The sequence below is a fragment of the Semicossyphus pulcher genome, unplaced genomic scaffold (assembly GCF_022749685.1).
Source record: "Semicossyphus pulcher isolate SPU_LCO1_2020_fin unplaced genomic scaffold, fSemPul1.0.p SCAF_5, whole genome shotgun sequence".
Classification (NCBI taxonomy): Eukaryota; Metazoa; Chordata; class Actinopteri; order Labriformes; family Labridae; genus Semicossyphus; species Semicossyphus pulcher.
The window spans coordinates 26,695,366-26,839,544 of record NW_027211726.1 but is presented as its reverse complement, the minus strand read 5'-3'; the positions used below and the strand labels follow the sequence as shown (position 1 = coordinate 26,839,544).

The window sequence follows — 144,179 nt, the reverse complement described above, 5'->3', positions numbered from 1 at the left end:
AATTGAAAATAATTATGATGATGTTACAAATTACCAGGACAGAAAGAAAAGCTACTCCCTCAGGATGTTAATGTCTGTACACACCCTGCTAATTCTTTCAGGTGTTGGTGATCCACCTGATTTGGAGGAGAGACCAGGGGCGGGGTTAGGGGATGGCTACTTGGGCTCAAGCCCCGGATGTTTTTGCCAAAGCCCCGAATGTTTTACAGTAGGGGGGGAAAAAAACTCAATGCGGTTTATGTCAGTCTCCCTCCGCTGACTGCACCAGAGTCTGAAGTGTAGCCTTCCTGCAGTACCGGAGTCCAACAGAGAGGCAGCAGCAGCGGGAAAATAACCTGCATTCATAGCCTGCCCTGCCGAGAAGAAGTGTATCCTCCGCTTTGGTTCGGTTAGTGCGCGAGATCAAATCGAAATCTATCTAACGGACATCAGATGGACATCAGAAAATTTTTCTCGTCGCCATGACCCACCAGCAACGCCAACGAGACAGATGATGTTTCAGGTCTGTGAATGTTTAGATTTACCACTCGGTGTGTGACAAGTGAGTGACTAATAAAGTTATAGTCTGCTAGCTGGTTTTCATTAACATCAATTGTAATAACTGTCAGCAAATGAAATGAAAATGAAAAACAACAATTTTTAACGCTACGTGGTAAAAATCTAAACAAGTGAAGGTAAAATTTATAAAATATAACCACATGATTCACTGACTGCGTTGTGTGTGTGTGTGTGTGTGTGTGTATCTGTTTGTATGTATGTATGTATGTGTGTGTGTATGTATCTGTGTGTGTGTGTGTGCGTGTGTGTATGTATGTATGTATCTGTATGTATGTATGTATGTGTGTATGTATCTGTGTGTATGTGTGTGTGTGCGTGTGTGTATGTATGTATGTATGTACGTGTATGTATCTGTACGTATGTATGTGTGTGTATGTGTGTGTGTGTGTGTGTGTCTGTGTGTGTGTTACTGTGTATTTTGCCATACAGATCAGCTGCCATCCACTTCAGCTGCATCAGCATCAGCCAGTCCACCAAGAACAGATGCTGTTTCAGGTTTGTAAAATTAATAATGTTCTTCTATTTATTTAATTATTTTAAAGTGAATGGTTCTAGACTAGTCCTGCTCTCTATGAAAAGTGCCATGATGAGATGACTTTTGTTGGGACTTTGAGCTATACCAAAGAAATTAGTGGTGAGTTGGTGAGTTAAAGGTTAGCTAAATTCAGTTCATTTGACTGTAATGTGACATGTGAGAAGGACTTTGTTTTTTTTTACGCAGATAAGTCAGCTACATGCAGGGATGAGCAGCAAGGGACAGCACAGCAACAAGGGAGAGCAGGTGGATTGCCTCCTATCTATTTAGGGACAAAAGAAAGTGGCCCAAAGCAGGTGCCCCTCTCCCAGTACCTGTTTGTGGATCCTTCAGGACAACGTTTTGTCTACCTAAAGTTGGTATGTTGAAATTTTCTGTATCACAGCAATAAAAAAAGAAACAAAAAAAAAAGCCAGATCTTTGTGCATACATCTTTCCTCCCTTTGGGCTAAGCCTCGGATCTCCCATAATCCTAGATCCGCCCCTGGGAAAGACCATAAAAGGGAGGGACAGAAAACACTACGCTTTCTTCCTCTCTTCTGATGGCTTCACAGCAGCAGCAGGAGTAGCTGGGGCTACTCCTTTATTAATTTGAGCTTTGCTTTGTGCATTCTTTACTTATTTTCTGATGGGACCTGTAGTCTAGTTTTTGTTTCTTTACTAGGGTTTAGTTTTGGTTAGGTTTAGGGAAGAAGGAAAGGCACCAGATTCTACGGCCCTTTGTGGGCTGGTCTGAGTGTCTTCCTGCTTTTGTTTGGTTTGGCCAGCCCATCAGTATTTGTTTAGGTTTGATTTTGAAATTGGTTGTTTTGTGGGTTCTTGTGATTTAATAAATAAATTCCTTTTGTTTTTGGCAACTACTCTGATTCTTATGTTTGGCCTCTTTGATTTGGAGCCTTTGGTAAGGTCGTAACAACAGGAAACTCATGCTTGCTCAACAGATGAATCCTTTTGGAAAAATCAGTGGGGTAGTGAAACATGGTTTTCCAATGGCAGTAATCAATCAGCAGGAGTCGCCATTTTAAAGGATAAATTTAGAGGTCAGGTATTGTACAGTGATAAAGATATGTTTGGGAGGTGGATTATTTTAGTTGTTGATATAAATCAAAGCCAATTTCTTTTAATTAATATTTATGCCACCAAAAATAAGAATACCAATTTGGCATTGTTCCAAAATATTGAGTCAAAAACCTCTATTCAATTTACCCCTTAGTTAAAGTAATATGGGGGGGGGGTTAATACTGTTTTTGATGAAAATATAGATCGATGGCCTCCAAAGGTTACAATCACTGATTGTGAACTAAAAAATGCATTTTTAAGAATGGGTTTAGTGGATATTTGGAGAAAGAAAAACCCTCGAAAAAATATGTATACTTGGAGTAACAAGAATGTCTCCTTACAATCACGTATTGATCTCTGGCTCATTTCCAATTATCTTGTTACTATGGTTCTAGATGTCTTGATAGAACCAGCTATTTTAACAGATCATAAAGGTATCTTCATTAAACTTGACCTAAAAAATACTTATAAATATAGTACAGGCTATTGGAAACTTAATAATACTTTATTGAAAAATGCAGACCTTAAATTGGAAATTAACAATATTATTTACAAGTATTATATATATTAGATTATTTTGCCAATATCTGACATGCCGATAATTTCCAACCCTTTTTTACGATTGTGATACCAATATATTATATATATATGTAAAATGTTATCAATCCATACCCCTAACTCAAGCTCTATGGAGCTTCACTTTAAGGTTTAGAGCACTGTTCTTATTCATCTAGTGATGTAGTCATCTTATTTCAGTCAGACGACTCACGTTTGTAATAGTTTGAAACGTTTATTGCATTGTATTGTGTTTGGTGTCCAGGCTCTGACCTCATCACTCCTCACAGATTTATTTTACATGCGGAAATTTAAGGAATGATGAGATAGTATCTTAAAGCGCCCTAGCCGGAGCCTAGTACTATTATGAGCTGCATCCTTCGAAGGCCGTATTTGAAGGCTGATTGCGTCACAGTGGCACATCTAAGCTGTCCCAATTCGAAGGCTCCTTCTAATGCAGCCGACAAATGCGTCCACCGTTTCCCGGGCTGTGAAGGATCCATCGGGTGCATTATTCGTAGCCCACAGTATCCTGAGATGCATTGTGCGGCATTTCAGATGAGATGGCGCTCGTTTAAATGGCTGAGGAATACACATTAAAATGTAAAAAATTTTGGTTTGGACTCAATCAAATAGCTAGTGTTACACATGTTCAAGAAAACAAAAGGGCCCTTGAAACATCCATCCATTATCTTCCGCTTATCCGTGGCAGCCTACTCAGTAAGGCGACCCAAGCGTCCCAGCAACATTTTACAGTTCCTCCTGGGGGATTCCGAGGCGTTCCCGGGCCAGACGAGATATATAATCCCTCCAGTGAGCTCTGGGTCTGGGTTGGACGTGCCCGGAAAACCTCCAAAGGGAGGCGCCCAGGAGGCATCCTAACCAGATACAATCCGCCTGTCAATCTCACGATCCATTTTACCCTCACCCGTGAACAAGACCCCGAGATACTTGATCTCCTTCGCTTGAGGCAGAGGCTCACTCCCCACCCGGAGGGGGCAATCCACCGGTTTCCGGCAGAGAACCATGGCCTCAGGTTTGGAGGTGCTGACTCTCATCCCAACCGTGTGACACTCGGCTGCAAACCGCCCCAATGCTTGCTGGAGGTCCCAGCTTGATGAAGCCAACAGGACAACATCATCTGCAAAAAGCAGAGATGAAATCCTGAGGTCCCCAAACTGGAAACCCTCCTCCCCCCCGGCTGCACCTTGAGATCCTGTCCATGAAAATCACAAACAGCATCGGTGACAAGGGACAGCCCTGGGGGAGGCCAACACGCACTGGGAACATGTTTGCCGAGGATGCGGACACAGCTCTCACTTTGGTTATACAGCAACCGGATGGCTCGTATCAACGGCCCGGGTACCCCATACTCCCGCAGTACCCCCCACAGGACCAACCGGGGGACACGATCATAAGCCTTCTCCAAGTCCACAAAGCACATGTAGACTGGATGAGCAAACTCCCATGCCCCCCTAAGCAGCCCTGCCAGGGTAAAGAGCTGGTCCACTGTTCCACGGCCAGGTCGGAATCCGCATTGTTCCTCCTGTATCCGAGGTTCGACAATCGGCCGGTGCCTCCTTTCAAGCACCCTAGAATAAACTTTACCCGGGAGGCTGAGTAATGTTATACCCCGATAGTTGGGACACATCCTCCGGTCCCCCTTTTTAAAAATGGGAACCACCACCACGGTCTGCCATCCACAGGTACTGTCCCAGACCTCCACGCAACATTGAACAGGCATGCCAGCCAAGACAGGCCAACAATGTCCAGAGCCTTTAGCATCTCAGGGTGAATCTCATCTACACCTGGCGCCTTGCCACTGAGGAGCTTCTTTTTTTTTTTTGCATTTTCCCTTTATTTGAATGAATGTCAGCAAAAAATAGATGTACAAGTAAATTTGTCAACATGTGTAACACATATTGTCAAATCGCATCAATGCCAAACCCACCAACCCGCCTACCCAGGCATCGCTTTCAAGAATATGCAATTTACTACTGGTATACAATCATTTTACAGATGTATGTTCACAAAATAGAAATAATAATTACAAAACCAAAACAAATAAAGATACACAAACATAAAATTAGTCATGTTCAGCAGTCCTCTCATCAAGAGATATTTGTAATTCCTCAAAATAGTTTAGAAAAGGGGTCCAGGTCTTTAAGAATTGCTGAGTAGTATTTCAGAAAATACATTGTCTCTCTAATCCATCTTGTACAGGTAGGCGGAGATCTCCGTTTCCAATTAAGCAGGATGCTTCTCCTTTCAATGAGAGTGGTGAAAGCAATGACATCACGTGCATTGCTTGGTAAAGTCAGTGGGCTAATTCCAAATATAGCACTTATGGGACTAGGGCACACTTTTTTGTAAATGCATCAAAAATATTTGACCAGAAAATGGAGAGTGAGGGACATGACCAGAACATATGTATGTGATCTGCCGATTGACCCTTGCAACAAGGGCAAGAGGGGTCTGTGTCAGGATACATGTCTGCCAGCCCTGCATTGGTGAGATGAGCTCTTAATACCACTTTCAATTGTATCAGACCATGACACGCGCAAATTGAGGATCTAGGTATACGCCTAAGAGTGGCCTCCCATGTTTCATCACTAATTGTTAAACCCAGGTCAGTTTCCCATCGCTTCTTGATTTCCTCAAGTGAGGTGGGATAAGCGTCATTTATTGATTTGTACAGGGTAGAAATGAATCTTTGCTTTGCAGGTGACACTGAGAGAATATCGTCTAAGATATTATTATTTGGTATGTTTGGAAAAGAAGAGAAGTAGACAAAGCTCTTAATTTGTAGGTATCTGAAGAAACTTGACTTTGGAAGATCAAAAGTCGCACTCAGTTCAGAAAATGAAAAAAACTGTTAATCTGAGAACAAATTAAACAGAAATGTATTGCCTTTCGCGTGCCACGCTTGATAAGATGCACCCAAGGAAGCAGGCGGAAAAGTGTGGTTTCCCCAGATGGGGGCATATATAGAGGTATTTTTTAGGCCAAAATGCCTCCTAAACTGTGTCCATATCTTAATAGTTTGACTGACAATTTAGTAAGCAAGCAGCACAAGCAGCACAAGCAGCGCAAGCAGCACATACCAATGAACCTAGATGCTGGTGACTAGTGGCATATTCTATGGACAGAAAAAACAGAAATCTCCGGCACTCACAGGATCAAGTAGAACTGACTTTAATGTGGGTCACAGATGAACACGTTTCTGCTCTTATGCCGTCTTCAGCATACAAAGGAGAACAAAGGAATTGGAATATATGCCCAGGTGAGATTAAATGAGTGAGAGGTCCGCCCCGCAGGAAGGAAGGAGGGAACGCGGGAAGTGTGTCCATACCAAGACGACATTCCACTTACTACAAATAACATGGACAAATCCCCTTCTAAGCCAAATACATAGCAGAAAATATAAACAAAAATGTATTTGCCACTACAGACAGTCAGTTAGAAGATAGGGGGTTTCAACAGCCCATTTACATAGAATAATTTAGACACATTATACATATAACACAGTGCGTATAATAATAGATATTAACAAGGACAAGTAGCAAAAAGTAATTGATATACATGATTAGATTAAGAGCTGCATGTCCCTGCCAAAAAAATGCAAAGTCCTGCACAAGGTACAGAACCATCCCACATTTACAGACATAGAATACATAGAATAAATATGGTTACATAGGGAAACTACCCTGCAGCAAAATATAAAAATTACACACGTGTACAATGCACACATACAAAAACGCTGCACAATCTTAACAGGCATATATAATATGAAATATAAAAGGTTCATGCCCTGACTCAAAAATACTAGTTACAGGAAGCAACCGAGTAGCAGTTCTTCATTTAGGCCTTTAGGGCTCTCAGTGTGTAAAGAATGTATCCAAAAAGCTTCCCTCTGCAATAAAAACCTGTCCAAATCTCCACCTCTTTTCAAAGAATGAACCTTTTCGATGAAATTTGAGAGAACAGACATCATGGCCTGCTGCATAGAAATGTCTGGCCACCGGAGATTTTTCATCTTTGTTTCTTATGTTGCTTTTATGTTCAGAAATCCTTGTTTTTAGTTCACGTTTAGTTTTACCTACATAGGCTAGCCCACAGGGGCATTTTAAGAGGTAAACCACATATTTAGTTTTACATGAGATTCTGTTCTTGATATTAAATTTCTTACCGGTATGAGGATGGAGAAAGACGTCACCTCTAATCATGGCACTACATTGCGCACAGTTAGAACACGGAAAATTACCACCTGGTGGATTAGATCTCCTTTGTATGCTGAAGACGGCATAAGAGCCGAAACGCGTTCATCTGTGACCCACATTAAAGTCAGTTCTACTTGATCCTGTGAGTGCCGGAGCTCCGTGCACCCGAAACGATACTTTGTAACTTATTTTTGGAGTTATGCACGCTGCCACTGCTGTATCCATATTTTATGGACACCCATGAATCACATTAATCTTTGTTGAAATTAACCCAATGAAAAATTTTTTGTATATTGCAAGCCCAATGGTAATAAATAAAGTTCGGAAGTGCTAATCCAGCCTTATTTTTTTGTCTCTGAAGAGCAGTTCTTTTTATTCTGTGTGACCCTCCTTTCCAAATAAAGGTGCCCATAAGCTTGTCAAGTGAACTAAAGAAGGATTTTTTTTATAAAAATGGGAATATTTTGAAAAAAATAAGGTAATTTTGGTAATACAATCATTTTGATTATATTGACCCTTCCTGCAACAGATAAGGGAAGGTCTTTCCATCAGTCAAAATCTAGTTTACATTTCTCTAGGAGGACAGTAACATTTTTGGTGAAAAGTGATGACAAATTACGTGTCACTTCCACTCCAAGATATTTAAAAGAACCTTTGGCAATTTTAAATGGGTTTTTGTCAAGAGAACCTGTGGCGTCTTCTTGTTTCAATGGGACCAGCAAACTTTTAGTCAGGTTGATTTTATATCCCGAGAGCTTCCCAAATTGATCTAACAAGTTGATAATAAAAGAGAGAGAAGGTTTTGGGTCAGATACATAGAGCAGCAAATTGTCTGCGTATAGAGACAGCTTATAATGTGAACCGCCCCGCTCTATGCCTCGGAAGTTATCAGCCTGCCTAAGGGCGATGGCCGATGGCTCTATAACAACCGCAAAGGGGAGAGGGGACAGCGGAAATTTTCTAGGGGGACGGTGGGAAAAGACAATTTATCAAGGAAACTATTTTTTGGGGAAATATCGCTATGACTTTCAGATGTGTACAATCAATTTAAAAATGTCATTTATTTCATCATGTTTTATTACTATATTACCTGCACTGTCTTCTATTTTAGTAATAAGACGAGAAGCAGAATTTTGACAAATTTGGTGAGCTTTATCCCCATGCTCATAGCTGTTATGGTGTGCCTTTAGTATTAACTGTGTGGCTTTGTCCGTAGACAGTAAGTCATACTCTGTCTGCAGCCGCAATTTTTCTTTAAACAAAGATGGTGATGGAGAAGATGAGTATTGCTCATCGATCTCTGCAATTGAGCGTGATAGATCATTAAGCATTGTGTTTTTGGCTCTATTTGTTTTTATTTGCAATAATTTGCCCACGTAGATATACCTTGAGGAGTTTCCCACAGGAGTGAGTGACTGATCTCTGGGGAGCTATTAGTATCAAGAAAGAAGTCTATTTCCGAGGCCAAAACTTTGTTAAAATCCTCGTCCGGTAGGAGAAGAGTATTGAATCTCCAGTTGCGCCTAGGTTTGGGACAGTCCGACAGCTCCAAAACAAAAGAGACAGCGGCATGGTCCGACACAGTTATACTGTGATATGTGCATGAGTGGGTATTTTCAGGTAATTAATTGTCTATTAAAAAGTAGTCTATACGCGTATATGTATGATGGACATTGGAGAAAAATGAGAATACTTTCTTTTTTGGAAATGAAACCTCCATATGTCTGATAAACCAGACTGGTTCATAAAATTATTAACAACTTTATCACTTTTAAACAGGGCCTGTGGTTTGTTGGAAGACCTATCAAGGTTAGAACTAAGAGCACAGTTGAAGTCGCCACCTATTATAATGTTGTAATTGTTATGACTGGGCAAAATAGTGAAAAGTTTTGTGAAAAAATCTTTGTTGTCCCAGTTTGGAGCATATACTGATAATAAAATAACAGGAGTAGAGAACATGTGACCCTTAACTATTACATAGCGCCCTGCTGAATCTGTGATTGTTTCTTCTGACTGAAAGGGTATATCTTTATGCACCAAAATCGCAGCACCTCTGGCCTTAGCATTGAAGTTTGAATGGAAAATCTGACCAACCCAATTTCGTTTAAGAAGTTTTATCTGACCCTGTTTTTGATGCGTTTCCTGGAGGAAAGCGACATCCACTTTTAATTGTCGAAGATAATTGTCTATTTTTTGTCTTTTCACCATATTATTGACACCTTTTACATTTAAAGAGACAAAAGTGATACTATGGTTTTTGTTTTGTCTATTTAAATCTGCCATGTAAAGATGATGACCGCTATTTTCTCATAGTAACCTGGAATCATAGTAGTATTGCAGTAGTATGAGTGTGGAGGACTGAACATCGTGGGAACAAAAACACTCAAAGAAAATAATAAAAATAATAATAAAAACAAAAAACAAAAAAACACATATATATTGTAATACCGCATGTTGACATGAAAGATGATTCTGAAAGCTCTTGTAGTCCGTAGTGAAACCTACCAATACTAAAATTTTTCTTGAACTCTGTTGTGTACATGAATAAATGAACTGAAGTGATACTAAAGTCACTTATATTAGTCCATAAGGTGAACCATGAAAAAGGGACTAGAAAATGATTTTCGTTCCCATGTCTGGGCACTACTTTTTAAATGCATTTTTGTTTAGACTATACCCTTATGGACTTTGGGTTAAAAATTCTCTGCAATATATCCTGCAGTTTTTTGTCACAAGCCATAAATCTATATAAATATAAATTTAAAAAAACGAAAATTCTATGGTGCTAAATTCACTTTTTCAATTTATCAACATCCACTTTAGCAACACAAAATCTCTCACAAATTGACATTTATGTATGTATGATAACATTTTAGACAAGTCTTGATGAATTATTACCATGAAATGTGAATTTAGAACATGAAATCTTGCAACTTTCTTCAACTCATTTCACATATTACACATGGTGAATTTTGCCACACACACACAGACATCAATGTAACAGCATTGCTTGTCATTTACAGTGTTTACAGTTGCAGGGTTTCTTTTCTTCTTTTAACAATAGATGCTTTTGTCATTTTTACAATACATGTTTTTTAATAGATCTCGGTCTGTCTTTTTTACACAGTACACTGTAAGCTTTTATTTTTGTTCAATGGATGCTTTTTTTTTAGAGGATGTTTTATGGTTCTACAACGTGTCTAATCATCCCCATCACTGTCAGAAACATCATCCCATGTAGCTATATCTTCTGTTTCCTTCTGAACATTCACACAGCGCTGGCACCTACACAAATCAGTGCAAGACAGTCTTGCTGACGTACAGGAACATCTGTCTGTATCACATTTGCCTTGCTTGCAAGTGCAGTGGACTAACTGCAACACACTTTGAGGAGCAGGATTTTTAGTCATCCAGGTCACTGTTAACTCCCCAGCCTCAATGTGCCATCCACGACCAATGGGTGAGGGTGCACACATAATAACTTTCAGACAATGTCTCATTATTGCTGCTTGGTAGTTTGCCCTTTTGCAGTGTTGGTGTAGAGCGTCACTTGTTGGAGGCATGGATAGTTCTGGAAAAGCTGAAGATGCCATGTAGAATGCTTTGTATCTTGCATCGTTCACATTTTCAGCAGATGACTGGCCATACAGGTGGCAAACATATTTGCAAAGTACTTCAAAGGTGGACTGGTCCAGGTTAAAACTTCAACCCAGATTTGTAAATGCAGTGAGGTATTCCTCTTTCTCACAAGCAACAGAAAATGTCTTTTTTTCCCCCTTGCCATTAAAGCCACTTGTAGAGTCACAACCTGAGAAGGTATGAATCCCAATAAGTGCTGAACACACACTGGTGCCAAGAGCTGAGGTCACCTTGGCTAAGTCAATGGTCCTTGTTCTGTTGGCAACTCCTGTGTGAAAGTACAACCTACACGTTAGATCTTTCTCAAGACTTAAAGCAATGACTGCCACATCAGTATCAGGGCTCTTAATGACCACAGTGTGATGTTCCTGTGCAGCATGTTGTGCATGTAAAAACACCCTGGTGTCACATTCCTCATGATCACATGTCAGATCAACAGCATCTTCAACAGCATTAACAGTCTGTAAACCCTCTCTTACAGTCACACAGTGACACTTTTCTCCATGAGCTCAAGTTCTTGCCGACAACAGTAAGATCACCATCTCGCCATGCAGCATAGAGGAATTCTGCCAGTGCTGCTTTGTTTGTTCCAACTGACAAAAACTTTTTCCATTGTGTTGGTGTCTTCTGATCTCGTCCATTAATTTGCACCTGTTGTGTACCTCCAACAGCTATTCGTGACCGTTCTGGATTTTTTATGCTCATCTCTGGATACTGATCAATCACAAAGTCTATCCGTGAACATTTGTGATGCAGAGCAAGCTTGACCATGTACTGTAGTATTGTCTCAGCGAGCTCTCCAAAGGTATTTGGTCTGGATCAGATGGCTTGAATGACCGCCATGCCATCGAAGAGAATAGCTCCATCTGCCGGAACTTTGTCAACCAAGGAGTCTCCACCTTTGGTCTCTATTAAATCCATAAGAGCTGATTTGTCTGTTTTTGCAAGAGAACCATCAGTACTGGCTAAAGGATATGAAACAGTTCCCAAGGAGTAGGACAGGATTTCTCTCAGGTCTATTTTTCTACTTTGACCTATAATGAGTAGTCTGGAGAATAGCTTCTTGTCCGCACGCAGAATAACATCCTTGCCTGCTGCAGATTTTTTCTTTGCCTTTGCCTGGTCACTGAAGGTCTTCAGTTTTTGTGCCTTGATGGGGGAGAATATGTCAACTGATCGTGATAAAAGTCTTTGATCCATAAACTCTTTGACAGCTTTTCCCCCCTTTTCCGAAGCTGTAAGCAAATCCTTTTTTATTTCTTCAGATGCGACTGTTCCTGAGCTAAGACACACAATGTCATCATGGTGTGTGTCAAAAGGGTTCAGCAAAGAATCAATGGTGGAAATGATTCTAGTCACATCCTTTTCATCAGCCTGAATCTGTGTGCTGTCAAGGTCTTTTCGTTTCCGTATTTCTGGAGATTTACCTGCCATAGACTCACATTGTCTTGTTATGGCAGCCCGTTCATGTTGCGACAATATCCAGCGATAAACTGCAGCTCGATTCTGTGTTATCCCTGTCCAACCACCTTTGCTCTTGGAATCTCTGTTGCAGGTTTGCTCAATAGTCCACTGGCCTTTAACAATGAGCTCAGTGTGGCACAAAAAATGTGTGAGGGGCAGATTGACCATTTCCAGCCAGTATGAAGGAAGATACCTGGCATAATTAACACAATCATAAGCAAAAAACCATGCCATCATCAACCGCAATGTTGACAGGTGAAGCTGTCAGTCTGACTCTCTTGTTGCTCTCACAAACAGAAGGAGTATTTGCACCATGTCAATGTATAAACTCCAGAAGGTAAACGTTGGGTTTTCAGCACTTCTTCTTTCAACAAAGTCTGTGTGTTTTGAACACATTTTGGCAAATTTCTCATTGGCACACAAAGTATCCATTGCTTTCTCTGGGAATGCACCTTTGATCTCATTTATGACATCCATATACTCATCTCTCTCCTCTGGTGGCAAAGAGTCTAAGAATGTTTTAAATCTGATGCGTTGTAGACTCTCATACATCAGTTTGTGTGCCCTCATGCTGCGGTTGTCGTGATGACCACTAATGACACCATTGATGGATCCGGGAGCAACGACTTCAGACTCGATGAGTATGTCTTGCAGTCCTGCATCTCCAAACCTTTTTCCTAAAATACTAAGGTAGGACATGCAGGTTTGAAACTCGCCTAGTCTCATCACTTTACGCTTTGTCAACTCATCGTCTTTCCAGTCATTCAGATCGCGACTGACCCAGTAATTACACAATGCATATTCAAATAAATATTGGATAAAATGCTATATGATTATATTTGGAGAGAAAAGAAATCCATTATCTTAAAAAAGAGGTTATCAGAGGTAATAGAGAACAAGGTGGTCTTGAGGTCCTTTACCAGCCCTGTGGTGGTCGTGGCCCCGAGGAACAGGCCCCCGCTGTGGTTTATTTTTCTGCATGTAAGGTGGCAACCCTACCCTGCTCTCCGGTAGGAAATCCTCTATTTGTAGTTCTGGTTAATTAGTATATTTTCAGGATTAGATATTGATTGATTTATTTGTTTATTTTCCAGTGTGCGGCCGTCATCTGCCGCTGTTTCTGAGCCCACGCTGCTGTCTTGGCTCTCTTTTATTGGACTGTCTTGGCTTTTTTTTTGTAAAAATACTACTTCGGCAAAACTTTGCCAAAGTTGGCTGGACAAGCATGTCCTGGCCTCCTCGTGGACACTGTGCCCGCAGTTTTTTTTCTGGCTCCGGCTTTAAATGTGCAGGCGATTAATTAGTTACTTTGTTTAGTTCATTTTCTTTTCTTTCGCCATTTCTTTTCCTGAATTATTATTGAGTTTGTCTTTTGATTATATTCGCCTTATTGTTTTATAAATTGTTTTGTTTCCTATTGTGATCATTTGCTGTTTAGTTACGGGCTCTGGTTTGGGTGAGTGTGTTTTATATTTTGTTTGTAGTGGTATGAGGGCTGCCATCATTGCATGTTTTTAATTGTGTTTTTTCCTTTTGTTTGACAGGTGCTGAGGGCCCCAGAGCTGCAGCGGTTCCCTGGTGGTGGTGGTCCCTTTTTTTCACTTTTGGTCTGCTGTTTCACGGGTGCTGTGTAGTTTTGGATCCTCCCCCTTTTGTTACCGCTGTCGTCGTAAGCCCCAGCCCTGTCCTCATTTTCCTTTTTGCAGGCCCCATACCACTGTTTACTCTTTATTTAGTCTGCAGTTTAATTTAATCATATTTGTTTAATAAACTATCGTAACATTTTGAAATCACATTCTCTCATCCACGTAGATTTTATTATTCGAACTGCGTGCCCCTTTTGTTGTGCAGTTAATTTAATTAGCATACTTATATCCTGGGGTGTAAGTCCCCAGGTGGCGTTGCCACATTTTTGCTTATAAATGAGGATTTGATCATCAAAATGATTGCAGATACATTTTCTGTTAGATGGCAAATTAATTAATTGACTAATGTTTGAAAGTTTAGTATATTATGTTCTTTGCATAATGTGTTGAAGCTCTCTAACACACTACAGATACCTGTCCTTTAAATCTGTTATTCCAGGTATTGCATTTTGAAGATTCTGCTGCTGATCAGCACTAAGGTTAAAGACTGGTTATGGCACAATCACTGCTCATTCAAGGTCTTCTCTGTTGCTTGTAACTGGGTGGGCTGTACGCCATGTCTTGCCAAGCCAGCTTCCAGATTTTTTTGTTGGGTGTAGGGGTCTCCAAACTCATTGTTAAGAGCTGTTGAGTCCTGCTCACTGTTGGCTAGCATGCCCTCCATCCTCATTTGTGTTGGTGTTGTTAGCAATTCTGATTCTATGGTCGTTCCAAGCATGTCTGAACAAATCTAGTTGTTTTCTGGCCTGTAAACTTCTTGTAGTGCCATTTTCTGAGTGTCATCTACATCAACACATACAAGAGAATATTTTGAACAAAAACATGTGACATTGAAGTAAAACAATATATACTTGAACAGTCTGAACTGAGTGGATCCAAACCAGATTTACATCTTACACAAACAGAAGAGCATTAGGGCCAGTTATAGGACAACAATCATCTTTGGTTAAAACACTTCCATGTTGGATCCATCTGTGTATCCTCGCTGGGTGCTCCTCCAGAAGCTACCTCTCTCCATGTCTCCTCCAGGTACATTTAAGAAATTGGTAGATCCGCCATCATGGCAAAGGATTTCTGGGTCCACAGAGGAGAGAGGATGTGAGGATGTGCAAATTAATGTAATGAGAAGAGAGGGGAAGGGAGGGGTGAAACAAAGCTAACCCAGGACAGAGAAAATGTTGATTCATCAATGTGGCTCTTTTATTTGGTTTAATAGTCTGTAAACACACACACATATATATATGCACACACATATCCACACATATACATTCACATAATATATATATATATTAACTATTACTTCCAAGAACTGTTTATTTAATCTCATTCTGTGGATCATAACCCAGCAATGTTTGGAGTCTACATGCAGCTGAGAGTCCAGAGGTATCGAATATGGGGGGGGTGGGGTTATATAGATGAGATTAACTACTTTAAGTTCAGGAAGAAATAGTTTATTTGATAGAAAGTTTTGGACAAAGATGTGGTCAACTTCGCGCCGTTTTGCTTGGACACTGCCCTTGGGAGAAGAGACCCTTTAATTACCCCTTTTCCTCTTTTTCCACCCTTCGTCCCGGCAGCTGACGAGCGGTACCCCTGTCCGGAAATTTTTAACCCTTTCTTTATCTTTTAAGTTTTGCCCCGCGAGAAGGTCCAGAGCATGCGTGCGCCTTGCCGCACTGAAGACCTCGCGAGTAGACATTGCTCCAAGTAAACTTCAAGCTGTTCTAGCCCTGTGTTCCAAGAAGTGAAGACAACAGCTCTCTTTTTGCTCCAATCCTTGCGCTCTGACAAACCTCAAACCCACAGCACAGAAGACGCACCCAGCCTCCATCCAGTACCAGTCACAACACGGAGTGACCTGCATATCGTCATCTAGAGAGACCGTACCGGCTGTGCAGCGCCGCTCCAAGGGATGTTACCCGGGTTAAAGCCCAGGGCACCTGAAGCTCCAGGCCACGCCGGTCCGATGGCCTCCACACGCCTCGACAGTGTGGTTGACTCTCTCATCCATCAGAGTAGGTCTAACTTTGCTTTACTGTATATCGGAGTTGATGTGGTAGTATTAAGGGTATTATGGGATAGAGTAGAACTTTAGCAAAGATACCTCCCAATATCTCAGTTGCTGCACCGTGCTCCCTTTATAGGTTTCATTTTCAGCCCATCTTTCCATCATGTTCATCCTTGTATTAATCGTTTTCATGCTCATCCCCATATTCATTTATATCATGTATATTTAGTAGTTAAGTGAATAAATTCTTCATTTATAAAGATCTGGTTTAAGTGTTTTGTATGTGTGAAGTACTAAGCCTCTGTACACCACCAAACGAACCACGAAAAGGTTAAATCTTTTAATTAAAGTTAAACTTTAATTTCCAATGGTCAAAATAGAGTGCAGGCATTCTACGACTAATTAATTATTAAATAATTAATCAACCGATTTACGCTAAAGGCGAAAAACAAGTCTGCTAAGTCTGGCCCAGAATGCCGCATCACTAGTCCTCGGACCCAGAGTCCCAAGTGAAGCCAGATGCTAACGAAGACATGCTACGCTGCATTAAGGTAATGATGGACGACTTACGTGTTAAGAACACTGAATGACTGGACCTCAGAATGCAGACACAGATCAGAGACTAACTGGAATCAATAATGTGGAATTTATTGAAAAAAGGCAAACCAAAAAGTGAGTTTTAGTTCTTTCAGAAATGTCTCTTAAAAGGTAAGCAGGGAGCTGACAAGGAGCCTAGGAGTGGACAGGTTTCCAAGAAGAGCAGCAGGTGAGTTAGTCAGGGAGACAGAGTGTTACTTAAATGTTCTTGGGAGCTGAGCAGAGCAGGAGTGGAGACGAAAGAGTGCAAAAGGTAGGTGGAGCTGGCTGATCCCAGGAGGTCTAAACACGGAGACAAAAAGGTAAGTACGAGAGCCTAGAAGCATTAAAAAAACTAGGATAAAAAACAGGATACCTCAGTAGGGTAACATGATCTGGCAAGGAGTGGATGACTGAGCTGGTCTTTTATCCTGCAGCAGTGTAGGTGGCTTGATTGCATGATTCGGTTAGTATGATAGTATGATAGTATGCGGTTTCGGACACAACGATGAACACAGACAAGGGGAACATGGGTTCTCATGCCTCTTTAATTTCATCCATGCTTCCTTCACTTGCGTCTTAGTCCCTCCCACTAAAGATGCATGGAGAGACCTGAGGAAACCAAGAGAGGAGAGAGGAAACGAGGGAATGTTTTTTAAGAGACACGAGACGTCCGAAGGAGTTCAAGTATCTTGGGGTCTTGTTCACGAGTGAGGGTAAAATGGATCGTGAGATTGACAGGCGGATCGGTGCAGCATCAGCAGTAATGCAGGCGTTGTACCAGACTGTGGTGGTGAAGAGGGAGCTGAGCCTGAAGGCAAAGCTTTCGATTTACCAGTCGATCTACATTCCAACCCTCACCTATGGTCACGAGCTTTGGGTAGTGACCGAAAGAATGAGATCGCGGATACAAGCGGCCGAAATGAGTTTCCTTCGGAGGGTGTCTGGGCTCAGCCTTAGAGATAGGGTCAGGAGCTCGGAGATCCGGGGGGAGCTGGGAGTAGAGCTGCTTCCCGTTCGCATCGAAAGGAGCCAGTTGAGGTGGTTCGGGCATCTGGTTAGGATGCCTCCTGGGCGCCTCCCTTTGGAGGTTTTCCGGGCACGTCCAACTGGGAGGAGACCCGGGGGCAGACCCAGAGCTCGCTGGAGGGATTATATATCCTGTCTGGCCTGAGAACCATAGACTGTATAAATAATGGACGTAGTCTCAGTGACGTCACCCATTGGTTTCTGAAGAAGCGTTTGGAAGCCCGAATTGCGCCGCCGCTGGGGGTCGCCATATTGGAAATGCCAGAGACGGCTAATCTAGACACGGGCAAAGAGGCCGAGCGCGACTGAGCTACAGCCTATGGCTGAGCTCAATGGGCGGGCCGCATGAATCAGCCAGCTACGGCTATGAAGCTAGGCTATATGCTCCTCAGCGTAGCTAACGGTTATTATCCATAGACTGTATAAATCATGAATGAGCTGGTTTGACTTTCCCAGAAGGAGATTCTGTCAGTGACTGACTGCAGGTGTTTAGTTATCAGACTAAAGAAGTAGCGGACTCACTGCTCGCTCACCCGGTGAGAGAGCGGCGAGCCGACACGTAACGGTAAACGTAAAAGAACTGGTCTCTTCATCACTACGGTCCGCTGTAATCTCTACGGGGAAACGCCAACAGCTCCTGACTCATATTTACTGACCGACGATTAAATAAATAAACACTGCACAGGCTAACAAGCAGCTAAATGGAGCACAGTATACCTGCTACTTAGTGCTTAAAATATTTCAATACAATAACACTAGCATTTAACTCACCTAAAAGCTGGAGCTCAGACTTCTTGCACAGCCATAAAGTTCCATAAATCCCACAGAGACAGATTATTTGTCCAAACTTTGAATTAAAAAATCCCCAAAAATCTCCAACAACACAAACAGGCGAAGTTAAGCTCAGTTTCTGTGTGTTTGTGTTGACGTCTAGCAGACAGCCAGCAGGATCCACCTGTCAATCAAGTGATCCAGCCCCTATGATTTAAGGCTTAATATAATTAAAACAAGTGTGTTATAAAAAAATTCACCCCCCGTACAGTTATCCTGAACAATAAAATTAGCTATTTATAACAAAACTGTTTTTTGTACCAGGCTGTAAACATGTTTATTTCTGCTGTAAAAATTGGCATTTTCCCACCTGCTGTAATGTTATTTCTTGTTTTCTGGAGCCAGCCTCAAGTGGCCACTCGAGGAACTGCAGTTTTTTGCACTTCCGCATTGGCTTCATTTTTTTAACACCGGAGGTTGCCGCTTGCTGGGACCGCCTCGGAATCCCCCAGGAGGAACTGGAAAATGTTGCTGGGGAAAGGGATGCTTGGGTCACCTTGCTGAGTAGACTGCCACAGATAAGCGGAAGATAATGGATGGATGTTTCAAGGGCCCTTTTGTTTTCTTGAACATGTGTAACACTAGCTATTTGACTGAGTCGAAACCAAAATTTTTTACATTTTAATGTGTATTCCTCAGCCATTGGATGGAGGGATGGATGGACGAGAAGTCCTTACCGATGAAGCACCACGTGCAGCGACATCCGTTCGTGCTGGATCAGCTGTCAGTCTGCTTTAACAGCTGTTTGTGTCTGTACACATGTGAACTGTATTAATTCTAATAAAACACACAGTAACAGTGATTTCTCTCTGTATCATGTTACCTGTGTAACAAACACCTGCACATGAAGAACAGGCTGCAGTCTGTGTTCCTGCTGCTTAGAGCCATACGGACATTTCTTACCGGCACTATGCCTTTATATTATTTGTTCATTATTTACATTTTTGATCACTGATAATCTGATCTGAATGCATTATTTAATAAGCCCAAATACTGTTCTGTTCATGAACCATAAACATTATTTATTAGGCTAAAAGTTTCAGGGAAAAATAGAAGTCACGCTGATCAAACCCGACCTGTTTATAGTCAGTTTCAAGGCGCCCTGTAAAGTCTGTTTTTCAGGTCCGCTCCTTCCTCTCTGCGGTATAAAACTCTGGTGATGTTGTGAAGTTTCACAAAAGTCCGATCTGCTGCAGCATCCAATCAGTAACTGATATCTAATAAGGGGGCGTGTCGGCCAGTAAAAGACTTCTGCAGAGATTGCTTTCTTGTATCCTTGCTTATCGCTCCTCTGAATTCCCTCCTCTCTCCTCGCTCCTTTGAGCAGAGATAAGAGCTTTGAGATGGTCCTCATATGGCGGCTCCTGAACTACTTCCGGTTTGAGCGAGGATATATCAAATAAGAGACATGAGAAGCAGCCATAGACACATCCACATGAGGGAAGGGAACAAAGGAAACAAAGGGAGACAAAATGCAAGGCCTCAACATACGGACTGAAATTGTCACAAAATTCGAGTCAATAATTTCAGAGTCTGTTAAAAAGAAGGAGCGACCGCTCTGAAACTGCTGGAGGAAAAAGTTGCTGCACACAGTGGGACTTTTTTGGACTTGGAGATCTCGGCTAATGAGCAGGTCGACCAGCTGGCTGGCATGCAGGCTAATATGGCTGAGCCCTGTGCCACGGTGGACTCTTTGAGCAAGAAATGTGAAGATCTGGAAGCACGCTCCAGATCGGAACAACATTCAACAACGGGTCTGCCTGAAGGATCCGAGGACTTGTTAGGACTCGGGACTAAGCCCAGGCTGGACAGGCCCCATCATACACTACGTGCTAAACCGAGAGAGAGCAAACCACCGCGACCGATGGTCATCAGGGTGACCCAGTTTCAAACTAGGAATGCCATTCTGCGCCGTGCGGGAGGCTTCCCCCCCGTCACACAATGGGAAAAGGCACTTCATTTTCCCGGACTTTACTCCGGCCGTGGCCAGGCAGAGGGCGGCTTTCATCAAGGTAAATAAGGAGCTTCACTCATGTGCTAACATTAAATTCAGCCTCTGCTACCCGGCTACCCTACACATCAACATGTCAAGCGGCCAGACCCATAGGTTTGAATATCCGGACCAGGCGTTGTAGTTAAAGAACAAGAGACTTTCAAGAGGGAGACTAACTTTTGAACTTGCTGGGGCCCATTAGCCACCGGCCTGAGCTACAGCGGCTAACTGCCCTGTTTCCAGCATGTAGGTCCAGCTGAATGCTGTGCTGCTGCTGTGTTATGGTTACAGACTCTGGTACAGTATTGACCCTACACTGTTTATAAATGCGGCGACGCCTGAGAGCTAGTTCAGGCAGACAACTCGAGCTGAACTGATTTAATAATTGATATACGTCACTTCCACATCACCTGACAAACACTTCTTCCCAATTGGCGCTCTATTTAAGCTGCAAGATTTCCTGTCTCTCCCTCTGCTCTGTCACTGCCCTGCACCAGTACTGCGCTCCTACCTACTTTCAGCCTTAGGTATCGTACCATGTGATTGTCATTTTACCTTTTCTTTTTGGTCATGTTGGTGGTGATGTTTCGCCAGTGAGTCACAGTTCTCAGGGGAAGGAATGGATTTCATCCCTGAAGCCAGGCTCAATCCCCGCACCGTAACTCCGCATTCTCCCACAATAACATGCCTTATGCACCGCTCTGTAGGAGCCATTCGCCGAACATCTCAGTTGTTTCCGGTATTAAACACGAGGACTCTTTTAATTACTTCCCGATTCAGGAAGCACCGGTAATCCACACAGCGCTCCAATCAAAGGTAAACGCCAGCCAGCAAGGCGGCGTGCCGTTCTGCGGACATGCCTTCTGATTCTGGTCCCTCAGCTGAAGCCACTAGCTTGTCCTGCCTCTTCGAGATGAAATGCGCACTAAGTGTCATGAAGGCCAGAACACATTACCTCGAAACAACTCTCTTTCCTTTACCTGTAATCAAAATAAACAGCTCAAGCTGCGCCGCTTCCTGCTGACGTCACTACCCATGGGACCCTGGGAACTGCAGTTCCCGCTCAGATTATGGGTTCCAGGTTCAGGAGTCTAATTTTAACATGTATTATTGTCTCTTATTCAGCAGATGTGCACGTTTATAAATAAATGAATAAATAAGTGAAATAATTAAATTATGGGTATAATAAAGATAAATATTCATGTCTGCAATTTGACATTTCAAGGACTATATGAAGCTTTAATTTATTAAAATAAGTATCAGTGGATATATGTGACTACATACATACATGTACTTGAAAACAATGTATAATTAAATTAAATTAAATTTACATTAAAAAATAAATAAATAAAATAATGAATTCATTAAAATGAATACATGTTGCGAAGTATTGCTTCTATGGATTCTTTTTGGGTCTCACTCAAAATCATGTAATAGTATTTCCTCATTCTGCGCATGTGTACTGTGATTCCCCTGTGTCATAATGTGCTTTCTATTGTCATCCTGAAGGTGTGTCTTTGCAGATCAGTAATCAGAGTAACGCAGCTCACCTGGGCCCAGTGTGCTGAGGTTACTTAAGCCCCAGCAGGAAGCCTTTCTTTCTCCTCTCTGGCTCTCTCCACAGGCACATGCGTTTGTTGATGTTGGTTTGAGTTTACCTTTTGCTTTGTTTGCATTATACAACACACACATTCTCCACTCATGCACATCATACACTACTGACTACTGATTTCCACACCTCATATTTTATAGGCCTATACATAAATGAATGAAAAATGAGCTACTCATGGTGATTCATGTTGGGCCTTTCTTTAAATAATATAACAAAGAATACGACTAGACCTGCTCTTTTTGTTAAGTGTCTCGAGATAACTTTGGTTTTGATTTGGCGCTATACAAATAAAATTTGATTGGAAAAATAAATAATTAACAACATAAAGAACTAAATTAATAAATACATTTTAAAAGTGAAATATTTTAATTGTCTGCAAATTTGACAAATACAAGGAACGATGAACTAATGTATTAAGATAAACAACAACACACAAATATGTGATTTATAATGAATACAATGATTAAAAATTATATAATTAAATAAAGACAACTCTGCCGATGAAAGATTGTGAATTTACCATTGTTCTTAAAAGATAGTGTGCCAAGATTCAGAATTCAATGTCGCCTCAGTTAAGTGTTTACACAATGCAGGAGCTTTTCACCTAATTGGCAATTATCTCAGACTGACTTATCAAAGAGACTGTTTCTACTTTTGCTAATTGTAATTTGTGCACATGTGTAGTTGGTGTGCAACAGCCACCCACACTCTGAGTGTCCTAGGAGTCTCTGTCCTACAATAAATATAATAATAATAATACGAATTGGGGAAATTAACATGAAACATAATTCGAATCAATGAATGTGCCAGCTCTCAAAGCGCTGTCAAATCATTATAATGCTTTATCTATTCATCATCACTGGCTTAGAGTAAGGACTTACTAAGCAAGAGGTTCTAAAAGGGTATGTGTAAATACCTTAATTCCTCAGGAGCCCCTTTTTCTTATTCTGTGCTTTGTCGTTTATGCTGCGCAGATGAATAAGGCAACAGGTATGGTGGGGAAAGGCAGACTTTACAAATGCCTTCATAGTCATTCCACTTACTCATCACAATGGAATCTTTTCAATGTAAATGGCCTGTACTCATGGCCGTAGCTACCATTGAGGACACCGAGGTCATGTCCTCGGTATTTTTTTACCGGTATCATTTTCCATTTTTTAAAAATTGACTTTTATTTTGCATCGTAGGGATGCTGATTGCATTATCATTCGTCGCTGCAGTAACGCAATGTCATGTCACATGAAATAGCCTGTCGCTGACAGCCGAGTGTCAGTGTCCGGTCAGTGTGGGAAAAAAAGTATCGGTGTCACTGTCAGCAAAGATGCGTCGAAGCAAATCCATCTCTGGTAGACGGCTGAAACAATCAGTATTGTCGCGTCCCTGGGAAATGGGAGGACAACTAACAGGCAGAGCACAGCGCGCTGAGATACGTGATGAGACCGGCTGGCCTTCACTACCTCCCAGGCAGAGCGCCTCCTCAACCCCGGTAGTTGGTAAGACACAGCGGTGGACAGCTGCGAAAGGGAGGGTTAGCAACAAACCTCCCCAACAGCCGAGTGTGGCAGTGCACAACAAATTTGCTCCACTGTTGCTGGACCCTGGATCTTCATCTGATGACCTAGATAACCCTCCATCCTCAGGCGGCAGGGTAAGGACTGAAAGCATGTCAAAAAGTAAAAGGCTGCAGGGAAAGCTAAAGCCTGGGCCTCAAACTCTGATTGTGGGCGACACTGCTGTGAGAGATGTACAAAGAATGTGCAGTAAAAACTCCAAAGTACTCTGTTCTCCCAAGGATATGGTCTCTGGCAGAAAGAATCCCGAATATTGTTGCTGCACATCCCACTGTGAAAAATATCATGCTGCACATAGGGTCAAATGATATTGCAAAGCAACAATCTGAATTGCTGAAACAGGACTTCACGGGTCTGTTGAACACAGTCAGCTCTCTGGATGCAGATGTGTTTATCAGTGGCCCCATGCCACCTGTCAGAAAAGCAGATGAGAGATTCAGCAGGTTGCGGGCACTGAATCAGTGGCTTTCATCTGCTTGTACTGATGATTCAGTGCACTTTATTGACAATTTTAACATTTTCTGGGAACGCAGACATCTTTTTAAATCAGATGGAATTGGCCTTAACAAGTCAGGAGTAAAACTGTTCACCTCTAACCTAGTTTACTCCTTGCATCACCCATCAGTCCTCAATGCCAAGGACAAGGACAAGAGACAAGAGGAATCGGCACAGAAGGAAGACGTAACATCTCACAGCGGAAACCTCGAGGAAGAACCCCATCTGCCCCCGCCCGAGGAGATTTCTGAACTGGAGAGACATCCGAGCCGAGAGGAGGGGACTCCACCCCCCTCCATCCCTTTCACCTCGCCCCCTCAAACCCCAGCCAGGTCATCCTCTTCCTTAATCACCCTTTCTCCCTCCTCCCCTCTTTTGGAGTTCACTGACCACATGAAGGAGCTGGTCAATGCTGGAACTAGATGCACCCCCCGGCCCTCTCCCATTTTCTCTCCCATAAACCCTGCATGGCGCCCACCTCCACCAGTTCCGACACAGCCATTACAGCCACGACGCCCTCCCCGTCCTGCTCCACGGCAAAATCATGCTCTGTCTGCCAAGCCTGATAAGGTTGATATGGTTGCTTGTGTTCAAAATGTATCAAGCTCAAACTGATATGTGGAGGGTCCAGGCTGTAAGGATAATGGCAGTCATGACTCTTTCCAGGATAAGCCCGGGCCCTGAATGCCAGTAGGTTCCACAATTTCTGTCCTGATTGGTAATAGAAAAAGAAAGGCGATGCTACCGCGAAACAGGAAGCACTTATGTGATTCTGCAAATTTAGCAAATTTATCATCCATTCCTTGTGAGCCACAATCTGTCCCAATCATTTGGTCAGATAAGGCTCCTCAGACATTAAAGCTGGCTTTATTAAACATCAGATCTTTGGCAGGGAAAACATTTTTAATCAATGATTTTATTATCAATCAACCAATCAAATTTTATTTGTATAGCGCCAAATCATAACCAGAGTTATCTCGAGACACTTTACAGAAAGAGCAGGTCTAGATCGACTCTTTGTTATGTTATTTAAAGAGAGGCCCAACATGAATCACCATGAGTAGCACTTAGCAATATTCGGCACATTGGTAAGGAAAAACTTCCTTTTAACAGGCAGAAACCTCGAGCAGAACCTGACTCATGTTGAACAGCCATCTGCCTCGACTGGATGGGCCGAAAATGGGATAGGAGGAGATGCAGGATAGAGACAGGCAGAGAGAGCAACAACAACATATGTTCTTGTTACAACAACAACATATGTCCTTGTTACATGAACAACAACAGACACATACTTATGGTTACAATGCCAATAATAGTGGTAGACTAGGGTGAGGATTAGCAAAATAAATAAATAAATAAATTAGCGAGAGAAGCAGAGTAATGATAAAGGCTGAGGTAATCGTAATTGTAACAGTTGAAGTCAACAGGTCTACTATTTAGCATTAGCAGCAACAATAATGATACTATGGGGAAGGCTGATGTTGGTATATACGGTTAGTAATGTTAATGGGACCAGAAGATACAGAGTTAATGAGCTGCATTAATATGAGAGAGAGAGAGAGAGAGAGAGAAAGAGAAAGAGAGAGAGAGAGACGCTTGGTGTGTCAGATCCCCCCGGCAGTCTAAACCTATAGCAGCATAACTATGGGCTAGTCCAAGCCTGAGCCAGCGCTAACTATAAGCTTTATCAAAGAGGAACGTCTATTACTGAGCACAAATTTGATTTTATGTTCTTAACTGAAACTTGGTTAGACCAAAATAACAGTGCAGCTGTTCTAATTGAGTCAACCCCTCCCAACTTTAGTTGTATAAGCGAGGCTAGAGTGCATAAGAGAGGAGGTGGAGTTGCAATTTTGTTTAAGGAGTCCTTCCAATGCAAGCAGTTATTCTTTGGAAAAATAGCTTCTTTTGAATATGTGGCTCTTCAGCTGAAGTCCTCCCTTCGGGACATGCTCCTGAATATTTACAGGCCACCTAAATACTGTGCAAACTTTTCTGATGATTTTAATGAACTGCTGTCTTTGATCTGCATTGACTTTGACTGTGTTGTAATTGTTGGTGATTTTAACATCCAGGACAGAGGGACTAAAGAACTGTGTTGCACTCTTGACAACTATGGGCTGACTCAGCATGTGACAGAGCCCACACACAATAAGGGGCACACTCTGGACTTAATTATCTCCAAGGGTCTAAACATTTCCAAGATTGTGGTGACAGATGTTGCCCTCTCTGATCACTCCTGTGTTTTCTTTGAGAGTGTTATCTTAGTGCAGACAATTACTGAAACGAAAGCAATTACAAAACGTATCACTGAAAACACCAGCAACATTTTTAACCAGGTTTTCTCTTCCGCACCTTCTCCGTCCTGGGTCTCACTCAATGACTTAGTAGATCATTTCAATTCTAAAATTGCAAATGTAATCGCTCCCACTAAGACGAAGGTTGTCTCTGGTAGGAAAAGATCTCCTTGGAAAAATGCCACACTGGTAAGAGCTGAAAAAAGAGAGTGTCGGAAAGCTGAACGCAGGTGGCGAAAAACAAATCTTTAGATTCATTATGACATCTATAAAGAGAAACTTTGCATTTATAATTCACAACTGAGGAATGCAAGGCAATCGTTCTTCCCTGACATAATCACCAAGAACAGTAATAACACACGTGCCTTGTTTGCTACTGTTGACAGGCTAACAAACCCCCCTGTGTCAGTAGCACCTGAACTTCATTCAGCCAGGGCCTGCAATGAATTTGCCTCCTTCTTTACAGAAAAAATACTGAAAATCAGACAAGCAGTCAGTAACTCAGTTTTAGGTTCAGGTTATGTGCTGTGTTCAACTAATACCAATTTAAACACTATGACACAATTTTATCTAATCAACAATAAAGACCTGGAGGACATTATACAACACCTAAAATCCTCCCACTGCTGCCTTGATATTATGCCTACAGATTTTTTCCAAAAGGTCTCAAAAGTCATGGCATCAGATCTGATACAGATTGTGAACTTGTCTCTTCTCTCAGGTGTCTTCCCACAGGCCCTGAAAACAGCAGTCATCAAGCCACTGTTAAAAAAGAACAACCTAGACAAGTCACAGCTAAGAACTATAGGCCTATATCAAATCTACCATTTTTAAGTAAGATAATCGAAAAGGCTGTCTTTCAACAGTTGAACCACTTTTTGACAGTGAACAACTACTTTGATGTCTTTCAGTCAGGCTTTCGACCACACCACAGCACTGTGACGGCTCTTGTCAAAGTGATTAATGACATCCGCTTAAACACAGACAATGGTAGAGTTTCAGTCTTAGTACTACTCGATCTTAGTGCTGCATTCGACACAGTTGACCATAAGATATTACTCGACCGTCTGGAAAACTGGGTTGGACTTTCTGGCACAGTACTAAACTGGTTTGGTTCTTATTTAAAGGACAGGGACTACTTTGTGTCTATAGGTAACTTTACATCTTGTTACGCCCCTGTCTAGGGGTAACCTGAACGCAACATAAAAATGCTCTCCCCTTTTCCCAACTCCCAGAAACAACTAAGACCAGAATATGCAGTCCAACACCAATTTATTGTCAACACAAACAGGTAGTTCTTTTCAAGGTGAGCACGGCCAAAACAACAAACAGGGGAGGGAGGGAGAACTCTTCAGCAGCCATCCTTTTAAAGCTGTCCTTATCAGCTCCTGTCCAATCAGCGCTCCAACCACCACCTGGTAAACAAAAGGGAGACACACAGGGAGGATTATCTACATTTATGTGACTGAAAAATACAGAGCAAAACCATATGACCCATGGTCATAACAATCTGAGCAGAGAAAGATTACATGTGGAGTTCCCCAAGGCTCCATTCTTGGGCCTCTTCTGTTTAACATATACATGCTTCCACTGGCTCAGATAATGGAAAACAACAAAGTTAGTTACCATAACTACGCAGACGACACACAGATCTACATCACAATGTCACCAGGGGACCATGGCCCCATACAAGCCCTATTTAAATGTATTGAACAAATCAATGAGTGGATATGCCATAATTTTCTTCAATTAAACAAAGACAAAACTGAGGTAGTTATTTTTGGAGCAAAGGAGGAGCGATTAAAAGTCAGCGCACAGCTTCAATCATTAGTGTTGAAAACCACTGACCAAGCCAGAAATCTGGGTGTAGTCATGGACTCAGACCTGAACTTTCAAAGCCACATTAAAACTATCACAAAGTCGGCCTACTATCACCTCAAAAATATATCCAGGATTAAAGGACTTCTGTCTCAGCAGGATCTAGAAAAACTGGTCCATGCATTTATCTTCAGTCAACTTGATTACTGTAACAGTGTCTTTACAGGTCTCCCTAAAAAATCAATCAGACAACTGCAGCTGATTCAGAACGCTGCTGCTAGAGTCCTCACTAAGACCAAGAAAGTAGATCACATCACTCCAGCTCTGAGGTCTTTACACTGGCTCCCTGTATGTCAGAGAATAGAGTACTACTGCTGGTTTACAAAGCGCTGAACGGTCAGGGGCCAAAATACATTTGTGATCTACTGACACAGTACGAACCATCCAGACCCCTCAGGTCGTCATGGACAGGTCTGCTTTCTGTCCCCAGAGTCAGAACCAAACATGGAGAAGCAGCATTCAGTTTTTATGCTCCGTATATCTGGAACAAACTCCCAGAATCATGCAGGTCTGCTGAAACACTTTCTTCTTTTAAATCAAGCCTGAAGACTCACTTGTTCACAGCTGCCTTTTATTAAACTATTTTAATACTTTTATTTTAATAACTATTCTAAATTATTTATATCTGCACTGTAGCTTTTACCCTTATTTTTTCTTTTTCTTTTTATATTTAAGCTTCTATTTTAGCTGTTTTTCTTCACTTTGCTTTTTAATGTCCTGTTTTCTTTGCCTTTGTTGTTCTATGTAAAGCACTTTGAATTGTCTTGTTGCTGAAATGTGCTATAGAAATAAACTTGCCTTGCCTTGTCATTTGGAGCAGCAGATAAGTCAGCAGAAGGGCAGGGAGAGAGGAGAGAAGGTTAAGATTTAAGTAGGACAATATGAGAATGAGGAAAAACAGTCAACAGGTGCAATAACATTAATAAGCTAAACAGGCTAACGTTACTGTAGGCTAGACTTGCTAACCGGCACTAAATACGTAATGGAATTAATGAAAGGAGATGCAGGCATCACTGCTCTGTGAAACAGGGAAACTGTCATAAAGTTAACAGACTCATCCTCTTTAACTTTACGGCTTATTAAAGAGGCACTGTCAGCCACACTTTTGAACTAGCATAACATTAGCAGCACTAACGTTACCCTGAAGCCTTTTCTTCACTCTGCGTCTAGAAAGTCTACAGCGGCATCTTGTGGTGTAACATAAACATAGCTACAACTGAATCACATCACAGAAACTGTCATGAAATACGTTAGTTGTTTCAGTATTATGTTGCTAGCCTGCTATATTGTTATTTGTGGGCAAAAGTCAACCATATCCCTCAAACCCAGTTTAGACATACTGAGAGTTTTCACTGGAAGTTGAAAAGTCAATTAATTACTTTCTTTGACTATTCATAATGTAAATACAATTGTAGCCTACATAGCTGATTTCTTGGCAAATGTATGTCTTTTTAGAGGAGTTAAGCTTCCTTTGCAGTTTTAAAGCAGTCACATCAGTATGCAGGTAATAGAATAGAATAGAATAAAAATCACAAGAACAACACATTGGATTGACATAAGTTAAAAATAACAGCAAAATAAAAGCGTGTCGGACAGTCTGACAATCTGACAGTTGAACTATAAGTTATTAGGATGGATAATTCATATTGTGCTGGACTTTATCACTAGGCCTAACATATTATTATAATTTTAGTATGGCTCCATCGCTTACACATGTTTTTTTAAATTCAACAGAGGAGACAGGAGGAAGAGATGAGGGGGTTCAAGGGACAGAGACAGGAGGAGAAGAGAGAGAAACAACAGAAGTGGCCAGTCAGAGTCAGGAGGATGCTCAGTCAGGAGAAGGACCTGGTGCATGCTTATCATCAGCCCATGACCCAGCAATTTACAAAGGCCAGAGTCACTACTCTGATGAGGACAAGCAGAGCATACTCCAGAACAAATGGAACAGAGCCCAATATAAATGTCCCCAAAGCCAATTTGGGATAAGGCTCTTTAAATATAATGTGGAGTGGGAAAGACAATACCCCTGGTTACGATACTCTCCATCTGAGGATGCAGCATTTTGCTGTGTGTGCATTTTGTTTGACAAACAGAAAGGGTCAAATGCCACATTCCAGAGGGAGGGATTTAGGGACTGGAAGAATGCTGTGGGTGAGAAAAGGGGGATCATCTCAAATCACGGAAACACTCCAGGACATATGGCAGCTTCTGAGCTGGCAGAAAATGTCCTTAGTGTATGTAAAGGACAACGGAAAGACATACATTCTGTAATCAGTAAAACATATTCAGACAAAGTTCAGACCAACCGTAACATTTTGTCATCAGTCCTTGACATAATACTGAATCTAGGAAAGAGAAATGTTGCATTGCGTGGCAACTGGGATGAAGAGGCCCACGAGGAGGTTGGCAACTTCCAACACTTTGTTAAGTAGAAATCCAAGTTTGATGACACACTGAAATTGCACCTTGAGACCGCTGCTCGGAATGCCACATATATGTCACCATCAATTCAAAATGAGTTAATTGCATGCTGTGGGGCAGAGATCCAAGAAACAGTTGTTCAGAAAATCAAGAAATCAAAATACTTCTCTGTTTTGGCTGATGAAACAGCAGATGTAGGTGGAACAGAGCAATTCGTTATGTATCAGAGGTTTTTGAGATACAAGAGGATTTTCTGGGTTTTTGTCCACTTGACAAGCAGGATGCTGCATCCATCACTCATGCCATCCTATCACAGTTGTGGGGGCTTCCTGTTGCTTTTCTGCAGGGCCAAGGGTATGATGGTGCCAGCACCATGAGCGGTAGATTGGGTGGAGTGCAGCAGAAGATGCGGGAGCTTCAACCAAGGGCCCTTTTCACTCACTGCCATAGCCATGCCTTGAACCTTGTAGTGGTCCATGGATGCACATATGTCCCAATAGTGAGGAACACAATGACGATGATTGAGGAAATAGCTGTTTTCTTCTGAGCATCAGCTACCAAGAAAAACATGCTGCTAGAAGACCATGTTTTACAAGACCAAGGTGAAGGGACTACAGGAGGAATCCCATTGATGTCGGACACCCGATAGGGGTCCAGAATAAAGACAGTGGGTGCCTTTGTCTCAAAGCTTCGTCCCATTTACACTACACTGCAAGAAATTCAAAGTGTCGGAACGCGCCTTAACTCCGAGAAGGCCAGCAGGTTGCGGAACAGCACTGAATCCTTTGATACAATTGTCACCGCAGTAATAATCCACAAAGTTCTTGGATACATACTGCCATTGACAACAAGGCTGCAGTCTCCAGATGTGAATATATTAAGTGCCTATAAAGAGGGAAGAGAAGTGGCTGAAGTCATAGAGAGCCTGCACAGTGGAGAGTTTCAGCACAATCTATCAACAAACAGTGCAGATGGCCAGCACCATTGATGTTGCCCCTGTGAAGAAGAGAATAACAGCAAAACAACAACACAGAGGCAATGCACCAGCAGATTCAGTTGCGGAGCATTATAGGCTGAATTTATTTCTTCCTTTCATTGACCATGTGACTGGAGAACTGAGGACCCGGTTTGCTGAATCCAATGAGCTAGCACTGGTTGCAGCCCTACTCGTGCCCAAAGCTTTGCCACAGCTGACTGAGGTGACTTGCTCTTGTGAAAGGTCTTTTTCAGCTCTACATCGACTCAAAACTTGGCTTCGATCTAGCATGGGGAATGAGAGGCTGTCTGGTCTGGCTCTCACACATGTCCACAGAACCATGGCAGTAGATCCCATGAAAGTCCTTCAGAGGTGGGATGCTTCTGGCCACAGAAGAATAGTCACTTGTTTTGATAAAAAGACCTCTTGTAGGCTAAAGGTATTACTGTATTTATTATGACATACATTCACTGCACTAAGGACATAGTTGACTAAGTGTCAACTAAATTGATAAGGATTACATGTTTATGTCTATTATCTATGTCAATGCAATATTTATGTATTCTTTATGTCATTACAGTTAGTGGATTCTCACACTTAAAGCCCAGGAGAAAAAAGAACAGGATCTCCACATCTGGATTGATATAATATGATTCACTTTGTAGCCGTAAGTTATAATAATGAAATAAAAGTGTCATTAGCAGCACTGATCTGTTTTTACTTATTTCTTTATTTTCGACCGTGGGGTGGGTCAGGGGGGCGGTTTAGGGGGTTGAGTTGGGGTTGACCTCGGTATTTGAAAAATCCTTGCCTGTACTGTTATACTTTCAGTTAAATTGATATTTGGATGCAGAAGTAGTCCTTTGACACCTTGTCAGAAGCCTTTGCTGAATTATGTTGAACATGTGCTAACTGCCCTTCTTCTTGTATCTTTAGAATGATTTTAGTAGTTGACTTAACTTCAGCTTAACAGCTCTTAGCTTCTTCTTACTTAAAGCCTATTAAAATTTTGTACGTTTAGCATTTCTTTGCACAACAACATACCTGCCTAAAGACAAGCTGTCTCGCTTCAGAAGTTATCAAATCTAGCTCTGTAGCTGCCATAAAATAAATCAATTTTACTAATTATAATGATATAATAATCATCATTGCAAATTGCTAAGCGTATCATCCCTCAATGTCTTTCGTTTGATTCACACTTGCTATTTGGCTAACTGCGAAAAATGTTAACATTGTTGTCTTAAACGAGAGCTGTCGCTCAGATCTGCGGTTCTGGTTAATGCTATTTGATGAATGGGATGTCATTCCTAACTACTCTAATGACCTACTTCAGATTGACTGTAGTTTTTACTGATGTAGACTTTATGTTGGTTTTGGGGGGTTTTACAATAATAAGTGGCTTGCAGATGAAAGGCCTTCTGAGATTAGGTTTTGTTCAAATTCCACATGTTGTTGCTTACCTGTTTTGGGGTGCCAGATGGACCAGGAAACAAGCTAAAGCTTTCTGAATTTTCCTTTGAATCCTGCTATCTTCAAATGCAAAGTAACAAGCTTGTAGAACGTATTTAGTTTCACATACAGCCTTAAAGGTTCATCCTCTACGCGTGTTAAACTACTTACACTATCACTGGTGCATCAGTTATTTCAAGGTTAAGGCAGGATTGTTTTACTCTATATATTAGTATTAGTAATACTAGTCGGAAGCACTTCTTTGGTATGGCACTTCTTGGATTGGCATTCTATGGGTTTCTCAGGTGTGGTGAATATACGACCAGATTCAGTCCCTTAGCATGATCTCACCTTTCTCGATTTAAACCAGAAGAGCACTTTGATACTTCTGAAACACTTAATTTTGAAAGAACTTGACAAGACACTCATATAATCATTGCTAATACTAACGCCTCTTTCTGACCTTTTCTTCCATGATGAAATTCCCATGTCACCGCTCCCTGACCCATGAGTTGGCTACTTCCTTCTTCATTGATGGTTGCAAAGAAACAACGAGATCCTGGTTCCCCCAAAAGCTGGTGGTTTGCTGGGTTTAGAGCAGTCATATCTTTACTAACAATTGCAATATGCTTGTAGGATAACAATTTTCTCTAGGAATCATATTTATCATGCAGCGCGGTGCTCATGAGAATTGCCACTAGGCGGGGTCCGAGGCCCACACTTAGCACTGTCACTAGGTAGTATACTCCTCATGTAGGCGCTGTACTCATGGGGAGTGGCCACAAGGCCTCTGTTTAAAATTGCACTGTTGGCGCCAAAGAATGTAGTACCTGACCTTGATCCACGGCACCCACTTTTTTTTTTGTAACACAGTATATTCTTATCTTTCTATATTTTTGTATAGGACAGCTCAATTGCACATTCCCCAAGGTCGTTTAGTAGTATGGTTGGGCTACAAGGAACGACAGGTTTTGTTTTGTTGTAGGGAAAGAGAGCACGCACCATCTTAAGGATGCTTCTGCTAGGAGAGGGAGGATGGGGATTTTGTTCTGAGGTGGGGGGTTTGTTTGGTTCTGATAGGGATTGGGGCGGCACATATCTCACACTTTCCAGGTTTATACATTTGTTACATTTATTTTATTTATATACTCATTTATTCACTCACTTTTAGCCGATTTTCAATCTCAGTCCTACCATGCAATTATGGGGCGCTGATGCCATTATGATAGCACAAAAATACAATTTCGCTCTGTGCCTTTGGAGGAGGTTATCCGCTTCCCTGGAAAACCGACTTGACTACGTAAAATGCATCATCTGGCAGACTCCAGGGAGCTTGCTAAACTACACTTCCTCAATCCAGTGGAAGTGACTGAGCATGGTCCTTACTAAAGACCGGTTGTGATATTCTGGGGGAACTGAGGAAAGATCAACTGGTTTAGAGGTGTCAGGTGTGGCAGTGACAGCGGAAGGAACAGCGGAGTGGAGACAGTGAGAGTGACAGAAAATACTCCAACTAGTAATGGTAGAGGTGGACCAATCAACATGGGGATTGTGGAGCTTTAACCAAGGGAGGCCTAACACCAGGGGTGATGAGCTGGACGGGATGATGTAAAGAGAAATGGTTTCGTGGTGATTACCGGAGACAAGTAGTGACACAGGGGCAGTGTGGTGAGTGATATGGGTGAGGAGCTTTCCATCCAGAACAAAAACGTCCTTGGGTTCAGGTAATGGCTCAGAAGGAAAAGAGGAACAGAATCTTGCGACCAGAAAACAGTACCTTTGAGTTGGAGGATGTGGCCGGGCTGACCGCAGTTGATACACAGCCTCAGGCGGAGACGGTGTTGCCTCTCGGCAGGGGAGAATTAGGCTCTCCCCTGCCGAGAGGCAACGCCGTCTTCGCCTGAGGCTGTGTATGTGAGAAAAGGGAGAATCCGCCTCTCTGAACGATTATCTAAGCGTATCGCTAAAGAAATTAATTCTTCTAGTGAAGAGGTCTCGTCACGAGCAGCTAATTCATCCTTTAATTCTTCGTTTAATCCACGAAGAAAAACCCCCATTAAAGCCTTCTCATCCCACCCACTCTCAGCGGCTAAAATACGAAAGTCAATGGAATAAACTGATACTGTACTGGAGCCCTGATGTAGAGAAAGGAGCCGATTACTGACTTAATTTCCCTGCAGAGCATGGTCAAATACACGGCGAAACTCAGCAATAAACAAGTGAAAATCAGAACAAATAGGAGAATGATTGGCTGCCATGGCCACAGCCCAAGCCGAAGCTTTATCAGTTTGCAAATTCATAATAAAGGCAATCTTCCACTTATCAGTGGTATATGTTGAGGGCTGCTGATCAAACACGAGTGAACATTGATGAATGAACTGACTACATGACCCTACAATACCTGAATATCTGACTGGAGTGGGAATGAAGGGCTCATGGGGATGGCTGGGCTGGATGACAGGGGAACTCGGGACTGGCGGAACCAGAGCGTGAGCTGGAGCCTTCCATGTGGAGGGATCCGTGGAAACTTTGTCCAATCTTGTGCCGAGCTGCGTCACACTGGAGGCGAGGTTGTTTAGCGTGTCCATGATGTTCATTAATGTTTCCTTGTGTTGTCCAACACAAGCTCCTTGTGACGATAACGCCTGTCTGAGTTTTACAGTCTCTGCGGGTCCATAATGGCCAGATAATTCTGTTACGGCGGGGTACTGTTTAGACCCCAGAGCAGAGACGGGACTCCGGTAAAAAGTAAAAAGGATTTATTATAAAAGAATGTTTAGAAATAAGCTGTGGCGACGAGAGGCTGGCTGGCTTGCAGAGACTCGCCGGTCCGATGTAACACCACAAGGACCAGATACATGGAAATGCTCAGACTCAGAGCAGGCAAAACATGCAGGCAGGCAGGCAACTCACCAGACCTGCGTACACATGAAAACACGAGTTAGAAGAGCACAATCAGAACATGCGAAAGAGAAAAATACTTCCTCACGATGTCAGCAACTACCAAAGGAAATGGAATGATCTGGCGTCGAAGAGAAGTTGAAGCCAAGCTTAAGTAGAGGAAGGTTCTGATGAGTTGATAAAGATCAGGTGTGTCTAGTCTGCCTGCTGCAGGTGAAGCCAGCCACGCCCCCCGTCACACACCAGCCCTGCAGGAGAGGAGAAGAGAAAAGGGAGGGGGGAAAAAAGAGCAGAGCAGACAAAAAACAAAAACAGTCCAACAAAAACACAACCCTAATTATTTATGGCACCTTGATGCCCATATAATTTATTTGCAGGAAACCCACTTGCGAGATTAAGATAGTTCCAGACTGAAATGGAGTTGGGTCGGAACTACATAGTCCATCCATATATCAATGCGTGTAGACTTTTGGAAGCCTTAGTAAGAATACATTTTATTTATATAGTGCTTTAAAAGGTACTCAAAGACAATTTACATGTTAAAACAAAATAGCAAAGACAGTAAAAGCAATATACAGTATAAAACAATCAACGTGCAGAAAATACAGTCAGAATGTGTATATAAAAGAAAAACATTTACAACAGTGAGATGATGATCAGTAACAGATTAAAAGCAGATTTGAAATGAATGTTTTGTTCAGTTTTGAAAGAGGGTAGTAAGGGAGAGTGTCTGAGGTGATGGGGGAGGGAGTTCCAAAGGGAGGGGGCAACAATAGAGAAGGCTCTGTCCCCCCAGGTATGGTGCTTGGATCGGGTGTTAGGGGTGAGGAGGTTGCCGTTGGCGGATCTGAGGTTGCAGGTGGGAGTGTATTGGTGAAGGAGGTCAGTGAGGTAGGGGGGTGGCTAGGTTGTGAGGGGCCTTGTGGGTGATGAGGAGGATTTTAAATTGGATTCTTTGTTGGATGGGGAGCCAGTGGAGGTTCTGAAAGACAGGGGTGATATGATCTCTGGTGCGGGTGTGGGAGAGAAGATGTGCGGCAGAGTTTTGAATGTATTGTAGTTAGTTGAGGATTTTGGAGGAAGTGCCATAGAGCAGGGGTCATCAACTAGATTTGTCCAAGGGCCAGATTTTTTCTAAGCAGACACTGTGGGGTCCAGACTCTCAAAAAAATAAAAGAATAAATATTTAGGCCTAATTAGCAGGGTTTCCGTTCTGTGCCGGTCCACGTGTCCTGGAAGTTTTCAATGTTTGGGACAAATGGGTGAAATAACGATAAAATATTATCTCCATTTATTTAGCTTAAAAACAATTGATAGGCAGGCTATATCAAGGTTGTAGAATTGGGTATGGAAATTAGTCAATTGTCCCTACTATAATTTTGTCCAAAAATGTATATATGATACGCCTAATGTTGCACTTTCAACCTTTTAACCTGCGGAGGAGTCATGCATGAGACAGCCATCAGTCTGTCTGTCACTGTAAACAAATACTCTCGTCTACAGTTCACAGGAGCCAAGTGCACCAGCTGGGCGTAAAAAATAGGTCTTATCTCTTACGTCCGACATACCTATGACCGACTTCTTGATTGGAATGTATACGGAGTGCAGCAAGTCTAACTGACATCGATTGTAGCTGCGCCCGGTCTCATGATGCGCGTTCATGTGAACACTTGAAAAGCGGTGACTGTTACCAAGCAATGAAGATGAGGGAACATAAATAAACAAGCATGCAGTTGTCCGATGTACATTTTTCTTATCTCCCTCTGTCTTTTCAAAGGCCCAACTGGCACAAAATCTGAGCTCGATCAGCACCTGCAGGGCGGGGACAGCGCCGCGTTTCTGTCTGACATATGCTGCAGCTGAGGGGAGAGCTCTTTAATAACGGAATAACCAGATAACGGAAACCCCGGTATTATTTTGCGGGCCATATGGGAAGCTTTAGTGGGCCGGATGTGGCCCGCGGGCCGCAAGTTGACGATCACTGCCGTAGAGGATGCTGTTGCAGTAGTCCAGTCATGAGGTGATGAATGTGTGAATGAGTGTTTCAGCTGCTGAGAACAAGAGGGAGGGGCGAAGACGGGCAATGTTTTTGAGATGGGAAAAGGCAGTTTTTGAGATGTGGTTGACATGATGTTCAAATGAGAGGGATTGATAAGATGACACCAAGGTTACGGACGTGTGTGGAAGCGGGAACAGTGAAGACAAAAATGCAGAGGGAGAAGTCGGGGCAGGATGAGGTGAGTGATGTGGGGCCGATGATGAGGATTTCAGATTTGTTGCTGTTGAGTTGAAGTAAATTTGCATGTGTAACCGGCTGATTGGTAGAGTGCGCCCCGGAGTGTGTCAGGTTAAGGGGGGAACCAATCACCTGTGGCTTTTCCCCTAGTTTCTGGGGATAAATTACCCTGTCTTTGCTCCCCTCACCCTCTGCAGTACTTCCGTTTCCAGGGCAGGTATGGGCCGCGCTGAGTTTCATGCTGTCTGTATTTGTGTAGATTGTGATTTTAACTTTATTCCAGGCCGGTGGTTGACTGGTTTCTGTCGCTGCTGTGTCGGTGAGTGGGGGTGTTATGACATGTGGGGATGGCAAGCTTAGGGAGCGATGCCGCTGTAGTGCTGCGGACAGCCGAGGTAACCCCTTTTTGTTTATTTTTGTTTATATTAATTATGATTTTGGTGTCATGTTGGTCAGTCAAAGTATTAACATGTTCTATTTTCTTTTGGTTGCAGACGGCCACTGTTGTCTTGCCTTTTGTTGCCTTTAGTTAAAGCTTTTGTTGCCTTTAGTCAAGGTTTTTGTTGCCTTTAATTGAACATTTTTGTTTCCATGAGTTAAAGCATTGCTTTGCCTTTAGTCATATTTTGCTCAGTATTATTCTGTAGACGCGTTTGCTCATGTGCTGCTCAGATCTAACCTGCTCAGTAGCGTAGTCTTCACGTAGTGAGAAGAGGCAGTAGGGGTATCGGCGCCGGACCTGTTGTATCAGGGCTCTCTTCTTCTGTTGTATCTCATTAGTTGTGTGCCTTGGTTATTATTACAAAGGGGGCACTGGAATTGCAGTGGTTCCGGTGCTGGTACAGCTGCACCCTCTCCTGGCAGCATTGCTTCCCCTGAATAGACTGTTTGCATTGCCTGATGTTATTTATTGGCTAAATTGAATATAATTGTGTTTTAAACTAATATTTTTGCTGAAAGAAAATAAAGACTGTATTTATATTTGTAAACCACACCTTTGTATTCATTTGTCAAACGTGCCTGTGTATTTTACTTTCGTTTATTGTTCTTAACAAACGGGAACCCTCATGTTAAGGGGGGGGGGGGGTCAGGTGTTACCAGCCGAATATTCTTTGGGTGAGAGTCCCAAGGTGACATTATTGGTCATCTCCATAATAATCAGTCAGGCAGAGCTCCTCCTCTAGACCTAACTCCGTTACACATGCATCCAGTTTTTTATGTCTGTGAGGCAGTTTGTGATGGTGGAGCGTGTGGCAGCAGTAATGGATTTGGTGGAGATGTAGAGCTGGGTTTGGTGAGGCTGGGCAGGCGCGTCAGATCCACACGTCCTCCACCTTCGAGGTTAATCCCGGTCACAAGAGCTCCAGCCGCTCAGCGCAAGTTTCAGGCACTAAATTTCACAGCATTAAATTGACGCTGTTATTTTCTGTGGCATTCCTCTTTAAAAGTTCCATCAACAGTCATATCACCAGGCTCAGTGTTAAAGACGCATTTCATGCATTGGGCGTGTATATATCACAGTTTTAGTCAGAGGTGCTCATTTAGGGTGTCATCACGCAGCGTTCCCCTGTCTGACTGGGACACATATAACAATCAAATAGCCTCTGTATTTGGTCACTTCTGTTTAAGTAAGCTATAAGAATTTATTTAAGAAGAGGAGTGAGAAGCACTGCCAAACTGAGTGGTAATACTCAGTATATAAAACCTGTCTCAAGTACAAGTCTGACACTGATATAAATACGCATGCATTACTTAATAAAGTAAATGAGCATTCCTTAGTTATATATAAAAAAATATAAATAATAAAAAATAAATAAATTAATTAATAAATTAATTAATTAATTAAAATAAATAAATAAATAAATAATAAAAAAAATCAGCCTGATTATTCACATCTATATGGTATATTAATTAATCTTTGTGTTCATCACCTTCATGTTCATTGGTTTAATCATCTTTTTAGATTCTAAATTCATAAAATGGCAAGCAGTATTTTGCATGCATGTCTCTATACGATCGGAGAAGTCACATTAATATCATATTCAGCAGTTTAACTCATACCTTGGCTCAGGCATTACTAGATGGTTTTGCTGCAGGAAGATGCTTAACAATATGTCCTCAGAGTAGTCTCTTTCCAGCATTATTTTAGTAGGGCATGGTCTTTTTTCCTCATGGTTTGTTTGCAGTCTGAGCCGCTTGAACAATCACCTATCAGCATATTCATCTGCAGGAAATGCACTCTTTGCGAGTGCAAAAGCAGCAGATCACAATCGCATATTGCATCCAGCTCCCATCTTTGATCATCTGACAATTCGCTTCAGATTGAGCTCTTATTTATCGCTATAAACATACACCTGCATGTAAGTAAGCAAAAAATTAATCTAGAAGCTAAGACATCTCAATGACCATGTCGCCCAAGCCGTTCAGTGCTTAGATTTCCAACTTTCTCGTAGGCATCAGAATGATGGATCCGACCTCAACAAACGAGCATCTTAAAAGCTGTTCTTCTTCTCTTGATGTTAGAATGGACTAAACTTGCCTTTTTAATTTTACTAATCTGCATTATGATGGTATTATTCAGCTAAATTAAAGTAACATTCTCAAAGATTCCATGTAAATATGTCCTTTTAAGTCTTCAAATGCCGAATGAGGTAACACAATTGTGTTTGAGCCTATGGCCCACTGATGAAAGCCTTTTGCAGTATATAGTATGTAGTATTATTATGGACTGGGTGTCTGTGACGCATCTTCCATCTGCCAGCAGTGGTTGGTCTGCCAGAGAGGATAGGCAGAGCTAGCGGCTGCTTGTCCATCGCTGCAAGTGTCTCAAGTAAACAGTAATCTACTACGGCCGAGTAAACAAAAGTTCAATGACTACAGATACAACTTTAAACAAAAAAAAAAAAGCAATGCATATAGGGGATGTTATGAACCAAGAATGATGCAGTTTATTTCGCCCACATATCTGGTGTCATTTTTATCTAAACACACAGTCACTTCCCAAGTTGCTCTGGTCCTTAAACAATCCAGCACGGGTTGTCATCTAATTCTGTTTGCCTTGTTCTTATGTTAAATACAGACCCTACTCTGTATGAAGTTCTCACAGTAGCTTCATCAATCTAAGGTAATTATTTATGGAATGTGTAATCCCACACTCTTTACAAGAGTGTGGGATTACACATAACCCATTTTTTACATTTAGTCATCACGACCTCTTCAGGCTAGTGACGGTCATCGTACCTCATTCAGCAGCTCGGATCTCTTCATATACGGCCAATCGCTGGCTCAAAACACTAGTCTCAAAGATGCATCTATCGCTGGTTTTCGGGGGGAATAAAAACAAATAAATAAATGAATTAATCTTCCTCCCTACAAATTAATTCCAGCATTTCATGTAAAGTCTCATGCTCAAACATGACTCAATCATTCATCTGGCTGACTTATGCAACCTTTGTTGACTGTTGATTACGCGTGAAGTATCTGACCTGAGGTGGAAATGCTTACGTGGAGGATTCTGTAGAGTCCTTTGTAAGAGTCGTAAATATGTCCATGGGCTCTGTTTATACAATGATGTAAAGGAATATAATGTACACTGAGAAGAGGTTCACTCCTTATTAACCTGTCTGATGCCGATTCTTTGTAATAAACCTATGCTTATATACAATCAAGTCGGTGTCAACGGAAGTTCTTTTCATCATCTGTGCATCATCGATGTCTGAGAAACAACAAGAAAATTGGCGTCACGAACAGGATCCAGATGTAGGTCTCTCCAGCTGCTGACAGCCTCGATGCGCCTCGACGATGCAAAATAGGGTAGTGCATAGAGTAAAAACAAAAAGTTGAAGTTAAAGAAATAAAAGTTGATGTTAAAGAGTTGAAGTTAAAGAAGTTAAGGAATTAAAGAATTAGTGTCGAGATAAAGTATAGAATAGCAAAACTAGAAACAGTAAGTGAGCTAAATAACCATGCAAGATTAATGAAGCCAGGGCCCACATCTTCTTAACGGTAAGACGTGTAAATTAGACACTGAGTGAAAGTTAGCTTTAAGGGATAGTCCAATTTGGAAAATAAAAATAAAATAAAATAAAATAAAATACAGGGAAAGAAGGGCCCTGGATTAAGATAAGAGAAAAAGATAAGAAAAAGGCCTAAAAGAGTTGAGAGAAGGGAAAAAAGGAAAGGCTGAGCGAGCCTTTGCTACAAAACAAATTGCCCTTTGGGGACAAATAAATAAAGTTGAAGTTGAAGCCTAGCGTGCAGTGAGCATGCATTGTGAAGGAATGTGTTAAATGACGTCTTGTTTTGTTTTTTGAAGAAATTTGGCCAAAGTGAAGGGTTTTGATAAAAATAGAGGAAATTTGTGAATGAGTCGACTATAAATTTTAGGATTAAGCGCTGTTAGTGTTTTTGGAGGATAGTTTGAAGGTTTTTTTTGTTTGCCAGCTGTTTTGAGTCTCTGTATGTGCGTGTGTTCCACAGTATCTTTAGTCTGTGTGGGTGTATGGGGCCTATGTGTGAGTGTGAGCTGTGGAATGTCTTTGTGTAAGCTGGGAGAAGAAGGATGCACAATGTATTTGCTGATGTGCAATGTATTTGCTGATGTGCAATGTATTTGTTTATGTGCAATGTATTTGCTTATGTGCAATTGATAAATAGAATAGACTCCTTATCAAGTAGAAATATATGAAGTTATGATTGGTTAAAGGAGGTTTAGTAACTAATAAGGAGAGACATTTTTGCCTCTTTAGTGATAAAAATCCATGAGCCTCATAAAGGACGTTTTGTAAATTTGATAAAAACCTATGAGCCTCATAGAGGACGTTTTGTAATACATATGAGCCTAAAGAGGACGTTTATACATCTGATAAAATATATGAGCCTTTGCTGTGTCTAAGGAGGAGTGGAGAGACCAGTGAGGACATTCTGTTCATAAAAGCATGCGTAAAAAACTTAAATAAATAAAAGAAGGGAAAAGAAAATCTCCTGATAAAGTCCAGCAGAGTTGAGAAACACATTCTGATTTACATATAGGATTAGCGGATTGATTGGTGTATGATCTCTCTCTTTCTTGATTTCTCTCTCTTTCTCTTTCTGCCTGTGTGTGTGTGTGTGGCTATGTGTGTGATTGCATTTTGAAGATAATTTGTCTGTTTAAAGAGCATAGAGTCTTATTCAAAGTGAAGGAGAAGCTGCTAAAGGATAGACTTTGTATCTTGCCTGTTGATTGAGAGGATACTATGTGAGCTTTTGTGTGCGTTCTTTGTCCCTGATTCTGTGCTTTAGTATACTAGGTTGGTTTGACTCTGATGGGAGTCTAGACCGGATGTTCACTCTCTGATAGTCGGTATAATCTGGAAGTCCTTGCTAAAATTATGAGAGGCGGAGCGAGGGGTGATACATCATTTTGAGCACCAATAAGAATGCTTTTTCTGGGACGGAGAGTGTGAGCTCCCCCTCCCTTCTTTCCTTGAGAGATAGAGAAAAGGAGAAGGAGGAATAAGATTTAAAGCGTTATTAGAATGAAAACAGACTAAAATATTGACTCTTCTGATTCCTAAATTGACAACCTTTTGTATAAATAGAATAAATATGATAAATTTAGAAAACGTGCAAGCGAAAAGTGAGGAATTTGGTTTTGTGAAGAGTAAAATAAATTTGTGCCTGTTAGAAGTTGCTGTTTAAAGAGTAACTCTTGTTGGAGAACACCCGTCGTAATAAATTTAACCAAACAAAATGTTGGCAGAAAATGTGTCTAAACTATGCAAATTTAATCATTGCATTGTTTATAAGAATCTAGATTGATCATAAGACACTGAACTCTTGTTTTGTTTTCTCTTTTTCTTCCTCTATCTCTTCCCCAGTTCTCATTCGTCATAATTGAATAGAGAAGATGGAATGTGTCTGAATTTGGATCCTCCAAAGGACAGGGTTCATCAGGTGTGGAGAAATGTCACAGGAAATGACCCAGATCAAAACTGAATGGAGCAATCCATTTTGCGAGTTAAGTTACAGAAGGGGCTGCCCCTGCCAGTTAGAAGCAAACTGGCAGAGGTGGTTGGCCTGGCAAACATGACAAAAGGCGTTTACACTGACCACATAGCTCATCAAGTTGAGCTATATAGAAAAAAGGAGCAGGATCAGAAAGAGCAGGACCAGGAGACGCTTAGAAAACTTAATCAAATACAATTAGTGGAAAATAAAAAGAAAGAAAAGAAACAGGCGTTGGTTATGCAGAATCAGACTCAACCAAGTCAAACATCACTGCAACCACAGCCAGTACAGATTCAGATTCAACCACCCCAGCTGTCATCTGGGGCCCCCGCTGTTTCCTTTTCACAACCAGATTTTGGTCAGCCGCAGTTATGGAGAGGAAGAGGTCAAGGAAATTTAGGAAGAGGAAGAGGAGGAAATTTTAATTCAAATTTTCAGCAGTCTCCTGAAGCATGTTATAACTGTGGACAGTTAGGACATTTTGCTCGCGAATGTAACAAGCCAGGAGGAAACCCTAGCAGAGGAGGTTTCAGAGGAGGTTTTAGAGGGGGATTCAGAGGACAGTCACGACTACCCAGGGGACTGGTGAACCCTTATAGGGGTCCGGAACCAGGATTCTAGGGGTGCCCAGAGAACTCGGAAGGGGGATGTCAGCTGGTGGTGTCAGGGCCGGAGCAAGATCCAACAATAGTGGTGAAAGTAAATGATAAACCATTAGAAATGATGGCAGATAGTGGAGCTGCTTTTACCTGTGTTCGGCCCGAACATGCTATACATCTCCCCATGTCTGACCAATTGGTACGGACAATCGGGTTTGAGGGAATTAAACAGCTGATTCCTCTTACAAAACCAATTGAGCTCTGCTGTAAAAAGAGGAAGATCACGATACCTATATTGGTCTCAGAACACACGCCTATTGCGCTTTTGGGTAGAGATGCTTTGTGCAAATTGAATTGTAAAATTTGGTGTACACCGGACGGCTGTCTGGTGGAAGTGCCAAGTGATGCCAGTCATCAACTATTTATGACAACAGAGACAGAGGCTTCTGCAGTGTTTTGGATTGGATATCTTAGTCCAGAATTATTGGAGCCTGTTAAGCTATGGGAAAAGTTCATCATAGCCAACATGCCTGATGCTAAGATCCCTGACTATCCACTCCACGGCACGCTTAAGTATTTTAAAAATGCTGCCAAATCAGATCCGACTGAGTGGTTAAGTCATCAACCAAAACTGGTTCAGCTTAGCTCGAGCTGTATAATTTTGGGACCACAAGGAGCAGCTATGAAGATAAACAGTAATGATTATCTTGATACAGAGTATGACATCAAGAAAAGCGTTCCACATGTGACCTTCATGGTGGCTGAAGGATGTGATCAGAAACAGATAGGAACGATGATGGCAGAAGCAGAGGAAGCCATTTTTTCACCGATAAAAGAAAATGTAGCTATCTGGAGGAGTGAGGATCAGAGGTTCATAAAGATTATGATCTCAGCTCAAGGACAGGGACAGCCACAAGCCGTACAGATGTTACATTGTCAATTCTCAGTCCTGAGTTAGACTCCGATAGTATGCAAATGGAGATGTTGCAACAAGTTCCAGAATATTTTTGGTCAAAGCATAGTACTGATATTGGACTTGTGAAGTCTGCCCAACCAGTGAAAGTAGAACTTCGACCAGGAACTAAACCTCCTTGGAAAAACCAATACCCATTAAGGGAGGAGGCAATCCAAGGGATTGACCCACAAATTGAAGGACTGTTGAAAGCAGGCGTTTTGGGGATAAGTTCGAATCCTCAGAGCAATACACCTATTTTGCCTGTGAAGAAAGTAGATGGTTCCTATCGCATGGTGAATGATTTAAGAGCAGTAAATGAAGTGGTGGCTGATTATCCAGCTGATGTGCCGGATCCACATACTTTGTTGGCCCAAATTCCGCCGGAGGCGACGCATTTCACAGTGTTAGATCTATGTGGAGCATTTTTTAGTGTTCCACTCAGTGTGGAAAGCCGGAGTTTGTTTGGGTTTACATATAAAGGACAGTCCTATGAATACAACAGGTTGCCTCAAGGACTAAGACATTCCCCTCATATCTTCAATAAAGTGTTGAAGGATGATCTGGCAGGGATAGATCAGATTTTGACGAGCACTGTTGTTCAGTATGTTGATGACATTATCATCTGTTCGCCAGATAAAGAAACATGTCATAAAGATTCCATTAAGTTGTTGCAGACATTGGCAGAAAAAGGACACAAGGCCTCTCAGAAAAAGCTACAATATTGTCAGGAGAAGGTAGTTTACCTGGATTTGCAAGCCCTCCCGTTGCGTGAGGCAGACTTGGAGTATTGGACTGATGGGTCCTGTTACCGAGTAGAAGATAAATTGAGCGCGGGCTACGCAGTGGTGAAAGCCCAGGGAACTGAATTTGTTATTGAAAAAGCGGAAGTAATACCACAGCCTGCATCTGCACAGCTCGCTGAACTCGTGGGGCTGACTGAAGCATGTCTTTTGGCAGAAGGTAAACGGGTGACAATATATACAGATTCTGCATATGCACATAATGTGTGTCACTTGTTTGGAGCAGTTTGGAAGAATCAAGGGTTTAAGAAAACAAATGGTTCTCCTATACAACATCATGCTCAGATAATGAAATTGTTGCATGCAATGATGAAACCTAAAGAAATAGCAATAGCTAAGTGCGCGACACACAAATCCGACATGTCAAGGGTAACACAAGGTAACAAAGCGGCTGACGAGGCTGCAAAAGCAGTTACAGGGGCAGACAGAGTGGGTAAGGTTCTTCTGGTCACCCATGAGGTGGACTTGGAAGATAAAATCCCGCTCAGAGATGTGATCGCAATGCAGGAAGCTGCTTCTGCGATAGACAAACAGTTATGGCAAGACCGAGGTGCCACTCAAGATTCTACAGGTCTGTGGCGGAATCATGAGGGACTGATGGTGGCACCCCCAGACCTGCTAGGTCTGATGATTCAAGAAGCACATGGGTTAGCCCATGTTGCAAGGGGGGAAGTTAGGAGAAAGATCACGAAAGAGTATGGTTTTTGGGCACCGTACTTGCTTGAACAAATTGATCATGTCATAGGCAGGTGTACAATCTGTCTAAAAAATAATGTTCGGAGAGGTGTGACGGTTCCCCCTGCTTACATTCCAACTCCGACAGGTCCCATGCGAGAATTGGTTATGGATTTTGTTGACATGATAAAACCAATTGGAGGCAAAAGATACATGCTAGTTGTATTGGACAGATTTTCGCGATGGCCTGAAGCATGTCCAACCAGGCGAAAAGATGCTCAGTCTGTTGCCAAGTTTTTGTGCCGTGAGGTTATAAGCCGATGGGGACTCCCAGATCGTATATCCTCAGATAATGGAAAGGAGTTTGTGGATAAAACAGTAAAATTGATTTTACAAAAATTGAGAATTAAACAGCGACTAGGAGCCGTTTACCATCCGCAAAGCCAAGGTATTTGTGAAAAAATGAATGGTGTGTTGAAAAACCGCATTGTTAAAATCTGCCAACACACAGGTCTAAATCGGGTAGAGGCGCTTCCGTTAGCATTAATGGTATGCCGTTCAAGTGGGCTCCGTGATTTGCGCATGACACCCCATGAGTTGGCTACGGGTAGACGGATGCCAACACCTTGTTTGCGCACAAGCGGAAAAGGTCAGAGTCTGGCTCTTTTGGAAGATGAAATGCAAGTGTACGTTAGATATATGGCTGCTCTACATAAGAGAATATCTACGTATGTTTCTGACAGGCAAAAACAGGAGGAGGTGCAAGAAAGGCTCGATGAGCAAAAGAGGAACACAGTGCAACCGGGAGACAAGGTGTTCGTGAAGGTATTTAGAAGGAAGTGGTTTAACGAACGTCGCCAGGGACCCTTTAAAGTGGTTCGTAGTACTGGAACTGCGGTCCAGGTTAAGGGGTCTCCGATGTGGTATCACTTAACACATTGTGTTAAAGCGCCAAGGGAAGAGGCGTCACGCTCACAGAGCCAAGATGTTGAAGGCTCAAGAGAGCCAAATAAAACTGCAGAAGATGCAGAGATACATGAGGACCCCCAAGATCAAGGTTCAGAAGGGGGGATTGATGATGGTGTGGAAAATCATGATGATTTTGGGCATAGTCCTGATGATACCAGAGAGAACTTTTCAGTCAATGAGCAGGAAAAGAGATTTGGTGACATTGATTTACAACATGTCCCAGAAACAATACAGCCCATCTCCCTGGCGTGTGAGTCATCACAGACTCCAGAGGGCTGCAATGCCTCTCCAGGAGGATACACAGACCCAGTCGGACCAAGGAGTCCAAGACCAGTCCGACAAAGAGTCAGACCAAAACGTTACGAGAACTAGAGTTGAGGTGACTTTGGGAAAGTCAGTTCAGCTCCCATGTCAGTTTACAGAAGAAAACAGTAGAGAAGGAAAGTTTCGAGTTCAGTGGGAAGATAACCAAGGCAGGATCATTGATTTATCAGGAACGTCATCACGAGGTAAATATGTGCTGATCAATGATAAAAGGAGGGTGAAGGTTATAGGAGACTGTAGCCTTTATCTACACAGGTTCCAATTAGAAGACCAAGGTGACTATAAGTGTTCTTATTATGATCTAAATTTACCGAGCGAGAAAGAACATAGTGTGCAGTCAGTCTACAGGACTAACATTGTGACTTTGGTAGCAATAAATGAAAGTAAGATCGTAGAGTCCCAAGGTATTGAAGAAACCGAGAAAATACAACAGCAATCTACTTTGTCAATTCTGAAAGATACTAAAGTTACCAATACATCACATTTAACTACAGCTGCGTCTCAGGTGATTACTATAACTCCAACACCTTTGAAAACTGTGATTAGAGCTAAATTAGGAAGTTCGGTTCACCTTCCATGTCAATGTGGAAGATGGAATAGAAGAGGTAATTATGCCCCCATGTGGAAAGATGGTCGTGGTAAAAACATAGTAATGACAGGACCGGAAGTTGACAGTGTGTCTAACGATCAAAGAAAATATGAAATACATAATAAAATGTGGTGGTTTCCAATGACAGGAGACTGTTCACTTATCTTACATAATGTTACATGGGAAGATCAAGGGGAATATACATGCACTTATTTGGATCCAGAATTTGAATTTATACCATATCGCAGTTATTGGATATAAGGATACAAAACACATGAAATGATGCTTGTGGTAGAAAACTCAGTTCCTACACAGGTAGCTACTGTCGTTAAAGAGATTCGAGAGGGGTCCATTATAAAAACCACTCCAAGGGCAAATATTGAACAGAAAATATCCACTAATGTAACTTCAGGAATAACCAGTAGTGTTAATATATCAACTCCGGCTACTAACCTAGCTACAACTTTGGTAGGGATAAATGTTACAACAATGGTGATGACAACTTCTGCCAATAAAACAAACATGACATCTTCAGTGCCTACAAAGTTTGCAGATTCAACACCGACAACTATTATGACATCGACGACATCAAAAAGATTGATAAATGTAAACCAGACGATAGAGCTGATAGTAGTAGTAGTAGTAGATAGTTTAAATAATAACAGTAAGGAATCCGAAACTCAAATGTTGATGGCTAAAAAGAATGATACAGATACATCCGCGACATTTCAGAAGACAAGACCTGTTGTGGACAATTACTCTGTTGACCTAGACTGGGAACCAATAGACAGGACTGAACAAAATCATGCGCTACAGAAGCGAGAAATTAAGTGAAAAGCATTTGGGTTTGACTCTTCAACAATGCAAATTGCAGATCCATGGGCTAGTAGGAATTAGTGGTTTCAACAGCTAACTCACTCTGTAAGATTAGCTAGTAACATGAATTGTCCTTGTGTGGTGAGAGTTCCAACTCCGGGCACATTGCCTTCAATTTTAGAGACGGTACCGGAACCATTGGCGTCTGATTGTCAAAATTATGCATTATCGTGGCTACAGTATAATCAACAAGCAGCATCGGATCTTTGGATGTTTGTGTCATTACATTTATTTAGAACTCAAGGTAATTGTACCTGGATGAAGGAATTACCATATGCAAATTTACTTGATCAATATGAAAATGCCATAACAGCAGTTCCTGAGCCTAACCTGTTTTTGTTCAAATAATACTCATGGTGGGGCTGATATGTTTATGGGAATATCAGAATGTGACAGCTACACGATGCAATTCCTGAAGAGTAGTCGAAAAGTTGATGAGCAGACATATACAGTGACCATTCATGCACCAGATCGTCGACAGAGTAAAACTTTAAATGTAAAACATCAGGCTTTGCCAGGAAATGTAACTATAGGTAATTTCAAGGATATTTGGTGGGTCTGTGATAATAAGGCATACATATTTCTGCCTTATGGATGGACTGGATGTTGTTAGATGGCAAAGCTAAAACTTCCCTATGATGTTTTTGTTGTCCACAAGGGACAGGAAGCTGATAAGGTCCAATCTAATGAGATTGCTAGGAGCAGGAGGAAAAGAGACATGGCACAGTTTCATGATTTGGAGTCATATCATTGGAGGATAAGTTTGGGTGAGAAATGGGGTATAGGATTGTTTCCGTGGTATGGAGTAACATTCTTGGCTGATCATATTGATAATATCACCTACACCCTACAGGGTTTTGCAAATGAGATTATAAGAGGTTTCGAATATTTGTCAAATTCACACAGAAGAGTCACAGATTGACGTTGCTGAAACATGACATGGCTCTCGATTATATTTTGGCTAAACAAGGTGGCCTATGCGTAGCTTTAAACCTGACTGGAGATGCCTGTTACACTTTGATTCCTGATAGCTCTGACAACATAACTAGTGTCATAGATGCGTTGCGCCTCATTAGGGATGCATTTGGTCCATCGGAAGGAGCTGGATGGTCTGCTAATGCTTGGTTGCAAGACAAATTTGGACCAATGGGAGCTATATTGGTTCAGATTATGGTGGCAGTAATTCTGTCACTGTGTGTGATGTTTTGTTTTTGTACACTGATGTTGACTTTTGCAAAGGCTATGATACTGAGATGGATTGGTGTTGTGATGCCAGGAGATAACACCCAGATGCCTCTACTACGTAGGGATGACCCGAGTGAAGATGAGGAGGAAGTGGCGCTAGAAAGCGAAATGATTGAGACATATCCATTTTGAATATCTAACTTTATTATAATCTCAACATTTATTTTTGATGCTATCTTATCACTTTTTGTTGTTGAGTGTTTGATGTATGGGGATCAGTATGGTTAAAGGGGGGAAATGGAAAAGTGAATCAAAAATTGAAAAAATGAGAAAATGAATTACAAATATATTGCATTTGATGTTTTTGCAAGATACTGGCTGATATTTTCTTTCTTCCCAGGACAACATGGGGGAGATCAATCTGAGGGTGACTGCTTGTCCAGGGATCCTCACAGCCTGAATGGACTCAAACATTCAAACATTCAAAAATGGACAGTACAAATGGACAGAGGACCCTGAACAAGGACTATAACAACACACCCTGTTTTAAAAATGACATTGAGAGTACATTACACGAGAAGTTGATGTTGCTGAGGAGCAACAGTCTGATATGTTAACATGTTTATTCTACACATTTTTACAGTATTTGATGTTGTTTTACAATATTATATTATAATCTGTGATATAAATGGATACTTTGTAGTTTTTAATATACACTAGTGCATGCGAAATGAGAATCGGACATTTATGTTAGTGACAATCCTAGTAATATATAATGCTTGGGGTTTAGTTTTTGAGTTCGCTATAACTGAGTAACATTTAAGGGTTTATAACAGGGGCGTATGAGGAGTGAAGAGTATGGGGTTTCTTTATTATACTAGCTTTGAGAATTATGTTTTCTATTATGATGCAAATACATTGGGATCTCAGGTGTTTTCTTTTTTTTCTCGAATATTTAGGGATAGAGGTGTTAGGCAGGGAAAGGTCCACAGGAAGGTGCGATGGGTCGACCAGCCTCACTCTGGACATTTTCTGATTTTATTTCTGAGGTTCCCACATACGTTTGCACACAATTTGTTAATTTACAAAGTTTTTTAGAACTCTCCGTTTGAATTGACTTGAAGTACTATATGTGGTTGCCTGGGGCAGAGGGACCGTGGGAGAATTTTCCTGTCTAGATTGTTTGATGGATATTACAGAAGAGATAGCTGCCAGATAGGTTTTTCGCTCTCACACTTCAAAATTATTGCTAAAGTTATGCTATAGCAAGCTCAGACAGAAGGGATGCAATGAACATTCTGAATGGGACAGTTTTCTCTCTTCCGAGACTCTGTGTAGTCTCGAAGGGGGGAAATATGAAGTATCTGACCTGAGGTGGAAATGCTTACGTGGAGGATTCTGTAGAGTCCTTTGTAAGAGTCGTAAATATGTCCATGGGCTCTGTTTATACAATGATGTAAAGGAACATAATGTACACTGAGAAGAGGTTCACTCCTTATTAGGTGATGCATTGAACGACCCCCAGTCTGAGGGTCTGAGGGTATTTGTCCTGTTATGGTAAAGAAGAAGAAACATATACACACCCCCAACATATATAAGTGCATGTAGAACTGTAATTCGGGGAGACACTATTCGGCCGTGATGATCTCCCAGGTATTCATGAAACCTGTCTGATGCTGATTCTTTGTAATAAACCTATGCTTATATACAATCAAGTCGGTGTCAACGGAAGTTCTTTTCATCATCTGCGCATCATCGATGTCTGAGAAACAACACGCGCATTCATTGTATTCCACAGTGGCGTCATATTCATCAACTTGGTAAGTTTTAACTTCTGCGTGCTCCTCGTGAATCAATTATTCATTCATGTGACCTCTGCACTGATGTTGCTCTGGTCTTTATTACATTGAAAACTCTGCCAACAATCTTCAAACTTTCGTTGTTGCAGGTTTCTATGCACCAGAAATAGTACGTAGTCATTCTGTCACGTGGTTATTCTGTCAGATGGTCATGTTTAAAATACATCATCAGTCTTGTGGCTGTTTTTATTCATTGTTGCATCTTTATTGCTCACGTTTACTTGACTATCCCACTTGTTGCTAATGTTTACATAATCATTGCTCTGTGTAATTTGAAGTTTGCATCAACTGCTCTCAGTCTTTGCTTTATGTTAAATGTTATTTTGCTTCGGGTCAGTACTTCAGCTCCTGGTCAATGCTGACTTTATCAAAAGTCTCTGTTCATTTCTGACCTTGTCAAACAGTTCCTTTGTAAGTCTCAAGTTACCTGGTAGGTAAGCTTTTCATATAACTGGAGGTGGTGATGCTATGTGTGGTGTTGCTAATGGGTGGTGGTGATGCTATGTGTGGTGTTGCTAATGGGTGGGGGTACACGTGTGTCACAAGGTCTCATGGCGGGGGAGGGCATTTACACACACCATGCACTTGGTAAGAACATATAGATCATATAGGTTCCAACATGCACCTCACGTATAGGCCATGCAGCCTTCGTCAGCTTTGGGTCATTATGACCTTTAACACTCAGCCTTAGTGGCGCGATCAGGTCATCGGATCAGCATACACCTCACAAAAGTCTATCGTGACCTCACTCATGCACGACCAATCGCTGGCTACCAAGGAGAATGTGAATGTCTAATTGTTTTGATAAGGCAATCAATTATTCATGTTACTGTGTTTTATTCTTTTAACTCTTCTTAGAATCCTGTTGCTGCCCGGTAAGGTAAGGCCTGCATCACAGAGAGTGGTTTTATGGCTCTGTCATTACTTTACTACTACTACTACTACTTTACTGACTTACTACTTACATTATTGTTTTGGGGGGGTATCCTATCCTGCTCTTGGCCTCTCGACATTTTCTAGTACATGAAGACATCACAATGGAGTCTAATAGCCAAAGACTTTGCACATTTCATTCTTTCCAAACTTGTTAATAAATAATTGTTCAATCTTAATGAAGTCTCTCCTGACTGAAATGTAGCTGAGCGTAAGTTCAACCAGGAAGACTGTTCATACTCATTCATTCATTAAGCATCATTCATTCACGTCACGTTCTCTCTCTCCCACTCTGTCCTTCCTGTCTAGTGATCAGCTGATTATGGGCGTATACTATTTAAGTACTAAACCAACCTGATTCAGCCTTGATGTCTGTCGACCAATCATCCCGCTGCTGTCAAATTTTAAATCTGTTCTCCTCTCTTTCGCAGACAGTTTGTCGTTTCAGCTCGATCATTGTGACCCTCCTCCACCCAGTTCACCTCCAATCCATCTCATCAGGGTCCAAGTCCAGCTCCTCAGCTCATCCTGTCTTCACCATCATCACCACCACCAGTGTCAAGACTCCATCGGGGGGTATCCTGTCCTGCTCTCGGCCTCTCAACATCTTCAAGTACATGAAGACATCATGATGGAGTCTAAGACTTTGCACATTTCATTCTTTCCAAACTTGTAAATAAATGATTGTTCAATCTTAATGAAGTCTCTCCTGATTGAAGTACTTTTAGAACATTCCCACTATAAGTGTAACTGGAGGTGGAGGAAATGTTCAAATAAATCAGTTTCCCTTCCTGATACGTATTCTAATACCTATTTATGTTTCAAGTTAATAAATGTATTACCAATGTATCTGATATGGGAGATGAGCTCATTAAACACTGTCAATTTGCTAAAGTCAAAGTAGGGTTTCTTGTCCTATATAAACCCTGTCAGGGTTTAATTCTGCTATAATGACTGTAATCTCATTGTACATTATCCCTTACATAAAGACCTACCAGCTGTTTATCATCCTTTACATACCGACCTGCTGGCTGTATATCATCCTGCTTTTTACATGCCTGTTCACCAAAGAAATCACTAAGTGACGCTAAATATTATTTGGAAATGATTTTATTTGTCACAAATTAACAATGACAATAATGGCAATGGTCCACATGATCCTGAGTTTCCTGGTCACTTTCCAATAGATTTACTGGATGACTTCACAGAGAGCCTTATGGTTCATCTCATAAGCCACAAAAAATACAGGAAAATACACATACATCATTCAAGCAAACAGAAACAAACAAGAGTCCTAACCTACTAGTTAAACACTTTACTTAATTTTATCTGCAACAACCTTGTTACCTACTTAAAGTCCCTGTGAGGAGTTTTTCGCTGGTTATGAAACAGACTGAAATTAATTCTGATGACTCTTTATGACCTACAAAATCAAACCAGACCATCAGCGACAAGATTGATTATTTCTATATACTTATTTTTAATGCCTGAAACTGCTGGCAGGGGCGGGTGTCAGAGAAGCGATTAACTGCACGCTGCCTTTGTTGACATTTCCCAGGCAAAATGTAAAGTGAATGATACATATGGCTGTTAAAAGAAAGCAGGATGTTTTTTTTGTTAAAAACCAACACTTAAGCAAAGAGATAAGAGGTACAGCTTTGTCCACAGGGGGCGCAAAATTCAGTATTGATGCTGCTCAAGCTTGACACTTACAGAAAGACTCCAGACAGAAAGAGAAACAAAATTCACCATCCTTTAAAAAAAAGGATTTTCCCAAAGTGTGCTAGTTGCTCAATAACTTTATATTCATGCTCTCCAGGATGAGCTCCAGTTCTGAACTCTTTGTTTCGGAGTATTTCAAAGTAATGGTTCCAGGCTCCATCTCTGTTTGCTCCAAACCCAAACACACTGACCTGGGAAGAACAAAAAATATGCAGTGACTATCAATTAATTTTTTTTGTTGTTGTAATTTTATAATGTGCATATCTACAGATAAAACCATTGAAGGCTTTCAAGTCAGTCTGCGTTCTCAGTCATCCAGGTCAAAGCTTTACCCAAAGGGCAACTGGACGTTTCACCTCTCATCAGAAAGGCTTCTTCAGTTCTAAACTGACGGATGGACAGAGCAAGAACTATAAGCCTCTGTAGGTCATTAGTATGCAAATAGATGTGTAATCAATTAAGAATTGTTAACCCGGGCTGTTTGCGTAGATAATCGTTAACTCCCTCTGGTGTTGGTGGGTCGTTGGGTTTACATTATAGGTGGTGGCCTGAAACATCACCTTTCACTGTTAAGGGAGGTGGTTTCTAGCTCTGTTCACCAGTCATTTTAGTAATTGAAGAAGCCTTTCAGATGAGAGGTGAAACATCTTCAAGAACTTTAACAAAGTCCAGTTGCCCCTTGGATTAAGCTTCAAACTGTTTTATGAGAACATCATTGTTAACTGCAAAGTAGCATTAACTTCTATGTAACTCTCTATCCCTCTTAGAGTCCTAGAACACTTTTTTTTACTTGAAACACGACCCTCTTCAGCCACTTTTGCACTTCCCCCTGGAGCCAGAGGCTGGTTAGCCTAGATTAGCAAGACTGGAGATGAGGAAATAGTTAAATAACAAACTGTCCTTTTTTAACTTCTGTTTTACATTCTACATTACCAAGATGTGTTGAGTTAATCAGTTAACTGTAGTGTTACGGCTGTTAGGTGATTTTTTTGGCTGACCACCGTGGTCAGCCCTACACATGGGTCTGTATGTGACTGACTGACTGAATGAGTGAGTGACGGTACTTTCATAGCCATAGAGAGAGAGTTGCAACATCGCAAAGGCGGATCATGGAGCATATTGGACCTTCACTGACGGGACTCTCTCTCTTCATGGCTCTAGATACTTTGTTCGGGGAGTAGGCAGGGTTGCTCCTCCGCTGCTCGTCCACTGTCCTCACCTATGTCCGCAGCGTGCATATCCAGGGGTAGTTCCGGGTCATTGTTTTAAAGGTTTCCGATGGTTGTTCTTAACAGAAAATGATCTTACTTACATTAGAAACGGGACCTTAAGTAACACACAGCGAAAACATCCGTATGAGCCGAGACGAGACGAGACGGCGAGCTAGGGGGAGAGAGGGATAGATCACACCCAAGTTACGTCTGTATGATAACATGATGTTATTTATTCATTTTTACTAACAGGTATACTTATGGCCTGCGGGAGACTATACTTGTGGCCTGCGCGAGACTTATGACTACGGTTTTAATTCAAAGAATATTAAGCAGGAACAGCAAAAAGGAGCCTGTGAGTGACTTTATCAATCAAATAACTTTCTTGAAAAGTTACAAATAAAGTTAAAAAAAATGACAACAACGGCCGGAGAAACACTTCAAAATAAAAGCATTGTGTACAAACCAATTACTGTATAGATCAGGGGTCCGTTTCACCAAGCAGGTTTATTGAAAACTCTGAGTCTGTTAACCCTGAAATGAGGGAAACTGAGTTTTCCGTTTCACAAAGGGAGGTAACTCAAACCAGAGAAAGAGGGGTAACTCTAGCCTGTTTCACAGAGAGAGGTAACTTAAGCTCTCGGTCAGTTACCGTAGTAACAGACTCTATGAACCTAACCTGGTGGGGAGCAGGTTTTCTTCAGGAAACTCGGAATTTCGCTCTGTCTCCTCCCTCTTTAATACAAAAAACCCTCATTCGACTTCCTCATTCATTCAGCCCGTCTCACGCGTGTTTGAGCGGTTACAAATAAAAAACGATGCGTCTCTGTGGTGCTCTGACCCCTTTGCAAAAGTCTTTTATAATTATGATAAAAAAATCAAAAGACAAATCTGTGTCAAAGTCATCATTTTTAGATTTTCCACCACCACTGCCGAGAGCACTCAAATAAGATGCCGTAAGTTATTGGATTTCTTTTTAAACTAACACAATTCAGTTTAATCAACATAAATTATAATGTATGTGAAGTCAGCATCATGTTAGGGATAAAACTAATGCACATTTAAACAGCCACTGAATGATATTTCAGTAGTTTATTATTTAAAATATGATTGAAGTGAGGTTCAGTCATGAGCCTGTTCAGCCTGAGCCGCACCTTTGTGGTATTTTATTGTTAACTGCTTCCATGTACGTTTTTCTCCCGCTGGATTGCTCCTAAATTAATATAAATTTTAGCTTCCGGTCGTGATTAAGTATTAAATAAATAGAACAGTTCAAACTCGAATTTACTCGAGCAGCAGTTTCTTCCCACGCTGCTTCTCTCTCTTTTGCAGCTGCAGCTGTGTTACTATATTTTTCTAAAAACATGCTCGTATTCGCTGAACGTCCGCGTGAGGATTTCGAGCTCCACTGGTGTGACGTAGGAGGACCTCTTTTTGTGTACCGTTGCCATGGTGAATTGTGGTATCGGGCTCCATTAATGCTGGCTTTTTATAGTCAGCGTGCACACACTTAACTCCAGCTGAACCTACTCAGAGTTGATTGAACTAACTCTGATCAACTGTTCTGAAACCAAAAAGCCAGCAAATTTTAACTGAGTACCTGTAGTACTGAGAACCTACTCAGAGTTTGTTGAACCTGCTTTGTGAAACGGACCCCAGGGGTACTCAATGAAACTTGAAAGAGGTCCAGTTAGAGATTTTTTTGGACCATCATAATGTCTGACCTGCGTTCCGATTCAGTACCATACATTTTTAAATTTTGAACATCTGTCAAATCAAATAAAGAAAATACAATTAGGCTAAATAGTTTTTATAAAAATCCTTATTATAACTTTTACACAGAGCTCTCATAATTTAACAGTAATAATAATGAATACTTCAATATTGGGCAAGAAATATAGTATGTGTTTGCATGTTGGGGGGTCTGGGGGTCAAAACCTTTATTTCCTGTATTACGGTTATGGTTATATTTTATGCCCCAGTTTGTGATGGAAGTGTTTTTATTTGTAAATGAAAACAAATTAATTCAAATGATAACTGTCTGGTACACATTATAGCAGGATTTAAAGAGCCATATTCACATGCTAGTAGAATGTTGTCCATACTGAAATCAAATGAAAGAGACAGCTTTACCTGTTCACTGAGGCTGCTCTCTCTCTGCCTCCTGACAGAATCATCAAGATTTGACCATAATAGGAGAATTCACTTTATATTTTATGTTTGCCAAATTTTATTTTGTGTTTTGCCGAAAAGCAGTTGCAGTTAGACTTTTTCTCATGGTGAATTTTATAAAAGGCAAGGACTATGAAATAAATAATATTTAAACTCCCTGTACATTGACGGACTGCTGGAGAGAGCGAGAGCGAGGGGGAGAGAGAGAGGGCACATACTGGTACATATAAGAACCGAAGTGCGGAATATATGAGGAAAACTAGTCACGATGATGGAGACGGATGTTGCTTTGTGTAACTCCAGGTTTATCAGTGAAGTGTTTGAACTAAACTGCAGCCTGGAGTCTCTGTTAACAGAGACAAACGGAGTGACAGTGTCAGACAATGTCCGCGTTTAATAATTGCCATGGTCACGGAACATATACGAGTCTGTCCAGTCTTAAAAGCTTGGTTTTCTCTACTTCTCTCATTTAAGAGCACGCCATGTCTACTTTTCCCTAACTCACTTATTTTCTCCCACTGTGTCTCTGTAACTCTCTTGTCAGCTGGCTCTTCCATCTGTAACTGTATTCTGTAGACAAAAAAAGCTGTGCAGGATGAAATAGATGCGCTTGTCAAAACTGTTTGATGATGATGATGTAATGTAGATGGACGATGCTACGTCTGCTCCCATTGTACAAACGTTATTGCCAAAATAGCCCCTGTGATAGGCCATGGTAACATCATTTGGAGCCAGAGACTGCGCAGTAGAGATCGGCGGGTAAAGCCCGAGCAGCCTCTTCCGCTAACCAAAACGCGCACACAAAAAACAGCAAGGATCCTGCGCGTGTTGGTCTGAGGTTAACTTTCACAGGTATGGAAACTTGAATGACTGTAGCGATAACCGGAACTGATTTGTCAACAGATCTGTCAGTCAAATAATTATTTTTACAGCATCAAATAACTAGTTAAAAATAAACTTGTCAGAAAAATTAACACTTGGATGTAAATCAGCATGATAAGAACTAACTATTATGACACAAACCATGTTTGAGAAAAAATTATCTGGCGTGTAATTTGATTTTATAGTTTGACCCATGTCCCACCTGTTAACATGGAGGACGCGGGCTTTATACCTATACTGCAGCCAGTCAGCAGGGGGCGCTCAAAATTTTTTGGTTTGACTTTTAGGGAGCATGTCATCCATCTTTTTATACAGTCTATGGTACAAACGGGGGGAGTCACAATTCCAGATAGGCTTTTACTTCGAAAAAGCATACCGGAAGTGTTGACCTACTTTACTCTCCATACCTGTGACTTTTACTACAGGAAGAGATGTTAATGTCAGAGATCAATAGGACTCATCACGATTCATTTTCACTGTGTATTTTTTGCCGAGAACCGCGCGCGGCTCCTGGTAAAAATTGGTCACATGTACCCCTCACTCAAAATGAACACAAATTCAATGCTTTTATTAAAAAAAACTTTTATTTAAAAGATATTTTTTGCCTATTTTTAAACTCTAAATTTTTATTGATATATTGTTTCTTGTATTTGCTGAAGCATTACGATTTCTTATTGCCACAAACTGTAAGTGGAATAGCATAAATAATGATAGTGTGATGTGAACCTACCTCATCACAAATTTGCAGGCTGAGAATCAAAGCCATAAAGCCGGTAGACGGGTAGCTGCCCTTCTTTTGCAGCCACGTTTCATGAACATATTTCATGAAAGCTGGATTTAGGATCATCACCTGTTATAAATCAGACTTGGCCTTAAACCGACACTTAAAAATAGCTGTTTTTCTGCAGTTGTTTTTCTTACATGTTTTTACTAGATGAAAATGTATATGCAAGTTTGATGCAAACTCATTCTAAATACTCACCAAATCCTTGTTCGCTCTACTCTTTGAATTCACGTTCCTGTTGGAGGTAACATTAGTTTATAAATTCAGCAGGAAATGACCTGGTTCAATATTTCCTGTCTTTACGAAGTATTGCTTAGGAAAAATAAAAGTTGCATTGTAAAAGGAAATCTACACGTTATTCTAAATTAATAAATGCAACCATCAGGTTATTCACGTATAATATCTATCATGACATCTTTTAGCTTTCTTACATTTCTATACACCTCAAATGCCTCCTCTCACAGTCTATCAGAAAAAAAGGTTGACCTTATGAGAGAGGAAAGCCTGTACATTGTTTGGTGGTCTCTGGTTGTTTCACAAGTTGAATCAGTGTGTTCTCAAATTACTGTCTAGCTATACTATTTGTAACTAAGGTTCCCTTCAAATACTGAATGGTTTCCTTTATGTTACCATCATTAGATTTTTGAATTTCTTATATCTGTCCCTTTAACAATGGCAACAGTGAGTCATAATTGTACAAAATAACCATTAAGAATATAAATGACATTCTTGGATTGTATGATGTTGTTTTTGATTGTGGATATAGACACATGGAGATACTGATATATGAAAATTACCTAGTTGAAAATACAATGGCTCACCTCCCCATCCCTTAAACATAACATTAGTTAATGGATCAAATAACGATGCACAATCAATGTGAAAATGCGCTCAAAGTGATGAACCAACAAAAAATAATCACACAACTCTGCAACTGTCTGTCTGCTAGTTGTCACCTCAGCTTATTCCAGTCACTAAAGCCTGTTCATGTTGTAGGTGACTTCTGGGGACTTTATTTCAGTACATTATTTCACACATTATACATCATTGTCAGCCATTGCATAGGAGTCATGACTGTTGATGTTTTTCCTGCAAAGGGACAGCGGGGGGCCAACACTCTCTCAATGGAGATACAAGGGAGCGAGCGACGAGTCCACAAGCTCTTTTAACTACTCTCTTCTGATAAATACACAACTTCAGTCAGTAACCATAACAGATAGAACCACGATGGAAAAGCTTATTCTTCAGCTAATGAACGAGCCAAGGATGTAGACTGTAACTTGGATAGCTTGGTGTTTTAGCCCTTCTCTCCTCTCTCTACCCTGTCGTCCAAATATGGTCACTTCTGGCTCCAGAAAACCAACATGGCAGCGGCCGTAATGCTGAGGCTTTATATAGGCATTTAAGAAACCAATGGGGGAAGTTACAGTCGTCAATTATGTTTGCTGTACAGCAAGCTGTAATATAGTCAAAGAAGAAGAATACAGCAAAATGGCAACAACAACTTTTGTTTGATACTTACGCTGGTTTGAAAGCATTGAGGAGCCATTTGAAATCGCTTGTCTTGAATGGAAACAGCACAAGATGAGTGGTGTTGTCCAGATAAATAGCACTCTCTGGATACATTACATGATGAGTTGTTTTGGTCCCAACATCTTTCTCATAGCCTTTGGTACGGCCTCGGTTCATTCTAAATGAAACAGGGGAATACATATTAAATATCATGCAGCCAAAAGAAAACTATATGGTGATTTATTTTAGATACATTTTTACTCGATGAAACTAGAATGTTGTGAAACTAGACTTGAAGAACTTTAAAGGTGGCAGTAATTTTGTATTGAGTGTTAGAACTTTATTGTCTGATGATTTACCTTATTACAACATCATGAAAGTCTATTAGAGGTCCGTAATATGATCCCTTCAAATTACCAGAATTCCCCACCACTGCACAAGTCCTGCAGCGGTCAGGGCTGGATTCTACAACATTTTGAACGGGTGGGAACACATGAAACAGCTTGTCCACTGTCATCTGGAAGAAACTGAAGTTGCCTTTTTCTCCCTGTAAATGCTGACACACATAAGACAAATTATATTAATTGTATTTTCATTTAATCCCACCCACCATCTACCTGTAGTACTGCCTCATTTCTACAACAAAAACAAGTTACCGCTTTAATTCACAATTTCACATGCCTCCAGGGTTGGTGTTAATCATAAAGTGTCACAAAGCTATTATAAATAAGGGAAAGTAAGGGCTCCCTCGGCGAGAGACGGAGAGAGAACGGTTGTTTTCACCATATGTTAATAAGGTCTTGTTTCTAATGTAAATGAGAGCGCTTTCTGTTGAGATCAACCCCCGAAACCTGTATAAACAAAGACCAGAAACTGGAATTTGGTTAGGTTTGTGCACCATCAGAACCCAGTATGAAACAAATCCTGGTTTGGGTTCAAATAGATACTTGCGTGAATAAACCTCCACTATAAGGAGACTATGGCACTTATTATACTACGTCACCAGACTCTGACACCACACCAGAACAATAAGCTGGTGGACATGCTAATGATGCTATAGGGGTACAGCTGCATTTTTTAAATGTTTGGCCACTGACCCAGCTGCACAATTTGATGAGTTGGGAGTGAGACCGAGGCTGCAGTTTGCAACCTATTTTGGTTTCCAGTGCAAAAGGTGCTGATGTAACCATAGTTATAGTTGCCAGTTTTGCTGCAGGACCATTTAGTATATCTCACAATTCACAGTGAACAAAAAAGAGAATACTGTCTTTAAGGATAAGTTGACATTTACCTTCCACCAGTTGAAAGCATCCTTTGATGTTTTGTCAAGTCTTGACAAAAAGGGCTTAAGAGATGCATTTACAACCTTCCTAAAGCCTGGATCATCATCGTTTAAGCATTTGTGACATGCACAAAGGCTTGACTGCTGAGGTCCGAGGGAATGCAAAGTGAACTCCCATGATAACAGCACACCAATTACAGCAGTGATACACAGAAGGTTAAAAAGACATCTGAGTTTGCTTTGTTTCAATATGGAGAGCATCTTGGCAGCTTGAAGCTCTTCAGTGAAGAACAGAGGCAATCTGTGGATACAATATGTAATAAAACACATTAGTCAGTTTATTATCACAGAAACCCTGTCATGAATAAGCCTACAGCAAAACAAAAACATACAAAAAAACAACCAACCTAGAGTACTACAGTAACACTGGAACAAAAACATTAAGCTGGTGATCTATATTCTGTCGGACTCCGTAGTTTTCTCTGGACCCCTGCCTACTCTGACCAGTGATGACATGTATAGCCGCATGTCATCATTCAACTCCTGGCTGTCGAGGTGGTGTCCAGCAAACGATGTGGGCTTCATAGATAACTGGCAGACATTCTGGGGAAAGCCTGGTCTGATTAGGAGAGATGGCATGCATCCCACTTTGGATGGTGCAGCTCTTTTGTCTCGTAATATGGCTTAGTTTGTTAGTCGTAAAACCTGACAAGCCAGAGTTGAGACCAGGAGGCAGAGACTGTCTGCCCCCCAACCCAGGCCTTTTATTACAGTTAATTTAAAATTGAATTATTAAACAACTAAATCATTAAAATCTAATTAAAATTAAAACCAGTTGTGCCAAAAAAAATGAAAATGAAATGTGGTCTGTTAAATATCAGATCTCAGTCATCTAAAGCTCTATTAGTAAACAATCTGATATCAGATAATCATATTGATTTACTCTCTTTAACTGAAACTTGGCTGTGTCAGGAAGAATATGTTAGCTTAAATGAATCCACTCCTCCCAGTCATCTTAATACTCATACTCCTCCAGACACTTGTTGAGGTGTTGGAGTGGCAGCTATTTTCAATTCTAGTGTTCTAATCAACCCTAGACCAAAACTTAGTTTGAGCTCTTTTGAAAGCCTTGTTCTGAGTTTTTCACATCCAGCTTGGAAAACTTTACAGCATATTTTATTTGTTATAGTGTACCGCCCTCCTGGCCCATACTCTGATTTTCTAACTGAATTCTCAGAGTTTTTATCAGATTTAGTCCTGAGTACAGTTAAAATAATTCCAGCTGCTTTTAATTCTACAGCATATCTCTTTACTACAGAAAGCTCTTGTGCTAATGCTAGTCCTTCTCAGCTTGATCAGTTTGTTGATAGTACTGCAGGTTCACTGAGGTACTGTAGATTCTATTGCCCTTGTAAAAAAGATGATTATTAAACGCCAGAGGCTAGCTCCTTGGTATGACTCAGAAACTCGTAATCTGAAGCAAATGCTAAGATAAGACATGATAATCCTTTATTCGTCCAACAAGAGGGAATTTACAGTGTCACAGCAGCAAAGGGGACAGTGCAACATTACAATGTAGGGCATATTAAAATAAGTAAGTAAATAAGTGTATCCTAAAAAATATGTACAGAACTAATGAGATAAGTAAAGAGTATTGCACATTTTGAGAAGTGAGATGAAGTGAAGTTTTGCACATTAATAAATAAAAATAAGTATTGCGCATGTTATGGAGAGTTGCAGCACTCTCAACAAGAGTATTGTTGCACATTGTGTCCATTTTGGTGTGTTTACTGTTGATTATATAGTCTGACCACTGCAGGAAGAAAAGACCTGCAGTATCTCTCTGTGAGACACTGCGGGTGAAGGAGCCTGTCACTGAACAAGCTTCCCAGTGCTGTTCGTGTCTGGACGTGTTGTCCATCAGAGAGGACAGCTTGGCCATCATTCTCCTGTCAACCACCACCTCCACACGGTCAAGAGGGCAACTCAGGACAGAAATGTGCTCTAATTTGAAAGAATGTGGCGATCCACCAAAACAGAAAAGTCTCATTTACTCTGACAAAATAGTCTTAATAAATACAGGAAGGCCCTACGGCATGCTCGAGGTGTCTACTACTCCTCCCTAATGGAAGAAAATAAAAACAATCCCAGGTACATTTTCAGCACTGTAGCCAGGCTGACAGAGAATCATAACTCCATTGAGCCTTGCATTCCCATAGCCCTCAGCAGTAGGGGTTGCGAGACTTCTGATTTTTTCAGGTCAACTTTTCTATCAATAAAGTCGACAAAACATTGATGCGTTGTTGATGACGTCATCACATGCACACACATGCAAAAAACACAGAGGGCCCTATTTAGATGGTGGAAGGTGCACAGTCTAAAGCACATGGCAATCAGTGATTAAGGGCATGTGTGATGCACATTTTGCTACACGGCGCACAGTCCGGGCACAAACGGAGACAATGAAGAGACGTACATTTATGCTTTGTATGTTTCCGCACGAGGCACAGCATTAATGATTCAAATCTCCAGATGAACAGGATCTTATGTTTATGAAAGTTCTGTGCGCTGACCATCGAAGAAAGGTAGGCTTTAAATGTTTATTTACTTATGTGTTTCTTTGTTTGTAAAATAAATGTGACTTCAGATGTTGCTGAGGAAATTCTCTCTGTCTCCGTTTGTGTGTTTCTCTGTCTCTCTCTCTCTCTGTCATATTAATGCAGTTCATTAACTCTGTATCTTCTGGTCCCATTAACATTACTAACCATATATGTTCCCGGGAGTTCTTGTGCTCCCTTGTCTTGTAGGTTCCAGGGGATCGTTGCTGCAGACCACCTGCTGCTATGGACCTGCTCGACTGCAACAACTAATAACATCAGTCTTCCCCATAGTGTCATTATTGTTGCTGCTAATGCTAATAGTAGACCTGTTGAGATAACTCTGGTTATGATTTGGCGCTATACAAATAAAATTTGATTGATTTGATATTATAATATATTAATAATATTAGGTAACAAAGTAATAGCATTTCCCATTTAATTGTGTCTTTGTCATGTAATTATTAACAGTACATTAACATAATGTCAAAAGTGTCACTCCAGACAAAAAGCATAGAATAAACAAAGTAAATTACAATTAATAATTTTATATAATTAATTCAAATTCAAATCAAATCAAATTTTATATGTATAGCGCCAAATCATAGCCAGAGTTATCTCGAGACACTTTACAAAAAGAGCAGGTCTAGACCGACTCTTTGTTATGTTATTTAAAAAGAGGCCCAACATGAATCACCATGAGTAGCACTTAGCAATATTCGGCACATTGGCAAGGAAAAACTTCCTTTTAACAGGCAGAAACCTCGAGCAGAACCAGACTCATGTTGAACAGCCATCTGCCTTGACTGGATGGGCCGAAAATGGGATAGAAGGAGATACAGGATAGAGACAGGCAAAGAGAGCAACAACAACAGATGTTCTTGTTACAACAACAACATATGTCCTTGTTATATGAACAACAACAGACACATACTTATGGTTACAATGCCAATAATAGTGGTAGACTAGGGTGGAGATTAGCAGAATACATAAATAAATAAATTAGTGAGAGAAGCAGAGTAATGATAAAGACTGAGGTAATCGTAATTGTAACAGTTGAAGTCAACAGGTCTACTATTAGAATTAGCAGCAACAATAATGATACTATGGGGAAGGCTGATGTTAGTAGTTGTTGCAGTCGAGCAGGTCCACAGCAGCAGGTGGTCTGCAGCAACGATCTCCAGGAACCTTCAAGACAAGGGAGCACGAGAAGTCCCGGGAAGATATATGGTTAGTAATGTTAATGGGACCAGAAGATACAGAGTTAATGAGCTGAATTAATATGACAGAGAGAGAGAGAGAGAGGGAGCGAGAGAGAGAGGGAGAGAGAGAGAGTTGGAGAGAGACAGAGAGACAGAGAGACAGAGAGACAGCGAGAGAGAGACAGACAGACAGGGAGAGAGAGAGAAAGAGAGAGAGAGAAACACAGAGACCCAGAGAGAGAGAGAGAGAGAGACACAGAAGCTTGGTGTGTCAGATCCCCCAGGCAGTCTAAACCTATAGCAGCATAACTATGGGCTAGTCCAAGCCTGAGCCAGCCCTAACTATAAGCTTTATCAAAGAGGAAAGTTTTAAGTCTACTCTTAAAAGAAGAGAGGGTGTCTGCCTACTGGACCTTGACTGGTAGATTGTTCCAGAGGAGGGAGGCCTGGTAATTGAAGGCTCTACCTCCAACACTACTCTTAGAGATTTTATGTACCACAAGCAGGCCTGCATCCTGGGAGCGCAATGTTCTAGAGGGGTAATATGGCACTATGAGCTCTTTGAGATATGATGGTGCCTGACCATTAAGAGCTTTGTAAGTAAGAAGAAGGATTTTAAATTCAATTCTAGATTTTACAGGAAGCCAGTGCAGAGAGGCTAATACAGGAGAGATGTGATCTCTCTTCCTAGTTCTTGTCAGCACACGTGCTGCAGCATTTTGTACCAGCTGCAGAGTTTTTAGTGACTTATTAGGGCAGCCTGATAGTAACGAGTTACAATAATCCAACCTGGAAGTAACGAATGCATGGACTAGTTTTTCTGCATCGTTTTGAGACAAGATGTGTCTGATTTTTGCTATGTTGCGAAGATGAAAGAAGGCTGTCCTTGATATTTGTTTTATGTGGGAGATGAAGGATATATCCTGATCAAATAGAACTCCCAGATTCCTAACAGTAGTGCTAGATGCCAGGCTGATGCCATCTAGGGCAGTTATATCGTTATAGAAAGAATCTCTAAGGTGTTTTGGGCCGAGCACAATAACTTCAGTTTTGTCTGAATTAAGCAGCAGAAAGTTTCTAGTCATCCAGATCTTTATGTCCTTAAGGCATGCTTCTAGTTTAGATAGCTGATTGGTTTCATCTGGCTTCATTGAAAAGTATAAATGAGTATCATCTGCATAACAATGAAAATTAATGGAGTGTTTCCTCATGATATTACCCAGAGGAAGCATATATAAGGTAAAAAGAATCGGTCCAAGCACAGAACCTTGTGGAACTCCATGACTAACTTTGGTGTGAATAGAGGACACATCATGAACATTGACAAACTGAGATCGATCTGATAAATAAGATTTAAACCAACTTAATGCAGATCCTGTAATGCCGATTAAATGTTCAATTCTGTAACAGGATGTGATGGTCTATCGTGTCGAAAGCGGCACTTAGATCTAACGGGAAGTGTACAGAGAGAAGTCCTCTGTCTGAAGCAGTAAGTAGATAATTTGAAACTCGCACAAGGGCTGTCTCAGTGCTGTGGTGGACTCTAAATCCTGACTGAAAGTCCTCAAATAAACTGTTATGAAGAAAGTCACATAATTGATTAGCGACTGCTTTCTCAAGGATCTTTGAAATAAAAAGAAGGTTAGATAAAGGTATATAGTTAGCTAAGGTGCCTGAATCAAGGGTAGGCTTTTTAACAAGTGGCTTAATTACAGCTAGTTTAAAAGACTGGGGTACATAGCCAGTCGATAAAGACATATTGATCATATCTAGTAAAGAAGTGCTAATTGAGGGAAAGACTTCCTTAAGCAGCTTGGTTGGAATCGGGTCTAAAAGACAGGTTGATGGTTTAGACGAAGATATCAGAGAATTTAGCTCAGGAAGGTCAATTGGAGAGAAACAGTCAAGGTAAACATCAGGTTTTTGAGCAGTTTCCAAAGATACATCTGCACCAGTTAACGGCAGGAGGTTACAAATTTTGTCTCTAATCTTTAGGATTTTGTCATTAAAGAAGCTCATGAAATCATCACTGCTGAGGCCTATAGGAATACTTGGCTCAGTGGAGCTGTGACTCTCTGTCAGCCTGGCTACAGTGCTGAAAAGGTACCTGGGATTGTTTTTATGTTATTCTATGAGAGAGGAGTAGTAGACACCTTGAGCATGCCGTAGGGCCTTCCTGTATTTATTAAGACTATTTTGCCAGAATAAACGAGACTCTTCTGTTTTGGTGGATCCCCACATTCTTTCAAATTTACGCGTCATTTGCTTCAAGTTACAAGTTTCTGAGTCATACCATGGAGCTAGCCTCTGTCGTTTGATAGTCTTCTTTTTTAATGGGTTAATCAAGTCTAGAGTACTTCTCAGCAAACCTGCAGTACTATCAACAAACTGATCAAGCTGAGAGGGACTAACATTAGCATAAGAGCTTTCTGTAGTAAACAGATGTGGTAAAGAATTAAAAGCAGCTGGAATTGTTTCCTTAAATTTAGCTACAGTCCTATCAGACAAACATCTTGTGAGTACATTTTTGTTAACTGGAGAGTAGTCGGTTAATAGGACATCGAATGTTACTAGATAGTGATCTCATAAAAGAGGATTTTGTGGGAAGACTGTCACTGAACAAGCTTCCCAGTGCTGTTCGTGTCTGGACGTGTTGTCCATCAGAGAGGACAGCTTGGCCATCATTCTCCTGTCAACCACCACCTCCACACGGTCAAGAGGGCAACTCAGGACAGAAATGTGCTCAAATTTGAAAGAATGTGGCGATCCACCAAAACAGAAAAGTCTCATTTACTCTGACAAAATAGTCTTAATAAATACAGGAAGGCCCTACGGCATGCTCGAGGTGTCTACTACTCCTCCCTAATGGAAGAAAATAAAAACAATCCCAGGTACATTTTCAGCACTGTAGCCAGGCTGACAGAGAATCATAACTCCATTGAGCCTTGCATTCCCATAGCCCTCAGCAGTAGGGGTTGCGAGACTTCTGATTTTTTCAGGTCAACTTTTCTATCAATAAAGTCGACAAAACATTGATGCGTTGTTGATGACGTCATCACATGCACACACATGCAAAAAACACAGAGGGCCCTATTTAGATGGTGGAAGGTGCACAGTCTAAAGCACATGGTGCTCAGTGATTAAGGGCGTGTGTGATGCGCATTTTGCTACACGGCGCACAGTCCGGGCACAAACGGAGACAATGAAGAGACGTACATTTATGCTTTGTATGTTTCCGCACGAGGCACAGCATTAATGATTCAAATCTCCAGATGAACAGGATCTTATGTTTATGAAAGTTCTGTGCGCTGACCATCGAAGAAAGGTAGGCTTTAAATGTTTATTTACTTATGTGTTTCTTTGTTTGTAAAATAAATGTGACTTCAGATGTTGCTGAGGAAATTCACTCTTGTGATTATTAATCCACAATTTTCAGGGGTGTAAAACAAAGTTATAGTTATTTATTGCTTTTAATGGGTCATTGGGTAATGCAGGTGTGGTTATAAAAATTGCGCAGGGTTGGCTTGGGCTTCGGTGATGATCAGGTTTTTGTTGGTCTAAGGGGCAGTCACTTTCTGTGTCCTGAAGATAGCAACCCGTTTTCCTGTTCATGCCTCATTACAAACCCAACCCATGGGTGCTAATAGTGACACAAGATAACTTGCTGTTTACACAACGTGGGCGCTGGGCGTGAAAATGACTACTACGCTGGGTGGAAATTAGTAATGACACTTGTGACTTTAGATGAGTAATCCACAACATCAAAGTGTTGATTTGAATAAATCATTTAAAGAATGATTTGATTTTACCTTTCTTCTCTTCTCTCTAATTTTCCTATGCAATAATTCCTTTAATTGTTTACTATAGATGGGTAAGCAAAATCACAAAAATATGTAATAATAAATATCAATGTACATGATAGAAGAGTGGCATTAAAATGTGCCAGAATTCTGGCCATCTCCAGCCACCCCTATGAAAAAATCCTGGGGGTGCCACTGTAACAACCTTCAAGTTTAATGTTGTAAAGTACAGTGTGAGACAACAGTGAGGATATTCAGAGGTAAGCTTTAAAGACAAAATATTTAGCTTGAATCATCAAAGCAAAGAACCTCATAATAGTATGATGTTATTAATATTATATTCTATTATTATGTTATCTCTCTGTCTCCGTTTGTGTGTTTCTCTGTCTCTCTCTCTCTCTGTCATATTAATGCAGCTCATTAACTCTGTATCTTCTGGTCCCATTAACATTACTAACCATATATGTTCCCGGGAGTTCTTGTGCTCCCTTGTCTTGAAGGTTCCTGGAGATCGTTGCTGCAGACCACCTGCTGCTATGGACCTGCTCGACTGCAAAAACTAATAACATCAGTCTTCCCCATAGTGTCATTATTGTTGCTGCTAATGCTAATAGTAGACCCGATGACTTTAACTGTTACAATTACGATTACTACAGCCTTTATCATTACTCTGCTTCTCGCGCTAATTTATTTTTTGCTAAATTTTCACACTAGTGTACCACTATTATTGGCATTGTTACCATAAGTATGTATAACCTGTTGTTGTTGATGTAACAAGGACATCTGTTGTTGTTGCTCTCTTTGCCTGTCTCTATCCTGCATCTCCTCCTATCCCATTTTCGGCCCATCCAGTCGAGGCAGATGGCTGTTCAACATGAGTCTGGTTCTGCTCGAGGTTTCTGCCTGTTAAAAGGAAGTTTTTCCTTGCCAATGTGCCGAATATTGCTAAGTGCTACTCATGGTGATTCATGTTGGGCCTCTCTTTAAATAACATAACAAAGAGTCGGTCTAGACCTGCTCTTTTGTAAAGTGTCTCGAGATAACTCTGGCTATGATTTGGCGCTATACAAATAAAATTTGATTGATTTGATATTTTAATATATTAATAATATTAGGTAACAAAGTAATAGCATTTCCCATTTAATTGTGTCTTTGTCATGTAATTATTAACAGTACATTAACATTATGTCAAAAGTGTCACTCCAGACAAAAAGCATAGAATAAACAAAGTAAATTACATTAATTCAAATTCAAATCAAATCAAATTTTATGTGTATTTTATGTGGCTGTGTGCTGAGCTGTGTCAGCCTGGCTACAGTGCTGAAAAGGTACCTGGGATTGTTTTTATGTTCTTCTATGAGAGAGGAGTAGTAGACACCTCGAGCATGCCGTAGGGCCTTCCTGTATTTATTAATTATTATTTATTATTATTTATTAAGACTATTTTGCCAGAATAAACGAGATTCTTCTGTTTTGGTGGATCGCCACATTCTTTCAAATTTACGCATTTACGACATTTGCTTCAGGTTACGAGTTTCTGTGTCATACCATGGAGCTAGCCTCTATCGTTTGATAGTCTTCTTTTTTAAGGGGGCAATCGAATCTAGAGTACTTCTCAGCAAAGCTGCAGTACTATCAACAAACTGATCAAGCTGAGAGGGACTAACATTAGCATAAGAGCTTTCTGTAGTAAACAGATGTGGTAAAGAATTAAAAGCAGCTGGAATTGTTTCCTTAAATTTAGCTACAGTCCTATCAGACAAACATCTTGTGAGTACATTTTTGTTAACTGGAGAGTAGTCGGTTAATAGGACATCGATTGTTACTAGATAGTGATCTGATAAAAGAGGATTTTGTGGGAAGACAATTAAGTTTTCGGTTTCAAAGCCATAAGCTAGAACAAGGTCACGGGTGGGGGTGGGGTTAAAGCGGTGAGGCTGGTTTACACTTTGAGTGAAACCAATAGAGTCCAAAAGGGACATAAATGCCATGCTAAGACTGTCATTATCAACATCTACATGAATATTGAAGTCCCCTACAATAATTATTTTATCTGAACTCAGGACTAAATCTGATAAAAACTCTGAGAATTCAGTTAGAAAATCAGAGTATGCGCCAGGAGGGCGGTACACTATCACAAATAAAACAGGCTGTAAAGTTTTCCAAGCTGGATGTGAAAAACTCAGAACAAGGCTTTCAAAAGAGCTGAAACTAAGTTTTGGTCCAGGGTTGATTAGAAGACTAGAACTGAAGATAGCTGCCACTCCACCACCTCGACCAGTGTCTCGAAGAATATGAGTATTAAGATGACTGGGAGGAGTGGATTCATTTAAGCTGACATATTCTTCCTGACACAGCCAAGTTTCAGTTAAAGAGAGTAAATCAATATGATAATCTGATATCAGATTGTTCACTAATAGAGCTTTAGATGACAGGGATCTGATATTTAACAGACCACATTTAATTCTCATATTTTTTGGTATAACTTCGGTTGTTGTTTTAATTTTTATTAATTTTTTTTTATTTACTCCTTTTTTATTTAAGTTTGAATTAACTGTAATAAAAAATATACATGTCATCACTCGTCAGATTAATTGGGATAGTTTGAGGAAACAGAAAGTCCTGGAAATAGTTTTTCCATTTTAAATTTGAGCATTCAACTCATTAAAAAACTAAATTGTGTAACTATATGCCTGGTTAGAAATAAATACAAACATTAGTAAGAAACAAATGCTTACCTGAGAAGAGATTAAACCAAAGACGTGTGAGGCAGGACTTAACACGACTGTTAATGATCAAACATTGATCAGAGTCTAGGTTAGGTTGGCGGCACAGTAATAGCTGTTTACAGAATGGGTGGAGACAGAGTGTGGGATCGTTACTGCAGACCAACTGCTGCTGTGGACCTGCTCGACTGCAACAACTAATAACATCAGTCTTCCCCATAGTGTCATTATTGTTGCTGCTAATGCTAATAGTAGACCTTTTGACTTTAACTGTTACAAAAAGAGCAGGTCTAGACCGACTCTTTGTTATGTTATTTAAAGAGAGGCCCAACATGAATCACCATGAGTAGCACTTAGCAATAGTCGGCACATTGGCAAGGAAAAACTTCCTTTTAACAGGCAGAAACCTCGAGCAGAACCAGACTCATGTTGAACAGCCATCTGCCTTGACTGGATGGGCCGAAAATGGGATAGAAGGAGATACAGGATAGAGACAGGCAAAGAGAGCAACAACAACATATGTTCTTGTTACAACAACAACATATGTCCTTTTAAAACACAACTTTATTTGCCGCTCTTACACACTGTACAGTTTCATACTGCACATTTCAAAAAACTCTTTTTGTCAAAAAAAAAAGTGAAGTGAGTCCTACACACACAGGGACGAGGGGGGGGGGGGTTCTCCTCCCCCTCCACCTTCCTCCTCCGGCTCACATACACCGCCATTTTGGCCTGGCCCAACACAAAGTTTAAAAGCTGGCTCTTCTCTTTCTTCTGGTGAGTGTATTTAAAACCACAGATAAAAAGCTATTTGGTAAAAACCTCAGAAAAAGCAGTAAAAACACTTTGTTAAAACAGAAACAGTGCAGACAATTGGTGACATTCAGTGAAACAGTGAAAAACAGTCTCTCTCGCTGCACAGAACAGACATTTGTCCTCCACATCAGTGTTCACAACAGAGATAAAAGAGTTCACTGCAACAGCACCATGAAGGATCCTCCACTGTAAGTCCCCATGTCTTTTTGTCAGTGGAGGTTTATACAGAGCCCTCCAGGCTGGTCCTGACCCCCCCAACCCGAGCTGGCTCCTCCACGTGGTGTCAGTACGTCCGCTCAGCTTGTTTCTGTTCAGTGTTTTCACCATCACACGATAAAAAGTCTTACCTGAGGCTTCCTGCAGAGAGGCCTGAGGACAGTGGTCCAGTAGAGGGCCTGTACAGTCCTGCACGTCTACAGTCAGCTGGATGGAGGGGAAGGGGTCCTGTGTGCTGGCTGTAGTCCTACCAGAGGAAAAAGAGTCCAACAGCAGGAGTTCATGTTCACTCAGTTTCTTTTTCCGGTAGTCCAGGAGTTGTTTGGTGACTCGGTTGGACCTCGGTCCCAGTCTATCAGCCAGTCCAGCACAGTCCTGCAGCCGGGGCCCAGCCAGTTCCACCACCTGGCCCAGAGTAGTGACCCCTGCAGTTTGGAACATAGAGAAAAGAGAGGGCCCCGCCCAGCTGGGGGAGTCCAGGATCGACCCATGGAGAACAGGTTCCTGCAGCAGCCAGTACAGGGAGTCTGCCTGTTCTTGTCACTCCTTTTTAAGCAGGTTCCAAACATTAAAAACACTTTTATAAAAACTAGGCAGAGATGACCTGTTAAAATGGGTGCTGTCCATTAAAAACAAATTAAAATCCATACCCAGGCTATTAAAACGGTTCAGGATGCAGCAGGCTAGAGCTCTCCACAGAGTGTCCTTTGGCCCATCGAGCAGTCTTTGAATAAACCGTAGGCGGAAAGCGCCCCCCCCCCTGCTGGCTAGATGGACCAGGCCCTGCCCACCCTCTTCTTTAGGAAGGAACAGGACACTCTGTGGGACCCAGTGCATCCTGTCCCAAATAAAATCAACTAAAAGACGTTGTACCTGAGAGAGGAGAGAGGCTGGAGGATCCATGCAGGCCAGTCTGTGCCACAGGGAGGATGAGACCAGGATGTTTGCAATAAGGGTTCTGCCTCTGTAGGACATCTTAGGGAGGAGCCACTTCCATTTAGTGAGCCGACCTTTTACTTTGTCCAGGACATCATCCCAGTTTCTCTTTATACTGGTCTCATCCCCCAGGAAGACCCCCAGGTACTTCAGGCCTCCTCTCTTCCAGGTGAGTTCAGCAGGCAGACTGAGCCGACCCCCCAGCCTCTCCCCCACCATCACAGCCTCGCTCTTTCCCCAGTTCACCTTGGCAGAAGAAATAAAACCAAACATATTAATAGTGTCAGTTAAAACATCTATATCTTTCTGAGTGTACGATGAGCAGAGGCTCGATGGCTACAGAGTACAACATGCCAGAGAGAGAGCAGCCCAGCCCCCCCTCTCAATATCAAAGGGTGCACTCAGCCCGCCATTAATCTTCAGGACACTCGCAATGTCACTGTAGAGAACCCTGATCTTGGCTATGAAACCAGGTTTGAAGCCAAACCCAGCTAAAGTCCGCCACAGGTACTGGTGTTCAACCCGGTCAAAAGCCTTTTCCTGATCTATGGAAATAAGACCAGTTTCTGTGCCCAATTCACTGGAAACAGCCAGAACATCACGAATCAAAGTGACATTGTCACTTATGAGCCTGCCAGGTACACAGTAAGTCTGGTCAGGGTGGATGATGGACGCCATCACCTCTCTCGTGCACAGCAAAGAGACCGGCCTCCAGTTCTTTATTTGCTGCAGGTCTCCCTTCTTAGGCAGCAGGGTGATGATGGCCCTCCTGCAGCTCAGAGGGAGCCTTCCCTTCAGGAGGCTGTCTGTTAGGACCTCGAGCAGGTCTTGTCCTATGATGGACCAAAAGGACTTGTAGAAGTCGACAGGAAGGCCATCTATCCCCGGAGCTCTGCCGCTCTGCAAACTCATCATTGCCGTGTACAGTTCTTGCAGCGTTAATTCTGCCTCCAGCTCCGAGTTTGCCTCTGAGCTGACCTGGGGGAGACCTGCTAGGAAGCTGCTGTGCACATCTGGATTATCTGACCACTCACTCCTAAAGAGGTCTCTATAGAAACCGGCAGCAAACTTCCTAATCTCAGACGAGTCTGAGATATCGGAGCCACTACCTGTGCGTAAGCAATGAATGATCTTCCTTTGTCCATTTTTCTGCTCTAGCCCAAAGAAAAATTGAGATGGGGCGTTCATCTGTGAAACATTCATAAACCTCGACCTGACCAGAGCTCCCTGTGCTGACACACCAAGCAGGTTGGCTATAGCCGACTTTTTGTGTTTGAGGGAGTCTAAATGCCCTCGATCTCCCGAAGACTCTGCTAAAGACTGCAGTTCTTCCGCCTCAAAAGATCGGGTTAAGTCTCTAGCGACTGAACTGCTGGCATAATTGTTTAATTTGTGTCTTTCCAAAATCCCACCACTGCTGAGTGCTGGGAAAGGCAGGCCTGCTCCCCCTGTGGCTCTCCCAAAAACACTTAAAAGCAGTTCTAAAAGCCTGGTTGTTTAAAAGGGCAGTGTTAAAATGCCAGTAGGCGCTCTTTAAACGGATGTTTTTAATAAAAACACAACATGAAACTAAAGAGTGATCGCTAAAACCCACAGGCTGGATGTGACATATTTTAAAGATATTAAAATGATGGTTAAAACAATAAAGGCGGTCCAGTCTAGCTAATGATAAACAGTTATCCTTTGAATGACTCCAGGTGTATTGTCTATGATTGCTGTTAAAAACCCTCCACACGTCAGACAGCTGGTTTGTCTGTATCAGCTGTGTGATCCTGCTAGAGCGAGCAGGGTGTGGCTCTAAATGATTCCTGTCTAAAAGAGGCGTCTCCGTACAGTTAAAATCACCTCCTAAAAACATAACATAACATGTTATGTTATGTTAACATAACATGCGGCAGAGCCCCGCCAGCCGCAGCTCCAGGCCGGGCAGGCTGCGGGGGCTGGGCCCTGCCGGCTCCCCGCCCGAAGCAGCAGGAGAGACGGCGGCGGCAGCAGCAGCAGCAGCAGCAGCTGCCCGCTGCGGATCAGATGTCCCTCCGCTCCACATCCAAAACACTTCATCGTTTCAGAAGAAGCGAACACCATATAGTTAAACCCCTCAACTTTAAATGAAAAGGACAGGTTGAGTTCACGGGTCGCGTCTTTTAAAATCATAAACACCTGTCTGCGGTGACACACTACATGTTTCAACTTCGGGGATTTACAGCCAAGTGATACCATTTTTATCTGCGAAACAAGCTGTCCGTACTGCGACAACTCCTTCATTAGCATGTCATTTTTAATGAACGGGGGGGCATTAGAAATAATAAATTTGGTGGCTGGGCTAACGAGGGGGAGAACAGGAGTGAAGGTGTCCTGTATAACCACACCTCTCTCCACAACCTCGCTTACCTTAGCCATAGCATCCAGAAAAATCACAATGGCCCCGTTCATCCTGGAGGCCGTCTTCACAGACTCATACCCGACCAGTTTGCCCACGGCCAGCCCGGCCTCCTCCACACTGCACTGCACTGAGGGCACCAGTTTGATGGCATGTCGGCGAGACAGCCGCTCGAACTCAGCAGCAGCAGCCTCAGCTACTGGCATGGTGCCAAGTTAGCACACACACACCACACACTCACACCACACACTCTCACACGCACACCACTAAACTACACTGCCCTGACAAATAACAACTAAAGACAAAAACAAGTAAACACATTAACACAAAACAAAATGAGCTAAAGTAAAGTTTGCAAAAAACTCACTCACGCTTCCAAACAATCCGCTCTCAGCTCCACGCTCACTCCGCCATCTCAGAGAGAGAGAGAGAGAGAGAGAGAAGCTTGGTGTGTCAGATCCCCCCGGCAGTCTAAACCTATAGCAGCATAACTATGGGCTAGTCCAAGCCTGAGCCAGCCCTAACTATAAGCTTTATCAAAGAGGAAAGTTTTAAGTCTACTCTTAAAAGAAGAGAGGGTGTCTGCCTACTGGACCTTGACTGGTAGATTGTTCCAGAGGAGGGAGGCCTGGTAATTGAAGGTTCTACCTCCAACACTACTCTTAGAGACTTTATGAACCACAAGCAGGTCTGCATCCTGGGAGCGCAATGTTCTAGAGGGGTAATATGGCACTATGAGCTCTTTAAGATATGATGGTGCCTGACCATTAAGAGCTTTGTAAGTAAGAAGAAGGATTTTAAATTCTATTCTAGATTTTACAGGAAGCCAGTGCAGAGAGGCTAATACAGGTGAGATGTGATCTCTCTTCCTAGTTCTTGTCAGCACACGTGCTGCAGCATTTTGTACCAGCTGAAGAGTTTTTAGTGACTTATTAGGGCAGCCTGATAGTAACGAGTTACAATAATCCAACCTGGAAGTAACGAATGCATGGACTAGTTTTTCTGCATCGTTTTGAGACAAGATGTGTCTGATTTTTGCTATGTTGCAAAGATGAAAGAAGGCTGTCCTTGATATTTGTTTTATGTGGGAGATGAAGGACATATCCTGATCAAATAGAACTCCCAGATCCCTGACAGTAGTGCTGGATGCCAGGCTGATGCCATCTGGGGCAGTTATATCATTAGAGAAAGAATCTCTAAGGTGTTTTGGGCCGAGCACAATAACTTCAGTTTTGTCTGAATTAAGTAGCAGAAAGTTTCTAGTCATCCAGATCTTTATGTCCTTAAGGCATGCTTCTAGTTTAGATAGCTGATTGGTTTCGTCTGGTTTCATAGATAAGTATAATTGAGTATCATCTGCATAACAATGAAAATTAATGGAGTGTTTCCTCATGATATTACCAAGTGGAAGCATATATAAGGTAAAAAGAATCGGTCCAAGCACAGAACCTTGTGGAACTCCATGACTAACTTTGCTGTGCATAGAGGACACATCATGAACATTAACAAACTGAGATCGATCTGATGAATAAGATTTAAACCAACTTAATGAAAATCATGTAATGCCAATTAAATGTTCTAGTCTCTGTAACAGGATGTGATGGTCTATCGTGTCGAAAGCGGCACTAAGATCTAACGGGACGAGTACAGAGAGAAGTCCTCTGTCTGAAGCAGTAAGTAGATCATTTGAAACTCGCACAAGGGCTGTCTCAGTGCTATGGTGGACTCTAAATCCTGACTGAAAGTCCTCAAATAAACTGCTAGGGTAGGCTTTTTAAGAAGTGGCTTAATTACAGCTAGTTTAAAAGACTGGGGTACATAGCCAGTCGATAAAGACATATTGATCATATCTAGTAAAGAAGTGCTTATTGAGGGAAAGACTTCCTTTAGCAGCTTGGTTGGAATCGGGTCTAAAAGACAGGGTGATGGTTTAGACGAAGATATCAGAGAATTTAGCTCAGGTAGGTCAATTGGAGAGAAACAGTCAAGGTAAACATCAGGTTTTTGAGCAGTTTCCAAAGATACATCTGCACCAGTTAACGGCAGGAGGTTACAAATTTTGTCTCTAATCTTTAGGATTTTGTCATTAAAGAAGCTCATAAAGTCATCACTGCTGAGGCCTATAGGAATACTTGGCTCAATGGAGCTGTGGCTCTCTGTCAGCCTGGCTACAGTGCTGAAAAAGTACCTGGGATTGTTTTTATTTTCTTCTATGAGAGAGGAGTAGTAGACACCTCGAGCATGCCGTAGGGCCTTCCTGTATTTATTAAGACTATTTTGCCAGAATAAACAAGACTCTTCTGTTTTGGTGGATCGCCACATTCTTTCAAATTTACGCAACATTTGCTTCAAGTTACGAGTTTCTGAGTCATTCCATGGAGCTAGCCTCTGTCGTTTGATAGTCTTCTTTTTTAAGGGGGCAATCGAGTCTAGAGTACTTCTCAGTGAACCTGCAGTACTATCAACAAACTGATCAAGCTGAGAGGGACTAACATTAGCATAAGAGCTTTCTGTAGTAAACAGATGTGGTAAAGAATTAAAAGCAGCTGGAATTGTTTCCTTAAATTTAGCTACAGTCCTATCAGACAAACATCTTGTGAGTACATTTTTGTTAACTGGAGAGTAGTCGGTTAATAGGACATCGATTGTTACTAGATAGTGATCTGATAAAAGAGGATTTTGTGGGAAGACAATTAAGTTTTCGGTTTCAAGGCCATAAGCTAGAACAAGGTCGAGGGTGGGGTTAAAGCGGTGAGGCTGGTTTACACTTTGAGTGAAACCAATAGAGTCCAAAAGGGACATAAATGCCATGCTAAGACTATCATTATCAACATCTACATGAATACCGAAGTCCCCTACAATAATTATTTTATCTGAACTCAGGACTAAATCTGATAAAAACTCTGAGAATTCAGTTAGAAAATCAGAGTATGCGCCAGGAGGGCGGTACACTATCACAAATAAAACAGGCTGTAAAGTTTTCCAAGCTGGATGTGAAAAACTCAGAACAAGGCTTTCAAAAGAGCTGAAACTAAGTTTTGGTCCAGGGTTGATTAGAAGACTAGAACTGAAGATAGCTGCCACTCCACCACCTCGACCAGTGTCTCGAGGAATATGAGTATTAAGATGACTGGGAGGAGTGGATTCATTTAAGCTGACATATTCTTCCTGACACAGCCAAGTCTCAGTTAAAGAGAGTAAATCAATATGATAATCTGATATCAGATTGTTCACTAATAGAGCTTTAGATGACAGGGATCTGATATTTAACAGACCACATTTAATTCTCATATTTTATGGTATAACTTCGGTTGTTGAATTAATTTAATTAATTTTCTTTTATTTAAGTTTGAATTAACTGTAATAAAAGGCCTGGGTTGGGGGGCAGACACAGTCTCTATAACATTAACATTGTGGCTGGGAAACTGCTCACAGGGAAGCTCAGAGGAGTGTGTAGGAATGCAGCTCTGCCTCCGGGTCTCAACTCTGGCTTGTCAGGTTTTACGACTAACAAACTTAACCATTTTACGAGACAAAAGAGCTGCACCATCCAAAGTGGATGAATGCCGTCTCTTCCGATCAGACCAGGCTTTCCCCAGAATGTCTGCCATTTATCTATGAAGCCCACATTGTTTGCTGGGCACCACCTCTACAGCCAGCAGTTGAATGATGACATGCGGCTATACATGTCATCACTCGTCAGATTAATTGGGATAGTTTGAGGAAACAGAAAGTCCTAGAAATAGTTTTTCCATTTTAAATTTGAGCATTCAACTCATTAAAAAACTAAATTGTGTAACTATATGCCTGGTTAGAAATAAATACAAACATTAGTAAGAAACAAATGCTTACCTGAGAAGAGATTAAACAAAAGATCTTTTGCCAGGTGCCAGTGATGCTGAGGGATGACTCTAGGCGGTTGAGGAGGATGGAGTGATTGATGGTATCAAAGGCAGCACTGAGGTCGAGTAGGATGAGGATATTGAGTGAGTGAGTGTCAGATGCGAGGAGAAGGTCGTTGGTGACTTTGATTAAGGCAGTTTCTGTGCTGAGGTGGGATCTGAAGCTGGATTGAAATAGAGTAGAGTAGAGTTGGTTGGAGTCCAGGTGGGTTCTGAGTTTAGAGGCAACAGTGCATTCCAGTATTTTTGACAGAAAGGGGAGATTGGAGATGGGACAGTAGTTGTTGGGGATGTCAGGATCGAGGCCAGGCTTTTTGAGAATGGGTGTTACAGAGGCGAGTTTGAGGGCAGGGGGGGACAGAGCCAGTAGACAGGGAGGAGTTAATTACAGTGAGGATGAGGGGGAGGAGAGCAGGAAAACAGGCTTTGGCTAATGAGGAGGGGATGGGGTCTAGGACGCAGGTGTCTTCATGCCAGACAGTGATTTGAGGAGGTCGGCAGGGGAGATCAGGGAGAATTGGGAGAGTGACCGGTCAGTTAGGTGGGGAGTGGGAGATTCAGGGAGGGTGAAGCTGGGGGTGGGCAGTTGGTTGTAGATTGTTTCGATTTTAGTTTGATAGAATGGAGTTGCATTTGTCGGCGGTGAAGGAGTGAGAAGGATTGTCCATAGGTTTTAACAGTTTGTTTATATTGGAGAAAAGGACCTTGGGGTTAGCGGAACCAGAGGGGATGAGGCCAGAGTAGCAAATGGAGCGTGCAGTGTTGAGGGCGTCCTTGTAGTGTTGAATGTAATCTTTGAATGCCAGGATGTGTACTGTGAGTCCTGTTTTCTTGGAGAGTCGTTCGAGCTGACGTTTTTGGGATTTCATTTGACGGAGTTCAGGGGTGTACCAGGGAGCAGTGTGGGTGAAGGAGACAGTTCTTGTTTTGAGGGGGGTCAAGCTGATTGAGGCAGGAAGATAGGGTGTTATTGTACAGGTTGACCAGGTCAGTGGGGGACGTGCTCAGGGAGGGGGTGAGGGAGGAAAGTTTTTCAGTAAGGCAGGTTGACAGGGATGAGGGGCAAATGGACTTGATGTTACGGAAAGTGATGGTGCGTGAGTGTTTGGGTTCTGGGACAGGGATATCAATGTTCATGATGATGGCTAGGTGGTCAGAGATGGTGAGGTCAGAGCTGGAGAGGTGGTTGATGCTGATTTCTGTAGAGCAGACCAGGTCAAGAATGTGCCCGCGGTTGTGGGTGGGGAAGTTGATGTTTTGTGTGAGTTTGAAGCATTTGAGTATGTCCAGAAATTCTATGGCTAATTTGCAGTCTTTGGAGTCAATGTGGATCTTGAAGTCGCCCAGGAGCAGGATGGAAGGTGAAATGGAGCAGAGTTGGGTGAGAAATTCAGATAAGTCTGAAGGAAAAGCGGGGTTGGGTTTGGGTGGCCGGTAGATAGTTGAAATGACCAGGGGTTTGGGACCAGGAAGATTGAAGGTTAGGTGTTCGAATGAGGATGGGGGTTGGATGGTAGTCTGGCTGGTTCTAATGTGTTGGCGGTGGAGGACAGCTATTCCACCACCGCGACAGTCCTGGCGGGGTTTGTCCAGGTAATGATATCCATTGGGGGTTGTTTGATTGAGTGAAAAACAGTCCAGGGGTTTTTGCCAGGTTTCGTTGAGACAGAAGATGTCGAGGTTGTTTTCAGCAATAAAGTCATTCAGGATGAGACTTTTATTGTTTAATGACCGGGTGTTAAATAGAGCAAGTTTCATACAGTGTTTTGTAGATTTGGGAAGAGTTCGGAGGTTGGCTGTGTTTACGTGTGGTTTATTTACTTTGGATGTGCAGTGTGGACTGGGCAGCCTGTCTGTCATAATGCAGTGAATGGGGAAACCAGTAGCCGAGGGAGAAAATGATAGGTGGGGCCTGTAGGGGGGGTTGTCGCGGGGAACAGTGCTCTGAGGTGACGGCATAGAAGAAGAGAGAGGGGCATGTGGACTAGCAGCACCAGTACAACTAGTACGACTGGTGCTACTAGTACTAGTAGTACGACTAGCAGCACTAGTAGGACTAGCAACACTAGTATGACTAGTACCACTGGTGCCACTAGTGCTATTGGTGCTACTAGTATTACTAGTGCGAATAGTAGCACTAGTACGACTACCAGCACTAGTACGACTAGTACGACTGGTGCTACTAGTATTACTAGTACAACTAGCAGCACTAGTACAACTAGTACGACTGGTGCTACTAGTATACTAGTACGACTAGTACTACGGGTGCTACGAGTATTACTTGTGCGACTAGTGGCATTAGAACGAGTAGCAGCACTAGTACTACTAGTGCGACTCGTAAGACTAGTGCCCGTTCCATGAATCTTAATAAGGAGGCGGGTATTGGTGTGTACAAAGTAGCTGCCTTGAAAATAATTGGTTAAAGTGTTTGCCAAAATGTGGCTGCTTGCTTAAGTTCATATGCAAACATGGCTGACGATTTATTGCTATTGAACAAGCCTACCTGATTTTGAATTTTGTCACCTTAAATTGGCATTATGTAGATTTAAAGACTTATTCTGTGACTCAATAATTGTCCAATAATTTAAAAGTGTATTGAGTTTGCATGTTCAAAAACTTATCAGACACTTCATTGCTAAAGAAGATTTCATTGAAAAATAAAGTTAAATAAAACCAATACGCACACGTTTTTATTCATTCATTTCATCTCTCATTTTAAATCATAGTCCTTGGCACAAATGGCTTGTGGAAAGTAGCTGCTTGTCTGTGTTATCAGAATTTAGACAATGACAGCAATTAGTTTCTGTAAGACGAAAATCTATGAGGGTCTTCACCCCAGCCATCCAGTTAACCACAAGGTGTAATTTAATGTAACGGCTTTGATTTCGGCTAGCAGCCTTCGCCTTTGACCTATAATCTGATTAGTTTTCGGTCTACATGTGTTTGGAAAGACAACATATGGAATACTGAAAATATGTGTAGTAAAAGAAATGTGGTATGGACCAAACCAACTGTTCTTTGTACTTCTAGGCTACATTAAAAAAGCTAATTATTCTTAGAATTATTTTTGTAAATATTTCTTAATTACTTAATTTCCATATTTTAGGAAGACGAGGGAGACCTGCCCTTGACATTACAAGGGAGCAAATTCAGCTGCTTACTCCTTACTCAAGGTTTCACAGTCAGAGCCATGGCGAGGATGATGGGCTGTTCCTCCTCCTCCTACCTGCATAAATAAATTATGTCTTTTTGCATTCCACAAAGAAAGAGATTCACTCCAATAAGTGATGATAAACTAGAGAAGTACATCAGGAGACTCCACAACCAGTTTTCAGGATCAGGCTCTCAGAAGTAAGCATACTACAGACTGCTCAGCAATAACCCAGATTTAGCAATACGTTTTTTACGACGGCTGAAGTCCAGCGACAGGAAGACAACCAGTTCACAGGATATCAGTAACCCTGTCACTGAGGAGGAGGGGGAAGGTGCTGTAGGAAGGGATGTAGTTAATACTGAGGCCAGCCTGCCAGCCAGAGAGAGGGACTGTGAGCAGAAAGCTAGAGTTAAATGGCCTCGGGCAAGTGAAAGAATGGGAGACCATTAACAGGGACCTGGTAACGTTGTTAGGTGGGCTTAAAGGAAGGAAGGTAAATAAATTAGAGAAGGTTGGAGACACTATTTATGCGTATGGTGCTGAGACATTTGGAGTCCATGATAGAAGAGGGTGGAGAGATTGCATCCATGTAGGTCAGGACGGCAGAAAGAAATAGAGAAATTGGTGAAGGACAGGAGACAATTAAGAAAGCAGTGGAGAAAGGCGACAGTAGATGAGAGAGAGGGAATTAACGTTTTAAGGTACTTAGAAGGGCTTAACGTCTTAGGAAGAAGAGAACGGAGAAGGAACGAGTCAGGACATAATTTTATAGGGATCCAAGTTTGTTTAAGGCATGTTCAGCCAAAAAAAGAGAGGGCAACTCAAAGCTTCAAAGCAAAGGGTAGAAGAACATTTGACTCACTCAGATACAGGAAAGAATAGAGAAATGGGCCTTCCTCCTGATATACCACCATTAGGAGAGATAGAGGTTACCATGGATGTTAGGCCACCAAGGTGGAAAGAGGTAGAGACTGTAGTCAGACGAGGAAAGGCCCCAGGGCCAAATAGAGCCCCTTACTGGGTTTATAAAAGTGCACCGGATGTACTCAAATTCTTTTGGAGATTGTTAAGAGTAGTATGGGAAAAACAGGTTATACCAAAAGCTTGGTGTAGAGCAGGAGGAATCCTAATTCCTAAGGAGAAAGAGTCCTCAGGTTTAAGCCAGTTTCGGGCAATATCTCTCCTGAACGTAGAAGGTAAGGTTTTCTTTAGGATAGTGGCACAGAGGCTAGCGAACTATTTAGAAAGGAATAGTTTAATAGATACCACAGTGCAGAAAACAGGAATCTCAGGCTTTGCAGGGTGTGTAGAACATACTAGCATGATATGGCACCAGATTCAGGCAGGGAAGATTTATGTGTGGTATTTTCAGATCTGGCAAATGCGTTTGGTTCTGTACCGCACAGCCTTATTGCCAGGGGTAATTGTAAACTCGGTGAAGGCATACTTCCAAGATATTAGAATGTGCATAAGTATAAGAGGTTTCACAACAGATTGGCAGAGATTAGAAATAGGAATTATGGCAGGGTGTATTACTGCCCCACTAGCATTCACAATGGTGATGGAAGTAATCATCAGAGCTTCAAAGTGGTTGGTCGGTGGGGAGAGACGGCAGGACGGGCTACGCCTCCTGATAGGGCGCAGCTCCTTGGGATATTATTTCCCTCCAGGATTTTTGTTCCCTCAATCACAATGGTTGCCTTCTTGTCAGACTGGGTGGGCTGGTAACCAATGATGGCAATTGTCATCATTTCCTCCTGAAGGCCTGCTTCAAACTCTTCTCTGTCCTTATAAAGCAAACGAATGAAGATATTGTTGAGTGTTAGAAATAATTAATTGGATGACTCTCTCTCTCTCTCTCTCTCTCTCTCTCTCTCTCTCTCTCAACACACACACACACACACATTACCCCAATGACCAAAATAGGAATGTCAATAAGCGTGACAGAAAGTTCTGTATCACAAAACACAATAGTGGTCAAATGTCATATACATATTTTTTTGTTTGAAACACAACTGTGTAGCGAGGACAGAGGTGGACCTCACTAGTGTGGCAATACTGATAGCCATTTATCGGTGAGTGTTAACTCTAAATGCATTCCTTTCCAACTAATGGACCTTTGGATTAACACCGGGGAGGATGTTTACCAGACATCCTGGAACCTTCTCAGTGGTTTTACACTCAGAGCCATAAAGGTGACAAAAGTAACATTTCCCAGTGGACTATCAAGTCCTCGGACACTTCAAGAAAACACCCTTTAGGAGATGAAGGGGTGAATCAACAACGACCCTCAGACCTCTTTGGTCGAGCCTGGGTAGAATTGTCTTTGTTCACAAGCAAATGGATTAACACATAAACATTCTAATGAGAAGACTGTACCCTCTGACAAGACCAAAAGGCGAATCAACAAGAATTGGTTGATAAGGACACTGAATAACAATGGTTGCCTTTCCTATGTCTTATCTGTCTCTCCTCTCTCTCTCATCTCAACATAAACACACCCAACACCTCCTCCTCTCTCCTACTCTCACTGTGAAAACAGACGCCAGTCATAAATTTAAGAGCATTCTTGTGTGTGTTCTGAAGTACTTTTTGATCAGCTCTGAATTGAGGTAAACTTGTAGTCCAATCATTCAGGAAACAAGTTCATGTTGCTCAATTTGTGTTTCCTTGCAAAATGGTGCAATTCCCGCTTCTGTACGTTATATTTTTACTGAGATATGAAATTACAATTATACTGTAACTTCTACCGTGTGGTCATACTGCCATCCAGTGGACATGTTGAAATACGTCTGTGAATTATTGATAATCCTGCGATCTTTATTAAAACGAGTCATTTAACCCCTATTTCTTTTAATGTAGTAACGCTAAAGTTAGATCTGGCAACGAATGGATTAGGAATTGCATGCGCCGTTTAATAATCTATGATGCTCATAAAGTATGTTGCCGTAGTTATCTTGTGTTCATGATTTTGTGTGTGTTTTAAAAACACCTGCTTAACATCTATTGACAAGTGATAAAGAATATGTTACTTTGTGCAAAAATTAAGTAAACGAATAACAACGTGATTATATAGGAAATTTCCTTTATTTTAAACAAAGAAAGTTTGCGGCGGTAAGATGAGAGCTCGAGACCGCCCACAAAGTGACGAGTCACAACATTGATAAAACCACAAACTTTCTTTTGTCCGGGCTTCTTTTTCTTTTTCCCTTTGGGATTCACGGTCCACCAAAGAGCCATATACTCCTCTTAACCTTAATTCTTTTCTCCGGACCTTCTTTTGTTTCGTACTTTTCTTAACTTCTCGACCGTCAAAGTAACGCGTAATTGTATCCAGCTCAGCAAGCTTGATTTTCTTTCTTTTCTACATCAGTAAAGCCCGCTTTTATGGTTTGAAGGTATTATCGTCCGGCCGGCGAGATTACTTTGAAGTTATTTAAACGAGTTAATTAAGAAGTTTTGTCCGCCTTCGGCTTTTGACTACCAGCACTGAACGCGGGACCAGCGTGTTTTGCCCAGGCAGTTAACCAGAGACTTCTACCGATCCACCGTGGTGGATGCTCGGGCCAGCTAAAATAACATCGATCCTTGCATTCGTCAACCGGCAGTGACGGCCTTTCACCGGGTGGAGACCCGTTGCGGAGCCCTTGACGCCGCCGACTGGAGCCAACTACAGCTGGACCCCACCAGAGAAGCCCTCTGACAACGCCGCAACAAGTAGGCATAAAACACCCGACACTGCTGTGATCAAAAGTTGATGTAGCGTATAATATTTGAAATTTCACCATTCCAAATTTAGAGATCTAAGTGATATTCGACCCGTCCGTTTATCCGCCATAAACTAAATCAAATCATATTCTTTATCACTATCGCCAGCTTAATACTTTAGTTCATAACCAGGTAACAGTTTTCTTTAAGTGTTTATATTCATTGTATGCTCACTTATTCACTTATTAATCATCATTTTATTATAAATAAAAGGTCTTCATTTATTGATCAAAGTCGTTGTCTGTCTATATTTGTCATTACAGAACTATGGTCAATGTGTTCAGATCTTACTAAAAAGATAACGAGACTGATACATTTTCCTGTAATTCTATCTGTTTATTTTCCTCCTAATCGGAGGTGGTGCCCCTTTCAACGAGAGTAAATTTCTAATCCAAAAAGGTAGTTACCGCTACAACTGAAAAAGCATGTTCTATGCATATTCTATTCTGTGTGTCTTCCCTCTCTCTGGGACATCCATCTGAAGCCCACAACTTGCCCATCTGACTCCATTCCCTCACACCTACTTAAAGAGGCGTTTGATATTGTTGGCCCCAGCATACTGTCTGCATCTCAAATTGTTGCCTCCCCACAGGTTGTTTTCCTTTGTCTTTAAACACGCAGTGGTTCAGCCACTTCTTAAAAACCAAACCTTGATCCTAACGTTTTATCTAATTTAAGACCAATATCCAAGCTTCCGTTTTTATCTAAAATTCTAGAAAAGGTTGTTTACCAACAAAATAACTTATTTGAAGTTTTTCAACCTGGTTTTAGGGAGAACCACAGCACTGAATCGGCTCTTTTAAAAGTTCTTAATGACCTGTTTTTAGCAGCATACAATGGGGACTGTGCGATTTTAATACACAGTCCCCAATACAGGGCTCAGTGCTGGCACCTATACTGTTCTCTCTCTACATGCTTCTAGCATGTCTCATGGCATCTCCTTCCACTGTTTCGCAGACGATACCCAAATATACCTCCCACTAAAATGCCATAGCCCTCAGTCTTTACAACCGCAGCTTGACTACTTCCAGGACATTAAAGACTGGATGGCCCAAAACTTCCTGAAACTAAACAATGAAAAAACTGAGGTAGTTCTGCTCGGCCCATCTGATTTCATCAGCCAGATCTGTCACAAACTTGGTCCACTGTCAGCCTGTATAAAACCCTTTGCCTAAAACCTTGGGGTGATTTTTGATTCGTCCTTTAAATTCGACTAACAAATAAGCTGTGTGGTGAGAGCCTGCTTCCTCCAACTGAGAGCCCTAGCCAAAGTGAGGCCGTTCCTAAAACCCAATGAGACGGAAATACTCATTCATGCTTTTATTACTTCCCGTTTGGACTCAAACTCAACTCTCTATATGGTCTGTAAGTCCTCCCTCTCATGTCTGCAGTATGTGCAAAATGCTGCTGCCAGATTTTTAACATGTTCATGTTACCGGCCTCAGGATTGGGACCTGAGGACGGCTGAGAAAAATGACGAGATATCACACACATTAGCGTATTGAATGTTCTGGCTTTGATTATTCTCTTTTATCCTGCATCTTTGTTACAAATAACATCTCTCTCATATTTCTTCAGATATCCTGGCTCCAAACACATTAGTTCAACTTGTCCAATGCTATGTATTGCACTATACAGAGATAATGAAATTAAAATCAAAATGCAACTTAAATACATGTGTAATGTCACTTTTCCTTTACACATAACTAAAAGACTGCAGTACCAGTTAACCAGCTACAATCTACAAGAATCCCTGCCATCTGGTAAAAGTCACTAGCATGGCAAGCTAGCTACACATTAGCATGATACCACTAGTGGATAATTCTTGTCAATGACACCTTTACTGCCTTTCTCATTCATTCAACTGCCGTGAGTTCTACTCAAGTACTTTATGAACTAACCCGTTTGTCTTTTATAACTTTTCATTGAATATCTACTGAGTTTAAACAGTTAACCCACCTGAGAAAAATGACAAATGGCATGTAACTATAATTGCAGTAGATAGGATTCATTCAGTGCAAGTGGATGTTAGTTAATATGAACTTAGTAAATAAATTAAATAAACAATAATGAAATAAAAATAAAAATTAGTAGGTGTCTGTTTTTACCTAGCTTCTGCATTTAATGACACATATTTTAGAGTCCTGTACATTCACGAAAACGTGATCATATTTCCCCTCTCTCCACTGGCTACCTGTTAGTTTCAGAATAAATTTTAAAATTGTATTACTTGTTTTTAAGTCGCTCCATAGACTGGCTCCCTCTTACCTAGCAGACCTTTTAACCTCCTATACCCCACCATGAGCACTCAGATCCTCTGAGCAGTCCCTGCTGGTCGTCCCTCGGGCAAAGTAAAAACTACGAGGTGATCACGCCTTTTCAGTTGTTGGCCCCAACCTGTGGAACTCATCGCCTCCTCGTATCAAAAGTGCAGACTCGATAAATTCATTCAAAGCCCATCTCTTTTCCTTGGCCTTTGAAAATACTTAAAGTGAATGCTGATGTTTTGAAGATGTTCATGATTATTTTGTATGTATGGGTGTATATACGTATGTGTGTATGCATTTGTAATTGTATATTGTGGTTTGTTATATTCATAATCTGCTTTATCTGCCACTGTCAGTAAAGCACTTTGGTCAGCTTACGTTGTTTTAAATGTGCTATATACTGTAAATACATTTGACTTGACTTGACTTGACTATGACTATATTGTCCTGCTTTTCTAAAATATATTTCTAACAGGGTTTTTAATTACTCAACATTAGATTAATCCATCATCCCTGATGGTATATCATAACATGATATGTTATGCAAAATCAATTAACCTGCAATACCTGGGAATTCAGGTACCCTTACTTTGTTTTATATGCCCCTCAAAAGAGGCAGTGTCACGTATGTATATGGTAAAATAAAAAGGTAAAGGACCCAGGTGCAGACTTGATATTTAATTAAACAAAAAAGGCAACAAACAAACACTTACTTATAGAGTCCCGGTAACATAAATCCAACAAAGAGGTCCAACAAAACAGGTAACAAATAATCAAAAAACACGAGGAGCCACGGCAGGCAGTTGCAGACACAAATACAGTACACATATACCTTTAATAATAATAACAAACATATTTTCAGTTTCTTAAGGTCTTTTTTATATATTTGTTTTAATTGACCATCATTTTGTCTCTAAATCTGGATATTTTTCTTTTTTTTTTGTTCAGGTTTCATACAATAGTTGAACTGATTTAGTGAAGAGACTCAGCCACTTATTCCACAAGACTTTTCTCATGACATTGTTGTCAACACCTGTCTGTGCTGAGCAGCCCATTGCTATGAGATTGCTGATTGTGGTGGGGCCAGAGGTTCAATATGCGGTACAGATAGAATTTGATTTGATTTGATAAAATGTCTCATTAATGCACCTGTTAGATACATTAAATATGCTCTCCAGTTTTAGAAACAACAATGCCATTTTTTTTCAATGAGGTTTGATAGATTTCTAACATCATTATCATCTTCACCATAATCAGTAATAGACAATTCCACATCCTGAACATCCATATCACTGATATCTTCTGTTTGTAAAGAAATTGCATACCTCTTTAGCAGGTCTTTTTGAGTGAGGAGTATGCTTTTGGCTTCTGTGGGAGGAAAATGTTCCATAAATATTAGTGCGGAAATCACAGTTCTTAAAAACGTATGTTACAGTATCTTGTTTTTTCAAATGGTCTGTAAGAATGGAACCATCACCAGAGGTTCAAGATTACTTCCTGGGGGTTTCTTGCTGTCTCTAAAACAACAGGTCTGGATTTGTCTACCCTTATACTGAAGAAGTTGGAGGAATTTAACATTCCATTTAAAGACTGCAGGGGACAGTCATATGACAATGGAGCATGAAAGGAAACAATAAAGGTGTTCAAGCAAGGCTCCTTGAGAAAAATCCCTGTGCACTGTATGTTCCCTGTGGGGCTCATACATTAAATCTAGTTATGGCTGATGCTGCAAAAGCATCCACAGATGCAGTCAGCTACTTTAGCTATGTGCAGAGGCTGTGCAATCTCTTCTCAGCAGCACCACAGAGATGGCATCTCTGCTCAAGTACAGAACAATAGGTTTTGCTGCTGTACAAAGCACGGCAAAAGATGTCTGTGTAGAGATGAATGTGGAGGCTGTACAGGAGCAGAAAAGACTCCGATCTACCCGAAGGCATTTTGCCTATGAAGCACCAGATGAGCCTGTGTCTGACGCACTGAAGAGGCTTGAAACCACCTTTTTCAATGGTGGTGGATTGTGCCATCTAATCTCTTGATTACCGGTTTGAGACACTGAAAGACAAATTTGGTGTGCTCTTGAACTTCTCTCTCTGCAAGATCCTGACATGTGGAGATGAGAGTGATATTGATGGGAAAGAACTGGCCTATGAGATCAGCAACTTACCAACCCTGCTCTCTGACAACACGACTGCCATGGATCTCCTCTCTTTCACTCAAGAAAAACAGTTAGAGGAACTCTACACAAATCTCTGAACTGCACTTAAAATCACTCTTCCTGTCACTGTGGCTTCTGCAGAGATACGTTTTTTCAAAGCTGAAACTCCTCAAGACATATCTCAGGTCAACAATGGGGCAGGAACGTCTGAGTGGACTTGCTATGATAAGCGTGAATCAGGACATCGCCAGAAAGCTGTTATACAGTGACATTATAGATGACTTTGCACTAAAAAAATACAGGAAACAGGAATTCTGGAAAAAAAAAATTACACAAAGACTTTCACATGAGCAGATGCACAAACAGTTTTTAAACTGTTTACTGTTTAAATGTTTCATTTTTTATTTATTTTAAATTCTATTTATATTGATTTTTGACATTAAAATACACTTGTTTATTGTTATTAGTGTAAAAGTTTACATTTGAACTAAATTTATTTTAAATTCTGTTGATATTTATTTGTATTTTGTCTTTTTTTTTTTTTTTTACATTAATAGACACTTGTTTATTGTTATTTGTGTGGATGTTAACATTTGTTCCCAGAAACATTTAAAGCCCCTGGAAACTCAGCTTTAAATAGCAAAAATGCATATATGATATCAGTTGTGAGTGTGTCATAAAGCATCCACAAAAATCTGAGGGAAAATAAACGTTCAGAACCACTAGAAAATCTTCTTGAAAAACAGCTCGTTTGGCTGTGCAGACAATTTCTCAGGACTGTGTAGGCGTGGCAGCTCCCGTGTTGATTGACACCTGCCGGGGTCCGCCTGTCCGAGTTCTCATGGCAACTGTCAACACAACAATGGCGCATGGGAAAGCAGTGTTTCCTCTAGGATTTTTTTCAGCAGCAGGGTAGAGGGTTTGTTGTACCACCCAGGTATGTGCGCATGTGAACATCATATCAAAACTATTGCTGTCAGGTGATTAAAAAAATGAATCTAATTAATTACAGGCTTTGTAATTAATTGATTTCAATCTCATATATCAATGATTTCTGTGAGAAGCACATAACATGAAGACTTACCCTCTTTCTAGATGGTTATTTCTTACTTCCATACTTAATTGTATACTTTCTTCTTCACCTCATTAAGTTTTAATTCACAAACTACTTTAATCTGATCACTTTGCTTCAGTCCCCCAACACACCTGCACCTCTGCTCCCTGCACCACTACTGGCCCCGCTCAACCCCCCCGCCCCCGCTTCTGTCTCTCTGTCTGCTGTGTTGACTGTCTTCATCAGCAGTCTGTTTAATTAAGTCACGAAAGTTACATATTTTCTCTTTCGCAATTCAGTCCTCACGTGAGTCGCGTGTGCACGAGGGACGTTAACCAAATGACATCTCCTTATATAAGCTTTATAAAGCGCGATAATCAATGTATTTACAGGAGGGAGGTACGGAGTTAGACAGACAATATCTCCTCATTTCAGTTTAATATTGTGCAGCTTGCTGGAGGGAGATCGCCAGGGAGCTGAAAGTTTGATACTGAGCGCACAGCTGATATGGGGACGTGGATTGTTTACACTGCGTATTAGAACTGCATATGTATGCCGATGTCAGCGATGCGGAGCGGACCCTCTTTTGCCATTAGAAGTAAACTGGTTCCGCTGTTGTTTATGTGGTTGCCAAGACTTCACGGGTTCACTGTTTCAGTGGTCTTCCTCATTGAGGAGAGGATGGACGATCGTTGATTTGCAGCGGAAATCTCCAAAGAGTCGTTCAAATACAACTTCTGAAGCAGCGGCTGCAACAATTCATTAAATGTATGTGGCATAAACACTGCTGCTTCTCCAAGTCCGCCGCATTTAGAAAATAAAAGAATGACACGTTGTCATCTTAGATGGTGGATGTGCACCCGGGGACAGCACACACAGGCATGATGGGGAAAAAAGGCGATTGTTAGGTAGGTAACTGCAACAGGTATGTGCAGAGATGTTCAAGGTATGTTGACACGAGTTAGCGCAGACTCAGAGAGAGGGATTGATCGCCAGCCCAGAATTGTTATTGCACCTGTGAGGGCGGGGCAACTGCTGTTGATTATTTCACGACTGGTTCCAGAAAATTTATGACGACATAAATATCTTCACTGACCACGCCCAATTTAACCCCAGCGTCAGGGAAGTTAACAAAGTAAGAATGGCAATAACTCCAGTTTGGATTAAAAGTAATTTCTAAAACTTTTAACATGCTTACAAGTATAAGACTTTAAATTGCATAGTGAGAAGGATTTTGTGAATTTGGGTTTCCAGGGGCTTTAACTGATGGACACTCCCACATAATGTGTAAAAATGTCCCGATTTGGTTCAAGTCACATAGGGTACAGTTTGGAGAAGTAGCAACATTCATCACAAAGCGCCGTTTTGGTCTCAAAAGGGTTTGATATATGAAGTTCAGGTTTGTTAGTTTATGATTTGGATTTTGTGAAGAACAAGAGGCATTTCTCCAAACCCCGGCCCAATCTATAGACAATTCAGAGCAGTCTTTGTTCCATTGTGTTGTGGTCGCTAATGGAGTCTGTGTACGTTCTATCAAGTGTTATAAATTAAAGAGACATGTCCTTTAAATAATCCTGAAAGTTTGTTAATTAACTCAATTTTTTGATGAGTAATAGGTTGAATGTCGCTGAGAATATTTGCAGCTTGTATAGCAGCGTACCTGTAAATACAGAAAGAAGGAGTTGGTTGACAATATGTTTCCCTCAAATCCTGAAAGCTTCTTAAACCAGTATTATTTATAATGTCTCCTAAGCTATGTATACCTGAATTATACCACTGTGGTGAGACAAAGTATTGCCCTCCAGACTTCAATAAGTTATTATAAAATATTGGTGTTAGCATGCCACTTAGATTTCCAATTATATATAGTTTCCTTTTTCTGCAGATTTTGAATTGCATGAGCTATTATTTGACCGTATTTCAGTCTACATTTTCTAACAGAAAGATCTGTAAACAAAATTGAGCCATGGGGTTGAAATATTGCTATTGATCCAATTTATTAAAGGACGAAGGGTAAGAGCCAGGAAATACAATTTAAAATTGGGTACCGATAGCCCCCCTAACTCCTTTCTTTGCAGATTGGCCAATTTGATTATTGGGCGTTTGCCCCTCCATATAAACCTAGTGATAATGCTATGTATTTTTTCCCAATATTTTGGAGGGGTTGCTAGACGTAACATATAACTACAGAAATGTATTCTAGGAAGTACGTTCATTTTAATTATTGAAATTCTGCCTGATAGAAAAATAGGTAAGTTATGCCATCTTTCCAAATCAAGTTTGATCATGTTAAGAGTTTTACAATAGTTCTTAGAGATAGTTTTTTCTAAAGATAAAAAATACATTTATTCCTAAATATTTAAACTGTGAAACTAGTATTAGTTAGATATTAAAATTTACACAGTCGTTTACTTACAAGATTCAAAGGTAATAGAGAGGACTTAGTCCAGTTTATTTTAAAACTGGAGACATAGCTAAACTGTTCAAAAACACTAAGGATATGTGGAAGAGAATGCTTTATATCAGAGAAAAACAGAAGGATATCATCAGCAAATAAGGATATCAGTATTTGTTTAAAAGTTAACATACTTTATATTATTTTTTATTCTATTTTGTCATTTTCTTTTTTATATTAAGAAACACCTGTTGATTTGTTAATATTCTTGAATGTGTTCTATTTAAAAGTAATTTATTGCTTCATATTTCTTAATTAAAAGATGTATTGATAATAAAGTATGCCTTGCCATTCATTTTCACTCAGGGATATTAAAATGACTGGGGGGCAGTGAGTCCGTCGGCAGTGGTGGTTTGGGTTTGGGGGGGCCCCAGTGCAAGATGTCGCTTAGGGCCCCAAAATGTTCAGAACTGCCCTGGCAGTATTCATCACACAAGGCATGAACAAGCTTCAGCTTGAAGGCCTTGAGGGAAAAGGGCTTCATATTGTGGGGCAACAGCCTCTGTAGGTCCACCCAGACAATTTCGTGTAGAATTGCACCAGGATGTGCCTGGTCCAGGGCTGACCTGGTCATTTGACCCCACCAGGAAGAGAGCTAGACCGCTAGCTCTGCTCTAAAAGTGGACACTGCTTACACACCTCTGACTCAGGGGACTCCAGCTAGCTTAAGGTAGCTACAGTTAGCACAGGTCTAACTCATGGAGAAGAGAAAACTGCGTTGTGTTTGAAAACTATGTTTTACACTCTGTGGCCATCTGGAAAAATCCCAGGTCATTTACCTGTGCAATGAATCAAATGTCAAACTCCAAATCAGAAGCTTTTTAGTCCCAAACTCCCTCTAAGTTTTAACAAGGCACTGATTTTTATCCAGCAAGTACAAGGAGCCGGCGGGTAGTTCAGGGTGCCTGAGACAGTGGAGCATTACCAGTAATTATACACAATACTTTAGTTTGAGATTTTATCAACATACATAATTCTGCCAAAACTGAAATAGTTGGTTAAAGTCTTGTTGTAGTTTTTATTGAATGCTTTATTCGCACATTTAGCCCCAAGCTTATAGAGACCACTGTCAGACAGTTATCAGAATATGCATCCTGCAAACATTCTTTCACGTGACGAACACAAACAGGCCTTAATCTATTTACACACACAGGATTTGGTCGTTTCCTTGTGAATATTTTTTTTTTATATATATAAACTGCTGAATAAATCAAAAGATATGAACAAAGGATGGCTCTAAAGATTACTCTAATCTAAATTTTGCCCAAGAACAAATTAAATAGACATATCTAGGGGGCTGAGTGTCTGAACATGGACAGATTTCAGTTACTGGCACAACAAAATAGACCAGATGAAGAAGACCCTTTTGCATATAAGCCACGACATGATTTGGAAGTCTTTTTATGACTTAATAAATACTGCTCAGTACTTTCTGGATAAATACAAAGACTAGGTTTTGTAACTCAGCCTTAATATCTTATATCTCAACCCAGAGTAATTACAAACTAGATTTGCCAGTAGTTTCTTGATATGAATATCTAATGCCAGAGTTTGATTGTGAAACATCATCTCTGGCTCCAACAGCAGTCAGAAAGATTTTTTTCTTCTGAAATGATGTTCATCTAATTTCTAAAGCTTGTGGTTTTGTATCACCCTTAAAAAACACTGAGAAATTCAACTTACTGAAGAGTTTTTTTTACTTAATACATTTTTTATAATACAAAACTTTGTTCAAAGGCAGGCTTTACCATTAAACTTGATTACACAATTGTTAATGTGTTTCACAGAACTGTTGACAAATATATTGAAAATGTCTCTATTCACCATGTTCACACAGCGGCCATTTTCCTCTCACATCACGCTCAGGTAGGGAGGCTCAATTGCTGTCATAAAGTTGTTCTGCTGTGTTTCAGTCAGCAAATTGTGTTAACAGAGAATCTGACAAATCATATTATTACACTTCTTCCTGATTGATTAACAACTTAAAAAAATTTAAGGCCGGTATAAATCAGGAGAGACATCAGGCCATATTTCAAATAAAAACTGCTCATTTGATAACTCATTAGCTAACCTTAGACATCAGCTAATGTTAGCATCAAGCACTTTAAACTCTTCAACTCAGACCTTGAGCATGATGTGACAGTAAATGTCCGTCGTGTAAATATGGTCAGTTAAGAAAAATATAAGGGTATGTGTTACCCTAACAGGAACATAAACCTGTCTTTCACTTGCTTTTATGAATGAATGTAATGAAATTATATTCAATATTTTCTCCAGAGAGAACCAACTGTTTGGAAGAATATCTCAGCATCTTAGGAAATATCAATCTTTATTCATTTTGCTTGCAAACAACAGACAAGTAATTTTATAAGAACAAAAAAAGAAATTTGAGAAAGCAAATCAAAGACCAGTGGTTCTTCAACTTTTCCTTGTGTGCCCCCATGCAGCATTACATTCTGACAGTTTGACAACCTCTATGAAAGACGTCATGAAAGAAAAGCACACGCATAGACTTTTATCAAAGACACTGAATGGATTAACTGATTATATAAAGAGCTTTATTCCAGTTGTCCTGTGTGATCTGAGTCTATAGACGTATGGCCTGCATGCTCCTGGTGACAGAGTCCCAGTGGGAGGGGACCCAGCCCAGGAACCAGCTGGTGAAGTTTTCACAAATAGAATAAAGGTTTCACAAATCTAAAATCGTGTTTTAATGAATCTTTAGGGTCTCCTTGTTAATCTAGTCCGGATTTGACAAGTCTAAGTATCGTGGTTTTTAATCTGGACCTGGTCTCATGTGGTCTGCCCTGCTGGAAAGACCAGTATGGAAATCATGCTAAATCTAAAACTCAGTGATTGGTGAGAGCACCTAAACAATTCACAACTGTTAAAAATAGATGATCATAAACATTTGACTGTAGCTTTCTCTTCTTTTTATCATATTTATCCATTGGGGAATTTTATTCTTGAGAGTAGTATTTAAATTAAACACAAGATGCTTGTGCCCTAATAAGGATAAGTGCTCAGCGAAGAAAACCCTCCCCTTGTGCCCTCATCCCAATACTTATACTGTAGCTAACCTACATGACCCATGGTGGTCACAGCAACCCAAGCTGCATTGCCAACTTCAGCTATAAAATAAACTCTCCTCTGACTCGCAGACCATAACACTATGTCAGGCCTCAAGTGGGCACACAATGGGCATGATGGGTCCCCCTCTTCCCAACATTTCAGGTTCTGGGGTGATGGCAGCACGTCGTAAGTAGCCCCTATCAGGAGGCGTAGCCCATCTGTCATGACCCGGCTCAGAAGTCACAACAATGAAGGGAGACCACACCATGCCAAACGTTTAAACAAATCTTTATTAATTCAAATCAAACCAAATTAGACCAAATTCAGTATCCAACATAAAAGATGGAGCTTTATTTAACAGATTAAATCAAATTGGGCCAAATTAGACATTTACAATGTGAGGTGTGGAAATCAGTAGTCAGTAGTGTATGATGTGCGTGAGTAGAGAATGTGTATGTGGACAAGTGTTGTATAATGCAAACAAAGCAAAAGGTAAACTCAAACCAACATCACCAAACGCATGCGCCTGTGGAGAGGGCCAGAAAAGAGAAGGCTTCCTGCTGGAGCTTAAGTAACCTCAGCACACTGGGCCCAGGTGAGCTGAGTTACTCTGATGAGTGATCTGCAAAGACACACCTCCAGGATCACACTAGAAAGCACATGATGACACAGGGGCATCACACTGTCCTGCCGTGTCTCCCCACCGACCACCCACTTTGAAGCTCTAATCATTACTTCCATCGCCATTGTGAATGCTTGCAGGGCAGTAATACACCCTGCCATAATCTCTGCCAATCTGTTGTGAAACCTCTCGTACTTACGCACATTCTAATATCTTGGAAGTATGCTTTCACCAAGTTTACAATTACTACTGGCACTGTAAAGAAGTCAACAGCACTCCTAATAACGCTGTGTGGTACAGAAAGCATTTGCCAGATCTGAAAATACCACATGTAAATCTCTTTTCTCTATCTTAGCTGCCTGAATCTGGTGCCATATCATGCTAGTGTGTTCTAAGCCTGGGATTCCTCTTTCTGGACTGTGGTATCTATTAAAGGTGTTCGCTTTCAGCATCCTGAAATGTTGATTGCATTGATTGCTCTTAAGGAGTACGCCACAGAGAAACATAACGGGATGCAGAAGTTGTCTCAACAGCTCGAAGCATCTTCCAGGAGATGCAGAGATGGCCTTCTCTGGTTAGTACCATTGCATGGTACAATGTGTTCCAAATGAATAAAGTGAGCAAGATCCTGCAGAGCCCCAAAGTTTCAGTCGAGACAGTGAGAAAAGAAATCACAGCAGTGACAGAATTCCTTCAGGAATTTCGAGACCATGGATTTAACTCTGCTAAAACAGATGCCAGGGAGATAGCAGAGAGGATTGAGGGGGAGATGAGCTGGCCAGATGTGCGAAAAGCAAAAAGACAGGTTGAGTATGAGGGAAGAGAGCAAAATCAGCAAACTGCAGAAGAGCTCTTTGAAACAGGCTTTTTCTTGCATCTTGTAGCTATAGCTCTTGTCACATTAAGGGACAGATTTTTCACACATGGTGACCTTCTATGAGTTGTATGGATTTCTCTACTCCACTGACATAGTGAGAAGCACAGTGCATGGAGGGAGGCTGGATGAATGCTGCCACAGACAGGAGCAAACAATGGGTGATGTTGATGCAGGGGACCTGAAGCTGGAGATAAAGGGTGCAGTTAGTTCCTTCCCCACACATACCTCATCACCATCTGAGATGCTTGATCATATATAGAAGGAGAATATAATCGATATCTATCCAAATTTGGGTATAGCTCTCCGACTTGTACTCACTCTCCCTGCGACAGTAGCGTCAGGTGAGAGAAGTTTCTCATCACTCAAACTAATTAATTTGTACCTCAGGTCAACTATGGCACAAGACAAGCTGTCTGCACTTTCATTTCTCTCCATCGAACATGAAGTCATGAAATCACTGGATATGGAATCAGTAGCAAGATTTGCTGAGGCCAAAGCTTGCAAGGTCAGACTTTAATATGACTGTGATCTAAACTACGCCCCCCAGTCACACACAATATAGACTCATGGCATTTGACAAGAGAAAGCAAGACAAATACAAGCAATGTAAATAAAATGAGAATAAAAACATTCAAGAGAGAGAAAGAGAAAACAGGGACAAAGAAGAAGAGCAGGAGAAAACAGGGACAAAGGAGGAGAGACAGGGACAGAGAGAAATGGTTATCCTTTTTAACAGTATATTTCATTATTATTTTTTGTTTCCCCTTCATCAAAATAATATAGCAGGATAATGCCACACTGCTAAACATGGTTCAGGAATGGTTTACGGAACCTTGAACCTATTGACCGGGCATCATGTTGATTGACATCATGTTGTGGCCAAAATCAACACGGTTTGTCATAATACCAGAGTTCATGTTAGAGTTATTTGTCAAGCTAGACTGACAACACTGACAAACACACTCACACTTACAGCTGGCTGGCTAACCTTAGCCCTGGCAGATAATGCAACAATATTGGCTCATGGAAAACAATCGGTAGCTATAAACATTTGCTTTATTCTGCTACATAATTTACTGTTGGCCAAAATCAACACCATTTGTCATGTTATGAGAACATGACAAATGTTATTATTAGGGAGGGCAGGGCGGCTGGAGAGAGCTGGGATGAAGCACTTGTGCTGTGAGAGAAAAGACGCTGCACGCGGGTTTTGTTTCTATGACAACAATATGTTGTGGGTCTGTTTTGATCACCAAAAGCAATCGAAGGTCTCTCCATGATTTGCATGCCCTGCAGATGTTGACTCTAGTTTTCCCCCTGACGTTGGTCACATTCCTGTTTGGCCTATTTGTTTGCATTATCCGTCATTTCACAGCTTGCGTCGTCTCGTGTTGCACACTGTTGACTGCAGTGGTGTAGAATGAGCTCTTGGCAGAGGTACTCGCGAGCGTACAGATCCTCTTGTTTCGCGGAAAAAAACGTACCAAGTGCTTTACATACAAATCAGCCAACAGGCTGTTAGGGGCAATGAAGGAAGTTTGAAAAGATGTTAATTGTTCAATTCCTCTACTATCCCTTCACACATTGGCAATAAATAAATGATATTTGATTGAATACATGTAAAATCTTCATATAGCCCCTTTAAAAACAAATTAATGTTATATTTCCACCCTTATATCTTATCATACTTTGCTTGTGTATAGACATCGTAAAGTAGGCATCAGAATGTTCTAAAAAGTGGATAAATGAAAACAACACATTTAAGGTCCAAATAACTCAAAGCATCATTTTAACATCTTCATTATGACAGCAAAGTGACATATTTCTGCCTTGAAACAAGCTTTCAGTGTCCTGGCAGGGTGCATTGTGAACCGTCTGGACATGTTCCAATAGCATAGTCATCTGTTTGATACAGTTGTCATATGCTGCGTGGCTTCCCTCAACTTTGGACATTAGAGGAAAAGGGAGTAGAAAAGGAGCCAGAATGTAAACAGGGCGTGGATATTGTGCCTTATTGAAACTATAAACACGATCAATGGTGTGCTAGAGCCCTATCCATATGTAAAACAGATAAATATGTGGTGGGCAGGGAAGAGAAAACAGGGACAAAGGAGGAGAGGAGGAGAAAACAGGTACAAAGGAGGAGAGACAGGGACAGAGAGAAATGGTAATCCTTTTTAATACTATATTTCATTATTATTTTTCTAACTCCATAATTGACCTCCTGTCTTGTGTTTTATCTTCTCACTTGAGTAAAACAAGATTGAAGACAGAGGCATATCATCAACCATTATCTATCTATCTATCTATCTATCTATCTATCTATCTATCTATCTATCTATCTATCCATCCATCCATCCATCCATCCATCCATTTATCCGTCCATCCATCCGTCCACCCACCCAACCAAGGGTGCTGGGGGCACATTGTTAGAAAATCAAGGTGTCCATGCTGACCCCCATCCACCACCGAAAGGTGCCATTCATGTAGACGTTACTTTGACATGTACCACCAACCTAAACATTGTTGCAGACCAAGTACACCCCTTCATGGAAATAATATAGCAGGATAATGCCACACTGCAAAAAAAAAGGTTCAGGATTGGTTTGACGAACCTTGAACCTATTGAGAGAACTGTTTGGCCTGATGGGCTTCAAACTTTTTTTTGTTTTTAGTCTTGTGTATACTTTGTGTTGGTGTTGTTGTGGGTGCTGGACATTTGTTTGCATTATCCGTCTCCATTTCACAGCTTGCATCGTCTCGTGTTGCACACTGTTGACTGCAGTGGTGTAAAATGAGCTCTGTGCAAGGTTAGTTAAAGGTGTTGACTTGGCCTCCAAATTCCCCAAATCTCAAGCCAATCGAGCATCTATGGGATGTGCTGGACAAATAAGTCAGATCCATGAAGGCCCCACCTCGCAACTTACAGGACTTAACGGATCTGCTGCTAACGTCTTGGTGCCAGATACCTCAGCACACCTTCAGAGGTCTAGTGGAGTCCATGCCTTGATGGGTCAGGGCTGTTTTGGTGGCGAAAGGGAGACCTACACAATAGGAGGTCCATTATATCATAATGTTATGGCTGATCGATGTATATATTCAAACTAAGTACTTCTAGAGCTTTCCTGGTATAAGTGTAACTGGAGGTGGAGGAAGTGTTTAAATAAATCAGTTTCCCTTCCTGATACGTATTCTAATACCTATTCATGTTTAAAATCAAGTTAATAAATGTATAACCAATGTATATGGAATGGGAGATGAGCTCCTTAAACGCTGTCTATTTGCTAAAGACAAAGTAGGGTTTCTTGTCCTATATAAACCCTGTCAGGGTTTAATTCTGCATTAATGACTGTACACTCATTGTACATTATCCCTTACATAAAGACCTACCTGCTGTTTATCATCCTTTACATACCGACCTGCTGGCTGTACATCATCCTGCTTTGTACATGCCTATTCACCAAAGAAATCACTAAGTGACGCTAAATATTATTTGGAAATGATTTTATTTGTCACAAATGAATGGCAATGGTCCACATGATCCTGAGTTTCCTGGTCACTTTCCAATAGATTTACTGGATGACTTCACAGAGAGCCTTATGGTTCATCTCATAAGCCCCCAAAAATACAGGAAAATACACATACATCATTCAAGCAAACAGAAACAAACAAGAGTCCTAACCTACTAGTTAAACACTTTTTATCTGCAACAACCTTGTTACCTACTTAACATAAAATTGGCTTGAAAATGTTCTAGCAACAATTAACATTTAAATGTAACTGAGACAGCGTGCTGGAGTATTTCTGCACCTTCAGATTCAGTGCTCCTTCACGTGTCATGAAAAAAACTGCACATTTTTCTGTTGTTCCAAGTCACATGTTAGTATGACAGGTGTATAAAGCCCATCCCTGTGTTACCAAACCGGTCACAAATTAGTCAAAGGCATTTTTGTTAGAGGGATTAAGCAACAAAACAAGCTTAAAAACATATTAATCTTGTTTCTACCCTTATATCTTATCATACCGTCTAGTGTGTGGAACTTTAAGGTCCAAATAACTCAAAGCATCATTTTAACATCTTCATTATGCCAGCAAAGTGACATATTTCTGCCTTGAAACGAGCTTTCAGTGTCCTGGCAGTGCATTGTGTACCGTCATGTTCCAATAGCATAGTCATCTGTTTGACACACCCAAATGGCTTGCTGCCATTAGTATCAGCCACACCTGTGTATCACTGGTCTTTTTGTGTTTCCTTGTGAAATATATGCTACAGGTACAGTTGTCATATGCTGCGTGGCTTCCCTCAACTTTGGACATTAGAGGGAAAGGCAGTAGAAAAGGAGCCAGAATGTAAACAGGGCATGGATATTGTCCCTTATTGAAACTATGAACACGATCAATGGTGTGCTAGAGCCCTATCCATATGTAAAACAGATAAATATGTGGTGGGCAGGGAAGAGAAAACAGGGACAAAGGAGGAGAGGAGGAGAAAACAGGTACAAAGGAGGAGAGACAGGGACAGAGAGAAATGGTAATCCTTTTTAATACTATATTTCATTATTATTTTTCTAACTCCATAATTGACCTCCTGTCTTGTGTTTTATCTTCTTACTTGAGTAAAACAAGATTGAAGACAGAGGCATATCATCAACCATTATCTATCTATCTATCTATCTATCTATCTATCTATCTATCCATCCATCCATCCATCCATCTATCCGTCCATCCATCAGTCCACCCACCCAACCAAGGGTGCTGGGGGCACATTGTTAGAAAATCAAGGTGTCCATGCTGACCCCCATCCACCACCGAAAGGTGCCATTCATGTAGACGTTACTTTGACATGTACCACCAACCTAAACATTGTTGCAGACCAAGTACACCCCTTCATGGAAATAATATAGCAGGATAATGCCACACTGCAAAAAAAAAAGGTTCAGGATTGGTTTGACGAACCTTGAACCTATTGAGAGAACTGTTTGGCCTGATGGGCTTCAAACTTTTTTTTGTTTTTATTCTTGTGTATACTTTGTGTTGGTGTTGTTGTGGGTGCTGGACATTTGTTTGCATTATCCGTCTCCATTTCACAGCTTGCATCGTCTCGTGTTGCACACTGTTGACTGCAGTGGTGTAAAATGAGCTCTGGGCAAGGTTCGTTAAAGGTGTTGACTTGGCCTCCAAATTCCCCAAATCTCAAGCCAATCGAGCATCTATGGGATGTGCTGGACAAATAAGTCAGATCCATGAAGGCCCCACCTCGCAACTTACAGGACTTAACGGATCTGCTGCTAACGTCTTGGTGCCAGATACCTCAGCACACCTTCAGAGGTCTAGTGGAGTCCATGCCTTGATGGGTCAGGGCTGTTTTGGTGGCGAAAGGGAGACCTACACAATAGGAGGTCCATTATATCATAATGTTATGGCTGATCGATGTATATATTCAAACTAAGTACTTCTAGAGCTTTCCTGGTATAAGTGTAACTGGAGGTGGAGGAAGTGTTTAAATAAATCAGTTTCCCTTCCTGATACGTATTCTAATACCTATTCATGTTTAAAATCAAGTTAATAAATGTATAACCAATGTATATGGAATGGGAGATGAGCTCCTTAAACGCTGTCTATTTGCTAAAGACAAAGTAGGGTTTCTTGTCCTATATAAACCCTGTCAGGGTTTAATTCTGCATTAATGACTGTACACTCATTGTACATTATCCCTTACATAAAGACCTACCTGCTGTTTATCATCCTTTACATACCGACCTGCTGGCTGTACATCATCCTGCTTTTTACATGCCTATTCACCAAAGAAATCACTAAGTGACGCTAAATATTATTTGGAAATGATTTTATTTGTCACAAATGAATGGCAATGGTCCACATGATCCTGAGTTTCCTGGTCACTTTCCAATAGATTTACTGGATGACTTCACAGAGAGCCTTATGGTTCATCTCATAAGCCCCCAAAAATACAGGAAAATACACATACATCATTCAAGCAAACAGAAACAAACAAGAGTCCTAACCTACTAGTTAAACACTTTTTATCTGCAACAACCTTGTTACCTACTTAACATAAAATTGGCTTGAAAATGTTCTAGCAACAATTAACATTTAAATGTAACTGAGACAGCGTGCTGGAGTATTTCTGCACCTTCAGATTCAGTGCTCCTTCACGTGTCATGAAAAAAACTGCACATTTTTCTGTTGTTCCAAGTCACATGTTAGTATGACAGGTGTATAAAGCCCATCCCTGTGTTACCAAACCGGTCACAAATTAGTCAAAGGCATTTTTGTTAGAGGGATTAAGCAACAAAACACGCTTAAAAACATATTAATCTTGTTTCTACCCTTATATCTTATCATACCGTCTAGTGTGTGGAACTTTAAGGTCCAAATAACTCAAAGCATCATTTTAACATCTTCATTATGCCAGCAAAGTGACATATTTCTACCTTGAAACGAGCTTTCAGTGTCCTGGCAGAGTGCATTGTGTACCGTCATGTTCCAATAGCATAGTCATCTGTTTGACACACCCAAATGGCTTGCTGCCATTAGTATCAGCCACACCTGTGTATCACTGGTCTTTTTGTGTTTCTTTGTGAACTATATGCTACAGGTACAGTTGTCATATGCTGCGTGGCTTCCCTCAACTTTGGACATTAGAGGGAAAGGCAGTAGAAAAGGAGCCAGAATGTAAACAGGGCATGCATATTGTCCCTTATTGAAACTATGAACACGATCAATGGTGTGCTAGAGCCCTATCCATATGTAAAACAGATAAATATGTGGTGGGCAGGGAAGAGAAAACAGGGACAAAGGAGGAGAGGAGGAGAAAACAGGTACAAAGGAGGAGAGACAGGGACAGAGAGAAATGGTAATCCTTTTTAATACTATATTTCATTATTATTTTTCTAACTCCATAATTGACCTCCTGTCTTGTGTTTTATCTTCTCACTTGAGTAAAACAAGATTGAAGACAGAGGCATATCATCAACCATTATCTATCTATCTATCTATCTATCTATCTATCTATCTATCTATCTATCTATCTATCTATCTATCTATCCATCCATCCATCCATCTATCCGTCCATCCATCAGTCCACCCACCCAACCAAGGGTGCTGGGGGCACATTGTTAGAAAATCAAGGTGTCCATGCTGACCCCCATCCACCACCGAAAGGTGCCATTCATGTAGACGTTACTTTGACATGTACCACCAACCTAAACATTGTTGCAGACCAAGTACACCCCTTCATGGAAATAATATAGCAGGATAATGCCACACTGCAAAAAAAAAGGTTCAGGATTGGTTTGACGAACCTTGAACCTATTGAGAGAACTGTTTGGCCTGATGGGCTTCAAACTTTTTTTTGTTTTTATTCTTGTGTATACTTTGTGTTGGTGTTGTTGTGGGTGCTGGACATTTGTTTGCATTATCCGTCTCCATTTCACAGCTTGCATCGTCTCGTGTTGCACACTGTTGACTGCAGTGGTGTAAAATGAGCTCTGTGCAAGGTTAGTTAAAGGTGTTGACTTGGCCTCCAAATTCCCCAAATCTCAAGCCAATCGAGCATCTATGGGATGTGCTGGACAAATAAGTCAGATCCATGAAGGCCCCACCTCGCAACTTACAGGACTTAACGGATCTGCTGCTAACGTCTTGGTGCCAGATACCTCAGCACACCTTCAGAGGTCTAGTGGAGTCCATGCCTTGATGGGTCAGGGCTGTTTTGGTGGCGAAAGGGAGACCTACACAATAGGAGGTCCATTATATCATAATGTTATGGCTAATCGATGTATATATTCAAACTAAGTACTTCTAGAGCTTTCCTTCTATAAGTGTAACGGGAGGTGGAGGAAGTGTTTAAATAAATCAGTTTCCCTTCCTGATACGTATTCTAATACCTATTCATGTTTAAAATCAAGTTAATAAATGTATAACCAATGTATATGGAATGGGAGATGAGCTCATTAAACGCTGTCTATTTGCTAAAGACAAAGTAGGGTTTCTTGTCCTATATAAACCCTGTCAGGGTTTAATTCTGCATTAATGACTGTACACTCATTGTACATTATCCCTTACATAAAGACCTACCTGCTGTTTATCATCCTTTACATACCGACCTGCTGGCTGTACATCATCCTGCTTTTTACATGCCTATTCACCAAAGAAATCACTAAGTGACGCTAAATATTATTTGGAAATGATTTTATTTGTCACAAATGAATGGCAATGGTCCACATGATCCTGAGTTTCCTGGTCACTTTCCAATAGATTTACTGGATGACTTCACAGAGAGCCTTATGGTTCATCTCATAAGCCCCCAAAAATACAGGAAAATACACATACATCATTCAAGCAAACAGAAACAAACAAGAGTCCTAACCTACTAGTTAAACACTTTTTATCTGCAACAACCTTGTTACCTACTTAACATAAAATTGGCTTGAAAATGTTCTAGCAACAATTAACATTTAAATGTAACTGAGACAGCGTGCTGGAGTATTTCTGCACCTTCAGATTCAGTGCTCCTTCACGTGTCATGAAAAAAACTGCACATTTTTCTGTTGTTCCAAGTCACATGTTAGTATGACAGGTGTATAAAGCCCATCCCTGTGTTACCAAACCGGTCACAAATTAGTCAAAGGCATTTTTGTTAGAGGGATTAAGCAACAAAACAAGCTTAAAAACATATTAATCTTGTTTCTACCCTTATATCTTATCATACCGTCTAGTGTGTGGAACTTTAAGGTCCAAATAACTCAAAGCATCATTTTAACATCTTCATTATGCCAGCAAAGTGACATATTTCTGCCTTGAAACGAGCTTTCAGTGTCCTGGCAGAATGCATTGTGCATGTTCCAATAGCATAGTCATCTGTTTGACACACCCAAATGGCTTGCTGCCATTAGTATCAGCCACACCTGTGTATCACTGGTCTTTTTGTGTTTCCTTGTGAAATATATGCTACAGGTACAGTTGTCATGCTGCGTGGCTTCCCTCAACTTTGGACATTAGAGGGAAAGGGAGTAGAAAAGGAGCCAGAATGTAAACAGGGCATGGATATTGTCCCTTATTGAAACTATGAACACGATCAATGGTGTGCTAGAGCCCTATCCATATCTTATCATACTGGCTAGTGTGTGGAACTTTAAGGTCCAAATAACTCAAAGCATCACTTTAACATCTTCATTATGCCAGCAAAGTGACTCCAAAAGAGCTTTCAGTGTCCTGGCAGAGTGCATTGTGAAACGTTAACTACATGACACCCTATAAGACCTGTGTGCAGTATAAACATGGACTCACAGATGATGAGTTAAAGCTCAGCTTAGCTTTATCATAATTAAACCTTTAAGACTCGGATAATGGGGACTCAACTTGGACTCGGACTCAGATAATGAGGACTCGACTCGGATTCTTCTCTGGTGACTTGGCCTTGAACACTGGGGACTCGAGACTCGACTCAGACTCGAGGTTTGGTGACTCGGCTACAAATATGATAACTTTACCTGTAGCATATAGTTAACAAAGAAACACAAAAAGACTAGTAATACACAGGTGTGGCTGATACTAATGGCAGCAAACCATTTGGGAGTGTCTAACTGATGACTATGCTATTGGAACATGTCATGTAGTTAAAATATGGAGCCAAATGATCAATAAATTAATATAAATCATGTTGAGCAGTTTTCAGGTGATTTCTTTATTGTGTTGTATTGATGTATGAATGTCCTCTTCAACTATTTACTTAAAAAGATTAGAGAAGCTGTTTACAGCAGTTATAATTGTTTCCATGTGTGCAGCAATGTCACTGCAGCAAATATCGTGGGACATTTAAGCAGCAAAACTTAAACTGATTTAATCTGAAGTAAATTGACAGGACAGAGGAAACTCCAGAGAGAACTGCAAACTTTTAGCATCTTAAATAACAATCTGAAGACAGCTCTGATGGAGCTCAGGATTTATAAGGAGGACCGCAGTTACACCAACTATTTCACTCCAAACTATTCATTCATTGAATTATAATTATAAAAACAATAAGTTCGATAAGACTTGACTCTACACAACCAAAAATAAAGTTCAAAGAACTCCCCTAAACATGAACACACTCATTATGCTAAATAAATACCACTGCAAAATGCACATTCACATCTTCAGCGCTCTTCTAAAATTCAGTATTGATGCTGCTTGTGTAAATCAGGTAGACACATACAGAAAGACACCAGACGGAAAGAGAGAAACAAAATTCACTCTCCTTTAAAAAGAAGGATTTTCCCAGAGTGTACTAGTTGTTCAATAACTTCAGATTCATAACTTCCAGGATGAGGTCCAGTTCTGAAGTTTTTGTTTTGAAACACTTCATAGTAATGGTTCCAGGCTCCATCTCTGTCTGCTCCGAACCCAAACACACTGACCTGGTAACACCAAAAAATATGCTGTTAATAATAATTGATTTTGTTGTTGTATTTTTATAATGTGCATATCTACAGATAAACTTTTTAAGTCTTTAAAGAAAATCTAGTATGCCCATGAAAAAAAGCAGTATTCACAAACATTTGTCAGAGAAAAGTAGCTGTTTCATATGTCTGTAAAGGTAAATACTCAGGAACATTTACTGCCAACGAGTGATGGGGGAGGGAGGAGGCGGGGGGTATACTTCAGCGAACAATACGTCACCTTATTTAAAGAAAGTTATATCGCAATTCCAATATAACTGTGCTTCATTCTTCTCCACCATATGTTAATGTTTGTTCACAAAACTATTTTAATCTTCTCTTCAGTTATTTCTCCCCACACACCTTCAGCTGCTGTACCTGCACTCAGCAGCTCTCTCTGTATCTCTCTCCCATCTGTCTGCTCTGTTTACATTCATCATGAGCTGCACGTTTCACAAAGTTGCCCCAAAAAATATGACTGTTTTGTATTTTTGCGTGTGCGTGTGTGTTTTCTCATGAGCATGTGGGAGATGCTGCTGCAGGTATGGGAGAGATAGAACGCGAGGGGTGAGTGTCCAGCAAGTTAATCGAAAGTGGATGACGATCTTTTTGACAGATATAAAAAGACACATGACAGAGTAAATCACCGAATATACTTTCCCCCCTCGGCATCCGACAGGAAAAATCTCCCGCTGTGAGGGACGTGTGAATGGGCAACTCTGGGTAATGTCAGGGTCAGACGGTCCTGAAATTGTCAGGAGAATGTCAGGAGTACATGTGTGAAAGAGGCTTTAGAGTCTCTCATAGAACTTCTGTTTTACATTCTACATTACAGAGATGTGTTGTGTTAATCAGTTAACTGAAGTGTTACGGCTGTTAGGTGATTTTTTTTTAACCTTTGGACAGAGCCAGCAGAGCTGTTTCCCTTTTCCAGTCCTCATGCTAATTTAAACTACCCAGCTTCTGTCTCCAGCTACATATTAAACATCATATTGATGTTCTTTTCTAGCAATCGTCAAGAAAAACGTAAAAGCAGATCTCCCAAATTATGAAGTATTGCTTTACACATTGTGCGGGCACATGTATGAAATGAACACAAATGTAATGGTTTGATAAAAAAAAAGCTTTTGACTGTAGCAGGAGAAGGTCTGCTTGTTTATTTTGTTCGGGACGTTTTCACCCACGCAGACCATTGGCCAATCACTGTGTGTGAGCACATTATAAAGGCTGGTAGTTGTCGTCTGGCTCTCCCTCTGATGTTGAATGCACGGCCCTGCTTCCTGTCCGCCTGACTTCCGCTGTTGCTGCAGGTACGAGATCGCTGCTTTACTGCTCATGATCTAGTTTATCGTAGCTATCCTGTGTAACATAGTGGTTTATGATTTTGTAGGTTTTTATGTCCCAACCTCTCCTCTTGAGAAGCGTAGTTGTGCAGATTGTTGCTGGTAGGTCCTATTTTCTCACGCTGTTATATTATTGTATGGTACACAGCAGCTAAGATGTTTTCATTTAGTTAGCATACTGCACGGATCTGCTTCATCTCTGTCTGCTTCTCTTCCTCTGACTTAACTGCTGCCTGATCGGTATGTAGCCCCCTTCGATGCTATTTATATTAATTTATAGTTAATATGCATAGTTTTAATTCCTCTGTATTTCAGAGACTGATTAGCGACCATACTGGGGAACTGCTGTATTGCTCATGCTGCAAGGATGCTGCTGCTTTGCCTGACTTTCATCCTGCGTTGCTTTGCTGCTTACCCTACCTTATGGATAGTTGGGTTCTGTTTAATGTAGTAGTGTTCTTAACCTGTTTTTTTTTTAACCGTGGGCCAATTCGGCGTGAATGCAAGCTCCTTTCTGTGAGTGGGGTTTGCCTTAATTCCTTGTTTGTTTGTTTAATATTGTTTGGTTTGGTTCGGTTGTTGTTCCTGTTATTTTGAACCAACGTGTCCCTCGCTACACGTGAAGTCTGGGTCATGTAGTTTATTTACTTTTTTCTCCTTTGTAAACATCTGTTGATTACTTTCTAAGGGTAACCTTGTGTGTTATTCAGTGAGTTTACTTTGTTTTGTTTCTTTTGTTTAATTTACAAACAAAACAAGGTGTCTATTGATATTGTGTTACTTTTGATATATTTCCTGTTTTGCTTTACCTGTGGTTTATTTCTAGTTACAGATAACATTTTGCTATTTTGCTATTTTTGTTTGTGTGAAGCCCCATTAATTGTATTCCTTTTTTTCTTGTTTCCTGCAGATACTGAGAGCCTGAGGTATTGGGATTGGTGTCTTCTGGTGGTGGTATCTCCCTGCTGTGTGCTGTGTTCACTACGGGTTTTGGTCCTTCACGTGTGAGTGAGTAGAGGTGTGTGTGCACGTTTGACTCGGGTGACCCTTTATTTATTTTATTTTGAGAGCCCATTTAGTTGTTGACCCTTTTCTCTCACCTATAGGCCTCGGCTCTGCTGCTTCCCTTGAGTGATTGAATTGTGTGTGTGTGAACTGGCCTCCCTTTTAATATAGTGCTCCTTTATTTAATAATAAAGCTTTGATATTTTTGATGGAATCACGTCTCCTGCCTCTGAGTAAGCGAACCTGATAGTCCTTTTGAGTGTCAGTAGTGATATTGGCTGTTATTTCCTTGGGTGAAATTCCCAAGGTGGCGTTGCCTGCTCCTTCTTGAGTTATCGTTGTTATAAGTTTCCATTCTACTTAAACCTACACTGCCACCATCTCGCCACATAAAGATATTTTTTGCCTATTTTTGAATTCTACATTTTTATTTTTCTCTCGATCTCTTTTTTTCTTGTATTTGCTGAAGCATTAAGATTTCTTATTGCCACAAACTGTAAGTGGAATAGCATAATTAATAATTGTAGTGTGATGTGAACCTACCTCATCACAAATTTGCAGGCTGAGAATCAAAGTCATAAAGCCGGTAGACGGGTACCTGCCCTTCTTTTGCAGCCACATTTCATGAACATATTTCATGAAAGCTGGATTTAGGATCATCACCTGTTATAAATCAGACTTGGCCTTAAACCGACACTTAAAAAATAGCTGTTTTTCTGCAGTTGTTTTTCTTACATGTTTTTACTAGATGAAAATTTATATGCAAGTTTGATGCAAACTCATTCTAAATACTCACCAAATCCTTGTTCGCTCTACTCTTTGAATTCACGTTCCTGTTGGAGGTAACATTGGTTGTTAAATTCAGCAGGAAATGACCTGGTTCAATATTTCCTGTCTTTACAAAGTATTGCTTAGAAAAAATAAAAATGCAACATTGTAAAAAAGAAATCTACACGTTGTTCTAAATTTATAAATGCAACCATCAGGTTATTCACGTATATCTATCATGACATCTTTTAGCTTTCTTACATTTCTATACACCTCAAATGCCTCCTCTCACAGTCTATCAGAAAAAAGGCTGACCTTATGAGAGAGGAAAGCCTGTACATTGTTTGGTGGTCTCTGATTGTGTCACAAGTTGAATCAGTGTGTTCTCAAATTACTGTCTAGCTATACTATTTGTAACTAAGGTTCCCTTCAAATACTGAATGGTTTCCTTAATATTACCATCATTAGATTTTGGAATTTCTTATATCTGTCCCTTTCGCAATGGCAACAGTGAGTCATAATAATTGTACAAAATAACCATTAAGAATATAAACGAGCTTCTTGGATTGTATGATATTGTGTTTGATTGTGGATATAGACACATGGAGATACTGATATATGAAAATTACCTAGTTGAAAATACAATGGCTCACCTCCCCATCCCTTAAACATAACATCAGTTAATGGATCAAATTACGATGCACAATCAATGTGAAAAGGCGCTCAAAGTGATGAACCAACAAAAAATAATCACACAACTCTGCAATTCCTCTCAGTTTTAAGGAGCACTTTATCATTTTGCTTCTGGTGTACTCTTTTCTCTCTGTTTAAAAGTTCAATGTAATCCTTGTCTTAGTTTTGATCTGATAAACATTAGATTCAACAAATTAAATTCCCCATATTGCTATTTTTCAAGCTACTGAAGCCGTCACATTTCACAGAACTTGAGTGTGTGCAATCTGTAGGAACGCAGCTGACAAAGAATATGTCGAATGGAGTATGGCATGTTTCTATTTCAAACACAGCCATAATACAAGCTCTTACAATATATAGTATATAGAAAAATGATTGACAAATCATAATAACATGAGGTTACATTATTAATCTTACATTTTAATTTTTAACAATTAAATATTGTTCACAATCGGCAACCTGCCGAGCAGAGAAATAAAGCCAGTGCAGAAGTGCCACAACTGTCTGTCTGCTCGTTGTCACCTCAGCTTTTTCCAGTCACTGAACTTAACCCCACAGCCTGTTTATGTTGTTGGTGACTTCTGGGGACTTTATTTCAGTATTATTTCACACATTATAAATCATAGTCAGCCATTGCATAGGAGTCATGACTGTTGCTGTTTTCCTTGCAAAGGGACAGTGGGGGGCCATTATGAAGAGAAGCCCTTTTAGGTTAAGTTAGCCAGTACATGTCGTTCACCCAACACTCTCTCAATGGAGATACAAGCGAGTGAGCAACGAGTCCACAAGCTCTCTTAACTACTTTATTCTGATAAATACACTTAAGTCAGTAACTTCAGTCAGTAACCATAACAGATAGAACCACGATGGAAAAGCTTATTCTTCAGCTAATGAAGGAGCCAAAGATGTAGACTGTAACTTGGATAGCTTGGCAATTACTATCCCTTCTCTCCTCTCTAGCACTACCCTCTCGTCCAAATATGGTCACTTCTGGCTCCAGCAAACCAACATGGCAGCGGCCATAATGCTGAGGCTTTATATAGTCATTTAAGAAACCAATGGGGGAAGTTACATTGGTCAATTATGTTTGCTGTACAGCAAGCTGTAATATAGTCAAAGAAGAAGAATACAGCAAAATGGCAACAACAACTTTTGTTTGATACGTACGCTGGTTCGAAAGCATTGAGGAGCCATTCCAAATCCCTTATCTTGAATGGAAACAGCACAAGATGAGTGGTGTTGTCCAGATAAATAGCACTCTCTGGATACATTACATGATGAGTTGTTTTGGTCCCAACATCTTTCTCATAGCCTTTGGTAGGGCCTCGGTTCATTCTAAATGAAACAGGGGAATACAGATTAAATATCATGCAGCCAAAAGAAAACTAAATGGTGATTGAATTCGGCAGATACATTTTTAGTCTATGAAACTAGAATGTTGTGAAACTATCAGAAAGACTTGAAGAACTTTAAAGGTGGCAGTAATTTTGTATTGAGTGTATGAACTTTATTGTCTGATGATTTACCTTATTACAATATCATGAAAGTCTATTAGAGGTCCGTAATGTGATCCCTTCAAATTACCAGAATTCCCCACCACTGCACAAGTCCTGCAGCGGTCAGGGCTGGATTCTACAACATCTGGAATGGGTGGGAACACATGAAACAGCTTGTCCACTGTCATCTGGAAGAAACTGAAGTCGCGTCTTTCCCACTGTAGTTTCTGACACACATAACAAGACAAATTATATGAATTGTATTTTCATTTAATCCCACCCACTATCTACGTGTAGTACTACCTCATTTCTACAACAAAAACAAGTTGCAGCTTTAATTCACAATTTCATATGCCTCCAGGGTTAGTGTCACAAAGCTATTTTAACTAAGGGTAAGTAAGGTCAAGCAGAAATAAGTGGTGAACGCCATATTTAATGACGTAAACATAAAAAGTATACATTTCTTGTAACCTTAAAGAAGGTTATTTAGTCAGAGGTTGTGTTTCATCAGTTGCCAACACCTTCTCAGTCCCAACTCGTCACTTATGGCTGCTTGGTCTTTGGCCCTAACAGCCAGTTCACACTGCATGCTTTATCACCGTCAGACTGCCGGCGTGAGTCACGCCTTTTACTCGCTGCTCACTCACTGAAAATCTAGAGAATAAGAGGCTCACCTATTTTTAACGCAAGCCACTCGTGATTCTCAGCCAAAATACACTGTGAAAATGAAATGTGGTAATGATCTTTGACAGCAATATGAACATCTCTTCCTGTAGAAAATGTCAAAGGCATGGAAAGTAAAGCACGTCAACACTTCCGGTATGCTTTTTCAAAGTAAAAGCCCAATCTGGCATTCTGACTTTGCTCGTCTGTACACAATGCTTTTATTTTGATGCGTTTCCAGGGCTGGTTTTGTTTTTGTTTTTTAAACAAACTTTATTTGTAACATTTCCATGAAGTTGTTTGTGAGAAGTCACTCACAAGGCTCCTTTTTGCGGTTACTGCTTAATTTTCCTTGAAATAAAAAGGTAGTCATCAGCCTCACGTAGGTCATAAATACAATATGTTTGTAAAAAATAAATAAATAACATCAGGTTACGGACGTTATTCCTTCTGGTGGGATATCTCTCTCTCTCCCTAGCTCTCTCTCTCTCTCTTTCTCGGTTCATACGGTTGTTTTCACCATATGTTAATAAGGTCATCATGTAAATAAGAATGTTTTCTGTTTAGAAGCAGCCATTAGACTTTCTAAATACAGCAGTCAGAAGTTAGCTAAGTTAGCTAGCTCAAATAGATACTTATGTAAATAAACCTCCACCATAAGCAGACTATGGCACTTATTATACTACGTCACCAGACTCTGACACCACATCAGAACAATAAGCTGGTGGACATGCTAATGATGCTATAGGGGTACAGCTGCATTTTTTAAATGTTTGGCCACTGACCCAGCTGCACTATTTGACGAGTTTGGAGTGAGACCGAGGCTGCAGTTTGCAACCTATTTTGGTTTCCAGTGCAAAAGGTGCTGATGTAACCATAGTTATAGTTGCCAGTTTTGCTGTGAACAAAAAAGAGAATACTGGTGCTATGTCTTTAAGGATAAGTTGACATTTACCTTCCACCAGTTGAAAGCATCCTTTGACATATTATAGTTTCTTGACAAAAAGGGCTTAAGAGATGCTTTTTCAACCTTCCTAAAACCTGGATCATCATCGTTTAAGCATTTGTGACATGCACAAAGGCTTGACTGCTGAGATCTGAGGGAATGCAAAGTGAACTTCCACGAGTATGTTGACATCACACCAATAGCAGGGATACACAGGAGGTAAAAAAGACATCTGAGTTTGCTTTGTTTCAATATGGAGAGCATCTTGGCAGCTTGAAGCTCTTCAGTGAAGAACAGAGGCAATCTGTGGATACAATATGTAATAAAACACATTAGTCAGTTTATTATCACAGAAACCCTGTCATGAATAAGCCTACAGCAAAACAAAAACAAACAAAAAAACAACCAACCTAGAGTACTACAGTAACACTGGAACAAAAACATTAAGCTGGTGATCTATATTCTGTCGGACTCTGTAGTTTCTCTGGACCCCTGCCTACTCTGACCAGTGATGTAATTAGGGCCCGAGCACCGAAGGCGGTGCGAGGACCTCTTGGAATGCAAGGAATTATTATTTTTCTTTACGCTTTTTCTTATACCAAATTAATTGCACATTCGACGGCTTTAACATGCCCCAAAACTCATCAAATTTGGAATGTGCATCACAAGTATGAGAAATGTATGTGTCATACTGCTTTCGTGAATGTGGGTGGAAAAATGGCTCGCTAGCGCCCCCTAAAGTTCAGCCCCTCACACAGGTTTGACCTACACGTACAAAATTTGGTACACATATGTATCATGGCAGGACCTACTAAAAAGTCTGTTATGGATATACCCTAAACCCAACAGGAAGTCAGCCATTTTGTATTTTGTTTTTCATTTTTGCCATATTTCGCCATATTCACAGGGTCCATACTTTAACGAACTCCTCCTACAGACTTCCTCCCATCCCTTTCAAACTCAGTCAGTGTATTGAAAAGACATTGGAGATTAAAAGTAATCAAAAGCTTGACTTTTTGAGAATGGGCGTGGCCTTGGCGGGGGGTCAAAGTCTGATGTATTTTTGGCAAAATGCTAAAAACTGAAAATCATTGCAACTCTCATATACAGTGTTCTATCTTCTTCATATTTCACGTGTATGACAAGAGTCCCAGCCTGAACAAAATTACAGGACAATATTTCCCATCAGGCCTAGCGCCTGCTAATGGAAACAGGAAGTGACATGTTTTACTCTACAAGCTCCTCCTCCAAGGTGGTAAAACATATTAACCTAAAATTCATGTCAGGAAACTCTTAACACCTTGATTAAGGTCTGTGAGAAACCTCGCCATAACATTTAGGCATTGATAACTCGCCTGTACTTCCTCATATGAGCACCAAATTTCACATGCTTGATAAGAGTCCCGCCCTGAACAGATCTACACACTTTGTTTTGCCAATGCTGTAGCGCCACCCACTGGTGAGAGCCTGTATCAACTCTCATATACATTGTCCAATCTCCACCAAATTTCACAGGTTTGATGAGGGTACTGCCCTGAACACATCTACATAGTCATAGCGCCACCTACTGGTAAGAGCCAGTCCTACCTCTCACATACAATGTTATATCAGCTTCAAATTTCACATGCATGATTATAGTCTCGGCCTGAACAGGTCTACATAGGAATTTGGGTGATGCTGATCGCACCACCTACTGGTGCACAGCCCCTGGCTGCAGCACATGCTATGGCTCATTCACACTCTGCTGCTGCAGCACGCCCCAAGGCTGGCTCGCACCCCACGGCCGCGACACGGCCCTACGTGGCCATGGGTGCGAGAGCCCGATCATCGCCGCTTGCGGCTTTAATTTTAATTGTTCTGCAGATGATACTCGGTTAAACTTATCAATGAAGCCAGATTAAACAAATCAGTTATCTAAACTAGAAGCATGCCTTAAGGACATAAAGACCTGGATGACTAGAAATGTTCTAGAAAGTTATTGTGCTCGGCCCCAAACACCTCAGAGATTCTTTCTCTAATGATATAGTTGCCCTAGATCAACTTGGCGTCCAGCATTACAGTTTGGAATCTGGGAGTTCTATTTGACCTTGTCCTTCATCTCCCACATAAAACAAAATTTTTCACCTTCACATAATAGCAAAAATCAGACACATCCTGTCTGAAAACAATGCAGAAAAACCAGTCCATGCATTTGTTACTTCTAGGTTGGATTCTAATTCGTTACTATCAGGCTGCTCTAATAAGTCTCTAAAGACTCTTCAGCTGGTCCAGAATGTGTAGCACGTGTACTGACAAGAATTAGGAAAAGAGATCACATCTCTCCTGTATCAGCCTCTCTGCACTGGCTTCCTGTAAGATCTAGAATAGAATTTAAAATCCTTCTTCTTACTTACAAAGCTCTTAATGGTCAGGCACCATCATATCTTAAAGAGCTCATAGTGCCATATTACCCCTCTAGAACCTTGCGCTCTCAGAATGCAGGCCTGCTTGTGGTACCTAAAGTCTCTAAGAGTATGTGAGGTAGAGCCTCCAATTATCAGGCCCCCCTCCTCTGGTATCATCTACCAGTCAGGGTCTGGGAGGCAGACACCCTCTCTACTTTTAAGAGTAGACTTAAAACTTTCCTCTTTGATAAAGCTTATATAAGCTGGCTCTGGCTTGGACATCAAACTTTACAACTCCTTCCTCTGACTGTCTGACACTCAGACATTTATTTTTAACTGTGCACTGAATACTAAACAATGTGTTCTTTTCCAGTCAGGGATGTTATCTACATAGCTGCATGAATACCTCTTTTAGTTTTCTTAAAGAACACTGTGTTGCTGTTCGCTTTCAAGACTGAGTCTCAGATGTCATATTATGCTCATACAAATGATTTTACAAAATATTAATAGGAAATGAGAGACTTCTGTTTGGTTAAACGGAACATTAACAGTCTACAAGTTTAATGTTGTGTAAAGTACAGTGTGAGACAACAGGGAGGATATTCAGAGGTGTTTTAAGCTTTAAAGACAAAATATTTAGCTTACTCATCTAAGCAAGCCTCCAAATATTATGATGTTATTAATATTATACGAATAATACAAAGTAATAGCATTTCCCACTTTAATTGTGTCTTTGTCATGTAACTGCTAACAGTAGATGAATGTAATGTCAAAAGTGTCACTCCAGACAAAAAGCATAGAATTAACAAAGTAATTTACATTAACTGGTTTGTTTCTCCATTTTAAATTTGAGCATTCAACACATTAAAACACTACATTGTGTAACTATATGCCAGGTTAGAAATAACAATTAGTGAGTAAGTAAGAAATATATATTTATAAAGATTTTTTTGCTTACCTGAGAAGAGATTAAACAAAAAACAGACGTGTGAGGCCGGACTTTAATGACTGCTGATGATCCTGTCAACAACTGCCTACCAACTAGAATCAACTGGTAGAACTGCCTCTGTGGGAGGCTTGGCAGCATGCCATTTCGCATGCCATGCGCAACAGGTATTATGAGCATTTCATGGAGACGTCTGCGAGGTACTGGACTTCTCTCTGTGTTAAGCATACTGGTTGTCCTTCTTTAACCCTTGGATGCATGACCTACCAATACCTACACTCTTCCATGAGTGGGGTCAAAAATGACCCCAATTAGAATCAATGCGTTTTTGCAATAAACTTAAGAAACGTACACACACAAACATCCTTTCTCTTCTCACTGTGTGCAGCTGTCACAAACTACTTGCTTCTGGCTGTGACCATTGCACACAGGGGTACTGCATTTCCAACAGCAATTGGTAGCTTCGCGCGCGCGCACACACACACACACACACACACACACACACACACACATCATTGAATAATCAATAATCATATAATAGGCTACCTAACGGGTTAGCTTTTGTTACAAGGAAGTTAAATAAATAAAATAAGAGTCTCACTCTCTACACAACAAATGCAGTAATGTTAGCTACCTTACTAAACTAGCTAACATTAACCTACTGCCTACTTTGTAGTTAGCTAACACCAGTGTGATAGTCATTTTTGACCCTGCTTATGGAAAAGTGGGGTAGTGATACAAAAACTGCAATTTCTTAAAATTAATGAAAAAATTTAACAAATGCAAATGGCCTCATGTCACAAACATGTTTTATGAGGAATACCTGGAATATGAAAATATAAAAACTTTTAATTTCAAAGATTTTGAAGAATAACAACCCATGAGGTCATTTTTGACCCCACTTATGCATCTAAGGGTTAACACCGCTTGTTGTAACTCTGGTTTGGTCTTGAGTATCACCAGGTGGTTGGACGAAGTTTCGACAGGTTGTAAAGCTTCTTGGAGGGCAGAGGTGCACCAGAAAGCAAGTCAATAGCACAGTCATATGGTCTATGTGGGGGCAAAGATCAGGCTCTGTCCTTACTGAACACTAGTCGAATGTCATGATAAGCACTGGGAACTGCTGAGAGGTCTATGTTTTCAGGTGGAGATTGAGAAACAGAAATACTGACTGGGATAGCTGACTTCAGGCAGTTTTGGTGACAGAAGCTGCCCTAGGGAGTAATGGAAGCAGTAGAATAGTCTATGAGAGGGTTATGTAGTTTAAGCCAGGAAAGACCTAAAACTACAGGAGTGGTAGGTGAGGGAATAACGTATAGTTCAACAGTCTCAGTGTGATTACCAGAAAGTGTGAGGGAAAGGGGGGCAGTACGATGAGTAACAGAGGAAATCTGGCGACCATCTAAGGCCAAGACATTCTTAGGCTCAGGTAGTTTAACCACGGTTATATTAGACTGCTGAACCAAGTCTGAGTCAATGAAACTGTCATCAGCACAATAATCAACTAAAACATGTAAAGGGAGAGTGTCGAGTGACCAGTGCAAAGTACCTCTCAGCTGGATGCGTTTGGAGGGGGTTGAGGAATGGGTCAATGCCTACCTTACTGAGCCTGCTTAAACAAGGCGATGTCCCTCCTGGCCACAGTAGATGCAGAGTCTGAGACTGGGGAGAGTCTGGATCGACCCAACTGCATGGGGTCCTCTGGGTGGACTGTAGATGGAGTGGAGTCTCCAGAATGATCACTAGTGAGGTCATGGATGAAGATGAAGGCTGGGGAACTGCAGACGATGGCGGGGAGTAGATGAGGTATTGGTGGCCCTCTATCTCTCTGTTCTCTCCCTGCGTCTCTCCCATAGCCTATTGTCCAGTCTAGAGGCTAAACCAATTAGCTCCTCTAACGAGGAAGTCTCATCCTTGGCCGCTAATTCATCCTTTATCTCCTCTGAGAGTCCCTTTAAGAAAACTCCCTGAAGCGCTGACTCAGTGGTAATGGGAACTTTGTTGTGCTGCTTTCCATGATAAAGGCATGTATTCCTTTGCTGCTGGGTTTACATCATTGCCAGATTCCGGTTTCCTATTTTCCCTGTTCAGAATATGATATTATTGCATTTGATGGTCCTTGTGAAATACTTTTCTGTCAGAGGCCTGAAGGACTGCTAGCTTAGCAGCAGATGCAGCTAGTTCAGCTTCCAAATCAAGCTGCTCTCTTTTCCTCCTCAGCTGTTGCTCCTGTTCCTCCAAAGCATGTCGTTCCTTTAAAGCTGCAGCCCGAGTACAGGAATGCTGTGAGTCCTCACAAACACGTACAGTGAACTTATACTGGGAGAGAAGGCAGGGGCGATTGTTACAGTGGCAGCTCAAAAACCTCTCAGAAATAAGTAAGAAGAGAGTCTGAGCATATGACAGCTTGTAGTAACAGGCTACAACAGTTATTTTTTTCCCCTTTATGTTGTCATTTATAAGATCTAAACATGAACACTGTAAGCAGGCTATTGATCATTATAAGTTAATTAATTAAACAGCATGTGAAAAGGAATTATTTTGTACCCAACTTAATAGCTGTTTACGGACTGGGTGGACACAGAGTGTGCTAAAACACACAAGAGGCCGAATTCTCCTTTGCAATGATCCCCTTACTGTTTACAAATGGATAAGCCAAATCACAAAAATATGTAATAAAATCATCAGTGTATATGATAGAAGAGTGGCATTAAAATGTGCCAGAAGCCAACAAATTTGGGCTTCTAAGGCCAAATTCTTTCTCCAGGGGAGCATGCTCCCAGACCCTCCTAGCTGTCTACTTTTCCCCACTGGCTGAATACTCCATATGTTTGTGGAAAGCCCTGAATAATCTGAACAATGTCTGAATTTTTACATTATGTACTATTTATTTAAATCCAAATTTTTCTTAAACTCTTCATAATAGTTTGTGTGAAAGAACATGTACAAAAGACATGTCTGCCAACCCAAGAATCTCTGTGGCCATCTCCGGCCCCCCCTATGACAGTCTCCTGGGGCGCCACAGTATAAATGGAGTCTTGTTTGGCAGGTATATGTTTGTTTCCTTGTTCTGCAGTTGTGAACATTTTGTAAAAGCAGATTCAAAATGTCAAAATGCGTACATGTCAGTAAGTTGAAAGTGTTGAAAACGTTTAATTTTTTTCTCAAGGATCTTTTGGACTTCTGAGTATGACTGCAACTAATAATAATTTATCATTGAATTATAAATTCAAGTGAATTATTTTTTTTAATCAAACACACTTTCAAACCAAATATCTGGAGGGGACGTTATTAGAGTGGAAAAATAGTGAAAAGCTTTTTGGACTTAATCAAATGATTACATCTTTATATATAAAAATTGAAAAGCTATTTTTTTTGTACATTTTACATCATGAAATTACCAGTGGGCTTTTCGGCCAAGTAAGAAATGTGCAATGAACTGAATATTTGATTTTCATCATGCTCTGTTAAACTGCAGACCATACTATACTTTCACCACTAGATGTCAGACTTGCTCTTCTATTTGCTCGATTGTGTACTTTCTACAACTCACTGATTGGTGAGAGCACCTAAACAATTCACAACTGTTAAAAATAGATGAACATAAACATTTGAATGTTGCTTTCTCTTCTTTTTATCATATTTATCCATTGGGGAATTTTATTCTTGAGAGTCGTATTTGAATTAAACACAAGATGCTTATGCCCTAATGTTAAGGATAAGCACTCAGCGAAGAAACCCCTCCCCTTGTGCCCTCATCCCAATACTTATACTGTAGCTAACCTGCCACATGAATCATAGTGGCCACAGCAACCCAAGCAGCATTGCCAACTCTACCTCCCCCTACTCCCTCCTTTTCATGAGGGAAGAGAGGAGAGAAGAGGGAGCAAGGAAGAGCAGTGAGAGTCAGCACATCAACAGGGTTATCAAGTGGGCACCTCCCTTCACCAGTGTTTTGTCAAGTTAGGCCCACGACACCTCAGGGAGGCCCAACAGTTAGCTCTGGTGTCCCAGAACCACCCCCCTGCATCCTAGGTCCCTCGTCCATCAAAACTTTGTACTATCAAAGCCTTATGCACAAAGCAACTATTCCTGGTGCCAACGTGGTGCCAATGTTATAAATATTTTACTTACACTGTATAGCATTAAATCTACTCTTAAATCCAGATAAATTGGATTTAGTTAACGTGGGCATAGGCGCCAATTTCTGTTCCTGCCGGTAGGTGACCCCCACCCCCAGCTCCTTCACTTGTCATTCTGTCATTCACTGCATAGAGACGTACTTTATAGTAACTGTAACTCAACAATTTGAAGCAAATCGGGTGAGTGTGCGTCTCTCTCGTTTTCAAGTTTGCAGAGCATGTGTGACTTTCAGTAGGCTGTGAAACCTCCCCACAAAATCAGAACGAATGTGGGGAGGGGCTAGAGAAAGGGGAGATTGCCCAGTGCCACTAGTTGATCGATCATGGAGGGCGGAAATGGTTTGCTAAATAGCCTATCCTAGCCTAGCGGGCACGGATTATAAACCGTGCATACGGATTTGTTAACTGAGAGAACAGATTTACACATGGCTTTTTTTTCTCAGCTGACACCAGGGGGGCTCCGTACCATGTGTACCGACCTTGCGACAGACTAACCTACACCTACACCTTACGGCTTCTTCTTGTTGACGTACCTGCTCCCCTACCAGCTTTCTTCTTTCTCTGGGACTTGCTTTGTTCCACATTGGTTTACTCGAGCTAACCCCCGAGCCTCCCCGGCCATGCTGCGCATTTGCTTCCTGTACTGCTTGTTTTGGGTTCCAATTCCTCTGGATTTGGGACCAATTTAGTCACTTGTCTTTGCTCCCTGATAGCAACAACTCTGTCTTGATCTTCGCACACTTGAACTCCTTTGTTAAGATGGTTATTGATAGCTGGATTATGCCCTTTCCATAGAACCCCACGCTACTAAGACATTGAGGAACTCTAAGCCAATTCCTAATATACAAATTAACCAACCTCTCTAGCCTTTCCACCTTTGATATTGGTGTTTCATAAAACTGACAGTGGCCACATGAGCCTTAGGAAAAGTCACACACACAAACATAGCATTAGTTAGCATATTTACTAGTATATTTATAAACAGCAAACAAGTAAGCGATAATCAACACAGTGTTAAACAGTATCATCATGAAGCATTAAGGCTGAACACACCTAAAAATGCGACCCATTTCTCTTTTTCCTTCCATCTGAGGCCCCAACTTGACAATATGTCACATACCCATAAATTGGATTCATGGGATCATGTGCAATGGAAGCAGAAACCTTGTTTTTGTTAGCTTCTTAAGTTAACGGCAAAGTTTGCTTGAGCTTAGAAGTGTTTGTTTTTCTCTGGTTTACATGGCCTATTTCTACTCTCATAACTCTGCTGCATCACCCTGCATAACTGCCTATAACCTCAGCCAATCAGAACGCTTGAAACAGTCCAAAATCACTATCTGCCTTAGTCATCTGGTTGACTTAGGCATTTTTGAACTACATAAAAAAGGTGCCCAAGTCATCTCAAATTGACTTGAGCATTTTTGACGCTACACAAAGATGGCCGATCCCATGAAAAACAACGCACAAGTGAAGCATTAACTCTCATCTTTGATTCATCAGGTAAGCTAGTTCATGTTTCATAAACTTCCTATACAAAAAATGTACTTATGAACTGTGCGTTTCAACTTTTAATCATGTTTCTGCAACAAAGGGACAAGGGCTGTAAATTAGCTACGGCTAATGCTGTAGCATTAAAAATTAGCTACAGCTAATTTACAGCTTAGGCTGCAAAGGGTAGTTAAGTCCTATACTGCATCAGTTGCATTTTGTTTGCTAAAATAAATATGTTAACTATAAGAGGAAAATACTTGATTTGAGTTGAAATCAGTCAAATTTACTGCCAGAGCAGTGAAAGAATTTTACTCGCTAAGATTTCTTGAAAGATGATAAGATAAAATCTCTATAGACTACAGAAAATATTTGAATTTGCTCCTACATATTTAACATTCTCAAAACAAGATCAATAGGAATTTATAACCAGATTTAAGATATCAAGTCTTGGTTAGATCAACCATTTTTGCAGTGTAAAAGTCTAAAATAAAGTTGAACAACCTAGTTAAGGTTAGGCAAATAAAACAAGAACAAACTGGTAAAGGTTAGGCAAGTAAAATGACCTGGTTATGTTAAAGCAAGTAAAACAATTTGGTTATGTTTGTATGTATCTATATAGGAGAGAAAATGCCTAAGTCATGTCTTCTTTGCATTCTCTGCAAGATTTGCACAAGTAATTTTTATTTGTCATGGAATTGTTATTGTGTCTTTTTTTTTGCAAACTTGTTTACACATCTGGTGGAAGTCACCATTAATGTATAAATAAAAAGTTCTTAAGTCTTTGCTAAAAAAAATTGTTTTTTCTTCTTTTCCGAAAACCTGAAAAAATGAGTTAGGCATGTATGCTGTTAGGCTGATGATATCAAACAGCAATTGAAAGAGTTTTACTGGAAGCCCTAAGTGAGGTGAAGCTCCAGCTAACTGGTCATGACTACACTTTTCTTACACGCTTCTTTGAAGAAACACAGGATTATGAGTTAACAGCTTTAGAGTTGTGAAGTGGGGCAAAGAACAAAATCTCAGACAAATCTAAAGCTCCTACTACGACTTTCTGAAGGCCCACTGAGTTTAGCAGTTATATAAGACATTAGTGATATAATTTCTTGAACAAAAGGCTGCATTTGCTTTGCAAGAGAGGAAAGAGAGACAGTTGTTGACGAAGATTGTGGCAAGGTTTAGGGAGCTACACATGACGGGCTATTGACTAACATTGTCAGTGATAACTTTACAGACATTCATTCCGTACCATAAAGCAGTCGTCAGATAAGCAACAAAAATTTCCAGCAGCATGGCGACACATCTCCAACACAGCCTACAACTAGTGCAATGTCTATTAAGTACAACCAGTGTAACATCCACACCACATGAGAGGAGCTGCAAGTTCACATCAGTTTGTTTATAGCTGCAGAGAGTCCATGTGTTTGTTAAATAAAAATAAATAAATTAAGCGTTTTAGTTAGTCTACTGTAACCCAGTCATCTTAACCATAGAACCGAAACCTAGTTTTTAAAGAACTGTTTTTTTTCTTTAATACCCACTCTGCCAATGTAGTTTTCTGAGCTAACTGTGTAACATATCACAGAGCTGTAGATAATGGTCCACCACGTTGCTCGCCAGAAGTGTGAGGACTCTCATCTGTTTTCATGCATTTGAAATGAAAATGAACATGTCCCACAGCCGTCACGCACACGCCACGCTTCCAGTGTTGGTCACAGAGGCACACATTAACCTGATGCAGTCAGCCACATACTAGGTTTTGACCATGTGTTTAAGCCAATATAGGCTGGGCAGTTGGGCAGTCGGTGGAGAGCAACTGCGGCGCCTGGCCCTGAAAACTGAGGCCACTCAAAGCCTCGCGTTGTCGGGTTTTCAGAGCAAGTCGGTTAACAAGCTAACCGTCATGCAATGTGTTTGACTAGGCGGCGATCAATTCTGCACAGGCCCTGCTCATCTCGAACGAGTCTATTGCTACACATAGTACCTATGTTTCCCGAGCCGCGCGGTTCACGGCCAAAATACACAGTGAAAATGAATTGTGATGAGTCCTATTGATCTCTGACAGTAATGTTAACAACTCTTCCTCTCGTAAAAATCACAGGCATGGAGAGTAAAGTACGTCAACACTTCCAGTATGCTTTTTCAAAGTAGTTTAGATGTGGATCACTTTAGATTGCTTCGGTATTTACTGATATATTATCGTTTTCTCCGTGCCAACCTCCGAACACAAATGATACTCTCGTTAAAGGTTAAAGGTCAGTATCAAAGTCTTGCAAGATTGAAGACGCTGAGCACAGTATAAAGAATTTGCAGCACCTCTTCATTAAACCGGTTCATATCCCTATGATCGAGCCATCGAACTGTATGCATTACATTCCAACCAACCCAGGGCTTCACATTTCGATGTGTAGTGTTATAACTGGTTACTGAGGTAACGTTTTATGAGACAAAATGAGAGACTGAACCTTTTAAAATAAAAGTCTGGTAAACTTCACCCACCAAATCTTTTTCTTTTTGCAGGTTAAACAAAACCAACACTGTGGGGCTTTTTGGAGCTGTCATTGTGTTCGCTCAGCTGGAGAGGTGGGCAACTAGCAATTAGATGACTAGAGTCACGGAAGTAAAACATTAAATACATTTACGACTTTCTGCAGAAACGGTGCCAACACGCTAAAGATTAGATACACACCCCCTTTCCTGAGGTTTCTTCCAATAGCCTTCTGCAAGGAGGTGTGAGCATCAAGAAGTTTGAGGAGTTTTTCCTTGTCTTCATAAAGAGCTGAAGCCAAGTGAAGACCACAACTAATGCTGTTGTGGTCTGAAAAGCGTATTGGAACACTGGATATCATTCTCGCCTTAAAAAATGAAAGACTGAAAATGACTTCTATCATGTGGTCTTCACACCTGAAGTTGTTCTGATGAAGACCTTTGTCGAAATACTTTGACTGGAAGTAGAACCACATTTTCCAGTACTGGTTTAATGTTGGAGGCTGTCAGTTTATCAGAGACAATGTAACCATGTGATTCAGCATCAGATATAAGGAAATAAAGATTTAGGGCCTGGAACATTGGATCCAGTCTGCAAATTTAAATAGATACTGAGGTAACCCTGCTGCCTCATGCGTATACGCACACAGCAACTTATTTGGAGAGGTACTTGTTGAGGCACACTGCTGCGGTTGGATTGCTGCCTCAATCCGCTCCTCACCACATCTTTAAAGGAGAGGTATTATGCTTTTTTCTGACATACTATAAAACTTGAAATAAAAGCTGATTCCAATTAAACACCAAGTCCCCTTTAGGGTGTGGCTGCATGCAAATTTATCTGGTTGTCTGTGCAGTGACTGTTTTTTAAACATTCACTCAAACGCCATATGTCACATTTACTGATCACCATAGCAGCACAGAGAAAACAGTAGGACCTGGTGTGTCATGTATAAAAGAGTGCATAGAATCCATACAAAAACTTTACATACGGAGAAAACCTGAAAATAGCGTGTGCCAAAATAATTCCCATTTCTAAAATCGTGTGGACACACACCTGCTTTATGTATAACAATCCACCTGGTAATGTGCGCTCATGGATCAGCCCCTTATTCCGCCCTCTACACGCCTTCATTCAAATGCATACAAATGAGCTAATCAATGGTTGTTTACGGTGAATTATGGAAACAACCGAGATGAATACGAAAGAATTCAACTTTCTGGCATAGAATTATAGGGATTGAGGTGTGGTTCATTACATATACATGTTGTTACTGCATTCACGTAGTTCATTAGCAATGCCAGTGAATCCATTAGCAGCAATAGTCACTGCAGTATGTATATGTTTATATATTTTATATATAACAGAAACCTCACTGATTGCTTCTTTGCCCACCAATTATTGGTTGTAACAGTTGTAGCAAAATAAACTCAGAATGTAGGTTGAAGGGCTTCTCAGAATATACTTAATTTATTCATACATTCCATATAAGTTCAGTGTGTACCAGTGAAAAAACCTTTAAAGTCGAGCTGAAACAGCATTTCGAGAGTATCTAGCTTCCGTATTGTGACGTATTTCCGAGTGAAACAGGACGTGCAGGCGGGACATTATTCGTCATCATTAGAGGGATTTGATTTGATTGCTGAGAAGTGGGCTTAGACAGATGTAAGCACGCGTGAAATGTAGTTTTACCGGAAGAGAAAATGATCGAATTTTGATATAAGAATACGAAGAAATAGATTTTCTGGGGTTTTTTTGGCCTATATTGTCAAATAGATGAACAGTATTACCGAGGATGTGATCTAAAAGGATTAAAATGACATTTTTCATTTTACCTCGACTTTAAGTCAACTATAACTTCATCTAAAAAGCTATGCACCTGTTAGAGAAGCACAGGAGATTGACATACACTTTTTAAAAACAAAAACTATCAGACATGTCTTGTGTATTTCCTGACTGAAGGCGAGGAAAAAGTTATTGCCCTATAACCTAAAACAAGTCACAGTGAAAACACTTAAAAATGTTGACAGAGGTGTTTAACATTTAACAATATCATTACACTCAAGATTTAGCCCATGTGAGAGAGGTTATTATTCTGTGTCTGGGTATGTGTGTATACACACATACAAATATATTCTTTCAGCCCCGAGTTGTTGTTGAACATTGTCCATTCAAATTAAGAAATGACAAAAAAGAAACAATAAAACAGGCAAACAGCAGCTTTCAACAACGGTTATCCTACATTCTGTTGGATGTTATAATTTTCCCTTCCAAGTAAATATCACTGAATCAGTCCAATATCTTACACAACCTCAACAAGCTCAGTCACAATCTACTCTATCTTTACATGTGGTTTCAGTTCTGTATTGTATCAGTACATAATCATTCTAAACTCACAGTTACAAATGGTCAATGTGCACAGCTGGGAAATCAGTCAGAAAAGAGTTGTGGCTTGAGGCCTTAGCCTCTTAGCCTGGTCCAGTACCTACTGCCAAGGCTTGAGCATTTTAAAACTGTTCACAAGGTCACCATCCTGTAAAGAACTGGATTTTTTGTTGCTTAGTCAACTTCTGGATAATGTCATACTCCTGAGCTCCAGGATGTACTCCAGTTCTTAGCTTTTTGTTTTTGAGTTGTTCCCAGTAATGACTCCAGTTTCCATCTTTGTCTGCTCCATAACCAAACACATGGACCTGGGAAGACAAAACAAAACATACAATAACCCAGCTGAATTAGATCATGATTGAATGGTTGGAATTACAAATGTTCATAAAATTGTATTTTGTAATCAAACTAAACAAGCAATAATGGCAGGACCACTTCCAGACTAAACTGCTTTTTGTGCTGGCTGGGCTCAGTAAATTTATGACAGCAGAGCCTGGTGGTCTCTGTATGCAACTCAGTGTAACCTGACCTTTGCCAGAGAGATACAAGCCAGATTTTTTATTTTTTCTCCCATCCTAACCCATTAACGTGTTACAGCAACAATGGTGACATTCACATGATAACTTCTATAAAAATGACCTCACCTCGTCACAGATATGCAGGGCAAGAACCAAAGCCATAAACCCAGTGGAGGGATACCTGCCCTTCTTCTCCAGCCATGTTTCATGAACGTACCTCATGAAAGCTGGATTGATCACCATCACCTGAAACAGAATCAACCTTTAAACCTTTTACGATTAGAATTACCATTACAGGCAATACAGTTTGTTTAATACAAATAATACTCACCAAATCCTTGTTAGCTTTGATCTTTGATTTTACTGGCATATATGATCTATTGAAAAAAACATGAAATGTCAAAATCAGCATCGAATTATTTACTTTATAAAGTTTTTCAGTCAAATGATATACAAGGTCTTCCAAGAGGAAAGAGCTGTTTGGTCTTTTTAAAGTAGATAAACTATGTTTTCTGGTGCCCCTGTCTACAGCGATGCTGTGTTGGTTTGACATTTTTCTTCTTCTTACTATTTTTGTGTCATATATTTCTCCATGCTTCTCTCTGTATCAGAGCAACTGTGACGGCCGAATAAAGTATTTGTGATTCTGATTCTGATACTCCAGCCGGCTTCTCCAAACAGGGGCCGTGCTGACTGTCATCTTCTTTGTGACATAGTATGTCATAGTATATTCACTGTTGGTAAGTACCTCATACAACTCCACATTAAAAAACCCTAACTATCCCTTTAAGCAGAGATGGTTCTTGATATGAAACCATAAGCAGCAGGTTCTGTATCACTTTGTCTTTTTTAAACTCTAAAAACTTCCACCTCCTCCCCGCTCTAGCTTTGTTTCTTTTGGCTTAAACCTGCAGGGAGGCATGTTCTCAATACAAAGGCTTCTTAAAGCTGTTTTTCATAAAGTCTCTGTGCCAGTGTCTTTACTTTTCCACAAGGTGGGGCTATTTGGTAGCTCACTGTATTTTGGCCATGGGAAAAAAGCAGTAGCCAGCAGTGTAACAGTCTTATACCAGTGTCTCTTACAGTTTTTTTCAGTCGCTTTGGTGCATTTCTCACATCACTATTAACATTTGCACCACAGTTAGTTCAACCTCCCTTTAGTCATTTCTGCACATCATAGTAGCAGTTTCTCATTCCTTCCAACAAATTGCAAACGCTTTTGGACATGCATCAATTGCTTTCATACAACTCTCTGCTGTTTTATAACATTATCATTTGTTTATGTCATGTCAGTCAAAATGAAATATACTTGTGAATGCTCATAGTCATTCCCTATAAAACTAATAGTCCTCATTTCATTGCTTGAGTCATTACATACAAAAAGTGTTGAACTAGTTTTCAAAATCTGTCAAGCAAATTTTAAACATTTTTTAAAATCTTTTTTTTCCTGAAAATGTCTCCTTAATTGAACAGTTTCTCTCAGGTGAACCTCAGCTTTCACTGATGAGAAGGGGTGTGTGAAGCATTAGTTGCAACTAATGATAAGCCACATCTCCACAGTCACCCAGAGCTGAATCCCACGAACCCCACTTTACAAGCATACATGAACCAAGCAGGACATAGTGTGTACCATTTCTACAATATCGTGACACAGAAATGGAAAGTCAGCCTCGTGGAAGGGGGGTGAGGATGCGGGGAGGAAGGGGAAGGGGACAAAACAGGGGAAGAGGAAGAAGAGGCCAAGTACAAAGGCGGATTCCTGATGAAATCAGGGCTACAACTGTGGATCATGCTGTCAATCACAGCCTCACGATGGCTGAGGCTGGTTGAAGGGTGCAGCTAAATGTTGGGAGAACCACTGTAAATTCAATTATTCAAACAGGTGTGTTTAATGGACAGTAATTCAGCACTAAACAATCTGCACTGCACTACTGTCATTGTGTCATACATGAAGCTTGCAGTGGGACAAGAACTTGTCACTTTTTACATTTTACATTAAGACTTACAGCTTTACTGCAGCACAGATTTAGTGTATTGTAGTCTACAGTAGTGTTACAGTAAAGATTTGCCATATTTACTGTAATTTTACTCTGCACCGCATAGGATTGCAAGACAACCTTGCCGAGGTGGAAGAGGAGGAAGGAGATCCGTCACCAGTATGTACAGGTAAAACATGTATGTGTTCTATACATACTCTAAAGTTCAGTGCTGTAAACTGTTTACTTTGTGTAGTGCCATGCACTACACTTACAAGACAGTTCTGTGTATGTGTATTCACAGTGCATACTGTACAATATGTTGTCCAAAATGCATTATGTTACACAGGAAAAGTTTTTTTCGCTCCCTCTTCTGTGATAAAGCGTGTACTGGAGCTGGAGGCCAGGGAACCGCTGCACACTGGCTGGTTTAAATCCGGCAAAAGGTAGAAGGTGTGGAAGGAATCACATTGGACAGAGAGCAACCATTGATGTCCCAGGCCAACGAGGAGGGAATATTACTATGTGTGCAGCCATCTCAGAAGACAGTGTCCTCAACCATATCCCCCATCTTGTTCCACACAACACAAAACATCTGCTGACTTTTTTAGACACCCTTTACAGGGACATAATCCCTGAGAATAAGAGGGGTCTAACTGAAGACCATCTGAACAAGTATGTTGTTGTTTGTGATAATGTACGTTTTCACCACTCAGATGTGGTCAGACAGTGGTTTGCAGCACATGATTGGATGCTGGTGAAATATCTCCCTCCCTACTCACCATTCCTAAATCCAATAGAGGAGTTTTTCTCTTCCTGGAGGTGGAAGGTATATGACCGGCATCCACATACCCAAATGGCCCTGCTAGCGGCCATAGATGCAGCATGTGATGACACCACTCGAGGAGATACTTTCCTCGCTGCATTGCAAGAGATAATACTCGCTGTGATGTAGATGAAAATATGTGGCCAGACAGACAGGAACGTCTGGATGTGCATGTATGATTTACAATACTGTGTATGTTGTATGTTCAGTTCCAATATGTACTGCAATATTGTTTACAGTTCTGCACAGCTCTACCCAAAAGGAGTTTATGTTTGTTGTAAATGAGGGTGTATTTTTTCTTTTGCACAATGCTGTGAACCAGTTAGAATTGCAAAGAGCATATGCAGTAAAAATGTGAAACATACATATTCAGTGTCTTGTACTCAGTAACCTCACTAAATACAGTAATGTGTAACTTTACTGTAGTTTTCAAATGGCTGTGTAAGTAGTATATAATGCTGTCTTGAGCATTTTCAGGTAGTGTCTCGAAGATTTGACTTTTTTGCATTTGAAAACACTTACAGAGTAAACTGTCATAATAAAAACATGACAAAGCAATTTGACTATCTTGTTCATCAACAATGGTGTTAGGACTTTTCATCTTGATGACACTGACACTTTCATTGACATGAATACTTGCTTTTGAGGAATGAACTATCCATTTTGGTCTATGAAATAATGCAACAAAACATCATTAAGTGTTTAGAAACACCCCAGAACATATTGCAGTGCGGTGTCACCACCCCAAGTCCGAAGTGAATACCCACAAAGTGCTAAATACAGATTTTCCATCTGGTGAGAAATTGGTCCTCTGCTATCTTAGAGTTAGACACTCTCACAACAACCACACACAATTTTTACAGCCATAAAAAGTTAGCAGGCTGAGAAATCAAACCACATAACGCACAACAAACAGCACTTTAATTTATGATAGTAGCACTTGATAGCCATTGTTGCTACTAGTTGCTGTTCAGCAGTAACTAGAGGACAGTTTGTGCCCTTTGCTACATAAGCAGAGTCACTGGGTTGGTTCCAACATAATGTATAGCCAAAAACTCAGCTGTATACAGTCAAATCAGACATTCAACTTTAAACATCTAAAACACAAGGACAGTCAAAAGTCTCAGATATCAAACAGAGATCAAAGAAGTCAATCAGCTCTTATTTGGAGACCTTCTTGATTATTCACCTGTTTTTTTCCCCTTGTTTTTTCTGCTCAGTGTTAAATTCAACCTCAGGCCTTTGTTAGTGAGCTCAACACCTAGATCATATGAAAGAGCAGAGCTCGGACACAAACTGTCAAAGTACAGACAGCATATCAAATGTGAACACATTGAAGCATAGCTACGCCATATTAAAGAATGCCTATCACTCCATTGTCCATGCTTAAGGGTTCTCTGATCACTGTTTTGTTAAACCTCATCCAACGAACAGGCAGAGGCTGAAATCTGCTGCGCCTGGGGGAAACACTGTGGAAGACGGGACAACTAAACAAACCTGATCTACAGGCCTGCTTTGACTGCTCTGGTTGGGGTGTTTGGATGCTGCAACTCTGACTTTAATGAACTTTCTGACACTGTGACATCAGTGCTGTATATGTTTTCTGTAAACCTACTCATTTTTCTGTTGGCATTAGGTATAACTACTTACATCCCATCTGATGCACATCATTAGAGAGAGGTTTTAAGCGAGGGACAACGTTAAAGGGTGTGACTTGAGGTTGTCTAAATCACACAGACCAACACAAGAGTAATATTGAGAGGACTGGTCTGGCTCACTAGGCCCTAGACTAAGTGGGTGTGTGCTTTGTGCTGCTGGGTGTGCCCGCTATGTGAGTGTATCTCACTGAGCAGCAGGCCTCACTTGGTCCTCAGCTCTGTGGGTGTTATATAATATAATAACTTATAATATATAATATGCTACTGGGTTAGCCTGTGGAACGAGACTCTATCACTGAAAAGCTGCACTCACTCATTCTGCTGCTCAGTGGGTGTGTACTGTGATCACTAGCTTGGTAAGCTCACTGAACAAGAGTGTGTGTAGGACCAGCACCACTGTCACAAGCCCCTTGACAATTAATATTAATGTTCATTAAAGTAGCACACTCTAGCTTACATGATCTGTTGCAAATCATCTGTTCCAAGAGACTGTTTAAACATGAAAATACTGGCCTTTACAAGATGAACTAAGGAATAAAGTATTCAGTAGTTGCCTCACCCTATAGCCTAAGGGGAGTGGACAAGTCTGCCCCTCTGATGTGGCTAAAGTTAAATTCATAAAGATCATTTATCCTTTAAGCGACAAAAGTTCAGGGACAATGTACAAATACTACTGGCCCATTTTTGGTTGAACTTAATAGGCAAGAGTAGCATAATTTAAAATGTATTTTTATACCACAGGGTGTATAATCTTTACTAGATATGCTGGTTTAAAAAACTTTCTGGAAATGAATAAAGAAAGAAAGAATATACTAAATTCTACAGGAACACTACACCACACATTTTTAGTGAGGACATGTTTGTGCCAACTAAAACCATCTGCACATACAAAACCAACAACAGACCTCCAGTTTTCAGCTAAACTCAGGTGTAGGGGGTGTTCTACAGACATGGGGACAGAAACATGTCCAACCAGGCCAGGAACACATTAACAAGAAGAGATCAGGGAAGTCAAGAGAATATACATTAAAGCTGAAAAACAGGTATTTCCAACCTGTGTCAGTGTGGTGAAGTGTCAGCTATCACCAGCTATAGGAGACCACCCCCCCTCGCTGTGGAGAATTACCAGCTCTTTTCACACTGAGATTCTGCAACATCTCCGCCATTACACTGCCTTTAAATTTTATACTGAACCTTACAGTGCCATACATTGCTGTCCCAGCGTGTGATTTTACGCAGCATTTTGGGCATTGAGAAACTAAATGTTACTCTACAGTTCTTTGCTTTATCTGTGAAGTGTATGAACTACACTGCAAACTGAAGTCTGTGTAAACAGTGACAAACAGATCTGCATTATGTAGCTGCTTTGACTCTTTGATAAAACGTCTGTATTCTTACTCTGCTGCATAAATATAAACCACAAACTGGTTATAGGTCACATCTCTCACCCACATCAGCTGCTGTCTTGCCCCCTTCCCTTCAGCATGTATACGTGGATTGTCCAGTAGCTCATTAAAAATCTAATGCACAGTGCACTGAATAAGTACTGGATGCATGGTAATACCCGCTGTTAACAGGGTCAGAGACAGGAGCTCAGGAAGGCAGCAAGCCCACATACAGCGTCACCTTCCTGCTATAAAGTATGTACTGTCAATGGGCCTCATACATTCTGACAGACAGGAGGCTGCAGCCATGTCTGTAAAACTCATAGAGTCTATAGACAACAGAACTCAGCCTCATCTTTTTTTACAAAAAGGAAGTTAAACATTCCCCCTACCAGTGAAATCAGAACATCTTGGAGGTAAACACTCTGAACAATGCGGAAATGATAGTAGAGGACAATAGCCTACTACACCTTATCACAGAACGCAACAACTCTGAGTCGGAGTTTAGGAACCAAAGTCACCTAATGCCTGAAGTGGGCTTCAATTACAGTCTCCATCATCAACTAGAGGATGTTCCTACGCCAGCTGCCTCAGAAACCTCTGATCCAGTTCTACACTGCAATAATAATGTCCGTTATCTGGGAATCCACCAACTGCACTGTGTTACCTGATTTGACATAGAGACATGAAACAGAAACGGAATAGAGCCAATGAGTGCCACAAGGTACTCTATTATACTACTACTGCTGCCACACCAGAGAAGAAAAAAATTATCAGTATCACGCTATGACGTGAAGTTTTTCATGTTAAAATATGTTAGAGAAGAACTTTGCACATCTGTTTCATAGGACAGGTGGGTAGGAGTGGGAAAAAAAATGCCAAAATTCCAAGTAAACTCCAACTCCAACTCCAGTGGTCCAACTTGCAGAAAATACATTTATTTGCTTGCAACGTTTTCTTGCTCGACCTGCATCAGGCAAAATCAGTTTTGGAGTTTGTTTTTTAAAGGTGACACATACAATGACACACAAGTTCCATAAAAATGACTCACTTTCCAGAAAATCCTGTGGTGAGGGCCTTTGTGACCCACAGTAGATCCTGTATCTTGAATGGAAACAGCACAAGATGTGTGTTGTTGTCTAAGTCCATGGCACTCTCTGGATACATGATTCGATGAGTTGTTCTGGTCCCGACATCTGCTTCATAGCCTTTGGTATGACCAGTGTTCATTCTAAGTTGTACAGAGGATATTTCATAAGTCACTGTGCAGCAAACCATGAGAAGACTGATTGAGTTTGTCATTTAGTTAGCGTAAGTGTTTTTCCTACAGTTTCAGAACTAACCAAAGACAAAAATAAAAAAAACAGCCTTCCTGAGCTGAAACATTTACCTTATGATGACATCATGGAAATTTATCAGAGATCCATATCGTGATCCCTTCAAATTACCAGAATTCCCCACCACAGCACAGGTCCTGCAGCGGTCAGGGCTGGATTCTATAACATCTGGACTGGGTGGAAATATCTGAAACAATCCTTCCACTGTTTTATTGTAAACACTGAAGCTGCCCTTTTCGCCCTGCAAGCGCTGAAAAACATACCATAGATAGCTGTTAGACCAGTTAACTTACATGAACACAAGCAAATACAAATGAGCTGATAATGCAAATTCAAAGATATTGCTTTGCAAAGTGACCACTTACCTTCCACCAGTTAAAATTACTTTCTGACAGTTTGTATTTTGCAGACAAAAATGGTTCCACAGATTTGTTGAAACGCTCCGTTAACCACTTATTGTCTTCCACAACACATTTCTCACAGGCACAGGTGCTTAGATACTGAAAGGGGCCGCACTGCATCAAGTTTCCTCTCAAAAACACACAAGTGACGGTCACAAACAGCAGGACACTGAGCACCTTCACTTTTGAATTCATCTTCTGTGTGTGTGTGTTTGTGTGTGTCAACCTGTGGCAAAATTTATAAGTAAGTCAACATTGACAAATAAGAAAAAAAACAAATCATATTGGGGTTTTTTAAAGCTATTATCAAAGCAAATATATGAGCTCACTATATAAACAAATCTTAACCAGGCTACAGTTGCCACTCTTCATGGAATGTACATCACAGTATTCAATATTTCTTATAAGAAATGGTATTTATCATGAGCCTATTATCCTCATTGTTAATCATTTCCTGGTCATAGTGCGTCAGCAGATGAGCATTTTAAATCTGTCTTACCTGATCAGAATAAATTAGTTTTTAGTCCAACTTCTGTCAGACTCGTAACTCGTAAGCAAAAGTACAGTCCTACAGGCTAAGTGTCCTCGTAAGAGTGTCGGAGGGTCATGATAGACATCTACATGACCACGTATGCTTTCATCTGAACACAGACAAGAACTCTCCACAGAGTAGGCACATCCGTGATACAGGAGGGGCGTGGTTTACTATTTTTAAGCCGTCTTCTGTCATCATTTGTGTCATTATCTGTTACATTTTCAAGTTTCGTTTACTGCATCAGTCGCACTATAAATTCACAAGATCAGTTTCTCTTTAATCGGACTCTGTTTACTACGTGCCACAGTGCGTAAGTGTTAATAACAACATACTATCTCGTCTTGGGTCTTTTATTATGTTCAAGAACATAAGAACACCAAAACAAGACCAATGTGTGCAATCTAAAGAAAATAAAGGACCGTAGCCTACATCATGTACATGAGAGGCTGTGTTGACAATCAGTCTGAAACGAAGAAAAAGGTCCAGTGACTGCGCCGGCTCCAGTTCCTCTTTGACCCTCAGCTCCAACGATGACAGCGACTATGAAAAGGAAAAATAAAATCAGCATTTATTAATATCACTAGATTTTCCTTCGACACATCACAATATTCTGGGAGGCAAGATGTGTGTCTGTTATCGTATCAAACACACTCTTACAGATCAAGTTCGGAGAGCTCTGCTCTTCATCTGTCTCATCACCTGACTCGGCAAGGAGCGACTAACTAGCGACTACCCCAAATCTGCACTTCTGTATTCTTGCCTAACGCTAAGCAGACATACAGGAGACGGTGACTTCACTCATTACTTATATGAAAGATATGCTTGTCCAAAATTAATGGTTATTTTATGATATAATCCACATCGTTGATGGAGCTGTTACTCTTCCCTCCGCGCAGATAGGGGGTAAAAAATAGCCTGCCTACAAACATAAATTAAATGTTGTTTGTCAAAGCTATTTAGCGATTTTTATTAGGAGAAACAGGCTGCAAATTCAAAACACATAAGAAAGTCCAAAAGATGTTCATCAATGGCTTTTCGCTGCACAGCTTTTCATTTGCATGTTTACGTCATCACATTTGTTTTGGATTTATTTTCAACTTCCAGTTCCTCCTCATGTAAACAATTTGTGTCGTTTGAACATTTGCCCATTTTGGCCATGCTAATAATCATTATCATTAAACCAAACAAATAGGGCAATAGAGAAACACAACCCGAGATGGCAACCTGTTTAGTTTAAACAGTTTAAACAGCAATGAAAAACAAAGTGGAAAAGGTGAAGGTATGGTATGTTTCATAGGCCTATGTTTGGGATGAAGCTTGAGTGGATGTTTTAGTCACATGACTTACGTACGTCCTGATGTAGTTAAATTTGTTTCCATCTCACTTCAAGGTTGCATCATGGTTTTATTAATATTCCAACTTTTCCACCTCAGTCAAGCATACAAAACATTTTACCACATGTGACAGTTTGTGGATGAAGTAGCTGGTGGAAAATGGCTTTGTCAGATGAATTAGGCTACAACTATAATTTCAGCATGTCACATATATTAAATCAACATTTAATTGGGCCTAAATGCTTGTAAAGCATTGGACTCTGGACTGATTTTCACTTTATTTCACACTTACTTTGGATTAATGAGAATGTCACGTACATTTAAACTTTTGACAGTTTAGGCTGAGATTAGTTCCCCAGTGGAAGCAAGCAGAGGATCAGGATTCGGTTGGGCAGCCAATAAAGAAAACAGTCATGATATTGAGAGATGAGATAGTAAAGAAAGATAATGATGAAAGAACCAGTCGGGACAGACAGTAAGAGTGGCAGGTAGAAAAGTCCAACCTGCAGTGAGAGCTTCAGCGGTGCACTTTTCAGATTGGAAAGGAACATCACCATCTTTTCATGCTATATTTATACAGTACTGTAAAAGACCACACTCTTTTAAAATACAAGTTGTGTTATGTGTCAGTAGATGTTGATCACTTTCTGGTGTGTGAGTTCAGAGCTCTGTCAGATCCCACATGTTGGATTTTTGTTTTGGGTGAAACTATGAATAATTCATCCTGCCAAACAGGCCTTGTGTGATGGTTCTTAATGGTTCTGGGGAGTGTCAGAGTGAAACCAGTCCAATTGTCAATCAATACCAGCTCAATGGTTGTTAGAGTTTCATGATTGGAAGTTTCTTAATGTATATATTAAGTGATACCTTCTATCTGCACACAGTAACATCTTACTTAATAATAAACAATCTTAGCCTTAATATGTTCCACTCCATCAAAAGCTGTAGATAGATCAAAAGGGCTGCACAATTTTTATTGTTTCCTAAAGATTCTATAAAAGTATTTATGGCTGCTCTCACTGCTTTTTTATGAGAACCTTAAGAAAGTTTGAGATGGGCTTAGAGTTGATAAGGACACTCACAAGGAAGTATCCAAATGACGGGAATGTAATTTGTGTCCAGGAAGAGACTTCAGTAAAACAATCATTAACAATTTACAAGCATTTCAAATTCTAGCATATTTGATCCATATCAAACTTTAACAGGCCATTTAAAAAAACTCATCACATCCTTGATCACCTGTCTGAGATACTAGAGGATCCTTTGTGTGTCTGACTGGGAATCCAGAGGGCCCTGACTTTGACCTGCATGAGTATTTGTGGTATGACAGCAGAAGGTGTTATACAGCAACCGACAACAGTAATATGACAACAGTAATATGGAGATATTTTGAGAGACATCAAAAGTTAGTGTCATATGAAAGAGTTCTCTTGACAGCAGTGAGAAGACAGTTTAAATTGTATATGTGTGTATTTTGAGAAGTAATAACACCTAAACATACAAGCTTGTAGATGGAATGAAAATCAGTTATAATATTATGTGTAATCCAGTCCATTGTTTCTACATTAGTACTCAGGTTGAGATAAGAGATTTCAACTCAAACGTCAAGAGCCTATGTTTACATTTGATTAGTGATTAGTACATCAGCCATTAAAAGAAAGCATGAAGACATATTTCTTTATAAAAACCATACAAACATTTAAGTGGAAGATCAGCAAGCTCAAAAGAAGGGACGGTGATAGAACACGAGAAACA

General features: G+C 40.8%; 3 protein-coding genes across 3 annotated transcripts; all 3 read right to left on the bottom strand.

Annotated features, from left to right (window-relative positions):
- Positions 1-55,490: 55,490 nt before the first annotated feature.
- On the bottom strand, positions 55,491-73,691 carry LOC138609441 (CMP-N-acetylneuraminate-beta-galactosamide-alpha-2,3-sialyltransferase 1-like). The gene is made up of 5 exons (XM_069682081.1): positions 73,610-73,691; positions 63,282-63,573; positions 62,350-62,546; positions 62,001-62,168; positions 55,491-55,620 (listed from the first exon to the last, which is right to left on the bottom strand). Exons 2-5 carry the CDS (start codon positions 63,531-63,533, stop codon positions 55,491-55,493), a joined length of 747 nt encoding a protein of 248 aa, XP_069538182.1. The 5' UTR covers positions 63,534-63,573; positions 73,610-73,691.
- A 35,786-nt stretch (positions 73,692-109,477) lies between these two features.
- Positions 109,478-122,054, bottom strand: LOC138608511 (CMP-N-acetylneuraminate-beta-galactosamide-alpha-2,3-sialyltransferase 1-like). Its single transcript, XM_069681113.1, has 7 exons — positions 121,967-122,054; positions 118,634-118,928; positions 117,046-117,242; positions 116,687-116,854; positions 114,855-114,891; positions 114,602-114,721; positions 109,478-111,689 (listed from the first exon to the last, which is right to left on the bottom strand). Exons 2-7 carry the CDS (start codon positions 118,886-118,888, stop codon positions 111,522-111,524), a joined length of 945 nt encoding a protein of 314 aa, XP_069537214.1. The 5' UTR covers positions 118,889-118,928; positions 121,967-122,054; the 3' UTR covers positions 109,478-111,521.
- Positions 122,055-131,524: 9,470 nt separating this feature from the next.
- On the bottom strand, positions 131,525-141,218 carry LOC138608808 (CMP-N-acetylneuraminate-beta-galactosamide-alpha-2,3-sialyltransferase 1-like). Its single transcript, XM_069681382.1, has 7 exons — positions 141,055-141,218; positions 140,520-140,781; positions 140,208-140,404; positions 139,869-140,048; positions 133,304-133,349; positions 133,099-133,218; positions 131,525-132,762 (listed from the first exon to the last, which is right to left on the bottom strand). The coding sequence occupies exons 2-7, from the start codon at positions 140,748-140,750 to the stop codon at positions 132,595-132,597; spliced, it is 942 nt and encodes a 313-aa protein (XP_069537483.1). The 5' UTR covers positions 140,751-140,781; positions 141,055-141,218; the 3' UTR covers positions 131,525-132,594.
- Between the last annotated feature and the right edge of the window lie 2,961 nt (positions 141,219-144,179).

Bases quoted from the DNA above. Each gene is read 5' to 3' on its own strand.
- LOC138609441 (XM_069682081.1), bottom strand. From the start codon at position 63,533: ATGCTCTCCATATTGAAACAAAGCAAACTCAGATGTCTTTTTAACCTT. The intron at 62,169-62,349 runs GTAAATCATCAG...TGTTTCATTTAG, and splicing joins TTTCATGATGTTGTAATAAG to AATGAACCGAGGCCGTACCA. The intron at 55,621-62,000 runs GTAAGTATCAAA...TGTTCTTCCCAG, and splicing joins CTCAATGCTTTCAAACCAGC to GTCAGTGTGTTTGGGTTTGG.
- LOC138608511 (XM_069681113.1), bottom strand. From the start codon at position 118,888: ATGCTCTCCATATTGAAACAAAGCAAACTCAGATGTCTTTTTTACCTC. The intron at 114,892-116,686 runs GTACGTATCAAA...TACCTCCAACAG, and splicing joins CTCAATGCTTTCGAACCAGC to GAACGTGAATTCAAAGAGTA. The intron at 114,722-114,854 runs GTGAGTATTTAG...GATTTATAACAG, and splicing joins GTAGAGCGAACAAGGATTTG to GTGATGATCCTAAATCCAGC.
- LOC138608808 (XM_069681382.1), bottom strand. From the start codon at position 140,750: ATGAATTCAAAAGTGAAGGTGCTCAGTGTCCTGCTGTTTGTGACCGTC. The intron at 140,049-140,207 runs GTAAATGTTTCA...TGTACAACTTAG, and splicing joins TTCCATGATGTCATCATAAG to AATGAACACTGGTCATACCA. The intron at 133,219-133,303 runs GTGAGTATTATT...ATTCTGTTTCAG, and splicing joins TCAAAGCTAACAAGGATTTG to GTGATGGTGATCAATCCAGC.